Consider the following 144,179-nt stretch of genomic DNA (forward strand, 5'->3'; position numbering starts at 1 on the left):
TGTAAGAAAATGATGGCCTTAATATGATGATGGGTATGATTGTTAGTATGATAATGAGATATAGGTCATTTATACGTTCAAGTTCAAGCTACTGAGCACGTCAGGTAGGTTCATTTTGGTTAGATCTGGTTCCATCTAGCAAGATCAGTTTGGACTTGGGGTGGGTAAGTACTGGACTGACTCAAAGCTCTGCATGAATAAACATTAGGGGCTGTCTTTAATGATCATAAGAATCTAAAGTTAAAAACTGGATAAAGGGCTACACACAAGGGTCAGTCACAAGGTTTTTGCAATTACAAGTTCATAAGAAAAGGCTATATAGTTACACAGTCATTATCAGAAGTCAAAGCAGCTGATCTACAGTTCAGAAATTTCAGGTATTTCCCTCTGGCCACTCTAATACATCAGAAAGTCAAAAGAAATATCTATTTAATGATTCACTACTCATAACCATTTCTTAAATCTTCACATCTCAATTACAGTCGTATGGTGACAAAGAAAGGAGATTTTGTCCATTTCCTTTTTGTAGTAGCTCAAGGTTCAGACAGTAATTTGGAAGAGAGGACATTTTGATGTTGCTGCTGGGTATTTGTGATTGAAGACCTAGAAGTTTTGCCTTGGGGAATACACAGACTCTGTAGTTCATGAAGAGTACCCATGTGTATTCAATTACTCACCCATATTTACTTTCAGTTTGCTTTTGCTCGGTGTGGTTGAATTGGCTAATTTCCAGCAGCCCTGAAAATTCCAGTTCCTCCCAACCCTCCATCCCATCACAGCATGTCTTTGATCTTGGCCATCATCCAGTCCAATTTGATTCAGCAAGATTCGGGAAGTTGGCCAATCTCCTTTCCAGTGCTTCTTTTAAGGGTGTGTCTTCATTTATGTTTTGAAATCATGGACATTTTGGAAAGTGATCTGAGCTTGTATGTTCATTTTGGATAAGGGATTGTGTTACTATTGCTTTTAGTTTTTCAAGCCATTATGCATAGATATCTGAAAGTACCAAGAACAGTGGGTATGTTTTAGATACAAATATATGTTTTACTGTTTGCTGGTCAATTTCCAGTTGCTAGACCCTCATAAAACCCACCTGCATCTGGAAAGGAAAATACACATCTTTTGGATGCACTCCTTAATCACCATCCTCTTTTTATTCCGAGTGACTGAAAGATTATATAAATATATAAAATGAGATAGAGTAGTTGAAATAAAATGACACAGTGGGAACTTAAAGAAGGCTGAGTAAGTTATCTCTCACTTCAGGAAGAATGAATTGTCATTCTGGACCCAGATGAAAAGAACTGATTTTCTTGTTTCAAAATCAGAATGTATGCTTAAACTCCTATAATCCTGTTACATCACCGTGTATTTTGCATGGTCCCTTTTTATATTCTTCAGATGGTTAAGACAAGGAAGTCCAAAGGTAAAGCTTTATATAGCAAATTGCACTAGCACTTTCCTAAGACAAAGAACACTAAGAATATCAACCTCCCCTAGTTGGTGATGGGTCATGTATTCAAGGGATTATTAGAAACCTACTATACTTGCCCCTTTCAAGGAGGTTAAAGTAGGGTAAGGTGAGGTGAGGTGAGGTGTAGAGAGGAAAGGGGAGGGAAGGGGAAGGGCAGGGAGGGGTGTGAAGAGGAAGGGAGTGGAAGGGAAGGGAAGGGAAGAGAAGGGAAGGAAAGAGACAAACCATGACTTTACTCTTTTGCCCCTTCTGATACTTGGGGCCCTTCCAAGTCTGTTTATAAAGGCAATCTGGTCTCTAGTGGCAGATGTCACTTGTCTCCTCCATAAAATGATGTGGCCCCATTGTGTGATTTTATCACTCCTAATCAACACATGATTTCTTAGTTTCTGTATCAATCTGGTGCTGGGGATTCAGAACCACTCTGTAAAACATAAGCTTCCTTAAAAACGAATCATTAATGACAACACTTTAAGGACCAGTTGACTTTTCTTCATTCCATATTCACAGAGCAGAATACACCTTTTGACCTGATTTACCATCTCCCAACTGTGTAGCACTGGTCTTCAAATGACTGGCATACTATGGGTTCTCTCCCCCTAAACAATGAAAATTTAGTTTAAACCATAGGTTTTAAGTTCTGTGTTTGGATAAGAGGAGCCAATAGCAATTTTCACAAGAAGTAGGGTTTTCTTGTTCGTTTTCTTTTGCATGGGCAGGCACCGACCGGGAAGCAAGCCTGCGTCTCCAGCATGGTAGGTGAGAATTCTGCCTTCTGAGCCACCGTGGCCCACTCCACAAGAAGTAGGTTTTGATATCTCCATTTCGTTAGAAAGAAATGGAGGTGCAGAGAAATACAGTGTTCCCAGGTTTAACTCTAGAGCCTGGATAAGATGTTCATCCCACGTGAGATGCTGTTTTGAAGAGGAAAGGAGTATACTAACACTTATCCAGCACCTACCCGTGAAATAGACCTTGTGTTTCTTTCTTTCTTTTTTTTTTGCCCAAGGTCTCCTACCAATAAAATGGTGAAATGCGCCATCCAGGTGCCTCTTCCCCTATATGGCAGTATGAGAATTCCATTGTTTATTATTATTTCTTTGGTTACGTTTATATTCCTAAATTGAGCTTAACTCCCTTTTCTTTGGCTCAAGGTGACATACTTTCATTAGGTTTAGTTTTGGAAAAATGCTTTGAGAAGGGGTGCCTATTGCCTCTAAGATGATTAAACCACACATTTTGCCCTCATCCATCTGGGTATTTAAACAGAGTCATGTGACAAATCAGCTCTGGGTAGGTTTGAGCCTAGGACAGACAGTGGTTTGGTACCAACAGAGTCAGTCAGAGTGAGAGTAGGGGCATTTCGGAAATCACCTAGGCCATTCTTTTGCCTTCAGAAGCATTTCAATTCATTGACATTCACAGTACTCCTGTGTGCCAGAACCCAAAATAAGTGCTCTCTAGCTAAGCAGATATAAAATAGTCCCATCCAGGACAGGAAAACCATGGGGACACAAATGTGGGTAATAACTAGAGATAATACCAAGCTGCTATGGAAGACCTAGGGAAGATTAAATCAATTCTAGGTCCAGGTGGAGGGAAAACTTCATGGCAGACAGGTTATTTGATATTATAGGTAGGATGAGAAAAGGTAATTCTAGGTGGAAGAAACAGCCCATATACAGCATAGCTTGGAAACGTGTAAGACTTCTGCAGAGAGCTTTAAGTATCCTGTTTGGTTAAAGTTTAGGGACCATGAGGCAGAAAGAGAACTGTCAAAGTAACACTGAAAACAAGTTATGATCAGATTACTGAGGGCCTTTCTTATGGAATTTATCTGAGAGCAATGTGGTGTTTCAACAAGAGATGGCATAGCCAATGCTATTCATTCTAGAGTACCTTGGCATAAGAGTGCTGAAACGCATCAGAGAGAGTGAAAATGAGGAAGGAGAAAGTGCAACTGGGACACCAATCAGGAAGTGTCAGTGACTGTACAGGTGAGAGGCAATGTCCTGATATCAGGACATATGGATGGATGGGAATTCATGACTGGGAGCAGAATCAGCAAAGCTTGACAACTAGTTTCACATGAGGGAGATGCGCAGGGAGATGGGTTGCAATGTCTTAAAGTGTAAATACTTAACTGCTTGGTGATATTGTCACTAGAAATAGAGAGGCCAGGACAAAGACAAGGCATGACATGGCGGTGGGGGTGCAGGGATAATGAACTTAATTTTGTTAGTATAGCAATTCACTTTTCTAAGGGAGAGGCAAATGCTGGAGAAAGTTGGCCTTACTGTTTGACTACTAATTTCTGACATATTGTCAAATAATTCTGTCATAGACTCAAAAATAAATTTTCTGCTAAAATTATGTATGGATTTAAATTCACCTCATTCCATACATACAATCATTGACACGCACATGATATGCACACATGGTTTGATATTCCTGACATTTTGCACAATGGAAGAAAATAAACATTTTAAGAATTCCAATTTTGTTGCTTCCCTGGGACCAGAGCGTGAAGGATATTGAGGAATGACGAGAGAGACAGACAGGATCAGGGGGTCTGAAGCTTAGTGACAGCAGACAACAAACAACTTTATTCTTAATTAGTTCCTGCTTATACACTGCAGGGTTTATTTGACAAAAAGCATGCATGCATGCACTTTGTGAGAAAGCAGAGTACTTACTTTTTACTCCCTACATACTAAAGATAGCCATAAAGAACTTGGGGTTAAGAAAAAACAAGCATTCTTTCCCTCCCAGACTCTTCTCCATTATTTAATTGTATTGACTGTGCAAAACATAGTCATGTACATGTGTCATGGGTATATGTTCAGTTTTAAGAAAGGTCCTTGAAAACAAGAACCATAACAACACAGTTTCCTTTGTACCATACCCAGCATGAATAAAGCACTCAACAGATATTTTCTGGTCATAAAGATGTTGTCTCCTCTATTGGTCCCTACTCTAAGGTACCATTTGTATAGAAGAGTATGTGTAGAGTTGTCCAATACCTCCACTTCATATGTGGAGAAACAGCCTTTGTCTTACCAAGAACTAATTTTAAGTTGTAGCTTGAGTTGATGTTTAACAAAGAAATCACAAGCCAAGTCCTCTATGGTTTTCTTTAGAAATGTCACATTTGGGGTGCCACGCAGTATATAAGCATGGCTTCAGATCACGGTTTTCCATGATTATGTTGACTAGGAAACTTATAGGTTCCTCAAGAACAGAATCAACAATTGTGCAAAAAAAAAAAAAAAGACTTTTTTTTTTGCAGAAAGTCTTTGCAAAATAAGTAAAAGAATGACTTTACACTGAAATTAGATGTAAGCTTGAAAACCCAAGCAATTATTCGAATAGATTATTTTAGAATATCCAGATATTTAATGCTAAGTGTATGAATTATTCTTTATAATTAAAATATAAATTCTAATTTATAGTTGAATAATTATTCAATTATTATTGGCGTTTTTCAGTATTCTTAGGATGGTGAGTTCCATGTAGATTCAGCTACAGGCAGCACCTAATAAGCATAAACGTGTATTGGGCAATCACTGTATGCTGCACACCCTTTATTTATTTATTACTTCATTGAATACAAATAATCCAAGAGGTAAGTGCTAGAAATAGTCCCCTTATATAAGTGAAGAGGTTAAGAGACTTGACCGGGAACCTAATTTGGAAAATGGTAGCGCCCACGATTAGGAACAAAGCTTACCCTCTAAACCTCTGTGGCATATTGTTTCCATGTTCAGATAATGAGCACATATGCTGAAGCTCATAAGGTCTATATCCAAACCAAAATAAAGTTTGGGTTTTGAAATGGTTGTTTTGCCAGGAAATGCATGCAATGGCCTTTCCACAGAAACTCTGTGGTGGTACACTGATTGAGAGTTGAATAGAACCAGCTCAAGAAACCATTTGGAAGCATTTTTATCCACTTGAAAAGCCTCTGATGTCCACGATGTGGTGGCTGTCGGGAAACGGAACCGTTTGCCCAGCTGAGCTGAATTCTAAATAGAACTGTTTATCTTCTGAACTTATCTTATGGAACAATGCAGAGAACAAATCTCTTGTTTTCTTTCTTTAGATAAAAATTTTAAAGTCTTGTTTCCCAAAAGGAGACAATACTTTGCTGCCTCCTTCTTGTTTACTTAAACAATTATACAGGAAACAGGCATTATTGTCTTTGTAAATGCAATGTAAAACTTGGTAAAGCCAATGACCCAATGGCCATGGAATGAGAATGTGATGTCCTAGCAGTGCGCACCAAGGGGTACCAGGTCCATTTGGAACTCCACCTGGCCACTTGCACCTGGTCAGCAAAGCTGCCATTGCTAATTTGGGGTCACTTCCAATTGGATGGACTCTGTAGTCTCAAGGAAAACTCCCTCCTCTGACTTATTTCTTATTATTTATTTTCTAAGTGAAACTTAGTTTGGAAAACTCTTTATAGCACATGACTTGATATTTCTTTCCAGGGTCAAAGAGTAAGGTTTTGGATCCCTTCCACAGCAAAATTGACTCTTTCTGACTCTCCATTCTTGTTGTACAGTGAAAACAGTCATGAATAAAAGTCAGGAGATTCAGGTTTGCATCTTCTTTCCCCTTTATGGCCTTGGGAAGTCACCCAACCTCTCAAAGTCCCATCTGCCAGATGTCACGGTTCCAACTGAACATCCTTTACTAATTCTTTCCTTTAATTTTATATTTCGAAAAGTCCTTTTTTGGACTTGTCATGTCAGCAAACCCAGACAAGACAACTTGGGGACATAGCTCACATTACTACCAAAGCTACCAGCACAGCTGTAGGAAGCCTCTTTAAAAAAGAAAAATTCCCTGGTTCAGCATCTGTCAGCAAAGCCACTGACCTCTTACCGTGCGTGTCCATTTATTTCCATGTGAACAGGGTCACAAGCATCTGGCTCAGAGACTGACTGCAGGGCACGGAGGGTTTTCCTCAGTTTCTGATCAGAAAGTCTAGGCTTTTAGTGTTTACTCACTAATTTCCACTCTTGCTCATGCAAAGCCCATGCAAATAAGGAGTGTGGGCTGCCCAAGGAAGTGAATAACACAATTGAAATGGCAAACTGCGTTTGAAAGTAAAGCAGCAGAAGGAAGAATCCACATTCGTGGAGCCTCACCCTGCTGGGACTGACATGACGTAAGTCAGAGACCTCAGTTCACAGTTTCATGTGACAGGACACAGGAGCAGCCGGCTTTAGGGAAGACTGATAGGAAAGCTCAAGGGTGAGTCTCTCTGGGAACAGGAAGCAGCTACCGCTGTACCAACAAGGTTTACAGACAGAGAATTTTGACAGGTTTTGTCGAGGGCGGGTGGGGGAATGGGGGGGGTGGGGTGGGGGAGTGGAGCTGCCTGCTCCCATCACACGGAACATGGATTTCCTTAGTGCTTCTGCTCTCCCAGGCCACTGAATCCAGAAAGTTGCTATGAGACTTGATCAATACAGTGGGTTCATTTATAGCAGTCAGTCAGGTTCTCACGCTTGCATTATGACTTATAGGAGAGAGAAGGATAAAACTATATATTCCCTTCTTTTAAGAATTCCCTTTTATTTTCTTCGTGGTGGGGTTAAGATTTTCCTTACTGAATTTTCTGCCTTCAATCTCACTACCTTCAAATACATCCTGTACTCTGGTGAGGACTTTAGGCTACCTGCCCCAGAGTCACATAGGGCACTTATGAAAAATATAGCTTTCTGGGCTCCAGGGTGTGTGTGTTAGGCAGTTGGGAATCTGCACTTTTACACACTGCTCTACACTGATAGTGAAATTTTGAGTAGACAAAACTGACCAGGCCATTTCCCTGCTCGAAACCCAACATTGGTTCCCCTGCATGGGAGGTCTGGAGGTTCTGCTTGACACACAAGCCCCCCCCCCCCCCCCCCCCCCGCCCCATGAGCTGGCCTCTCCCTAGCTTTCCTGCCTCAGCTACCCCTTGGAACTATGAAAAGTTTCCTGAACACAATGCACTATTTCATGTCAGCGTGCTTGCTTGGCTCTTACTGTCGGTACTCAAGGTGATGTCTACTCATCATTCATGATTACGTCAAGCACTGGCTGCTTCTAGAAGCCTTCCTTGGTTAAGTCCCCTACCATCTTCAGACCAGCCAGGCTTGGGTTCCCTTCCCTTGCATTCCACAGTGCTCTAGGCCAGAGTTTCTCAACCACAGCAGTACTGACATTTTGTGCCAGGTAATTATTTGTTGTGCGGGTTGTCCCGCGCTTTGCAGGGTGTCTGGCCACATCCCTGGCCTCTACCCACTAGGTGCCAACAGCGCGTCCCTCTCCCTGACCCCACCCCAGCTGCGACAACCGAAAATATCTCCAGACATTGCCAAATGTCCTGGGGTGGGGGGAGCACAAAACTGATTGAGAAGAAGGTACCACACTAATCCAAAATGTAAAAAATGGGGACGGGTATATGGGAACTCTATATTTTACGTGTGAACTTTCGGTAAATCTACAACTTATCCAATTAAAAAAAAAATTCTTTGAGAACACTGCTGTGTGCTTACATATCGCATAGCTCTCACCACAGAGTGTGAAAATAGTTATTTGCTCAATTATACCTCCAAATCTAAGAGACAGAGAGCTTTTCAAGAATAGAGAATACACAAAATTTATCTTGGCATCCCCGTTTCAGAAAATAGCATCCTCAGCACAGTAAGCAGTTTAGTCACATTTCTTGAGTAAAATTTTATTGAGGTATTGGGTGTTAGAAGACCTAAGTTTAGCAAATCTTGGTCTGCTCTACCACTTAAAACATTGTGGCTGTGGACAAGTCATTAGCATCTCTGTGCCTCAGTTTTCCTTATTTGGAGGAAATGAATAATAATACCTCCAGCCTTGCCTCTGTGGGCATATGACTGTGCAGGAAGAAGCCTGGTTTAGGGCCATATGCCCTAAGGAATTCCACTCACAGAGAGTGCCTTCTCTGGGCACATTGTCTTGGATACCACTGAAAGCTCAGGTTCACCCAAGCAATATATTCATCTATAACAATAACTGGAGGAGTCCTTTAGTTTGGAACAAATTCTTAATTCTTGAAAATGACTGAATTCTCCGTATGTAATGAAACCAACATAAATGAATAAATCGTTATCTTACGCATAATTACGTACAACACAGCATGGATACTCTAAAGGACAAACACGCTAATCCTTATCCCTGGCATGGCTCCATAAACTCCTGTTATAGGTCCAGTCATGCCTGCTACAAAGACACATTCAAGTCCAAACCCCTGACCCTGTGGCTACTCAACCATTGGTAAATAGGATCTTTGAAGATGTTATCTGTTAAGGGGAAGTCAATCTGAATCAAAGCAGACCTTAATCCAATAAAACTGGATTCCTTATAAGCTGAGGAAATTGGACAGACTGGGAGAGAGATGGCCATGTGACAGGGACAGACACTGAGTGATGGGACTGCCGGCAAGCTGCTACTGAATGCCACAGACTTCAGAGACATCATGATCTCACTGGCATCTTGATTTTGCACTTCTAGCATGCCAGAAAATCAATTCCTGCTGTTTAAGTCAACGAGACTTTAGTTCAGCAGCTCTGGCAAACTAAGACAGCTCTGGTAAAGATGAAGGCAGACCAAAGGGAGCCTTCTCTGCTCCAGGCCTGACAAATTTTCTTGTCATCGAGAGGCTGCCAAACCCACACATCACACCATGTCCTGCAATGGTTCCTTTCTGCTTGGTGCTCTAGGATGACTGAAGCCTTGTCTCCTGACCCACAGTATCAGTGGGAGGGAATTAGCATCTGCTAATTTTGCAGCTGCGATGGCTCAGATGTCATAATTGCTATTGAGAGGCTCATCCATTCTACATAAAGGGGATTGTTTCCTCTAATATCTAATCCCACCTCATCCTCTTATCTACTTTATGTCTTCCTTTTCTTGCCTTCCATCATTGCTGCCTCTGTGTTCTCCCAACTCTGTGGTGAGGTGGTTTATATATCTCCTTTCAGTACAAATAATTAGTTTCCAGACTGAGTTCAGCTGAGAAGGACCCTGTTGCATAGAAACGTGGACTTACAATCTTCTTGCCACCATGAGCCCCCTTCTAACTGCAGCTGGGCAGGGCTTTCCTGCTAACCATTTCACATTCCGAATATGTAGGCTGTTAAAGCACTTACTTATGAATTGTGAAATTCCCCACAAATGAGTCAAGATCCCCAGTGTATATACTTTTAGGGCTGGAAGGGGGCTTGGGAGTCATCTAGTCTAGCTCTTTCATTTTAAACTTAAGAACGTTGAAAGCTGAAGAAGTGGAGCAGCTTCCTCAAAAAACCGCTATTCTTGTTGCAGTTTTGGACCATCTCAAAAACCAATCTGAATTGTTCTGTTATTTTTAGCACAGCACCGCTAATCCTTAGTTTCCAACCTTTACTAGACTTCTTGGTCTTCTCTTTTTCTTTAAATTTAAGATTATTTCCTTTTAGTACAAGGTTTGGGGATGTTTCATCTGAAAGATGATAGATATTGCTTTTAAAAGAGCGAATTCTCTGTATCTGTTATACACTAACAGTATTAGTAAGATACTGATTCTAAACCATGTATCAGTAAGATACATGGTTTAGAGCCATGATGATGAAAGGCTTTTATTTTTTTTCATTCAGTGTACTTACATTATTGTGCTACAATCAGGTAGTATTGTTATCCATTTTTGAATTTTTGAATTTTTACAGTCAGTCCTTCTGTACAATCTGTATCCCTTCAGCTCCAATTACCCAATCTTTACCCTATTTCTGTCTCCTGATAACCTCTGTTCTTAACTGAAATTCTCCAAGTTCACTCAGTGTTAGTTCATATCACTGCTTCTGGCTACTCTCATTCAGCATAACATCCTCAAGGTCCATCCACGTTGTTGCATGCTTTATGACTTTATTCTGTCTTACAGCTGTGTAATATTCCATCGTACGAATATACCTCAGCTTGCTTAGTCACTCATCTGTTGATGGACATTTGGGCTGTTTCCATCTCTTGGAAATTGTAAATAATGCTGCTATAAACATTGGTGTGCAAATGTCCATTTGTATGCTTGCCCTCATGTCCTCTGAATAGATACCTAGCAATGTTATTGCCGGATCATATGGCAATTCTATTCCTTCCTGAGGAAGTGCCAAACTGCCTTCCACAGTGGTTGTACCATTTTACATTCCCACAGACAGTGGATAAGTGTGCCTCTTTCTCCACATCCTCTCCAGCACTTGTCATTTCTGTCTTTTTGATAATGGCTATTCTGGTGGGTGTGAGATAATATCTCATTGTGGTTTTGATTTGCATTTCCCTAATAACCAGAGAAGTTGAGCATCTTTTCATGTGCCTTTTAGCCATTTGTATTTTCTCTTCTGAGACGAGTCTGTTCATGTCTTTTGCCCATTTTTTAATTGGGTCATTTGTCTTTTTGTTGTTGAGTTGAACAATTGCTTTATATATTCTGGATACTAGACCCTATCTGATATGTTGTTTCCAAATATTGTTTCCCATTGTGCAGGCTGCATTTTAACTTTTTTGACAAATGAACAGCTTTTTTAAAAAAACATTTTTATTGTGAAATACAACATATGTACAAAAAACCACAATAAATTTCAAAGTACATTTTAACAAGCAGTTTTAGAACAAATTTCAAAGTATGGTGTGTATTAGAGTTCTACCAGTTCAGGTATTTCCTTCTTGCTATTCTAAGACACTGGAGACTAAAAAGAAATATCAATGTAATGATTCAGCTGTCATACTCATTTTTAAATCCGATCTTCTCTGATAAAACTCTTCCTTCTCTTTTGATCCTTCTCCCAATCTTCAGGGCTATTTGGGCAATAACCACTCTTACTTCTTTCTGTTGAAAAGGGGTGTTGACATCACTGGGTAGGGGGAGGCAATTGGTTCACGCTTGTGGAGAAACTGGTAACTCTGAGTTTCGGGGCTTAAATGGGATAGGAACCATACGGAGGTCATAGGTTTCTGAAAAATAAATTTAGTGAGTAAAACCTTTACTGAGTTTCAGATAGAGGTCTCTGGGTATTCTTTAGAGTTTACAGGAATATTGTTAATTGGGCTTACAATACTATGGCAATTAGCAATATATAGCTGAAGCTTGCAAAAGATAAACCACCAGAATAGCCTCTTGGTTTTATCTGAAATCTCTTAGTCACTGATACCTTATTTCGATACATTTCTTTTCCCCTTTTTGGTCAGATAGGCATTGTCAACCCCACGGTGCCAGGGCCGGGTCATCCCTGGGAGTCATAGTTCCATGTTGCCAGGGAGACTTACTGGATGTCCTATCTCGTGTCGGGGGAGGTAATGATTTTACTTGCAGAGTTGGTCTTAGAGAAAGAGAGAGGCCACATCTGAACAACAGAAGTGGTCCTCTGAAAGTAAATCTTAGGTATAACTATAGGTAGGCTTAGCTTTTCCATTGACAGATAATAGTTTCATAAGAGTAAGCTTCAAGATCAAGAGCTTGGCCTATTATCTTGGGAGCCCCTAATGTTCGAGAGAGTGTCAGGGATTTCCCTAGTGTAAAAGTTTAATAGTTCTATATATTTTTTCTCCAGTCCCTCATGGGACTTTGCCTATGCCTTCTAGTTATCTCCCCAACATAATTCTGGAATGTATCCAGGTAGTGCATTAAGTTATATGGAATTGCAAGACCTCATTCCCAATTCCAGGCGCCATGTGTTTAGGTTGTTTAACTGAACTGGCAAGACAGGTTACGTTAAATTGTGTGCTACAGAAATTTTTGGTTTTGAACAACATAAACCTCTCTTCCTTTGGTCTCATATAGTAGGTAAAATTATAAAATACAGACAATATCATCTTTACCTTGTATCTGGATTTACCTTAGTTCCAACCAGATCTGTTTTGTTCTTTTCTTTGAATGAAGTCTGATCTCTTTTTTGGCTTCTGTAACAGTTGCTGTACGAAGGAATGCTGGTTTTCAGAGCTGGAGTTCTGTAGCCGGAGTTCTGCACCTGCAGCTGAGATGCAGTCTTAGGTGTCACATAGGTACCCAAAGTTCCAGGAAAATACCATGTTATACACTTACAGCACAGCATCTCAGCAGTTAGAAATAACATGTAAGCCTTAGAAATAAATGTGATTGCTGTAAGAGCTTACAATCTAGGCCCCAATTTTCTTGTAAGTATTTTCTAAAAGAGACCATATAATCTTTTCCTTTTGTTTCTGGTTTATTTTGCTCAAAATAATGTCCCCAACGTTCATTCACCTTGTTGCATGCCCCATGACTTCATTCTTTCCTGCAGCTGCACAATATTCCATCATATGTACACACCACAATTTGCCATCTGTTTCTCAGTCAACGTACTGAGACTACACTCCCAGTAATGGGACTGCCTGATCATATGGCAACCCTATATTTAGCCTCCTATGGGCCCACTGCATTGTCCTCTGGAGGGGCTGTCCATTCTGCTATCCTACCAACGTTGAAGAGGAATACCTCTCTCTCCACGTGTTCTCTGGCACTTGAATCTCCCTGTTTATTTACTTAGCTTTCTTTCTTTCTTTTTTTTTTGCCTCTGAGAGACAAATTGTTTCCATGGAAATTGAAAATAGCTTTGTTTGGCTCAAAATAAAATTTTCTTAGTTTCTTTAAAAAGTCTTCTTATGTTGATTATCTGGATTTGTTTGGAAAAAGATTGCCATTGTAAAAAATGTGCACAGCTCATTAACCTCTAAAAAAATGTTTGTATTTGAGGATATAGGAGAACTTGCAACAAGGATGCCCCTGCCTACTAGCGTACCCGAAGAGTTCATGGAAGGGTTCATTGTGAGGCTTGCCTGCAGCTTGAGAGTCTTGCATTGCTCATTGCTTATCAAAACAGTAGTTCTTTGATGGTTAGAATTACTCAGTTCAGTAAAAGTATAAATAAGGAAGAGTGGGTGTGAAAGATGGGGAATTGAAATGACATAGGACCATGATTATTTTTCAAAACAGGGAGTATTTTAGGATAATAATAAATTTAAGAAGGATACAATCTTACCACATTGCTTTTATTTTTCACATTTTGAGTGCCTGTCTCCAAAATGGCACTTGGAAACCACCAAATCTAGATTAATTAATCCAAGAACCAGAGATGAAAGTAATATAAATTCAAATCCTATAAGAAAAAAACAAAAAACAAAAAGGACCCCCCCCCGAGTTCCTTGATTTGTATTGGTATTAAATATTGCTCATATAGAATGACTCATTGGTGAAGCCAAGATGTTATTTAGATGGCTGAAGATTTCTGCATTATTAGAGAAGCAGCGTAGTTAAATCAGTATACCCAGGGATACTTGACCATGCTCCAGAAACTACTTAGACTGTTTGCTTTTTTATTTCTTCTTTCCCCTTCTTTTCTTTCCTTTATTTCTACTTTTCCTTCTTTGGAAGGGTATATATGTAGAATGTACACTTTCTGCTTTAGCTATCTATTGCTGCATAACAAATACTTAGAGCTTAGTGGTTTTAAAGAACATGCATTATTTATTTTACTTGTGAATCTGCAGTTTGGGCAGGGCTCTGTGGGACAGCTCACCTCTCCTGGGGCAGCTCAATGGTGGTGGGGGGTGGGGGGTAGGGGGATGGGCTGGGGCATCCACTCTAAAATGACTCACACACATGGCTGTTGAGTTGGTGGGAGCTCAACAGAACTGTGAGCTGGGGGCCTTGGATCCTCTCCAAGTGAGCCTCTTCCCAGGCTGCTTGAGCTTCCTCATGTCATGGTGTCTGGATTCCGAGAGAGAATTCCAAGAGAAACAAGAAGCTTGATTGTCTTCAATGGCCAAATCTTGGAAGTCACTGAGCATCACAGATGTCCACCCAGATTCAGGGTGATAGGACACAGACTCTACCTCTTGCTGGAGAAGTATCTAAGTCACATTGTAACAGATTATGTGAGATGAGAGAGAAACCATTACTCTCTCATTCTGTTCAATTTCCTCTGCTTATAAGGACTCCAGTTTTTATTGGATTAAGGCCCACTTTGTTTCAGAGTGGTTACTTTTGGAAAAAAATAATCTGTTCACCTTCAAATTGCTAAGAGAGAAAACATTTAAAATCTCCTGCAAAAATGAGCTTATTTAGCTTAGTAGTTATGAGAAATGGCTAGGATTAGAAAAGATCTGGATTTGAATCCTGTGTCACTATGGACATGTCACTTAGTCTTTTAAAGCCATCTGTTAAATGAAAGTATTGATACATACCACATAGGGCTTGTAGTGAGATGATGTACTGTTGAGCAGGGTGTATGGTTCCAGACACATATTCAACAGTCACTAAATGGTAGTTTTAGGAAAGATAAGGATGACTAACTGTGACACCCTATTTACATTGTTCCAGAAGTTCTGGTCTAGCTGTTTTCAAGTTTGTTTTTAGCATTAGAACATTTTCTTCTCATAAACTCTTTTGCGGAGCTCAAATTTAGAAAAACAACTAAAGCTTGATCTTGTTTGTGGAGCAAAGATGAGGGGCTGGAGGAGGCTGGCGTGCTCCCCACTGGTTTGCTCCAGTTCCCACAAGGGCATCAGAGGCATCTGCGCAGACATTTTCAAAACCGCTGTTTCAACTCATATAATACCAGGAGGGAACAAATTGGAATAGGTTTCGGAAATGCTGTGGCAAATTTCTCTTCTTTTTTTCCTAGACAATAGGATTGGTTATCTAGAAAACTGAAAAGAACAGCTTAAGAACTAATGGAACTAACAAAGAATTTAGTACGGTGGCCAGTTACAACACAAAGCATTTAAAAACAGTCTCTCTGCGGTGAGCCGAGTGGGCTCCAGCCTGCAGCACAGTTCCAAGACCACTGAGTTAGAAGCAGTGGCTGTGGCTTGGCCTACAGGCAGCGGTGCAGGCAGAGGGCTGTGTGGGAACAATAGAAATGAAAAAAACAACAAAAAAAGGCAGAATAATTAGATGGGGGGGGGTAAGAGAAAGAGAGGAATATCACCATGAGGTTTTTGAACTTCAGAACAAATCGAATTTTGTCCTCATGGACAGACAACCTTAATGAACTAGTGAGGAGAATGGACCCAAATGAGTCCTTTTCCCTGCTGGAACTGGTCTAAATTAAGCGCTGCAGTGATTCCGAGCACAGTCAGCATTCCCAGGGAAAGACAGTGAGGCTTCTGACCCAAACTTGAGAACTCCACTATAACGAGAGGATTCCAGGTGTTCAGAAAAAAAGGCACTGGTAATTTATGCTGATTAATGTGACAGCGCAACCCTGCAGTCTGAGGATGACAGCCAGTGTGAAATCCTAGACTCTCAGGCTGAAACTCCCCTGGGCTAAGCTCAGATCCCCTGCAATGATTAGTCAAGGAAGCGGAAGAGACTTAGTAATGCAATACATCCAGCTCGTCTCTGGAACTCCCTTGCTGGTAGGAAGGGAGGGTGAGGACTTTATTCTCTGGCCCCTTTCACAAGTCAAACAAACGTAGTTTTCTGAACAATCAGTTTCATTTAATACATTTCAAATAAAGTAAATGCCCTAAGAGGGCATTAGAAACTTGTCTTTCCTAACACCCTATTTGTGTGATGTTATTTTATTTAGATCTATGGGCTAACTAAACTAGGGATCCTAAGTCTTTATGGATCTGTGACAATATGGTTTGACTAATTGAATAACCAAGTTATTACCAAGAGTAGCAGCTCCTTGTGCTTCAATTCCCTCACATGGGAAATAAACGTGATGGACTAGATGATAAAGGACACAGCAAATAATCTGTCTGTTGTACTTGTTCCTGGACTGCAGGCTAAGCATGTACCTGATGTACCTTCGAACTCCACAATAGCTGTATTAACCATAAAACCATAACATTTCATACTAAAGGGCTCAGATATTGTCATTTATTCCTTTATTTATTTATTTATCACTTGTTCGATAAATATTTATCAATGATCAATGAATATTTATCAAACATGAAAAAAACATAATAAACTAAGGGTGCTATCTGAATTCTTTTTCACTATGAAATTTTTATGGCTATACCAACTCATAGACAGCCTTCTAGGAATGAAGACCTTTACAAATACAAGCAGGGTTAGGTCCCGCATTCATCACAGGTGGCTTAGACACAAGAGAGTGGGCTCTAGACCCCAACAGAACTGGCTCCAAGCCAGAGGTCCACTTTTTCCCTAATAAATGTGATATTAGACAAGTTACTTCACTTCTTCAAGTCCCAGTTTCTTCCTGTAAAACTGAAGAACTGATTTCGGAGTGGTATTGTGGGGATAAAATGAAAGCAGCATACAAATACTCCCTACCAATCTATGGGTTTCTTTTCTTCATACTTTTCAGACCAGCCTCAGACTAGGTTAGGGAAACCATGTTGTGCATTCTTTTGTCATAATCTGTGCATTTTTCTATTATTACTAACTATAAAAGCAGTTCAGGTTTCTATAGAGACTGTATCCCAACTTCTGATAATGAAGATGTGTTAATTTCTTAGATGGTTCAGTAGGGCAGAAGTATGGGATTGATCTTGGTTTTTATCATAGATATGTAATTACTTAATAATGTGACTCTAATGTTCTAAAGTTATCAGTGTATCTGAGCTCTACACGTTTTCATTTTTATTTATTTATTTGGGTGTATGGTCCAGGAATCGAATCTGGGTCTCCCACATGGAGGGCGAGCATTCTACCACTGAACCACCTTTTTTATTTTAACAGTAATATGGAGCAATATTTTAACACTTTAATTCAATTATTAATTTAAAATTATTCTAATAGTTATGTTTCAGTACAGAAGAAAAGTACAGGGGTGGAATTTTCTAAAGGATAGACTACACTTAAATTTATAACAGGAAATTGAGATATGGTACTGTTATCACCTGAGCCATACAAACTTATGAGATATCCCATTTTTTCCTATTGAGTTAACATTAGAATTCAGCTTGTGGAAAGAATTAAAGGCAATGAGTGGATAGCAATTAGATTTATATACCATCTCTGCTTGGGGGGTTCTTTTTTACTTTGCTCATGATGTCTTGATGAACAAAGGTTCTTGTGTTTTTAGTGTAGACTACAATCAACTTTTTCTTTTATGGTTTATCCTTTTTTGTCTTTAAGAAATCCTTTATAACTTAGGTTTTGATTTTTGTCTTTCATAATCAGTTCCTTTATATACAGCTGGAATTTATATTTGTGTATGATGCGATATGGGAATCTCTTTTTTTTTTTTTCATAAAAATGCCCAGTTTGGCATGAAACCATTTTTTTTTAACTGGCCATGCTCTTTCACATACTATGATTCCATTTGTGTGTGGGTCTGTTTTTGGTTAGAACGTGGCTTTATTGTTTTATTTTTCTCTAGCTCTGGGCCAATATCACACTGTTTTCTTTATGATAAATCTTAATATCTGATAGAGCAAGTTTCCTTTCCTTTTCTTCTTTTTCGAATTAATTTTTTCTCTCTTAACTATTAACCCTATGGCTTTTAGAATAGGTTTGTCAAGCCCCATGAAAATTCTCTGGGTTTTTGTTTAAATATCATTGGATTTACAATTTTTTTTTTTACTTTTTTTGTATGTTATATGGCAGGATCATATGTCATTATATTTCCATGTGCGTATCCATTATTGCAGCAGCATCTGTTGAATTTTTGCTTGTTTGTTTGTTTGTTTTTTGGGAAGCGCATGGACCGAGAATTGAACCTGGGTCTCTGTGTGGCAGGCAAGAATTCTACCCCTGAACTATCCTTGCACCCCCTGGATTTATAATTTGAATTGGAGGAATGACAAACTTTAAAATATTGAATATTTTAATTCATGAATACAGTATCACTCAGGAGACAGAAATGGAGAAAAAATGTTAGGTCTTTTAACCTGAAAGGGATTTGATGCAGAGAATTAATTGCTGACACTAGACTTGGCTCCTGGCATAAGTGTGAACTTGTTTTGTTTAGTTTTTAAGTTTCAAATTTATGGCAGGCAAGGATCGGCTATTTTTGTTTTTCGATTTTTCCCTTTTTTGCATTGCCATCAGAGAATGATTTTGTTCGTTTGATATTTGTTGAAAAGATCCTTTTTGATTTACAAGGTGGTCAAATTTGATGAAAATTTTTTTGAGCTTGCAAATACTGTGTGCATGCTCATTATCGGATATAAGTTCTATACAATATGCCTTTTAGATCAAATTTATAAACTATATACTTAGAGCTTCCATATCTTTACAAATTTTCTGTTTGCTTAGTCTCCTAAAGTCTTAACGTGTTCTGTTGATTGTAAAGTTACTGATTTTTCCTTGTACTGATGACAATTGTTGCCTTATATTTTTGAGGCTATATCACCACATGAATACAAATTTAACCTTTCAGAATTTAGAATTCTGGAAGAGTGGTTCCTTTTTTCATTAACTTCCGAATTGCTATAACTTAATTTTTATTTTTCTTTTAAAATCTATTTTGTCTGATTTTAAAAGCCACACCTGCTTTCTTTTGTTTAGGGTTTCCTTGTGTGTATTTTTCGTATTTTCACTTTCACATTTTCTGTGGAATTATATTTTAGTTATTTCTCCTCCAAACACGTATAGATGGGTTCCCCTCCATTTTTAGTTTGAAATATTTTAAACACCCATAAAAGTTGAAGGACCAGGACAATGAAATATGGTTACCCTTCACCTAAGTAAATCCATTGTTTATGTATTGTCATCATTGCTTCTCTTCCTATTTATTAATCACAATTTTTTCTGAACATTTCATTTGAATGTATATTGCAGGTTTCATGCTACTCTTCTCCTAAATAAACTAGCAGGCATTTCCTAAGAATAAGAATATTCCACTAAAGAACAATGATATTTTTACACCTAAAAACTTAGCAATAATTCTACGTGCAAATATAGTCCATATTCAAATTTCCCCAATTATCCCAGAAATGGGATTCTAAAGGTTTTATCATAGTCCATGATCGAATGAAGATTTATGCATTTCAAGTATTTGTTACTTTTCATGAGTCTTAAACCAGTACCCCATCTTTCTTGTTGTTGTCCTTTGACTTTCTTGAGATTGGTTTTTGTCTGTTTGTTTTTTAAGATTCCAGGTCAGTGATCTAGAGAAATGTTTCACATTCTGGATGTTTCTGGTTGGCTTTTCATGATTAGCTTTAGGTTAACATTTTAGCAAAAATTGCCCTATAGATGATGTAAACTATTCACTGCATCACTTCAGGAAACTAATAATGTCAGCTGTCTCACTATTGGTGTTATATTGAACTCTTGGTGGGATAGTGATAAAGTTAAACTTCCTGCCCTGTAAGTAGTAAACAATCTATAGGGACACTTTCAGATCAGGTAACTATTCTATTTCCCCACAACCTAATATTATAACATCCACTGATTATCCTGCCTGAATCTATTAATTATTACATGGGGGTGGAAAATGTGGGATTTCCTGTTTTTGGCATTTCTTCTATATGAATTGTTTGTTATTCTTCTGTCAGTCTAATCCCACCTCCGTCCCCCACTTAGTTTCTCTCCTCTTTTTTTAGTATCATGACGGATACATGGATTCTTTTTTTTAGTTTTTATTTTGAAATACTTTCAAACTTATAGGAAAAGAATCCAAATAACATACAGAGAATTCCAATATAGCCTTACCTCTTAAATATTCAGATCCACCAATTTTAACATTATTGCCTCACTCTCTGTACAATTCTATCATCGATCTATCCATTTTCTGGACACTTGAATGTAGGTTGTATACTTGATTGTAAGTGTATACTTACACTTAATATTGCCATACAATACAATACAATAAACTTAATATTGACATGTATATTCACTTATGTGGCCACCTTAAGTGCAGCTATCAAGTTAAAAAATTAATATTGATATAAAACTTATAGTCTATCTTCCATGTTTTTCATATGTTCTGATAATGTCCCTTTGAGTCTTTCCTCCTCCATTACTAGATCCTGTCTTGGATTATATATTGCATTTAATTGTCACACAATTGTGTCATTGTCTCTTTAGTTACTCTTTCTTTTTTTGAAATTGTGGGAACATATATACAATATAAACTTTCCCATCTCTATCAGTCCAAGCATACCATTCAATGGGATTAATCACACTCACAATATTGTGTTATCTTCATCACCTTCTGTTCTAGTTTGCTAGCTGCCAGAATGCAATATACCAGAAATGGAATGGCTTTTAAAAAGGGGGATTTAATAAATTGCTAGTTTACAGTTCTAAAGCTGTGAGAATGTTCAAATTAAGGCAAGTCTATAAAAATGTCCTAATTAAGGCACCAGCAAGAGGGTAGATTCACTCAAGAAAAGTCAATGAGGTTCAGGGTTTCTCTCTCAACTGAAAGGCACATGGCAAACATGGCAATGTCTTCTATCTTCCTCTCCAGGCCTCTTGCTTCATGAAACTCCCCCAAGGGCATTCTCCTTCTTCGTCTCCGAAGGTCACAGGACTCTGTGACTCTCCAGGCTCTGCTGTGGCTTTCTCCAAAATGTTTCCCCTTTTATGATTCCAGTAAGCCAATCAAGACTCACCTGAAATGGGGAGAGTCACATCTCCCTCTAATCCAAGAGTAATGCCCACAATTGGGTGAGACACATCTCCATGGAGGTGATCTAATCAAAAGATTCCAATTTACATTATTGAATAGGGATTAAAAGAAAAGATTGCTCCCACAAGATTGGGTCAGGATTAAAACATGGGTTTTCTAGGGTATACAATCCTTTCACACCAGCACACCTTCCATTACTAAAATTTTCCCAACTCCCCAAACAGCAACCCTATACCCATTATGCATTAACTCCCCATTCCTCCTGACCCCACCTCTGGCAATGTGTGCTCTAATTTCTGTATCTAGGAGTTTGCATAGTCTCCAATAATTTCTTTGTAGTTTCCATTGAACTTAAATTTAGCATTCTCTTTTTTTTATATGACTCTGTTAGTCCTTAACCATTTCCTTACTCTCTGGCATGAGATGTCCTAGGGTCCACTTTATATGCTCCAGACCTAGAATCTCTTTTGTCCAAGAAACTTTGTTTCTGATGGATATATCACAATTTTCTGTATACATTCACTCATTGATGGATATATTACAATTTGTTGTATACATTCACTCATTGTGAAAGATATTTGGGTTGTTTCCACTTTGAGCTTTACAGATAAAGCTGCTATGAACAAATAAAGCTGCGATGAGAAAGTCACTGGGTACAGGTCTTGGGTAAATCCCTAGAATTGGGTTGCCTGCATTGCATGCAGGTGTATGTTTAACTTTTTAAGAAATTGTCAGTTTTCCAAATGGTTGTACTATTTACATTATCCCCCAGTAATGTATAAGAATTCTACTACTTCCACATCTTCAGAACACTTACTTGAACAATCATTTTAATTTTAGCTGTTCTAATATGTGCATAGTGGTATCTTCTGGTGATTTTAATTTCGGGTATTATCCTAATGACTAATGATATCGAGCATCTTTTCACATGTTTGTTTGCCATCAGTAGTATAACTTCCTTGGAAAAGTGACTACTTAAATCTTTTGCCCATTTTCAATGGATAGTGCTTTAATTTGCTAATACTGCTGGAATGCAATACACCAGAAATGGACAGGGCTTTTATGAAGGGGATTTATTTAGTTACAAATTTACTGTTCTTCAGAGGAAAGCAGCTGGCTTTTCTCTGACTTTCACTGTCACATGGCAACATCAGCCGGCCTTTCCTCTTGGCTTCTGGATTCAAATGACTTTCTCCAGGGTAATTCCTTTCTACATCTTCAAATGTCTGGGTATGAGCTGCTCTGAGCACGGAGCTGAGGTGTGCTGGGTGGCTGAGCTCTTCTGGGATATACTGAGCTCCTCGGAGCTGTGCTGAGCTGTTTCTCTCTCTTCTGACCCCTTATTTTAAGCCTCACTCATTGTGGAAGTTCCTCCCCTTAGCTGACTACAGATGTAACTAGACAGATTAATTTCTCATGCTGATGATTTAAGTCCACAGCAACAGAACAGCTGGGTACCATTACTTGGCCAAACTGACACTTGAACCTAAATACAGGTAGGTTATTTAATTATTGAGTTTATTTTTTTTAATTGTGAAAAATAACATATGTTCTAGTTTGCTAGCTGCTAGAATGCAACACACCAGAGATGGACTGGCTTTTAAAAAAAGGGGATTTATTTTGTTAGTTCTTCAGAGGAAAGGCAGCTAACTTTCCACTGAGGCTCTTTCTTACGTGGAAGGCACCGGATGGTCTCTGCTGGTCTTCTTTCCAGGCACTTGGGTTCCAACAACTTTCCCCGGAGTGATTTCTTTGTCCATCCCCAAAGGCATGTGCTGAGCTGCAAGTGCTGAGATGAGGAATGCCGAGCTGCTTAGGTTCTGCTACATTGCGCTCTCTCATTTAAGCACCAGCCAATTAAGTCAAACGTCACTCATTGCAGCAGACACGCCTCCTAGCTGACTGCAGATGTAATTGGCAACAGATGAGGTTCACATACCGTTGGCTTATGTCCTCAGCAACAAGATTAGGTATGCTCACCTGGCCAAGTTGACAACTGAATCTAACTAACACAACATATACACAAAAAAACCCAATAAATTTCAAAGGCCACTGCAACAGATGATTGTAGAACAGCTTTCAGAGTTTGGTATGGGTTACAATTCCACAATTTTAGGTTTTTCTTTCTAGCTGCTCGAAGACACTGGAGACTAAAAGAAATATCAACAGAATGATTCAGCAGTCATACTCATTTGTTTAATCTTTTCATCTCTATTATAACTCCACCTTCTTCTTTGATCCTTCTCCCAATCTTTAGAGGTATTGGGGCTATGCCAATTCTAACTTTTTCATGTTGGAAAGGCTGTCAATAATATGGAAGAATGGGATGGAACTAGTTGATGTTCTAGAGAGGCTGGCCCCACTGGGTTTCAGGACTTATCTGGCCTAGAAACCCATCTGGGGGTTGCAGGTTTCTGGAAAGCAATCATAGTGCCTGGACCCTTTGTAGAATCTCAGATAAAGCAGTAGGTATTCTTTAGGGTTTGCAGGAATGGCTTTAATTGGGGGTTGGCAAACCATGATAAATAACAATATTTTGCTGATGCTTGCGTAGCCTCTAGAATAGCCTCTCGAATCTATTTGAACTCTTTCAGCCACTGATACCTCATTTTTTATAATTCTTTTCCCCATTTTGGTCAGGAAAGCATTGTCAATTCCACAGTGCCAGGACCAAGCTCATCCCTGGATGTCATGACCCACATAGGGGAGAGGACAATGATTTCCTTTGCAGAATTGGGTTTAGAGTGTGAGAGGCCACATCTGAGCAACAAAAAGGTTTTATGGAAGTAACTCTTAGGCATAGCTATAGGTAGGCTAAGTTTCGCTGCTACATAAGTTTCACAAGAGCACGCCTCAAGATCAAGGACTTGGCCTACTGATTTGGGAGTCCCTAATGTTTGTGACGGTATCAGAGATTTCCCCTGTGGTAAAGTTTAATAGTTCCATATCTTTTTTCCCCATCCCTCAGGGATTTTGCCAATACATTTTTTTTTTTTTTAACATGGGCAGGCACTGAGGATTGAACCCAGGTCTCCAGCATAACGGGCAAGAATTCTTCCACTGAACTACCTTCACATTGCCCAACCAATACATTTTAATTATTGCTCAACATACTCTGGGATGTATCTGGGCATAACATGAAGCTATATAGAATGATAAGCCTTCATTCACATTTTGGGCTCCCTATGTTTGGGTTGTTTAAATGATCTATCCAGACAGGTTGAGTTAGATTATGCATTACCGAAATTTTAGGTTCTGGATAAAATATACATCTCTTCCTTTGGTCTCATAGGATAGGGGAAGTTCTAAAATACAATGCCTTCATTACCATTGCATTTTGATTTACCTTAGTCTCGACCCCATCGGCTTCACTCTTATGTGTAATTGAAGCCTGATCCCTTTTTCAGTTTCTCTAACAGTTGTTGTATGTGTGCAGTGCTGACCTTCAGAACTACAGAACTCCTATTCTGAGTTGTCACACAGGTATCCAAAGTTCCAAGGAAATACTAGGCTATACATATGTAGCACATCCTCTCAAAAATTAGAAATAACAATTACCACTCTGGACTAAATGTGACTGCTATAAGAGCTTGCAATCTAGGCCCCAATTTTCTTATAAGTACTTTCTAAATGAGACCATCAATATTTGCTCTCTTGTTTTTGTCTTATTTTGCATCACATAATGTCTGACAGGTTCATGCACAACATTGTATGCCTCATTACTTAATTCCTTTCTGTAGTAGCACAATATTCAATCATATGTATCATCATGAATTAGTTAAGCTGAGTATTAAATTTTAGTCCAAGTGGAGAGGTCAGGCAGTAGAACAAACCATAGTGCATGAGAAAAGATAGTTTGCTACTCACAGGTCCCAGAGAGACAAGTGTGCCATGGCGGGTCGACCAGAAGCACATGGGCTGGGGTAGCTCAATCAGCAGGTAGGAAGCACACAAGCAGAGCCAGAGGGACCCTTGAGCTTGTGCCTTCATTGTGGTCTGGGGGTGGAGGTTAGTGGATTTCCCATGGGAGTCAAGGATTTTTTATTTGAAAGAAATTGTGCATGAAAAAGGAAAGGGATTGGGAGTCCGAAGGCTGTGGAGATGTTAGCTTATCACTTATCATTTGGGACCAGTTTTGGGTTTTGGGTGTAGTGTGCAGGTGGTGTAGCTGATGGCCAAAATGGGTGTAGGCTCTGGGGGAGTTTATATCCCATGAGCTGGAAAGTCTCTTATTAACTAAGCCAAAGGTCAGCATTGAGGCAAGTGTCTAAGCCAAAGTAAAAGGGCTGCTGAGGCAGCACACACAAAAATTTGATAATTCTGACACTCCATCCCTTGATGTCTCTGCATAATTTATTTAGAGAATTGTGTCATTTTGAGTGGATGATATATTTACAGGCGGAGGCATATATAGAGCCCTGTATGCCAGTACGTAAGAGACTTAATAATATTGGTTATTATAAAAATGCCAATAAATAGTACAATCAAGAGCTAGAAGACTTTGTGTAACCATTCTTCCACCCTTTAGGGGATCGCTAGGAGGAAGTGTCAGAGTTTTTTAGGGTTTGAGGCATTTGTTGTAAAACCTTGGTTATACTGTGGAACACCTTGACCTCTCAAGCCATCCTTTGCAAGTTTATTTTGATCTGCCCCAAATTATTAACATGCAAGCAGCCAGAAGTGTTTTTTATGTTGTAGACATCCTCCCCCCTTTTTTTTTGGCCAAGAGGTAGTCTAAGGCTAGGCCCTTATCTGAGACCATGTGGAACTAGGGTATCTATTTGTTGTTGTATTAGTCCTTATTAGCATATAAAGGTGTAGGAGTTTAGGCAAAGGAACTGAGGGCAAACATGTAGGCCTCAAGCCACTGGAAAGTTGTTCTTGCTTTATGATGTTAAAGATATGATGTTTAGCTTTCCAGTAGGGGGTGGCAGAGTGAAAGGCAGCTTTATAGTGGTGGGGGTGGGGGCAGAGGGGTATGACTCAAGCATAAGGAAGAGGGGGCCATGGTTAGACAGTCTGCCATTATAGCCAGGTAGTATTCTAACAGTTTTTCTTCTCATTTCTCAAGGTAATGTCTGGGTTCACTAGCTGGCTCCAACAGAGGGAAGACTCTGGTTTGTTGGTGTGATAGGAATGGCAGTGGGTGGTGACAGGAATGGCAGCGGGTGACTCTTGGTGGTGTTTTGGATGGTGTTTCCTCCACTGGCAAATTCATGAGCTGGGGCAATGTCATCTGAAGTGGTGACTACCAAGGGCCAACCCAAGGGTGGGAATTCTCCCAAGTAGCAATCTATAAAGAGTGGGGAATATTGTAATGGGCTTTTAAACACCATTGGGCAGCTCTAGTCTGATTCTCTGGAATTTTTTGTGAAGCAGCTGTCATCATAGAGCTCCATCACTTTTAGGAGGTGTCTACGATGCATGTAACAAAAGCTTTGGCTGCATGTTCCCTTCACAGGGAGACTAGGTTTTGCCCATAATTTTATGCTAATTGGTGTTCATTCTTTGTATGCCCTCTTTGCAATCTAAGCTCTTATCTTAGAATAGTATATTCAGCAGGCTGGCATAGAGGACAATTAGCCACGCAGGTCTGATTTGATAATACTTATGAGGACATTGATGCTATATGTGAATCTTATTTAGATTCCCGGGCTGAAAATCACTCATGAATGGGTGACACTGGACCCAGTTGATTTAAAGGTTGAATAGCTTTGGGTCATTAGCCATGCTCAGTGACATGTTGGGTGGTGGTGGTTCCAGAGCAATAGCCACAATTTTCTCTGTCCTATCACTGGGTATAATTTTAGCTGCGCATTGTTTGAGCCTTCCTGGTGAAGTCTTATGGGTGGTAAGTAAGCCTATGACCCATGCAATCAACAAAAGTACTAAAACCCAGAGGCAGGGTAGAACATTGACATTGTGCCAGTCTGTGAGGACCAACTTCTTGGACTGCTACCTGTGTCATGACAGCCAGACTTGGTGTTGTTTCTCCCTTGCTGAGAGACTGTATAATGCTTCCCTCAGGGCTTGGTCTGTGGCTGGTATTTGTCAGCCCAGGACTTGTGTCTTGTATGGGTAATGGACACTCAAAGTATGGTCAAAGGAGGTCATTTTTAAATGTGACTGGTATCTCCAGATACAGCTTTTCTTTACATCTAAAGGTGACCCACTGCTTGGTTTGGGAGCTATTACCTCCACTTACTGGGGCTCCAGCAGTGATGGGAAGTGGTCCTATGCAATCAATACAGCAAAGAGAGAAGGATTTACCTGCCTTCTCTCCCACTGTGTAATGTGACCTCATTTATGGGATGCCAGTGTTTGGGTTGGAAGCACAAATCACAGCTTTTACTATGTTGGCTAGTGATGGATTTCGAGGCAATCCCTTTTTTTTTTTTTTTTTAAACTTTTTTTTATTAATTAAAAAAAGAATTAACAAAACATTTAGAAATCATTCCAATCTACATGTACAATCAGTAATTCTTAATAACATCACATAGTTGCATATTCATCATTTCTTAGTACATTTGCATCGATTTAGAAAAAGAAATAAAAAGACAACAGAATAAGAATTAAAACAATAATAGAAAGAAAAAAAACAAAAAAAAACAAAAACAAAAAACCTATACCTCACATGCAGCTTCATTCAGTGTTTTAACATAATTGCATTACAATTGGGTAGTATTGTGCTGTCCATTTCTGAGTTTTTATATCAAGTCCCGTTGTACAGTCTGTATCCCTTCATCTCCAATTATCCCTTCTCTTTTTTTTTTTTTTTAATTAACGGAAAAAAAGAAATTAACCCAACATTTAGAGATCATACCATTCTACACATGCAATCATTAATTCTTAACATCATCACATAGATGCATGATCATCATTTCTTAGTACATTTGCATTGGTTTAGAAGAACTAGCAACATAACCGAAAAAGATATAGAATGTTAATATAGAGAAAAAAATAAAAGTAATAATAGTAAAATCAAAACAAAACAAAACAAAACAAAACAAAAACCTATAGCTCAGATGCAGCTTCATTCAGTGTTTTAACATGATTACTTTACAATTAGGTATTATTGTGCTGTCCATTTTTGAGTTTTTGTATCTAGTCCTGTTGCACAGTCTGTATCCCTTCAGCTTCAATTACCCATTGTCTTACCCTGTTTCTAACTCCTGCTGAACTCTGTTACCAATGACATATTTCAAGTTTATTCTCGAATGTCCGTTCACATCAGTGGGACCATACAGTATTTGTCCTTTAGTTTTTGGCTGGATTCACTCAGCATAATATTCTCTAGGTCCATCCATGTTATTACATGGTTCATAAGTTTATCTTGTCTTAAAGCTGCATAATATTCCATCGTATGTATATACCACAGTTTGTTTAGCCACTCTTCTGTTGATGGAGATTTTGGCTGTTTCCATCTCTTTGCAATTGTAAATAATGCTGCTATAAACATTGGTGTGCAAATGTCCGTTTGTGTCTTTGCCCTTAAGTCCTTTGAGTAGATACCTAGCAATGGTATTGCTGGGTCGTATGGCAATTCTATATTCAGCTTTTTGAGGAACCGCCAAACTGCCTTCCACAGTGGTTGCACCATTTGACATTCCCACCAACAGTGGATAAGTGTGCCTCTTTCTCCGCATCCTCTCCAGCACTTGTCATTTTCTGTTTTGTTGATAATGGCCATTCTGGTGGGTGTGAGATGATATCTCATTGTGGTTTTGATTTGCATTTCTCTAATGGCCAGGGACATTGAGCATCTCTTCATGTGCCTCTTGGCCATCCGTATTTCCTCTTCTGAGAGGTGTCTGTTCAAGTCTTTTTCCCATTTTGTAATTGGGTTGGCTGTCTTTTTGTTGTTGAGATGAACAATCTCTTTATAAATTCTGGATACTAGACCTTTATCTGATATATCATTTCCAAATATTGTCTCCCATTGTGAAGGCTGTCTTTCTACTTTCTTGATGAAGTTCTTTGATGCACAAAAGTGTTTAATTTTGAGGAGTTCCCATTTATTTATTTCCTTCTTCAGTGCTCTTGCTTTAGGTTTAAGGTCCATAAAACCGTCTCCAGTTGTAAGATCCATAAGATATCTCCCAACATTTTCCTCTAACTGTTTCATGGTCTTAGACCTAATGTTTAGATCTTTGATCCATTTTGAGTTAACTTTTGTATAGGGTGTGAGATATGGGTCTTCTTTCATTCTTTTGCATATGGATATCCAGTTCTCTAGGCACCATTTATTGAAGAGACTGCTCTGTCCCAGGTGAGTTGGCTTGACTGCCTTATCAAAGATCAAATGTCCATAGAGGAGAGGGTCTATATCTGAGCACTCTATTCGATTCCATTGGTCGATATATCTATCTTTATGCCAATACCATGCTGTTTTGACCACTGTGGCTTCATAATATGCCTTAAAGTCAGGCAGCGCGAGACCTCCAGCTTCGTTTTTTTTCCTCAAGATGTTTTTAGCAATTCGGGGCACCCTGCCCTTCCAGATAAATTTGCTTATTGGTTTTTCTATTTCTGAAAAATAAGTTGTTGGGATTTTGATTGATATTGCATTGAATCTGTAAATCAATTTAGGTAGGATTGACATCTTAACTATATTTAGTCTTCCAATCCATGAACACGGTATGCCCTTCCATCTATTTAGGTCTTCTGTGATTTCTTTTAGCAGTTTTTTGTAGTTTTCTTTATATAGGTTTTTTGTCTCTTTAGTTAAATTTATTCCTAGGTATTTTATTCTTTTAGTTGCAATTGTAAATGGGATTCGTTTCTTGATTTCCCCCTCAGCTTGTTCATTACTAGTGTATAGAAATGCTACAGATTTTTGAATGTTGATCTTGTAACCTGCTACTTTGCTGTACTCATTTATTAGCTCTAGTAGTTTTGTTGTGGATTTTTCCGGGTTTTCGACGTATAGTATCATATCGTCTGCAAACAGTGATAGTTTTACTTATTCTTTTCCAATTTTGATGCCTTGTATTTCTTTTTCTTGTGTAATTGCTCTGGCTAGAACCTCCAACACAATGTTGAATAATAGTGGTGATAGTGGACATCCTTGTCTTGTTCCTGATCTTAGGGGGAAAGTTTTCAATTTTTCCCCATTGAGGATGATATTAGCTGTGGGTTTTTCATATATTCCCTCTATCATTTTAAGGAAGTTCCCTTGTATTCCTATCTTTTGAAGTGTTTTCAACAGGAAAGGATGTTGAATCTTGTCGAATGCCTTCTCTGCATCAATTGAGATGATCATGTGATTTTTCTGCTTTGATTTGTTGATATGGTGTATTACATTAATTGATTTTCTTATGTTGAACCATCCTTGCATACCTGGGATGAATCCTACTTGGTCATGATGTATAATTCTTTTAATGTGTTGTTGGATACGATTTGCTAGAATTTTATTGAGGATTTTTGCATCTGTATTCATTAGAGAGATTGGTCTGTAGTTTTCTTTTTTTGTAATATCTTTGCCTGGTTTTGGTATGAGGGTGATGTTGGCTTCATAGAATGAATTAGGTAGTTTCCCCTCCACTTCGATTTTTTTGAAGAGTTTGAAGAGAATTGGTACTAATTCTTTCTGGAACGTTTGGTAGAATTCACATGTGAAGCCATCTGGTCCTGGACTTTTCTTTTTAGGAAGCTTTTGAATGACTAATTCAATTTCTTTACTTGTGATTGGTTTGTTGAGGTCATCTATGTCTTCTTGAGTCAAAGTTGGTTGTTCATGTCTTTCCAGGAACCCGTCCATTTCCTCTAAATTGTTGTATTTATTAGCGTAAAGTTGTTCATAGTATCCTGTTATTACCTCCTTTATTTCTGTGAGGTCAGTAGTTATGTCTCCTCTTCCATTTCTGATCTTATTTATTTGCATCCTCTCTCTTCTTCTTTTTGTCAATCTTGCTAAGGGCCCATCAATCTTATTGATTTTCTCATAGAACCAACTTCTGGCCTTATTGATTTTCTCTATTGTTTTCATGTTTTCAATTTCATTTATTTGTGCTCTAATCTTTGTTATTTCTTTCCTTTTGCTTGCTTTGGGGTTAGCTTGCTGTTCTTTCTCCAGTTCTTCCAAATGGATAGTTAATTCCTGAATTTTTGCCTTTTCTTCTTTTCTGATATAGGCATTTAGAGCAATAAATTTCCCTCTTAGCACTGCCTTTGCTGCGTCCCATAAGTTTTGATATGTTGTGTTTTCATTTCCATTCGCCTCGAGGTATTTGCTAATTTCTCTTGCAATTTCTTCTTTGACCCACTCGTTGTTTAGGAGTGTGTTGTTGAGCCTCCACGTATTTGTGAATTTTCTGGCACTCTGCCTATTATTGATTTCCAACATCATTCCTTTATGGTCCGAGAAAGTGTTGTGTAAGATTTCAATCTTTTTAAATTTGTTGAGACTTGCTTTGTGACCCAGCATATGGTCTATCTTTGAGAATGATCCATGAGCACTTGAGAAAAAGGTGTATCCTGCTGTTGTGGGATGTAATGTCCTATAAATGTCTATTAAGTCTAGTTCATTTATAGTAATATTCAGATTCTCTATTTCTTTGTTGATCCTCTGTCTAGATGTTCTGTCCCTTGATGAGAGTGGTGAGTTGAAGTCTCCAACTATTATGGTATATGAGTCTATTTCCCTTTTCAGTGTTTGCAGTATATTCCTCATGTATTTTGGGGCATTCTGATTCGGTGCGTAAATATTTATGATTGTTATGTCTTCTTGTTTAATTGTTCCTTTTATTAGTATATAGTGTCCTTCTTTGTCTCTTTTAACTGTTTTACATTTGAAGTCTAATTTGTTGGATATTAGTATAGCTACTCCTGCTCTTTTCTGGTTGTTATTTGCATGAAATATCTTTTCCCAACCTTTCACTTTCAACCTATGTTTATCTTTGGGTCTAAGATGTGTTTCCTGTAGACAGCATATCGAAGGATCCTGTTTTTTAATCCATTCTGCCAATCTATGTCTTTTGATTGGGGAATTCAGTCCATTGACATTTAGTGTTATTACTGTTTGGATAATATTTTCCTCTAACATTTTGCCTTTTGTATTATATATATCATATCTGATTTTCCTTCTTTCTACACTCTTTTCCATATCTCTCTCTTCTGTCTTTTTGTATCTGACTCTAGTGCTCCCTTTAGTATTTCTTGCAGAGCTGGTCTCTTGGTCACAAATTCTTTCAGTGACTTTTTGTCTGAGAATGTTTTAATTTCTCCCTCATTTTTGAAGGATAATTTTGCTGGATATAGGAGTCTTGGTTGGCAGTTTTTCTCTTTTAGTATTTTAAATATATCATCCCACTGTCTTCTAGCTTCCATGGTTTCTGCTGAGAAATCTACACAAAGTCTTATTGGGTTTCCCTTGTATGTAATGGATTGTTTTTCTCTTGCTGCTTTCAAGATCTTCTCTTTCTCTTTGACCTCTGACATTCTAACTAGTAAGTGTCTTGGAGAACGCCTATTTGGGTCTAATCTCTTTGGGGTGCGCTGCACTTCTTGGATCTGTAATTTTAGGTCTTTCATAAGAGTTGGGAAATTTTCAGTGATAATTTCTTCCATTAGTTTTTCTCCTCCTTTTCCCTTCTCTTCTCCTTCTGGGACACCCACAACACGTATATTTGTGCGGTTCATATTGTCCTTGAGTTCCCTGATACCCTGTTCAAATTTTTCCATTCTTTTCCCTATAGTTTCTGTTTCTTTTTGGAATTCAGATGTTCCATCCTCCAAATCACTAATTCTATCTTCTGTCTCTTTAAATCTATCATTGTAGCTATCCATTATTTTTTCTATGTTTGCTACTTTATCCTTCACTTCCATAAGTTCTGCGATTTGTTTTTTCAGTTTTTCTATTTCTTCTTTATGTTCAGCCCATGTCCTCTTCATGTCCTCCCTCAATTTATCGATTTCATTTTTGAAGAGGTTTTCCATTTCTGTTCGTATATTCAGCATTAGTTGTCTCAGCTCTTGTGTCTCATTTGAGCTATTGGTTTGTTCCTTTGACTGAGCCATATTCTCAATCTTTTGAGCGTGGACAGTTATCTTCTGCTGCTGGCGTCTGGGCATTTATTCAGATTTCTCTTGGTGTTGGACCCAGCAAGGTTGTAATATTTTTCTGTGAAATCTCTGGGTTCTGTTTTTCTTATCCTGCCCAGTAGGTGGCGCTCGTGGCACACGTTTGTCTGCGGGTCCCACCAGTAAAAGGTGCTGTGGGACCTTAAACTTTGGAAAACTCTCGCCGTCCTGGGGGTTCGCTAGCCGAAGCGGCTTGAGCCGGCCCGGGGTCCGAACGCAGGGAGGGTGTCCGAACGCAGGGAGGGTTGCTGGTCGCCGCAGCCAGGGAAAGAGCCCGTCCGAATTTCCTAGTCGGCCCTGGGCAACAAGCGTGGCGGGAGGGCGCCAGCGGCAGCGGCCCACCCGAGAGAGTGCACGTTCCCCGGAGTCACGGGGTCACCGTTCTCCGCGGCCTGGGGGTTTCCGATCCAATTCTCTCAGTTGGTCCGGGGGCTGCGCGTGGTGTGGGCGCCAGTCGCCTTGGTTTCAGGGGACCGCCTCTCCAATTCTCCCAGCCGGCCCGGGAAGGGGGAAGGGAGTAACTCCTGCCGCTTGCCACCCCGCCCGGTAAGGCCCGCGCGCCTCGGCAATCTCACCCGAGCTGCTTCTCTCAGCCAGCCAGCCGTTCCAGGATGGGGTACGCTGTCTTTTTTATCTCTGTTGTGGCTTTGGGCGCTTTCTGTATCGTTTCTACTCCCCTAGTAGGTGTCCTGGAGAAGAAACTAAGATCCGCGCGTCTTACTAAGCCGCCATCTTCCAGGAAGTCGGCAATCCCTTTTTTATGTGCCCACTCCATCAGGGTGCAGGAACCGTTGAGGCCTGCAGTTCTATGGGCTCAGAATGTCAGGTGGTAGGGGAAGCTTGGGGGCCTAAGTGAGTGGTCTCTGAGGGACCCACTGGATATGCTGCGTAGGAATGAATATTGCCTAGTTTATAGGCAGTTCATCAAACAGTGTCTTCAGTGTGGTAAATTGAGTGTGTGTGAAAATAAGTGAAGCTGTGGGTTGTTTCCAAATATGGAACCCTCCCCCACAAGGGTCTTTCTGGTCTGAGAAAGTTATTTTGTTTCCATTGGCCTGACCCTCCTACCAGCCCTTTGGACACTACTCAAGAATCAATTAAATTTGGATATTGGGCAACTGGTAGCTCAGAGCATCCTGGATCATTTCCAGCTCTGCCAACTGTGTAGAACCCAGCCAACCATTTTGGGCAAGCAGAGAGTTTGAGGCCGACTGATATGGCCTGGCACTCCAGTGAGCTTATATATAATGACAGTGTTGCCATCAGTGGGATATAATGACTCCCTTTCCATGTGAGATAGCTGATACCATACGGTTTCCCACTTGGCTATAGGAGGGGGCAATGGGGTCTGCCACTGCCAGTATCTCAAGATCCATGGGCACAGGACTGAGTATGGGGTAAACCACATCCTCTTGCAATTTGGAAAGGTCCTGTGTGTCAGGTTTAGCCTTCTCCTGTAGGTACCATTTCCATTTTACCAGTGAGGCTTCAATGGCCAAACTGAGCTCCTGTTGGGGATTATCTCTCACCTGTGACATTATGGGAATCTGCATGTGCAGACTGACCCACTGTGGCCCTATAAGCACCTTCAGTTAAGAGCCCAATAAGCAAACAGGACATGCTATTTTAATGAGATATATTGGGTGGCAGATAAGGAGAGCCTTTAGCCCAAAAACACATAGGGGAGCCCTTGTTTGCCATGCTTCTGCCAAGGACTCTAAGAGGCATAATGGAGGTAGCCAAGCCTCCTAATCTAAGATCTGTTCCCAGCACAACAAGGGGCATGGATTGGGAAATGCCCAGTTGTGTCAACTCCAAGGTGCGTCGTTTAGGGCTCTTCCCAGTGGAAAGCAGCAGATGTCTATGTGATTTTGTACATGTGCTGAAATGAGAATGTGAGATGTGGGATGTCTTACTTCCAGAACGTGAATAATTCTAATTGGTATTGTGCATATCTCGGTGTCTGGGTGGGCTTGTGTTTGGTGGTGTTGAGCATTTGTCCTTACAGGACCTAATGATGCCCAGACTTTGACAGAGTTTGATGGCCCTTAGGAGGTGCTACTGCCAAACATCATTTTTGCAAATCATGTGTGAATGTGGCTAGGTCTTCTTGAAGGCCCTCATTAGAGTTGCCCTTAATTGGATGTCACCTATATAGTGAGGTTTTTTAAAAGACCATTTGTTAAAATCTTGGAGGCAGCAGTTAGGATTATTTTTTTAAGTTATTGGCACTAGGTAAAACATGTTGGCTAAGTCAGTCAGTCACAGCAAGGCAATTGCCCAGGCTCCTGAATGTATCTTTTATTAAATAGTTGATGTTAAGAATAGAGCTTTGGCAGATTGAAGAATAGGGATTGAGGTATGGCCAAGATGGCGGTCTAGCAATGTGTGTGTTTTAGTTCGTCCTCCAGAACAACTACTAAATAACCAGACACAGTACAGAACAGCTCCTGGAGCCATGTCAGTGACCGGACACACAGCGTACCCAGTCTGGACCAGCTGGACCAACTGCAAGCCTCCCCAGAACCGTGAGTTCCCCAAGCCACAGCGGCCGGCACCCCTCCCCCACAGGCTGCTTCGCAGAGGGGAAAGGAAAGAGTCTTTAATAGCAGTAGGGGCTGAGTCCAACCAAACACCAATTGTGACATTAATTAACAAACTCTGACTACTAAAAATAGACCCCCAGCTCAGGTGAACCTGGTCAAAGTGGAGGTCACTCATTGGGCTAATGGAAAAAGAAAAAAAGAAAAGAAACAGAGGTTTTTGTGGCTGTGTTTCTACAAAGTCTTGACTGCCTCTGGATTCAGCGGCAAGACTTCTCAGGCTGCAACTGCCCCAGGCATAGGCAGAAACAAACTCCTTTCAGGGTCTTTCTCAAGCCTGTACCTTCCCCAGGGGAGGGGTGAAGCCCACCTCAGGTGGAATCCCTCCCTCAAGGAATTCAGACCCCAGGGCTTGGTAATTTGAAGCCATTAAAACCAGCCTACAACCTCTCCTCTGTCTCCACCACACCACAGCAAGGAGAGTCTTCCAAAGTTAAAGGTGCCGCATCATCTTATGCTGGTGGGACCCACAGGCAGACAAGCACCAGATACTGGGTGGGATAAGAAAAACAGAGTCCAGATATTTCACAGGAAAGTCTTTTAACCTGCTGGGTATCACCCCCAGGGAAAACTGATGCAGGTGGCTCCTTTCCTCTGATAGGAGGCCAGTTTAGTCCAGGAAAACCCGGCTGGAGTCTATACCTATGTAGACCTTCCTAAGGGTGAGGGGGAAAGGCACCATACAAGCAGGGCAAGAAACAAGAAAACAAGAACCAAAAAAATTCTCATCTGTTAAACAAAACGTAAGCTAGAGGTCCAGATAAAGCTGAACTGAATGTCAAAGAACAGATACACAACAAATTCATCCAACAAGAAAACCCTAGATAAGAGAAGTGAAAGCAATCTCCATTATAAACTAATTAAGGTAATTAAATGTCTAGACATTGGCAAAAAATAGCAAATCACACCAGGAAAATTGAAGATATGGCCCAGTCAAAGGAACAAACCAACAGTTCAAATGAGATACAAGAGCTGAAACAATTAATTCAGAATATATGAACAAACATGGAAAACCTCATCAAAAACCAAATCAATGAATTGAAGGAGGATATGAAGAAGGCAAAGAATGAACAAAAAGAAGAAATGGAAAGTCTGAAAAAACAAATCACAGAACTTATGGGAATGAAAGGCATAGTAGAAGAGATGAAAAAAACAGTGGAAACGTACAACAGTAGATTTCGAGAGACAGAGGATAGGATTAGTGAACTGGAGGATGGAACATCTGAAATCTGACAAGAAACAGAAACTATAGGGAAAAAATGAAAAAAATATGAGCAGGGACTCAGGGAATTGAATGATAATATAAAGCACACAAATATTTGTGTTTTGAGTGTCCCAGAAGGAGAAGAGAAGGGAGAAGGAGGAGAAAAACTAATGGAGGAAATTATCACTGAAAATTTTCCAACTTTTATGAAAGACTTAAAATTACAGATCCAAGAAGTGCAGCGTATGCCAAAGAGAATAGATCCAAATAGACATTCTCCAAGACACTTATTAGTCAGAATGTCAGAGGTCAAAGAGAAAGAGAGGATCTTGAAAGCAGCAAGAGAAAAGCAATCCATCACATACAAGGGAAAACCAATAAGACTGTATGTAGATTTCTCAGCCGAAACCATGGAGGTGAGAAGACAGTGGGATGACATATTTAAATTACTAAAAGAGGAAAACTGCCAACCAAGAATTCTATACCCAGCAAAATCTTGCTTCTAAAATGAGGGAGAAATTAAAACATTTTCAGACAAAAAAAAATCACTGAGAGAATTTGTGACCAAGAGACCAGCTCTGCAAGAAATACTAAAGGGAGCACTAGAGACAGATACAAAAACACAGAAGAAAGAGGTGTGGAGAAGAGTGTAGAAAGAAGGGAAATTAGATATGACGTGTAAAATCCAAAAGGCAAAATGGTAGAAGAAAGTACTATCCACACAGTAATAACACTAAATGTTAATGGATTGAACTCCCCAATCAAAAGACATAGACTGGCAGAATGGATTAAAAAACAGGACCCTTCTATATGCTGTCTACAGGAAACACATCTTAGACCCAAAGATAAACATAGGTTGAAAGTGAAAGGTTGCGAAAAGATATTTCATGCAAATAACAACCAGAAAAGAGCAGGAGTAGCTATACTAATATCCAACAAATTAGACTTCAAATGTAAAACAGTTAAAAGAGACAAAGAAGGATACTATGTACTAATAAAAAGAACAATTCAGCATGAAGACATAACAATCATAAATATTTATGCACCAAACCAGAATGCTCCAAAATACATGTGGCAAACACTGCAAACACTGAAAAGAGAAATAGACACATCTATCATAATAGCTGGAGACTTCAATTTCCCACTCTCAACAATGAACAGAACATCTAGACAGAGGATCAATAAAGAAACAGAGAATTTGAATAATACAATAAATGAGCTAGACTTAACAGACATTTATAGAACATTACACCCCACAACAGCAGGATACACCTTTTTCTCAAGTGCTCATAGATCATTCTCAAAGATAGACCACATGCGGGGTCACAAAGCAAGTCTCAATAAATTTAAAAAGATTGAAATCATACAAAACATTTTCTCAGATCATAAAGGAATGAAGTTGGAAATAGGCAGAGTGCCAGAAAATTCACAAATATGTGGAGGCTCAACAACACACTCTTAAACAACCAGTGGGTCAAGGAAGAAATTACAAGAGAAATCAGTAAATATCTCAAGGCAAATGAAAATGAAAACACAACATATCAAAACTTATGGGATGCAGCAAAGGCAGTACGAAGGGGGAAATTTATTGCCCTAAATGCCTATATCAAAAAAGAAGAAAGGGCAAAAATTCAGGAATTAACTGTCCACTTGGAAGAACTGGAGAAAGAACAGCAAACTAACCCCAAAGCAAGCAAAAGGAAAGAAATAACAAAGATTAGAGCAGAAATAAATGAAATTGAAAACAATAGAGAAAATCAATAAAACCAGAAGCTGGTTCTATGAGAAAATCAATAAGATTGATGGGCCCTTAGCAAGAGTGACAAAAAGAAGAAGAGAGAGGATGCAAATAAATAAGATCAGAAATGGAAGAGGAGACATAACTACTGACCTCACAGAAATAAAGGAGGTAATAACAGGATACTATGAACAACTTTATGCTAATAAATACAACAATGTAGATGAAATGGACAACTTCCTAGAAAGGCATGAACAACCAACTTTGACTCAGGAAGAAATAGATGACCTCAACAAACCAATCACAAGTAAAGAAATTGAATCTGTCATTCAAAAGCTTCCCAAAAAGAAAAGTCCAGGACCAGATGGCTTCACATGTGAATTCTACCAAACATTCCAGAAAGAATTAGTACCAATCCTGTTCAAACTCTTCAAAAAAATTGAAGAGGAGGAAAACCTACCTAATTCATTCTACGAAGTCAACATCACCCATATACCAAAGCCAGACAAAGATATTACAAAAAAAGAAAACTACAGAGCAATCTCTCTAATGAATATAGATGCAAAAATCCTCAACAAAATTCTAGCAAATCGAATCCAGCAACACATTAAAAGAATTGTACATCATGACCAAGTAGGATTCATCCCAGGTATGCAAGGATGGTTCAACATAAGAAAATCAATTAATGTAATACACCATATCAACAAATCAAAGCAGAAAAACCACATGATCATCTCGATTGATGCAGAAAAGGCATTTGACAAAATTCAACATTGTTTCCTGTTGAAAACACTTCAAAGGATAGGATACAAGGGAACTTCCTTAAAATGATAAAGGGAATATATGAAAAACCCACAGCTAATAACATCCTCAGTGGGGAAAAACTGAAAACTTTCCCCCTAAGATCAGGAACAAGACAAAGATGTCCACTATCACCACTGTTATTCAACATTGTGTTGGAAGTTCTAGCCAGAGCAATTAGACAAGGAAAAGAAATACAAGGCATCAAAATTGGAAAGGAAGAAGTAAAACTCTCACTGTTTGCAGATGATATGATACTATATGTCGAAAACCCTGAAAAATCCACAACAAAATTGCTAGAGCTAATAAACGAATACAGCAAAGTGGCAGGTTAAAAGATCAACATTCAAAAATCTGCAGTGTTTCTATACACTAGCAATGAACAAGCTGAGGGGGAAATCAAGAAACGAATTCCATTTACAATTGCAACTAAAAGAATAAAATATTTGGGAATAAATTTAACTAAAGAGACAAAAGACCTATACAAAGAAAACTACAAGAAATTTTTAAAAGAAATCACAGAAGACTTAAATAGATGGAAGGGCATACCGTGTTCATGGATTAGAAGACTAAATATAGTTAAGATGTCAATTCTACCTAAATTGATTTACAGATTCAATGCAATACCAATCAAAATCCCAACAACTTACTATTCAGAAATAGAAAAACCAATAAGCAAATTTATCTGGAAGGGCAGGGTGACCCAAATTGCTAAAAGTATCTTGAGGAAAAAAAAAAACGAAGCTGGAGGTCTCACACTGCCTGACTTTAAGGAATATTACAAAGCTAAAGTGGTCAAAACAGCATGGTACTGGCATAAAGATAGATATATTGACCAATGAAATCGAATAGATTGTTCAAATATAGACCCTCTCATCTATGGACATTTGACCTTTGATAAGGCAGTCAAGCTAACTCACCTGGGACAGAACAGTCTCTTCAATAAATGGTGCCTAGAGAACTGGATATCCATTTGCAAAAGAATGAAAGAGGACCCATACCTCACACCCTATACAAAAGTTAACTCAAAATGGATCGAAGATCTAAACATTAGATCTAAGACCATAAAACAATTAGAGGGAAATATCTTATAAATCTTATAATTGGAAGCGGTTTTATAGACCTTACACCCAAAGCAAGAGCACTGAAGAAAGAAATCAATAAATGGGAACTCCTCAAATTAAACACTTTTGCACATCAAAGAACTTCATCAAGAAAGTAAAAAGACAGCCTTCACAATGGGAGACAATATTTGGAAATGACATATCAGATAAAGGTCTAGTATCCAGAATTTATAAAGAGATTGTTCAACTCAACAACAAAAAGACAGCCAATCCAATTACAAAATGGGAAAAAGACTTGAACAGACACCTCTCAGAAGAGGAAATACGGATGGCCAAGAGGCACATGAAGAGATGCTCAATGTCCCTGGCCATTAGAGAAATGCAAATCAAAACCACAATGAGATATCATCTCACACCCACCAGATGGCCATTATCAACAAAACAGACAATGACAAGTGCTGGAGAGGATGTGGAGAAAGAGGCACACTTATTCACTGTTGGTGGGAATGTCAAATGGTGCAATTGCTGTGGAAGGCAGTTTGGTGGTTTCTCAAAAAGCTGAATATAGAATTGCCATATGACCTGGCAATACCATTGCTAGGTATCTATTCAAAGGACATAAGGGCAAAGACACAAACGGACATTTGCACACCAATGTTTATAGCAGCATTATTTACAATTGCAAAGAGATGGAAACAGCCAAAATGTCCACCAACAAACGAGTGGCTAAACAAACTGTGGTATATACATACGATGGAATATTATGCAGCCTTAAGACAGAATAAAGTTATGACGTATGTAACAACATGGATGGACCTTGAGAACATTATGCTGAGTGAGACTAGCCAAAAACAAAAGGACAAGTACTGTATGATCTCACTGATATGAACTGATATTAGTGAATAAACTTGGAATATTTTGTTGGTAACAGAGACCATCAGGAGATAGAAATAGAGTAAGATACTGGATAACTGGAGCTGAAGGGATACAGACTGTGCAACAGGACTGAATACAAAAACTCAGAAATGGACAGCACAATACTACTTAACTGTATTACAATTATGATAAAACACTGAATGAAGCTACATGTGAGAATGATAGAGGGAGGAGGGCTGGGGGCATAAATGAAATCAGAAAGAAAGAAAGATGTTAAAGATTGAGATGGTATAATCTAGGAATGGCTAGAGTGTATAATAATAGTGACTAAATGTACAAATTTTAAAAATGTTTTCGCATGAGGAAGAACAAAGGAATGTCATTATTGCAGGGTGCTGAAAAATGTCACCTTCTTTGTGAGACTAAAGCAAAAAATGTTTATTTGTTACAAAATTTATATTTTGACTAGAGCATTTCCTAATATAACTCATGTAGATAGTTTGATTGAACGCCATAAGTAATTAGAATCTCAGGTAGGACATGAGATTTTGCTGGTTTGTCCAGAGTGATGCCCCGATGAATCCCAGAGTGATTCGATCAGTGAGTGGAAAAGTATCTGCAAAGCTCCCTTTGGGGAGTGGTGAGAACAGGGAGAAATTCAACTTCTCCCTGTTGAATTCTTGATATTCTCACAAGCAGTGTGGACAACCAAAGGTATAGGCTGAACCCCCAGTCTACTGGGGTTTGTTCATATGAAACTTAACCCCACATAGGATAGGTCAAGTCTACTTAAAATTTAGGCCTAAGAGTCACTCCCAAGAGAGTCTCTTTTGTTGCTCAGATGTGGCCTCTCTCTCCAGCCAACACAATAAGCAATCTCACCACCTCCCCCTGTCTACGTGGGACATGACTGCCAGGAGTGTGGACCTTCCTGGCAACGTGGGACAGAAATCCTAGAATGAGCCGAGACTAAGCATCAAGGAATTGAGAAAAACCCTAGAATGAGCTGAGACTTAGACTCAAGGGATTGAGAAAACCTTCTGACCAAAAGGGGAAAGAGTGAAATGAGACAAAGTGTCAATGGCTGAGAGATTCCAAACAGAGTCGAGAGGTTATCCTGGAGGTTATTCTTACGCATTAAGTAGATATCACCTTGTTATTCAAGATGTAATGGAGAGGCTGGAGGGAACTGCCTGAAAATGTAGAGCTGTGTTCCAGTAGCCATATTTCTTGATGATGATTGAATAATGATATAGCTTTCACAGTGTGACTGTGTGATTGTGAAAACCTTGTGTCTGATGCTCCTTTTTTCTACCTTGTCAACAAAGGAGTAGAACATATGGAATAAAAATAAATAATGGGTGAACAAATGCTAAATAAATTTAGTTTAAAATGCTAGTGATCAATGAAAGTATGGTAGGTATAATCTTTTTTTCTCTTTTCTGTTTTCGTTCTATTTCTTTTTCTATTGTCTTTTTATTTCTTTTTCTGAATTGATGCAAATGTTCTAAGAAAGGATGAATAAGCAACTAAGTGATGATACTGTGAATTACTGATTATACGTTTTAATGTTTTATTTGGTTTGTTAAATTTCTTTTAATTAATAAATACATTTAAAAAAAAGAATAGAGCTTTGATAGCCAGGACTTATACTTTAAAATTGGTATAACTGACGGTTAATCTCCCTTCACTGGTGGCAGCTTTAAGAACTGACCAAATAAGACTTTTGCATGGGGGGATGATAACGACCTACTCTTTGAGGAGATCTTGGATTATAGACCAGAGCCCCACAATATCTTGTTTCAGGAAATATTGCATGTTATTCAGCTTGATTGGCCAGGGCAATTCCATGGGGGGTCCCATTTAGCATAGCCCACCAAGAGAGCCAAGAATTTTTTTCTTATTTTAGGTGGTGAAGCATCGGAACTTATACTGAAGAAAGTGAGCCCAAAAAGTTCACTGGGGAATATCTGTTTAATAACAGGTGTTCCAATAATCACACTCCCAGAGGGGCAGGGGACTGGACCTTTGAAAAGCAGGAAGAGGAGGCAAGGGCTTTCCAGGGGAGCGGCCATGTGGCCCCCAGGAGGGTGACTTTGATGTGAATTTCCCTCATGTCCTGCCAATAGCTCTGCCCCGTCCATAGCCTTATGCCAGGCTATGGACGGGACAGAGCTATTGTAAGTTGTGGGGAGAGGGTTTCCCGTAAGGAAATTGTCCATTCAGTGTCAAAGGGGACCTGCTCAGTCCTGGAGATGAACACCGGATGTCTTTTGTCTGGATGCTCAAAGAAATGCTATGCCCTTTGCATCACCTCAGTTTTTTTTTAACTAACAATCAGGCTTTATTAATTGTTTGCCAGGGGGCATCTGCCTTGGTGGTAATGCTAGCTATGGATGAGTGTGTTTTTTTAATGCTATAAATATTTAAGTTAATAGGGGAGGCACTCAGAGTCTTTAGTGATTATGGCCAAATGCCTTATTTTGGGAGAATGAGAATGGCAATGTGGACCACATATTAGAGACTCTCAGCAACCAATCTGCCCCTTCTCCTTGTTCCCTTGAATAAAATCTTTTAGTTTGAATTTCAGTCAAGTAAACTTTTGGTTTTAGTTTTCACTTTGGGGTCCCTTTTGGGGGTCTGCTTGACCTTATGCTTGGTGATGGGGAAGATTTGTGGTTCCCCCAACTGGACTCACAGGAACCCTGATTGATCTCATGGGAGTTAGGATTTGTATTCACTCATATGAATGGTAGCAGGATCATAGGCACACCTCCAGATTTCTGGAGTGTAACACCAGGGCTTTGGCTGCTGATAAGTAGCAACACTGAACAGGGCCCATGCACATTGCATGGGATCTTAGATTTCTTAATGTAAGACTTATAAACTTCTTCTGGTATCTTAGGGGATGCTGGCACAATAAGCCTAGCATCCTTTGTTTTTCCCGATAGTTCCTTAGCTATTTGGCACGAGGAGTTAGATCCTCTCTATCCTTTGGGGTCAGGGGTAAAAAGTACAGCAAAGGAGATAGCAGCAACATAAGGATTGCAGACTTTAGCAGCACCGTTGTTTGTGGGATGCCATTATGTCTTCCATGGAGGCAAACCTTCCATGAAAAACTGTGTGGGTTTAAAACCTGGATGTATGACAGTCCATAGACAATAGTGGGAGTCTCTGCCAGCAGTCTCTCAGCTACTGTGGTCCAGGCATAGAAAGGTCAGGAGCCCCTCCCCTATTAACTTAAATATTAATTAACTTAAAAGCACATTTTCAGCTCATGTGCTTTTAGCCCTAGCCCCCTCATCTCACTCAGTCCTAGCAGAGTATGCCCATCTATTGCCTTGAGAACTCTTACTGTTGGAACCACAATAGTTTCATTATGTGGCTGATCTTGCTCAGTTTTGGTGTCACCAGACACCAGTTGCTCCTGTTCAGGGGAGCACCAGAAACCACAGGTTTTACCTCCTTGCCGGGTGGCTATCAGTGGCTCCTGGGAAGAATTCCAAAATACAGGACTGCCATTTGGGGTGGGAAGCTTAGACAAACTTGGCAGAGGGGATAGACAGCAGTGCAAAGCAATAGGGGCATATGTCAGCAAGCCATGGACCCTTCCCAGATAATATTAGCTGAGAGGTCCAGTTAGCAAGCCAAGAGCAGTCAAAAGGCACTATGCCTCATTTCCCATGATCATGACCAACACACCCTGCTTGTTGCACCACTTGTTCCAAATCAGTTAAGTGGGATTTTAAATTTGGGTCTGGGTGGAGGTCAGGTGTGACACAAAGGGATTCCTAAGCTATAGGGCATGAGAAAAGATAGTTTGTTACTCACAGGTCCCAGAGAGACCAGGGTGCCATGGGGGGTCAACCAGAAGCACATGGGCTGGGGTAGCTCAATCAGCAGGTAGGAAGCACACAAGCAGAGCCAGAGGGACCCTTGAGTTTGTGCCTTCATTGTGGTCTGGGGGTGGAGGTTAGTGGATTTCCCATGAGAGTCAAAGATTTTTTATTTGAAAGAAATTGTGCATGAAAAAGGAAAGGGACTGGGAGTCTGAAGGCTGTGGAGATGTTAGCTTATCACTTATCATTTGGGACCAGTTTTGGGTTTTGGGTGTAGTGTGCAGGTGGTGTAGCTGATGGCCAAAAGCGTGGGTGTGGGTGCGGGCTCTGGGGGAGTTTATGTCCCACGGGCTGGAAAGTTGCTTATTAACTAAGCTAAAGGTCAGTGTTGAGGCAAGTGGCTAAACCAAAGTAAAATGGCTGCTGAGGCAGCACACACAAAAATGTGATAGTTCTGACAATTCCCTTAATTTTTTACACACACTGCTGATTAAAATTAATCAATATCTCTTATCTACCTCCTAAACAAAACTCTCACTTTATCCTCCCATCTTCTAGAATTTTGTGTTTAGTATTTTAATTCCACTTTGTTTTTATATGTCCCCTTGTCTACTTCTTCCCCATCCATCCACTTTATCTCTTAATCTCTTTATTCTCTGTTTTGGAATCCCAGTCAGACATGTTTGACCTTACAATCTCTCTCTTACGTCTTTTAATAGCTCCTTGACATTTTCCATTTCTTTATATCTCTGCTTTCTGTTATATTTCCTCATAGCCGTGTTTTTATTCTCTCATCCCTCTTGAACTGTGGCAGGGTGACTATTTTACCCTTCATTTTTTATTTTAATGATGATATTTTCCATTGGTAGAGGTTCCATTTGGTACCTTGTCAAATTCACTTATTTTCTCTTTAATGTTTTCTTATTTTATTATGGCTTCTAGACATTCTTCTATTTCTTTATTACACATACCTATTAAGTAATTTCTTTCATATTGGTCTTTTATCTGTACTTTGGTTCTGATTATCCTGTTTGCAAGCCTGCTAATTCTTTCACATGAAGATTTATCTCTTCAGGTCTTTGTAATTCATATATTGTACACAAATCTTCTCTGGGTATTGTTTCCCTGTGATAATTTCTTGTGTACTGGTTGGGACACTATTCCTACTTCTTGTGAATGTATCCCTGCTTTTTATTCTGGCAGGGTCACAGATATTTCAATGATCCTGACTCAGATTTTGTGTCAATTTATCTGCTTGTGGCTCCTATATAGTGGAGGTAATATAAATTTGGATCTCATCTCTGAGATAGCCAGGAGGCTTGCCCCCTGCTTCCCCTGCAGTGGTCTTTTTCTTTCTTTTCACTGAAGGCATATGCATCCTTGAGGGTTTCCTGGTCTAGAGGCTGGGGATTTTCTGGTTCCCTTTAATGGCACAAGAAGATTTGGAGGATCCAGTCTTTATGAAGGGGCCTTTAAGAAGCCATGAATATAATAATCCTCACTTTCCCACCTGAGTTCTGGATCAATTTAAAGTTAGATGCTGACATCAAACAATGGATATTGCATGCCACTTTTATTACAATAAAGTTATTTTGATTACAGGGCTAGGATCTTTGGCAAAAATATATTTACCTCACTCTGTGCCCATAATTAAATTTGCCCTCCAGGCACAGGTAGTATTAGAAAACTTCAATTAAGTGGCAGAGCCGGTCCCTGGAGTTTACTATGTGTCTTAGGGTAGAATGCATACTTTTCACAAGGAAGCAGGATCAAAAAGAGAAACCAGAAATGGTTGATCTGGACTTACCCAGTAGTCTCTGACAAATGCATCTGTCATTTAAATCATCCCTCTTCTCTTGAGTAGGTGTGAGTGACTAAGTGAGGTCAAAGTATTAGTCTAATCCAATTTCCTTCACAGAGAAATATGGGGGTAGAAGAGGCTGGGGTGGGGTGTGCTAATCCCTTCTAACAATATTCAGGTGCTCGTAACTCTAGCTTTCAGTCTCTCTTCCCTTTCTGAAATCTGGAGTGTACCATTTCTTTCTTGTCAGCTAATGCATGTATTTAAAACCAGTCTTTGGTATCTTTTATCCAGGATTTCTATGTTTTAGACTGGGAGCTTAGGCTGCCATGTTACCAGAAGTTCCTCCAGAAGAGTGTTTTTCACTAAGGAAATAGGCTGGCCTATTAAGACAAGTTCTGAAGGGGATCAGGCCTTTCTAAGCCCCTTTCTAAGGCTTTTTCTAGACCACTGAGATAGAACAAAATAAAAACTATGCCTTAACATGATTCTGTGTTCACTAACTATAGTAAAATAAACGTGTGTAAATCTCAGCATACATACATACATATATATATATATATATATATGATGTTTACCTTTGGTGTTTAGTAGGTAAACACATTTTTAAACACATGAAATAAATATAATTTGAATTTCCTACCTTATATTTAATATCTTGCACAATGTCACTTATACTCACGTTTGTCTTCATTAACCTATTGCTATATAGTAATCATGTAGCTTCACAAAAGCACATCTTTATAATCAGATTCATTGAAAATATTAGAAAATTCTTCATAGTGTTTTTTGAGGTAATTGCTTTTTTAAGCAATTTAATTTTAGTTTAAATAAAATATAGCTTTTACAAAAAAAAATAAGGCATTAAAAAACAGTAGGAAAGTATGTTTCTACTCTGTAATTTTAGTCTAGGAAAATATCACACCCCTCCTCCTTTGCCCTCATAAATCTAAACAGAACCAGCATTGAGTTGAATAAAGCAGTAACCATGCAACCTGATAAATGTGATCTTATTTCCCTTCTTGCAAATAAACCTAGAGTTATCTATCAAATTCAAGACTTTCAAGTACAAGAGAAACATTTCAATACAGTGACATTAAAAAAATGGAAACTTTTATTGAACATTTACTTTGAGATAGATACTGTATAAAAAAACAGTACCTATTTGCATTGAAATGAATAAAATAATTCAGTACAATTATTTTATATATTTGATTGAGATCCTCAACCCTAACTAGTAACACTATTCTTAACCCATTTTACAGATTAGAAAACATGGATTTCCATACTTTATTGGCACCCATGTGGCTGTTGCAGTGTTTTGATGTTTACCTATTTCAGTTAAAGCCAAAACCCTTCTGCTCATGGGAAATACCATAATAACTGCATTACTTTAAAGGAACAAAAAGATCTTTGAGTTGCACAAAGATCTAAATTGTTTAAGCTGTAGAAATCATAGGTGGACAGAAGGATACCTTTCAGATCATTGTCCACACTCCAGGGTGGCAAATTACCTTGCAGATCCATTGTGAGCACTTCCCCTGCTCCCACTTAGATACCCCACGCAGGCCCATATTAGGTTTCTTAATCCTTTTTGTGCCGTGGACCCCTTTGACTGCCTGGAGAATCACATGGGTGCCTTCTCAGAATAATGCTTTTAAAAGCAAACGTAAAGAAGAGAAACTATAGTGAAAAAATACGGTTCAGTTACTGACCCCCGAGAACATTTTCAAGTATTTCTGCTCTGCCCACCTCTCCTCCCAAGTTTCCCCAAACCTCTCAAAGACTTGGTCGCCTTCTTCAGAGAAGACCAAGAGGAACCACCCAAGCAGCGTTTGGAAGGTATAAGGGGGAAGGGCAGAGCTAGTGAGATGTTTCTGAGGTGACCCTTCTTTTCCTTTTCGTCTAGAAGCCCCTTCTCACTTTCCCAGTTCCATCTTCTTTCCCAGACCAAGTCCAAATTTTCTCTAGTTTTACCTCTTTTCCCTCCTTTGCTAGCTCCGCCCGCGTTCCTAGCCCTACCCTTCCCAGGCCGCCTCCTCAGGCCCCGCCCCCTCCTCTGCTCCTCGCCAATCACGTGGAGGCGCCCTCGCCTCGCCCCGCCCCCAGGCCGCCCCCAGCCCTGTCCCGGGCCTCCCCTCCGCGCGGAGGAGCTGTGGCTGCGGAAGGATGGAGCCGGCGGCCGGTGGCTTCTCAGAAGAGCAGTTCCGGGAGGTGTGCGCCGAGCTCCAGCAGCCCGCGCCGGCCGGGGCCGACTGGCAGCTGCTGCTGGAGACGTTGGGCATCAGCATCTACCGGCTGCTGGACCAGGTAGCGGCCGGCGCGCTGGAGGACCGCGGGGCTTGGAGTGTCTCCGCCGGGCAGACCAGACTGCTGCTGCGAAGGGACCTGGGCGCGTCTTCTGGAGCGTGGGAGGAGCTCCGCCCCGGGTCGGAGCCTTGCCCTGGGCTGACTTCGCGCTCTTCAGATCTAGGAGAATTGGGTGGTCATCCGAATTCAGCCTCGGGTCTGAGGCCCGGCGGGGAAAGTGGTTTGTTAAGAAGTGAATGGTAGAGTTGAAACGTGGGTCTGCTGGGTGCTAGGCCCTTACATGTAGTGGCGTCCAGGGTACATGGATTCCTCGTCCCGAGTGGCCGCCAGTGGTGTGGAGGTGGACGGTGTTCTAGGATTTGAATATGAGTGGAAAAGAGGCAGGAATTTTCAGGGACTGGATGTGCAGGATGGCTAGTGTATATGTGTGTGTGTGGGGGGGTGGTTCTCGGGAAGCGACCTACTATGATCTTCATTCATTTTAGTGACTGTTTCTCTTGGCTGCTACCCTTTCCTTGTAAGTTTGCACTTAATAGTTTTAGTCTTCAGCTTCAGGCAGAATGCTAGCTAAAGGGGTAGTAGGAATGGAGGTGGTTATTAAACAAGTCTCAGGCGTTACTGGAAGACTTTGGAAGCCAGGTAGCCTTTCAGGCGGCAGGCATTGCACCGGAGGCCTGTCATTCATTGCTCTGTGGCAAGTAGGTTAGAGGGCACCTTCAGGTAACATAAGTAAAATCGGAGGTTCCTGGCATGGGACCAGGGCATTGTAGTGTTAGAGCTGAGAGGAGTCCTAAGGCTCACCTGGTTCAACCCCATGTTCATAGATGGAAAAAACAGGCCTGAAGGGGTGAAGCAACTCTGGAGAGGGCCAGCAAAGTTGGTGGTTGAGGTAGGATTAGAGGTTTTGTAATTTTTATGTTCTTGATACTTTTGTTTTCACAATCACGTTTTAGTTTACATAAAGTATAGCTCTTTATATTTTAAAACAGAAAACAAGCATTGCAGTAATTAGAATTTGCCCTGCTGCCTCAGAGGGTTGTTGAGAGGTTCAAATCAAACATGTCAATGTGTGTGAAAATCTTTGGGATCTCTACAATGGACAGGACAGTCCCCCACCCCTGAAAAAACAAACCAGAAAGAATTATCTGGCTCAAAATTTCAGTAGTGCCAAGATTAAGAAACCCTGATCTAAATGATGAATATTGATATTATGAAGATGGAGGAAATTTCCTCTCTAAAGTTTAGTACAGTGGAACATGCATACAAATTAGTAGAGCAGCCCTTTTTGTAATCCAGAACAACAGATACTACATGTTGGTGGGATGTCATAGTTGCTTTTCTCTATGTAAAGTTGATACATTTTGGTGAGTGTCAGTTGACTTTTAGCTGAATTTGGGTAGGAATCATCCCATAATATTTTCACAGTATAGAGTTATTTCCTAGGCCCCTGCCTCTTGGGTGACAGTAATCACCTGGTGATTATCCTCAGCCTGGTGGTGTGCCTGAGAATTTCAAGGAGCTATTTTGTATTTTCACGAATTGTTCTCAAATACATCCAAAGGAAGACATACTCCTCTATTGCAATTGCATTTCAGTGATGTTGGCGAGTATTCACTCAACAAACACTGAATGCCTGCTATGTACCATTGGGTATACCTTGATGAATAAGAAGCCCACAGTCTAGGACAAGCAGAATTTATTTCCTAGTGTAACTTCCACAGACAGTGGAATGGGAAAATGAACATTTTTTTAGGCAAAATCCTTTTATCTTCTCTCTGAGTTTTCCATTTTCCTTACAGCCACAAAAAAGGGCATTTGCCAAGTTTTCTTAGTTCAGCTACTCAGAGATATCTCTGGCATCACCCATTTCCCTTCCCTTTCTTTCCTTTACCTTTGCCGCTTTGGGTGCTCACCTAGAATTGCGGTGACCTCTTAACTAGTATGTTGGCCTTCCACCTCTTTGTGTCCTCCCCTCCATCCTACACATCACTTCCAATCAAACACCTTAAGCTACAGCTGTGATCTTATCACTACCCTGTCAGTGGCACTATTGATTGCAAAATTAAAAACAATATTTATAACTAACACATTGCATGCTTTCTTATATTCCAGGCACCGTGTAAGTGCTTTGCAGATACTGACTGATATCAACCTTCCCACCAACCCTATAATAAGTTACTATTATAATAAGAATACCTTTTTGCCTACAGGGAAGGCATGGAAAGCTTAAGTTTGTCATTCAAGATCAAACTGGTTTGGGAATCCAGCTTTCTGTGTCTAGGCCTGTGCTCTTAAACATGGTATTATATTGCCTCTCGGAATAGAAGGCTGATGCTCCTAGATGGGTTTTGCTGAACCAGTTTAGTCCAGCTCACATTTCCAGATTCATCCACACACTTCCTGTCCTCCAGCCAACCCAGACCATTCCGTTTTCCTAGTAGGCCTCATGGTTTTCATATTTTGTGTCTTTTCTCACACAAGGAAACAGAAGAGATCCTTATCTGCAAGGAGCTCATATTTCCTCATCTTTCCCACTGTCATATATTCATGGAAAGCCAGAACGGGAGAGGACCTTAGAGATGCGTGGGGCAAACCTCTTGCTTAAGTGAAGGCAGGCTCAGAGAGAGAAACACAATGCTAGTCAGTTTTAGAGCCAGAATTGGAACCTCTTACGTTAAGTCAAATCTTCCTTTCGCATCCCATCTGTCCTCATTATGTCTGGGTTAGGGTTGTAGTTAGTAGTTGCTCAAACAATTTATTTCACTGTGCTGTCATTCCTCATTTAACTTGCAACTTCTTCCTAGTTTGAGTTATTATTATACAAGCTTCATATTGGTCTTCCCGCCCCATCCCACCCCTCTTTGGGCCAGTTTTCTTCCAAATCCCCCTTCTGTCATCCTGCTGCATTTAAAAGCCTTTTTATTAATTCTGCTTCAGGTCAAGCCCCTCCTAAAGTTTTCCTCTCTGTATGTTCATAGAGATGAGTCCAACTGCAGCTTTTATTTTCATCTTTTTAAACAATTCTTTTATGAGGATTAAAATGAACAGCACCTTTTTCTTGAATTTCTGTTTTCTTTTGTCATCCTGGCTTAGAGAACAGAACTGCTATATAGACATTAAGAAAGAAAAAATAATGCAGCATTTTTTCCCTTAAGTGAAATTGAATTCTGTTTTAAAATAATAGTTCCCTCTTTGAAAATAAAATTAGTTTTGCATCTACCCAAATGTTTAACATTTGTATAACTAGATATACCTAGCTTTTGGAGGCTATTTCTGCTGCTTTAAATAAATGTCGGAAAATGTGGTTTGGCCCTTGTGGCTGACCTATCTCTAACCCAGGAGGGACGTGATAACAATAGCTAAATATTTTCAGGAAGATTCATAGAAGATGTATTACATTTGTCCTTAGACTTGTTCTCTGTGACCCCAAGGACTATAACAAGACAGAGTTCCACTCAATGGGTCCAGGGATGGTAAGTGGCACATCTAAGGCATGGTCAAAAAGTACTGAAGCGGAAATTCAGACCCAAGTATCCACGTTCCCTAGAAGCCTCTACTCTCCCCTCATACTACATACTCCCTGTTTGTATTTGTATTTTATTAGTAACATATCTACAAGCTAAAATTTCCCCTTCTAACCACATTCAAATGTATCATGCTGTGTTGTTAATCACATTCAGAATGTTGTGCTACCATCACCACCATCTATTACCAAAATTTTCCATCACCCCAAATAAAAATTCTGTATCAGTTAAACATGAATTTCCCAATTTCATATCCCACTCCAGCCCTGGTAACCTATACTCTATTTTCTGACTCTATGAATTTGCTTATACTAATTATTTCATCGCAGTGAGATGTTCACGATGTTTTATCCTTTTCTTTCTGGCTTATTTCAGCTCAACATATCGAGGTTCTTTGATGTCACATGTATCAGAACTTTATTCCTTTTTGCAGCTGAGTAATGTTCCATTGTGTGTGCGTGTGTGTGTGTGTGTGTGTGTGTGTGTGTGTGTGTGTGTGTATATACATTTTGTTTATCTATTCATCTGTGGATAGACACTTGAGTTGCTTCCATTTCTTTTGCAATTGTGGATAATGCCACTATTAACATTGGTGTGCAAATATCTCTTCCAGTCCCAGTCCCTGCTTTCAGTTCTTTAGGGTGTATACCTAGAAGTGGGATTGCAGGGGAATATGGTAATTCTGTACTTAACTTTCTGAGGAACTGAAAAACTTTTCCACATTGGCTGCACCATTTAACATTACCAACAATGGACAAGTGTTCTACTGCTTCATAACATCTCCCACACTTGTTTTCCGTATTAAAATAATAGTCATTCTAGTGTGTGGAATGGTACCTTATTTTGATTTTGACTTGCATTTGCCTAATGGCTAATAAGGTTGAGCATCTTTTCATGTGCTTTTTTGGCCATTTGTATATGTTTTTTGGTGAAATGTCTATTCCGAGTCTTTTGCCCATTTTTTAATGGGGTTGTTGGCCTTTTTGTTTTTAAGTTGTAAGGTTTCTTTTTATATTCTGGATATTAACCCTTTATCATATATGTGTTTCCAAATATTTTTTCCCATTCTGTAGGTTGTCTTTTTTACTTTCATGATGAAGCCCTTTGTTATACAAAAGTTTTGAATTTTGATGAAGTCCTATTTATGTATATTTTCTTTTGTTGTGTATACTTTTGGTGTACAGTGAAAGCAACCATTACCTAATATAGGGTCTGCAAGATGTTTCCTTTTGTTTTCTTCTAGTTTTATTGTTTGAGTTCTTATAGTTAGTTGATTCAAATTTTGAGTTCTTATATAGTTTGATCCATTTTGAGTTAACTTTTGTGTATGGTGTGAGATTAGGGTCCACCTTCATTCTTTTTTTTTTTAATTGGAAAATATAACATATATACAAAAAAGCAATAAATTTCCAAGTATATTTTAGCAAGTAGTTATAGAACAGATTTTAAAGTTCGATACGAGTTGCAGTTCCACGATTTTTCGTTTTTTTTGTCTAGTTACTCTAAGACACTGGAGACCAACAGAAATATCAATATAATGATCCAGCAGTCATACTCATTTGTTAAATCCTACTTTCTCTGTTACAGTCCTCCTCCTCTTTAAATAACATATATGCATAAAAGCAATACATTTCAAAGTATACTGCGACAATTTGTTAAAGCACAGATTTTAGAGTTTGGTATGGGTTACAATTCTACCGCTTTAGGATTTTGTTTCTTGCTGCTCTAGGGTACTAGAGGCTAAAAGAAATATCAACATAATGAATGATTCAGCACTCATACTCATTTGTTAAGCCTGATGTTCTTTGTATAACTCCATCATCACCTTTGATCTTTCTCCCACTCTTTAGGGGTATTTGGGCTATGCCCATTCTAACTTTTTCATGTTGAAAGGGGATGTTGATAATATGAGATAGGGAGATGGAACTAGTTGATGTTCTGGAAAGGCTGGCCCCTCTGCATTTCAAGTCTTATCTGATTCAGGGGCCTATCTGGAGGTTGTAGGTTTTGGAAAGTTACCCTAGTACATGGAAACTTTGTACAATCTTGTATAATGCCGTAAGTATTCTTTAGTATTGGCAGGAGTGGTTTTTGTTGGAGTTTGGCAAGTTATCGTAGGTAGCAATGTCTAACTGAAGCATGCATAAGAGCGACCAGCAGTGTAGCCTCTCAACTCTATTTGAACTCTCACTTTGCTCATTTTTTGAAAAATGGGTTGCTGGTTCCTTATTTTTGAATTTTGAGAGTTCTTCATGTATTCTGGACAAAGCCTTCATCACATGTGTGTTTAGCAAATATTTTCTTCTGATATTTTTATTTTCTTAAAAGTGACTTTTGAAATGCAGTTCTTAAATGTGAGGAAATTGAATTTTAAATTTTTTCTTTTATGGGTTATGCTATTTCTGTCCTATTTTAAGAATCCTTGCCTAACTGAAGATCACAAAGTCTTCTATATTTTTTTCTAGGTTTTATAGTTACAGGTTTTACATTTTGGTCCATGATTCATTTTGAGTTAGTTTTTATATAGGGTAAAAATTCATTCATTTGGTCCCATATCATTTGTTGAAAGGACTATAAGTTCTCCATCAAATTTATTTGAACTCTTGTTAAAAATCAATTGACCATATATGTGAAGGATTATTTATGGACTCTATTCTGTTCCAGTGATCTATGTGTCTGTAACACTTTCTTGCTACTATAGCTTTATAGTAAATCTTGAAATCAAATGGTATTAATTCTCCAATTTTGTTTTTTTCCCCCCAAATTGTTTGAACTCTTCTAGTTCCTTTTCTTTACATTTTAGAATCAGCTAGTCAGTTTCTACAAAAAATCATGCTCTTATTTTGATTGGCATTGCAGTGCATCTATTGATCAATTTGAGGGGATAAATTACTTGAAAATTGAGTCCCTGAATATGATATATCTCTCTGTTTGTCTAAGTCTTTTAGAATTTCTCTTGTGTATTTTGTAGTTTGCAGCATACTGATCTTTCACACATTTTATTAGACATATATAGATATTTCAAGGTTTTGGTGCTATTGTCAACAGTGCTTTAAAATTCTTTTCAATTTCCAGTTGTTAGTATGTGAAAGTACAATTAATTTTTGTATATTGACTTTGTTTCCCATGACCTTGCTAAACTTACTCATTAGTTCTATTAGCTCTTTTGTAGATTCTTTGGGATTTTCTATGTAGACAGTTCCGTTTCTCTGAATAGGGAGTTTTATTTCTTCCTTTCCAATTGTTATGCCTTTTATCACCTTCATTCTTTTACATGTGGCATCCAGTTTTCCAAGCACTGTTTGCTGAAGAGACTGACTATTCTTCAGTGGAGTGAACTTGGCACCCTTGTCAAAGTCAATTGGCCATAGGTGTGAGGGCTTATTTTTAAACTCTCAGTTCTGGTCCATGGGTCTATATGTTTGTCCTTGTGCAAGTATCATTTGTTTTGATTACTGTAGCTTTTTTAATAAATTTTAAAATCGGGAAGTTTGAGTTCTCTAAATTCATTCTACTTTCTCAAGATGGGTTTAGCTATTTTGGGCCCCTTACCTTCCCATGTTAATTTGATGATTGGCTTTTCCATTTCTACAAAGAAGGCTATTGTTATTTTATTTGGATTGCATTGGTTCTGCAAACTGCTTTTGTTAGAATTGACATCTGAACAATATTTCATCTTCTAATCCATGAACATGGAATGACCTATTTAGGTATTGTTTGATTTCCATTAACAATATTTTGTAGTTTTTCATGTCCAAATTCTTTATATCCTTGGTTAAATTTATTTGTAGATATTCTTTTAGTTGCTATTGTAAATGGAATTTTTTTCTTGATTTCCTTTTCAGAATGTTCATTACTAGTAGGCAGATTTTGCATGGCCACTTTCTTGAATTCGTTTATTAACTCTGGTGTCTTCACTGTGGATATTTCAGGATTTTCTGTATATGGGTTCATGTCATCTGCAAATAGGGAAAGTTTTGCTTCTTCCTTCCAAATTTGGATGCCTTTTATTGCTTTTTCTTGCCTAACTGCTTTGGACAGAACTTCCAGTACAATAATGACTAACAGTGGTGACAGTGGGCATTCCCTTTTTTCTTTTAACATTTTTTTATTCTGAAATATAACGTGTACAGAAAAGCAATACATTACAAATTACATTTTAAAATTAGTTATAGAACAGATTTCCAGTTTAGTTTGGGTTACAGTTCCACAATATCAGGTGGAAATAGTTGGAGATAGTTCTTAAAAAGAAGTATCAATATAATGATTCAGTAATCATACTCATTTATTAAATCCTGACTTCTCTGTTATAAGTCCTGCTTCTCTGTTGATCCTCCTCCCAATCTTTAGGGATATTTGGGTTATGCCTTTTTTCATTGTTGAAAAGGGCATCAATAATGTGGGATGGGGGATGAAACTGGTTGATGTTCTTGGAGATGTTCTGGCACCTACGGGTTTTCGGACTTATCTGTCTAGGAGTCATCTAAAGGTTTTTGATTTCTGAAAAGTAAACTCGGTGCATGCAGATTTTGTAGGATCTCAGAGCCTGGGGTGTTCTCTAGGGTTAACAGGGATGATGTTCCTTGGGACTTGGCAAGCCATAGCAATTAGCAATATGCTTGCATAACAGTAGTCTCCAGAATAGCCTCTATTTGAACTCTCTTAGCCACTGATACCCTGTTTTGTTACATTTCTTTTCCCCCTTTTGGACAGGAAGGCATTGTTGAGCCCATGGTGCTAGTCCAGGCTCATCTCTGGACGTCATGTCCCGTGTAGCGGGAATGGTAATGGTTTTACTTACAGAGTTGAGCTTTGTGAGAGAGACCACATCTGGGCAATGAAAGAAGTCCTCTGAAAGTACCTCTTAGGCATAATTTTAGGTAGGCTTAGCTTCTTTGCTACAGAAATAAGTTTCATAAGAGCAAGCCTCCAGACCCAAGGGCTTGGTTTATTGACTTGGGAGTTCCCAGTGTTTGAGAGAGTATCAGGGGTTTCCCAGGTGGAAAAATTAAATAGTTCCATATTTTTTCTGCAGTCCCTCAAGAGACTCTGCCAATACTTTTTAATTATCTGCTCAGCATACTCTGGGATATATCCAGGTATTTAAGCTATGCAGAATTACAAGAGTGGGCATCCTTTTATCTTGTTCTTGATAGTAGAATGAATGCTTTCAGCCTTTAACCATTGAGTATGATATTAGCTATGGAATTTTCATAAATGTTTTTTTATCATGATGAGGACATTTCCTTCTATTCCTAATTGTCTGAGTGTCTTATCATGAAGGGGTGCTGAAATTTGTCAGATGCCTTCTCTGCATCAATTAAGATGATCATGTTTGTTTTTTTCCCCCCTTCATTGTATTACTGCTTTGTATTACATTAGTTGTTATGTTGAACTCCTTTGCATATCTGGGATAAATCTCATTTGATCATTGCACATAATTTTTTTAATATGCTGTTGAATTTGATAAGCTAGTAGTTGTTGAGCATTTTTTGCATCTAATTCAAAAGAAATATTGGTCTGTAGTTTTCTTTTTTTGTGGTATCTTTACCTGGCTTTGATATTCGTGTGATGCTGCCTCACAGAATAAATTAGGAAGTATTTTTGAAGAATTTGAGCAGGATTGTTGTTAATAATTCTTGGAATGTTTGATAAAAATTCACCAATGAAACTGTATGATCCTGAGATTTTCTTTGTTGGAGGTTTTTGATTACTGATCCAATTCCTATCTGGTTTTTGTTTGTTGAGCTCTTCTGTGTCTTCTCAAGCGGTATATAGGTAGTTTTTGTGTTTCTAGGAATTTGTACATTTCATCTAGGCTCTCTAATTTGTAGCTGTAGGGTTGTTCATAATGTCCTCTTATAATCATTTTTATTTCTGTGGGATTAGTAGTAATATCCCCCCTTTCATCTTTGAGTTTAGTTATTTGTACCTCTGTCTTTTTTTTTCATTGTCAGTCAAGCTGAACATTTGTCAATTTTATTGAGTTTTTTAAAAGAACCTGTTTTTGTTTTGTTGATTCTATTGTTTTTTATTCTCTATTTCACTTATCTCCATTCTAATCTTTGTTATTTCCTTTCTTATGTTTGCTGTGGGTTCAGTTTGCTCTTCTTTTTCTAGATCACCCAGTTGTGAGGTTTGATCTCTGATTAAGATCTTTTCTGTAGCATTTAGAGCTACAAAATTCTCTCTCAACACTACCTTTGCTGCATCTGCTAAGTTTTGGTATGTGTGATTTTGTTTTCAGTCACCTCAAGATATTTCATAATTTCCTTTGTTATTTCTTCTTTGGCCTACTGGCTGTTTAAAAGTGTGTTGTTTAATTTCCACATACCCATGAATTTTCTAGTTCTCTCTCTGCTATTGATTTCTTGTTTCATTCTGTTCTAGTTGAAGAAGACACATCGAATCATTTCAGTATTTTTGATTGTATGATTTTTAAATTGAGACTTGTATAATATTTTCATTGAGACTTATATGATGTTTTATTGAAGCATATGGCTTCTCATGTAGAATAATCTGTGTGGACTGGAGAAGAATCTGTATTCTGCTGTGGTTGGGTGAAGTTTTCATACATGTCTGTTAGATTTAGTTGTTTTGTAGTATTGTTCAAGTCTTCTGTTTCCTTACTGATCCTCTGTCTAGTTGGCCTATGCATTATTGCAAGTGGTTTATTGAAGTCTCCTACCATTAAAATAGAACCATCTAATTCTCCCATCATATCTGTCAGTATTTGCTTCATATATTTGGGGGCTCTGCTAGAAGGTGAATATATATTTGTAATGATACTTTCTTGTTGAATTGACCCCTTCATATAGTGATATTCTTTGTCCTTCATAACAGTTATTGACTTTGATATTTCTACAGATATCCCAGCTCTCTTTTGGTTACAACATGCATGGTATAATTTTTTCTATCCTTTTCCTTTCATCCTACTTGTGTCTTTGAATTTAAGGTAAGTTTCTTGTAAACAGCATATATATGGATGTTTTAGTTTGCAAATGCTGTTGAAATGCGACATACCAGAAATGGGCTGGCTTTTAACAATGGGGAATTATTAGTTTTACAAATTTACAGTTCTGAGGCCATGAAAATGTCCAAATCAAGGCATCATCAAGATGATACCTGGAATCCTCTATCAGAGGGCAAAGTATGTGACAGCATCTACTGGGCTCTTTCTTCTCTTAAGAGTTTCGTAGCTTTCAGCTTCTCTCTGCTTCTCTGGCTTTTCTCTCTCAGCTTCTGTGTTTGTCTCTCTGAATTTCATCCTCTTATAAAGGCCTTCAGTATGAGTATTAAGGCCCACCTAAGGCAACTGAAATAACCTAATAAAAAGATCCACCCACAATGAGTTTACACCCATAGGAATGGATTAGCTTTAAGAACATAATCTTCTGGGGCCCATTCAGCTTCAGACTCTCAGTGGGTCATGCTTTTTAAATCTATTCTGCCAGCCTCTACCTTTTGGCAGGAGAGTTTAATCCAGTCACATTTAAAGTAACTAGTGGTCATAAAGGATTTTCTTCTACCATTTTACTGTTGTTCCTTGAAAGTTTTATACTTTTTTGTTCCTCAATTCTTCCATCAATGCCTACTTTCAATTTATTTGATTTTTTGTGTGTATTGTACCATTTGAGTCCCTTCTCATTTCTCTCTATGTATATTTTTCATATATTTTCTTTGTAGTTCCTATGGGGCTTAAATTTAACATCCTAGATCTATAACAATCACGTTTGATTTGATACCAACTTCAATAGTATACATATATACTATTCCTATATCCCTTGGTCCTCCCCCACTTTTTTGTTATACTTACAACAAATTATATATTTATACAGTATATGCCCTAAACCCTAGATGTATCATTACTTTTTATGAATTTGCATTTGGAAACTGCGAGAAGTAAAAAGTGGATTGACATACCAAAAAATACAATACAATAGTACTGTCATTTATAATTAGCAATATGGTTACCTTTATAGAAGGTCTTTATTGCTTTATACTGCTTTGATCCACTGTCTCGTGTCCTTTCCATTCAGTTTGAAGAACGCCTGTTAGCATTGCTTGTAGGGAAGTTCAAGTGATGACATGCTCCTTCAGCTTTTGTTTTTCTGGAAGCATCTTAATCTCTCCCTCCTTTATGAAAGACAGTCTTCCAAGATATATGCTCCTTGGTTGGCAGTAGTTTTCTTTTAGCACTTAAAAGTACTTCATCTTATGCCTTCTTTCATCCATGGTTCTGTTTAGAAATTGACATGTAATGTTATTAGGTCTCCCTTGGATATAACATTACTTTTTTCTCTTGCATCTTTCAAAACTCTCTTCTTGTCCTTGGCATTAGACAGTTTGTTTGACTACTGTGTAGCTAGGTGTGGTTCTCTTCAAGTCTATCCTATTTAGGGGTTTGTTAGGCTTTTTGAATTACATATTCAGGTCTTTCGTTAAATTTTGGATTTCTCTCATTATTTTTTTGAATATTCCTTGTGCTCTTTTTTTCTCATCTCCTTCTGGGAATTCCATAATGCATATATTGGTATGCTTAATGGTCTACCACAGTTCTCTTATATAGTCTTTGTTTTTAGTCTTTATTTAATGTGTCCAGAGTTCCTCGTTGATTGTCTCTATATTATCTGGTTCCTTTGGATGGATTGTCATTTCCTACTTCTTTGTTTGTCTTTTAATCTTTTGTTATTTTAAAGTGTTAACTCTGAGATTTAGTCGCTAAGCTTTCTGTTCCTCAAGTTTGTATCCAGCTAGTAATATGATAGAGATTTCCTTAAATGCTAAGAGCTAAGTATATTAGTTTGTTAAAGCTTCCAGAATGCAGTATACCAGAAATGGAATGGCTTTTATAAAGGAAATTTATTACATTACAAGTGTGCAGTTCTAAGGCCATAAGTATGTCCAAACTAAGGCATCCAGAGAAAGAGACCTTGGCTCAAGTAGGGCTGACAGGGGAAAGCATGTGGCTGGCGTCTACTGGTCCTTGTTCCCAGTTCCGTTGCTTCCAGCTTCTGATGCCAGTCGTTTCCTCTCTAAGCATCTGTGGGCCTTCACGTAGCTACTTTGGGACACAAAAATGGGTTCTTGCTGGCTTAGCGTCTCAAGGGAAGGCAAATGGTGATGTGTATGGGCTCTGCATCTCTGCAAGTCTGTGTCTAGGCATCTGCTCTCTCTGTTGTCTATTGGCTTAATTTTAAAGAAGCTCTAAGCATTGGTTGGACTGATGGAATCTTAAGGACCTGATGGTACACAGCACTTTGGCCACTGTGTGAAACCTGAGGTGGTTGTAGACCCCTCACTTCACCTCCTACACTCAACATCAGAGGTGACCAACCTGAGGCCAAGGTCATGTGGCTCCTTGGAGCTCCTGTTTAGTAGATCTTGAAACAAGAGTGGAGAAAACAAAGCTGTAATCATCATCTAAATGGTGCTGTAACACAGTTATTATGGTGTGTTTTGAAAAGATTGAAAGTGTAGAGGCCTTTGAAAGAGTTTTCAGTGTAATAAATCAACTACATTTAAAAGTAAAATTGCTGCTTTTTTTTTTTTAATAGACGCATGCGATCCTGAATTCTCTGTGGACAAATGGACACTTTTGCTTGACCTATTTTGATTTTTTTTTCATTTTCTTATTTTCCATTAAATCACCAAATTTTAGACTTAGAAAATTTTCTTCAAAACTAGTTTATCCAATGCCATAAGCTTTTCCTTTCACTTTCTTTTTCTTCTTTCTTTGCCCTTTGTTTCCTTCTTCACTTCTTCCTTTTCTATTCTCTTCCTCTATGATGTAATGGAATAACTGACCTTCACATGGTACTTCACTTTACAAAATGCATGCACATCTAAGTTTTCATTTATTCCTTCAAATTAATCTGGAAGGTAGACAGGGATGGGCCTATTTTCCTATTTACAAAGAAAACGAGACCCAGAGTTGTTAAGTGAGCCATGCAAGACCTTATAAGTAGTAACTAGACACAAACTTGTCTACTTTGATAAACTCAGAACCAAATGTATGTCAGCCTCAAGGTTAGAACTACAGTCTCATTTTGGAAACTAAGCAAAATTTGTCCAAGGCAGCCACATGGTTTGTGGCAGTACTATATAATTTTGAGTCAGATAGTCCTGGCTTCACATCCCAGTTTGCCCCTCTGGCCTTCATTTATTCATTCAGCTGCTATTCACTTCATGTTTCCCAGGTGCTACGGCTCTTGTTGGCTCTGGGGTAGGTGGTGAACAAGGGTGACAGCTGCTGCCTTCTTGAGCAATGAAGCATGTTGTTCACTGAAGAAAATAAACTCAGAATATAAAATGAATGTGAAAATGCTATGAAAAAAAAGTGGGATAAAGGGATAGAAAGTGATGGCATGTAGGGGTGGCAAGGGGTGATGTGATATGGGTTAAAAGTACAGTTTCAGTAAGAGAGTCTAGGGAAGACCTCCTGGGGAGGTAACATTTGAGATATAAATAATGTGAGGATTGATCCATGCGAATATCTGGAAGAGAAATGTACTGGAATGTATCTCAGAGCTCAGGCTCATTAGAATCATCTGCTGAACATGAGCAGCCTTACCCCAGAGATTCAGATTTAATCGGTCTGGGAAGGGGCTTGGGGTGCTTTTTAAAATCTTCCCCTTAATATGGAAATAGATTATTCTGTTTTCTTTACTTTTGTGTATGTCTGCAGTTTTTCATAATAGAACATTTTTAAGAAAATGTTGAAGGATCCCCAGGAAATTCAGTTGTGTATGCTGGGTTTCAAACTAGAAGTGATTCTTAAGTGCCAAGTCCCTGAGCCAGGCATATGCTTGCTTGTTTTCTGAGAAGAACCAGATGAGGTTGGAGAGTGGTCAGAGGCTAGTGATTAATTACTTTCCTATTTTACAATCTCAGCTTCTTCATTTGCAAACCAAGGATAATGCCTACCTTTCAGGGTTGTTGAAAGGATTGATTGAAATGATATATGGTAGAGTAATTCTCAAATGCATCAGAATCCCTGCAGAGCTTGTTAAAATTCAAAATTCAGAGTGCCCAACCCGAGTTTATGGTTCTGTTATAGGATGTGGGAGTTTGCAGTCCTAACAAGTTGCCAGGTGATGTTGAAGCTACAGGTCTAGGGAACAAACTTTGAGAACCAGTGGTGTATGGGCATCATCTAATATGTGCCTAGTTCGAGGTGCTCCAGGGGGTTCTGAGGCATGAGAATCCCCTAGAGTTGTGAAACAATGGAAGCTGGAAAGTAAAATTAAGAAAAAAAGAAATGCAAATTAAGACGAAAGAAATGTTCAAATTAAGATTCACTCTCTCTGATCTTAAAATTAGTGGCCGCTTGGGATTGAATGTACTCCCTTGAGCCAGGCTGAAAAATTCTCTTGACAGAGGAGGACCACGGGTCACTAGAACAACATTTCTTGTGATCTGCAGTCAGGTCTGGCAGGAGCTCTGGGCTGCATTACCATGCTAACTGATACCCTAAAGCAATGTGAACCCCACAAGCAAAGATTCTTCAATTTAGACAAAGTAAATGCTGTAATGAAAAGATCTGGTTGTGGCTTGACTTAAAAAACTTTTAAATCTAAATGTCTGGCACTGGGAGAAGAGTGCCTAAATTGTGATTTTGTCCTTTAATAGATCTTCTAAACAAAGAGTTTAGTGAGGAGCAGACTGTACTTTCCCAGGGACTGTTCTTTCTCATGTTGTTGACCTACTAAAATATTCAAAGCCTGGCATTACTGGAAAAACTGCAGTTTAGCTAGTTGGGCTGAGAAAAAGTTTGGACTTTTGGAGAGAGGCACAGATTTAGCTCTCATGAGAACAGATTTATCTGAACAGATGAGAAGCTTCTGCTACCATTCCCCAGGTGGGATCATATTCCAGTTTGCATCATGGGCTTCTTTTACATTAGGATTACAGGATTATTCCACCCCCTTCTCTCACCATTCTCCCTCTTTCCAAAGGGAGGAGTGATTGCATGACAATTATTGAATGCAGGATAATCAAAGAACCATCTTTTACTAGTGGACAGGGTCACCTTGTGTGAAAGCTTTTTAACCATGGGTGGCATGCTACTTCCTGTCATGACCAAGAGCCCTCTCTCCCCCTTGCCTTTTCCCCTGAACATGTACCAGGTAAATATGTTAGAGCCTCACTTCTCCTTCTCCTCTGTTTTGTCCCAGGGTGACCATGTAGGTAAGAGGTGAGGATGCTTGTCCCAAGATTTAGATTTGGTGGAAGAAGGATGAGCAGGATGCCCCACTTCTCCCTCTAGGTATAAGCCCAGTCATGCTCTCACCCAGTCTTTTGGATCATGGGATGCTGTGTGGCTATTAATAAAATAGAAACCTGATTTTCATTCTATCTGGGGAACCCTGTGAGAGGAGACATGACTGGTGGAGAAGGATTCAGATATTGCTGGGTCTGTGGACATAATACCATGTCATGAACATCTGGGGTGAACCAGGGGCAATGACAAGTGGAGAGTGGTTCTTGCTTGGTCTTCCAAGCTGCTGTTGGTATCAGAGTGACACCCATGGGAGTAAGGAGAATTCCACCAGGCTCTTGAATTGGAATAGCTGTTCCACAAGCTCACCATTCCTGAACATTATTTTGGGAAGGCTATTTTACTCATTAGGGAAATTACTCAAATGAATATATTCTTGTAAGAAAGGGGAAATCATACAAATTCAAACCTTTCCAGTTTAGTCCAGAAATTTTCATTTGTTTTAAAGATACAGAAAAACCTAGAGATACACATAATTGCCTTTTTTTTTTTTTTACTGTGTTTTGGGGAATGCATTTATCTTAGCATAGATCCTTTCCGTATCTTCTTTTTTGCTTATCTGTACACATCATAGTGAAGAATAAACTCCAAAACATTTATGTACTCATTCAAGCAATTTTTGAGGATGTGTTATTATGTGCCTAGCATTATGCTAAGTCTTAGTAATAACATGATGATTAAGACAAAGTGTATACCTTCAAAGAGCTTTAAGACAATCAAAACAGGTGTATTCATATTGCATAGATCAGAGTTTCTGAGTTATGTAATTTTCTTTCTTCTGAAGAACTGCTTTTAGTATATATCTTGCAGGGAAAGCCTGGTGGTGATGATTCCCACAGTTAGTTATTCTTTGTCCAAGAAAGTCTTTATTTTCTCTTTCACTTTTGAGGGATAATTTTGCTGGATATAGAATTCTAAGTTAGTGATTTTTTTTTTCTTTCAACACTATAAACATTTCACTCCACTTTTTTGCTTGCATAGTTTCTAATGAGAAGTCTGATATGATTCTTATGCTTGTTTTTCTATAGGTAAGGTTTTTTTTCTTCTGGCTTCTTACAGAATTTTCTCTTTGGTTTTGATTCTGCAGTTTAAATATGATATGCCTAGGTGTTTATATTTTTTGGTGCTTATCCTGTTTGTGTTCTTTGTGCTTCCTGGATCTGTGGTTTGTTGTTTGTCATTAATTTTGGAAAATTCTCAGTCATTTTTCTTTCACATCTCTTTTTTGCTTCTTTCTCTTTCTTCACCTTCTGGTGTTCCAGTTATTCATGATGATATAAGTTTTGAAATTGTTCTACAGTTCTTGGATATTCTTCTGGGTTTTTTTTGTTTGTTTGTTTATTTGTGTGTTTATTTTCTCCTGACTTTTTTCTTTTCAACTGAAGGTACAAAGTTTCAGTTGACATATCTTCAAATTCCCTGATTCTCTCTTTGTCATGCCCAGTTTACTGAGAAGCCTATCAAAGACATTTTTTGTTTTTGTCACAGCATTTTTTATTTCTAGCATTTCCTTTTGATTCTTTCATAGAATTTCCATATTTCTGTTTACATTATCCATTGGTTCTTGCATGTTATTTACTTCCATTAGAACCATTAACATTATTAATCATGCTTATTTTAAATTCCTTGGCTGATAATTCTAAAATCCATGTCATATCTCTATCTGGTTCTGATGCTTGCTTTGCCTATTCAGACATTATTATTTCTTGCCTTTTAGCATTCCTTGTAATTTTTTTGTTGAAAGCAAGACATGATCTATCAGGTAATAGGAACAGAGGTAAATAGGTCTTCATGTTAATCTGGCTAGGTGTTGGGCTGAGTTTAATGTTTGCTGTAGCCATAGGCATGAGAATCTTCAAATTCCTTTAGTGTTCTTATTTTTGTCTCCCCTGTTGTCTTGGATCTTCCTTAAAAACTGCTTGGATGGGAGTCTGGGTCTTGCAACTCTTTTCAACTGTAATCCACTTATTGTACTGGAGCCTGTTAGTGTTTCGGTAAGGTGCAGGGAAGAGAAAACATCCTATAATCTTTCTGTTAAATGTCAGTCTTTTAAATGGGCCTGTGTCCCTGGACTTTGACCTTCCCCTGTATCTCTTAGTTTTTTTCCCCTTCCCTTTAGATAAGACTGGTATGCTGGAGGGAGGTGGAGTCAGTGAAATGTGCCTCCCCCAGTTGGGATGGGCTCTGTAATGCCTTTTGCCCTGGAGAGTAGGCCTCTGTTATAGAGAAGCTCTGGGCATTTCACGATGGTAACTCTTCCTCACCCCCTGCTACAGTCATCAGAGGGTCTTCCTTAGTTCTTTACCGTGAGAACATGGTGGGGTTTCTGAAGGGAAAACCCATGAAAATATGAGCTCCCTTCCACCAATACTGCATCATTCAGGAGTTTGTCACTCTCACACTATTCCACACTCAGCCTCTTGCAATTCATCAAAATTACCATATAAGAATATACCAGTTTATGGCTCCGGTGGCTTCTGCTCCAGATAGGCAGATCTCAGCTATGACTCTCTGGATTTGCCTTGCTCTCCAGATTTCAGGGTGTTGGTTTGCCCTGCAATCTCAGTTGTATAAAGGTCCAAGAAGACTCATTAATTTTTAGTTCTGTTTTTTTCTTGTTTAAGGACAGGAACGATGACTTTCAAACTCTTTACGTGCTTCTGAAACGAGTCCCTCGCATTTTTTAGATTAACATTTCTTGTCATATATTGAGTACCTACCATAGGCCAGAGGTGCTCTGCACAAAATTAGGCGCTCTGCACAAAATTGTTTGGAATTCAGAACATATTTTCCCCTTAATGTTTTCCTATTAACTTTCCTAGAAATCAATACTCCCACTAGAATCAGTTTTCTAGGACACTGCTTTCCCTGTCTTTCTTTTGCTTTCCAACCATCCAGTAGTTCTCCACTGTCAATAAGAAAAAGGACTAACTTCTGTCTTGCCTTAATCTCTATGTCCCGTCTCCAATAGCACTGTCTCCCAGATCCTCCACTCTCACCACCCTGTTCCACTCCATTTGTGCTTTTGTCACCTTTTTTTCTTTTCCTGAGTGACCCTTGCCCCCTGCTCTTTTACCAAACAAAGCCCAGCCTTCCAGGCTCAGTTCACTGCTGCCTCTGCTATGCAGCCCACAGCTCCCTCTCATTCTCTGGGCTCATAATGAAAATAAGTAAGATTATGCCCAGAGCAAGTGTGGTGGGTAGGCCACGTTTGAAGCTTGTGGGAGTCTTAACCTAGAATGATAGATACGAAAACTCTGAAATGGACAGCACAATACTACCTAACTGTACTATAATTATGTTAAAACACTGAATGAAGCTGCATGTGAGAATGATAGAGGGAGGAGGGCTGGGGACATAAATGAAATCAGAAAGAAAGATAGATGTTAAAGTTCGAGATGGTATAATCTAGGAATGCCTAGAGTGTACAATAATAGTGAAATGTACAATGTACAAATTTTAAAAATGTTTTTGCATGAGGAAGAACAAAAAATGTGTTATTGCAGGGTGCTGAAGATAGATGGTAATTAATATTTTAAAATGTCACCTTATGTGTGAGACTAAAGCAAAAAAAAAAAAAAAGAAAAGAAAGGGGATCAAGTGTAAGCCATATTGTGAGCAAATTGAAGAGAGAGAAGTAAAGATGCCCTTGGGTTTCTGAGAGAAATCAGTTGAATCCATCACTTGGGGATGTCTCAGAATTCTGTTTCTGAAATGTCAAAGAAAGCAAAAGGCATTTCTGGCCAGGTATAGCAACTACTATTAAGAAATTTATGGGACCTTAAGGTTTTTTTTTTAAGGATGGCCCTTTTATTTTATAGGGGATGAAAATGAGATCCTTAGGGATTAAGGAGCTTTCTCAGTATAAGAGTTAATTACAAACCATGACAAATCGAGGATCCCAGTCTCGGGACTCTGCCGGGTGTTCTTTCTTCACTTTGCTGCCGTCGCCTTCTTCTCTGTGTTGTAACTTGCACTGGCTTCGGCTGTCACATGAAAAACGGAAGGTGGCCTCATTGGAATTTAGTTTGTGTATCTCAGATATAACCACCTACCAGTCATGCGTACATTTGGCCCTTTGGGGATTATTTTGGCATTATCTTCATCTCAGTTGCCTTGTCATCACCTCCTTTGTAGATTCCTGAATGTTCTCTATGTATTATCGTTTGGCCTGTGCTCAGAATTGACAGAATGACTTTGAAGGGTAGTTTGAATTTAAACGGTAAATCCCCATATGGATCAAAGTAAAATATGTGTGTTTGGTATTTTGGCACGAAGATTCCTGTGTTATGTGTGCAGTTGCAATATGACTTGGTAGCAATTTCGGGTTTCTCTGAGTTATATGTTTTAGAAGGGGTGGATAAAATTAGCATTCAGCAGACTTTTTAGAATTTATGGGTCAGGAGGCAGAATGAATGAGAGTATGTGGGTATTTATATAACCACTAAAAAAGGTAAAAGCCGGTAGTTTGTAGGCTACACAAAAAGAGCTGGTATGTATACTCTTGAGGCCTAATGTCTCTGTCATTTTAGGACTCGTGAGCCCAAGATCCCACCTGAGTCCCAGTTTCCTCATCTGTAAGCTGGAGACAATTACTGTTCTGCCAGAGTTGTGTAGGGTCCAAGGAGGTGACACATTTCAAAGCACCTTGTCAGTTAAATGGGGTTGTGTTACAGGCGATAGCCAGGGTGGCCATATGTCCCAATGTACCCACAACTGTCGTGGTTTACACCTGTTGTTCTGGTGAAAATTTTTATTGCACCTCTTTCAGAAGTATGCTGGTTGGAGTCATATATTAAATGGTTACCTTAGCACATCAGACTTGTTATTTGTTATTTATGCACATCAGATTGTTTGTTATTTATGCAAGCAGTCTGATGTTGTTACTGCTTGTTATTTATCTAACAATATACATGTTTAGAGGAATCAGTGACAATTTTGGAGGCAGTGTCTTAGACCACTAACATCAGCTTGCACTGGCCTTAAGTCCCAGTTACTTGTGTGACCTTGGGTATGTTTCATAACCTTTTTTAAAAAAAATATGTATCTTTATTGAGGTATAATTTACATACTATAAAATTAACTCATTTAAGTGTAAAATTCAAGGCTTTTTAGTACATTTATAAAGTTGTGTGACCATCACCAGAATCTAGTTTTTAGAATATTTGTATTATCCCTCAAATAAACTTGCCCATTGCAGTCACTTCCCTAGCACCAGGCAACTATTGAGCTATTTTCTGTCTCTATAGATTTACCTTTTCTGAACAGTTCTCATAACTTCTTTAAGCCTTTTTGTTTTCTTGTCTGAAAAATGGGTTTACTGATTATCTGTACCTTGTACTATCAGTCGGAATCAGTGGGATAATCCATGTAAAGCACTCAGCCCAGTGCCTAGTATATAGTCAACACTCGATAAGTATTAGCTAGCGTTATTATTTTACCCAGCTGTTTGTAATCCTTAGGGATTTAATCTACCACATTGTTTTAGGGAGATCTTAATATCCAATCACCTTTAATCGGCTTTTTTCATACAATCTTGGAACCCACTTCTGAGTAGCAGTTGCAGGTGTGACTTCTGCCATTAGAACTGATTCTCTTTGGTGAGAAATGCTTACTTTTCATGCCATCTGCATCTCTTATTTGCCACAGAGTGGCTTGAGTTGGACAGCTTCCACTGACATGGAATGAGGAGGCTTCCTGTGCTCCTGAGAAATGGAAATTAGCTCTTCTGTGAGAGGCTGAGTATTCAATGCCTACTCAGAGGCGCATTCACAGGATTAGAGAAATGTGAGTGATTCCTCAAGGCTGCCTTGTAGTTAGTAATATAAATGTAGATAACACCATAAATTGAAGGAAATGAATGGTGCCTTTTACCTGGTCAGGAGGAGCTACAAGGAATTACTCCTATGTGGGAATTGTAAATGTCAAATGCAAACATGACATTTTGACATTGCTCATATGTGTAAATGCACGTTAGTACTTTCAGAATTCATTTTGTTTCTAACGAATAGGCATACTATTGACAGAAGTGTTTCTTAGAATACCTTAACCCTATGAATGCAACTGGAAAGAAATGGCAGTGTTTTTGTGCATTGTCACAGTTACTATTTGAGGTTTTAGACAACTTAGCAAGAAAAACAGAATATTTTAAAAACTAATGCTGTCCAGTGCCTTGGTAGTTCAGTGGTAGAATTCTCTCCTGCCAGGCAGGAGACTCGGGTTCAATTTCTGGCCTGTACTTCCCTCCTAAAAAACAACAACAACAAAAAACCTTGTGAACAAAATTCCCTATGGTATACGTATCACATATCTGCCTCTTTCTGTGTGTATGTGTAGATATAGAATATATATATGTAGGCAGACAGAGAAAAAAAAAGTAATGCTATCCATAGCAAATTGCCTAACTGCCCTCCACCCCAGCTTCTGTTTCTTCATTTATAAAGTGTAGCTCATGATGTTCACATCACAAGATTATTGCATGTAATAATCACCCAGCACACACCTGGCTTAAAGCCGGTGTGCCATAAATGTTAATTTCCCTCAAATGATGCACAGTGTTACAATTCAGAATCCTTGGTATTTAATCTGGAAAGAGAACATTAGATCTACCTTATTAATGCAACTATTATCTGATATTTCCTAAGTACTTATTCTGTGCCAGGCACCATGGCAAGAACTTTAGATGTACTATCTAATTTAATTCCATTAGGTAGAAACCTTTGCAGCTGAGCAAAGTGAGGGTGGTAGCTGGAAGCGCCTAGAGCAGAGCCTACCCAGGCTGTGGCTCCAAGCCCATGCTCTGACCACCTTGCCGTATTGTCTTGCTACAGGGCTTTTGAGAGGAGTCTGGAATGATATATGGGGAGACAGCACAGTGTCTAATCAATAGACAGTAATGATGTGCCTCCCTGCTCCATCCCTGCCTTTCCCCTGCTCCTTGTCTGAACCCTCCAGAAGCAGCATTTACAGAATAGATTTGGAGCCCTGTTAGGCAGACTTACCAGGCCCAGTGACTAAGGGGAGAAAATCAGTGGGAGGGCCATCCTGGGTGGTCTGGAGCTGGAATGGCGGCCTAGGCTGAAAGGAACACGTTCCCATGCAGGCTTTGCTACGGACAGTGTCATTGGTTGATTCTTGCAAGTCACTGACCTCTTTTAGACAAGGGGTCTAAGGCCCTTTCCAGCTCTGAGATCCTAAGTGATGGATCCTCTTTACCATCATTAACCTGAGCTTTGTAACAATGGAGAAAAAGTGCAGAGAGAGTAAATAAGAAGACATTGTGAGGAATAGAAGGAGTAGAAGGTCAGAAGACTTGCCTTCTCTTTCTGGCTCTCTGTGCAGTTGCTATAGGAATTGGGCAAGTAATAAGTCAGCCTTGTTGTGCTTCATTCTCTTCATATAATGCAGCAGGGCTGTGTTTAGGATTGTATGAGATATGAGTTAAAAAATGCTTGGAAACTAGAATGTGCTTAGAGAGACAATTACTAGTATTATTGAAAGAATTTATAGCAGGACAAAGTGATTGGAAATTTCCTTCAGATACAGTTTAACTAACTGTTACTGTGAATATTTAGACATAGAAATATACAGAATGATTGAATTAGGTGTGAGCTCTTCATAGTGTCAATATAATATTAAAACTGATAATCTTAATATTAAAAATAAGACTATAAAGTTGTTTATACCAGATTATTCCCACTTTATAACATTGACTTGTTTAATTATTTAAAGGAAATATGTCAAATATTATCAGTAGTTATTTGTAGGTTATGGGGTCCCATGTCATTTGTATTTTCTTTATTCTTTTTGGCATTTTCTGTAATGAATTTGAATTATTTTTATAACTTATTAGAAATCATTTTATCTTTTTAAAAGGAGAAATAAAAATGGATATACTTGCCAAAGCATATTTTTTTAAAGAAATGATGGGTGAGAAAGTGCTTCGATGTCAGAATTTGGGCTCTTGACCATTTGGCACATCAAAAGGACCGTCACTGATAGACCAGGAAAGGTGTTGCTGAGCAGTTTGTTTGTCTAGAGTTCTGGTGTTTCTCAGTTCTGCCATGAAGGGGGTGTTTAAAGGAATAGTCACAACAGTTCATTCTTCTGTATACACGCAAATCATGATCATTCCATTTTTCTCTTCTTAGAGAGCTTTTTGCTTTTCTTTTCTGTCAAACGTGTATGACCGAGGTCACTGAGGGCTGGAATACTCTGGGGAGGGAAGGAAACCAGTGTAGGGAAGCATTTTGTCTTGATTTAGCCAGATTAATCAAAGCTAAATCCTCTAAAGTTGGAAGAGATGATTGTGTTAAAACATAATTAACTCTTTCGCTCTGTGTGCATAGAAAATGAGGCCCCAATATCCTTGAACAAGGAGCAATTTTTCTCTTTTCCAAAACCTGTTAATTGATCATTACCTGTGTGTGTGGACGTCCATAACCATGGCTGTATATTTACATGTATGTGTATGAAGGCAGTGAAAGTCCCAGGGGAGGGGTAGGGTGGCGGAGGTCTCCCATCAGACCCCAAGTCTAACTATATTATCTTCTCCTTGGGCATCCATGACTGGAGGGTAAAGGGTTCAGATCTACTAGTAGTTTGTCACTTGCTGGTTGTAAATCCTTGATATAAAGTCACTTACTTTTAGAGTGGGAGGATCCTTATGGATTCAAGTTCAACTTTACCTTCCATTCCTAGCTAGGTACTTTCACAACATGTGAGATTCTTAAACTGGGACGTGTTGATTCCTGGTTTATGCCCCCTGAGCTAGGAGGTCCTTGAAGCCACAGGTTGTCTAACAAGATTGACCATATTTCTCCGTTGACCTCACATAACTTCCAGGCTTCATTTGTTCATGATTAGCCAAAAATGTATTAACACAGGGAAGCAAGATTCTATCTAAGAGCTTGGTTTTTGTTGGTTTGTTTCCTTTTCGTGGAAATTAAGAGAGATTGTTTTAATCTTAACTATGGAGGCTTTAGGCAAAGTGAGGTTCAAGAATCTTAAATTGCCATTGTACAGAAAGTGGAGTGGGGCCAACTCCAGCACAAAACTCACCAGGAAAAGGATGTGGCTTAATATGAAAACAGAGAACTCTGTGATTGAACTTTGAAATCTAGAAGTGGTCTTTTTTTGAACAAAAGTGACAAGTGTGATTTAAAGCAGGTGTTTCTTCCCCTTTCCAGGCCGTATACATAGTTGAAAAGAAATGGTTGTTGAAAAATTCTCTGTCTTAGAATTCAAAAAATAATGTGTTGGATTTCATTATGCTCTGTGGATGGCTACAATAACCTCTCCTCAGAACTCTAGCAGTCGATATGATACCCCTACTATGATGTTTATCAAACTCAATTTGTCTGAAATGAGTCTCTTGATTACTCCTTAGCTCACAAATCAACTCCTCCCCAAGTTTTCTCCATCTGAGAAAATGGATCCCTTATCTACACAAATGTTCAAGTGAAGGTTCTAAGAGTTGTCCTTGGTTCTTTGCTTCCCTTTACTCCCAAGGCCAATCCATAGGCAGTTCCTATTGCCATTACCTCTAAAATATATCCCAAATCACTGACTTTTCTCCATCACTGTTGTCACCTTCCTGTTCCAATCACCACCATTTCTTAACTGGACTATTTCAGATTGATCTTTTAACCAATCTCCTTACTTCCATTTTTGCTCCCTTGTTGCTCCATCTATTTTTTACTGAGCAACAAGAATTAAAATTTTTGAAATGTTAATGAGATCCAGTCATTCTCCCATTTGAAATTGTCCCTTGGTTTTCCATAACAATTAGAATAAAATCTTTACACCTACCTCACCCCGGTTTACAGATTACTTTGGGATCCAGCTGCCACTGTCTCTCTGACCTCATCTTCTTACCACTCTTTCTCGTTCCAGAGTCTTCCAGGCCCCTTGACTTTCTCTTCTTTGAACATGTCCATTAATATACCTGAGAGTCTTCCCCATCCAGGAGTGGGCATTCCTTATCTGCCCATGGCTGTCTCCTTCCATCTAAACAAGATGGTCTTTGTTTTTTGTTTTTTAATATTTTTATTGTAAATAACAAATATACAAACATTCTTGACATACAAACATCCTTGACGTGGTTACAATCAATCAACGGCTCATAATAGCATCACCTTGATAATTTTTTTGAACATTTGCATCTCTCCAGCAAAAGAAAGAAAAAAGAAAAAACTTATATATGCCATACACCTTACCCATCCCTCTCATTGACCACTAGTATTTCAATTTACTCAATTTATTTTAACCCTTGTTCCCCCCATTATTTATTTGTTATCCATATTTTTTACTCATCTGTCTATACTGTAGATAAAAGGAGCATCAGACACAAGGTTTTCACAGTCACAGTCACATTGCAAAAGCCATATCATGTACAATCACCTCAAAGAAACATGGCTACTGGAACACAGCTCTACAGTTTCAGGTACTTCCCTCTAGCCACTCTAGTACACAATAAACTAAAAAGGGGATATCTGTATAATGCATAAGAATAACCTCCAGGATAACCTCTCGACTCTGTTTGAAATCTCTCAGCCACTGACACTTTATTTTGTCTCATTTATCTCTTCCCCCTTTTGGTCAAGAAGATTTTCTCAATCCCTTGATGCCAAGTCCCAGCTCATCCTAGGATTTCTGTCCCATGTTGCCAGGGAGGTTTACACCCCTGGGAGTCATGTCCCACATAGAGGGGGAGGGCAGTGAGTTCACTGGCTGTGTTGGCTGAGAGAGAGGCCACATCTGAGCAACAAAAGAGATTCTCTGGGGGTGATTTTTAGGCCTAATTTTAAGTAGGCTTAGCCTGTACTTTGCAGGAATACATTTCATAGGGGCAAACCCCAAGATTGAGGGCTTGGCCTATTGATTTGGTTGTCTCCACTGCTTGCGAGAATATCAGGAATTCTCCAAATGGGGATGTTGAATTTTTACCCCTTTTTCCCCAAGGGGAGTTTGCAAATACTTCTTTATTCACTATTCTTCAAACCACTCTGGGATTTATCAGGGTATCACACTAACTTGGACAAACCAAAAAAATCTCATGCGCTATTCAAGGTTCCGTGTACTTATGGTGTTCAATTAAACTGTCCGTATAAGTTAAATTAGGAAATACACTATTCAAAATATACACTTTATACCAAATAAACATTTCTTGCTTTAGTCCCACACAGAAGTTGGAGTTTTAAAATATGAATGACCGTCTATTTTTAACACCGCAATATTGACATTCCTTTGTTCTTCCTCATGCAAAAACATTTTTTACTTTGTCCATTTAATCACTGTCATTGTACTCTCTAGGCATTCCTAAATTATAGCATCTCAGTGTTTATGGTCTGTCTTTCCTTCTGGTTTCATATGTGCCCCCAGGTCTTCTTCCTCTATCATTCTCACATTCAGCTTCATCCATTGCACTTACAATATTATGTTACAATCAGATAGTATTGTGCTATCCATTTCTGAATTTTTACAGTCAGTCCTGTTGCACAATCTGTATCCCTTCAGCACCAAGGACCCAATCTCTACCCTATTCCTATCTCCTAATAGCCTGTGTTCTTAACTGGAATTCTCCAAGTTCCCTCATTAATGTTAGTTCATATCAGTAAGACCATACAGTATTTGTAGAACAAGATGTTTTGATAAACATTATGTCTTATGGTGGCCCCATTACATAGGCATCCACCCCCACCCACAGCACCCTATATTACTAACCCTTCCGTATCTCCTCTGCGTTATCTGGATCGCATTTACAGTTATCCCTGCAGCCAGTCCCTTCTACAACACTGTATATAAGAGTTATGCGAGCACAAAAAGCTGAATATAGAATTGCCATACGACCCAGCAATACCATTGCTGGGAATCTACTCAAAGGACTTAAGGGCAAAGACACAAACGGACATTTGCACACCAATGTTTATAGCAGCGTTATTTACAATTGCAAAGAGATGGAAACAGCCAAAATCTCCATCAACAGAAGAGTGGCTAAACAAACTGTGGTATATACATACGATGGAATATTATGCAGCTTTAAGACAGGATAAACTTATGAAGCATGTAATAACATGGATGGACCTAGAGAACATTATGCTGAGTGAGTCTAGCCAAAAACTAAAGGACAAATACTGTATGGTCCCACTGATGTGAACGGACATTCGAGAATAAATTTGAAATATGTCATTGGTAACAGAGTCCAGCAGGAGGTAGAAACAGGGTAAGATGATGGGCAATTGGAGCTGAAGGGATATAGACTGTGCAACAGGACTAGATACAAAAACTCAAAAATGGGCAGCACAATAATACCTAATTGTAAAGTAATCATGTTAAAACACTGAATGAAGCTGCATCTGAGCTATAGGTTTTTGTTTTGTTTTGTTTTGTTTTTACTATTATTACTTTTATTTTTTTCTCTATATTAACATTCTATATCTTTTTCGGTTGTGTTGCTAGTTCTTCTAAACCGATGCAAATGTACTAAGAAACGATGATCATGCATCTATGTGATGATGTTAAGAATTACTGATTGCATATGTAGAATGGTATGATTTCTAAATGTTGGGTTAATTTCATTTTTTCTGTTAATTTAAAAAAAAAAAGAGAAGGGGTAATTGGAGCTGAAGGGATACAGACTGTGCAACAGGACTGGATATAAAAACTCAGAAATGGACAGCACAATACTACCTAATTGTAATGCAATTATGTTAAAACATTGAATGAAGCTGCATGTGAGGTATAGGTTTTTTTTTTCTCTCTGTTATCGTTTTAATTCTTATTCTGTTGTCTTTTTATTTCTTTTTCTAAATCAGTGCAAATGTACTAAGAAATGATGAATATGCAACTATATGATGATATTAAGAATTACTGATTGTACATGTAGAATGGAATGATTTCTAAATGTTTTGTTAATTTTTTTTAATTAATAAAAGAAGTAAAAAAAAAAAAAGAGTTATGTGAGCAGGGGCCTCGTCTGCTTTTTCAGCGCTGTGTCACCAGGGCCACAAAAGAAATGCTTAGTAAATGTTTGGCATTGTATGAAACCCAACCTCAGCTATTTTTCTTATGTTTGTAGAATCCTGTTTTCTCTCAATTTGGGAACCAATAGGCTGTTTCTACCTGTTCTGTTTTTACAGCACAGTGGGCTTTATGAGTATAAAGTCTTTGGAGTCCTGGAGGATTGCCCACCGGCTCTACTTGCAGATGTCTATATGGACTTAGACTACAGAAAACAGTGGGACCGGTATATCAAAGGTGAGTGATACCTGTCATTCATTTATTTATTTTTGAATCAATTAGAAAGTAGAATTCATCTTTATTTATTCTAGGCCCTGGAGAGGAGCAGATTTAATTTCTACTCTATCATCTTTCATTTAAAGTTTTTGGCCGGGGTGAAATGTACCTCTGCTATTCCTAGGACTTTCTCCTTGTGTGTGGGCAGATTTTCTCTCCATTTGGCTCTGAAGGCTGCTTTGCTCTGTGAGGTTGTGTTGTCATCCTATATCCAGGTGATCATGAAAGGCTTCTTGATGGAGGTGGTGTCCAAACTTTGGTATGAAAGTCAAATCAAATTTTTCCAAACAGTTAACAGTTCATATGTGTGAAAGGGGATAGGATGAGGGTTGGAATATGTAAATGAATATGTAAGTCGTTTAAGGACTTTCTGGGCCAAGGGAATAATAGCATGAGTATTTAGGGAAGCATGAAACCACGTAATATGTTTGGTGTTGCTGGGTTGGTTGGGGTAGCAGAATCTAAAGCCTCAGGCTGGAGGAGCATCCAGGACCCAACCACGTAACATGTTTGGTGTTGCTGGGTTGGTTGGAGTAGCAGAATCTAAAGCCTCAGGCTGGAGGAGCATCCAGGACCCAACCACGTAATATGTTTGGTGTTGCTGGGTTGGTTGGGGTAGCAGAATCTAAAGCCTCAGGCTGGAGGAGCTTCCAGGGCCCCAAGGACCTAACATGGCACCAGGAACAGACCTTAGATCTTTGCCGTGGAAGTGATGAGGAGTTACGAAGGGCATTAAATAGGAAGTAATTTTGCAACTGTCAGCTGAGTATTCCCTCTATCATCTTGGTCGTAATGGGATAGAACTGTGAAGCTTGCAAAGGGCACAGAAACTCTGAAAGGCCCTTGCTCTCAGGACTCTTGGCTGCAAGCAACAACAAAAGTAACAAAAAATGAGCTTAAGAAAGGAAAAAGGAGTTTTTTGATTCATGGCTTTGAAATGTCCAAGAGTTTCTGGCTCGCAGGATCGCTGTATCCAGAATTTAAATAATTTCAAAAGGATTATTTTGTTTCCTTTGTGCTGACTTAAATCTCCAGCAGATCCTTATATCCTATCAAACGTGGCCACGAGAAGACTCAGGCGTCTATCATTTAAATAACCTCAGGGGAATGACAATTCCACTTTCCCAGTGGCTGCAACCAAAGCCCCAGGGTCGACTCTCATTGGCTCAGCCTGGATTGCATACTTATTTCTTCTGGCCTTTTACATGGTCTTTGGGCATTGAGTATTTGCAAGTACCATTCCTGTTTAGGGGGAGAGCGAGGCTCACCTCTCCAAGGGGAAGGCTGACCTTCTCCATCCCAGTACCGCTGGGCAGCCATGGTGCAGCCACATGATACAGACTCTGCCCATAAGACATACATATGGCTTCATTTTGGAAAAGAGCAATATGAGGAAGCAGGCAGCATTCACAAAATCCATATTCTGTGACTATTAAGGCTAAAGCATCAGGCTTTGGGGGAGAGCCTCTAGTGTTTGGTGTGTGGCATCAGTAGCTCTCAGTATAGTGCCAGGATCTACCGGCAGCAGCAGTTTGGCTTGGTTGCAACAATGCTGAGGCACAAAACCTCACTGTGCCCCTCCATCCCCACACTCCGGATGTTCTGTGAACTTCCTGCGAGCCTTTACTAAATCACTTTTTGGCATAAACTTGCTAGAATGGCAAATTACAACCCTGGCTAGATATCCCCATCCTTGCATTAACCAGTGTGGCCATCCATGTCTTGTTCATTTTCCCAGCCCTAAAATTAGGGCAGAATAAGTTTGCTTGAACCACATAGTCCAGAAGTGTAGGGGGAGGGTGATTCCCTGAAGGAAAATTGAGATGCTGTTACTAGAAGGAGGAATCATTGCTGAGTATGCAAAAGCAGCATATGCCTCCTCCTTGCCTTCCTTTCAAGGCTTTTTCTTCAGCCTCCTGTGGCACCAGTGAGCTCCAAGTGCTGTAATCCAAGGTGTGCTCCTAATAGATTTTCTTCAAATGCTAAATTAATGTATCCCACCCCCACCCCTGGGCCCCCAGCATCTGCTTAAGGGCCTCTAGTTATTTCAGCAGCCTCAGCTTCACTCCTCTAAAGGATTAGATAGCCGCTTACTCTCAGCTGGGGGTTTTGAGGGCTAGCTGTTATTAAATTCCTTTGCTGTGTCCCCCCAAAGTTTGCTGCTTTTTTCAAACAATAGCATGATGTAGTAATGACATTTGGACACTGTAGCTGTGTTAGTGTAAAGAAACGTAGGAAAGGAGCAAAAAATGGGTTTAGCAACAGTTCTGCCACTTTCTAGATGTTTATGGAAGACATTACTTTCTCTGGATCTTTCATTTCACACGTAAAGGTGCTGGACTGGGCCCCCCACCCCCACCCCCCAAGGTCGTGGACTAGCTGTGATGTGTTTAGAAACCTAAAAGGAGAAGAAAGTTCTCAAATGCAAAACTGTTGATACTCTAGTGACATCTGGTGGTAACTGATTATAAACTCCCGAAAATTTACTTTTTAATGCCTGATTTTATTTCATTGCATTCTACCTAACCATCTTGTTTGGGATGTAAAATGGGCAGGTTTTGTTGAGCTGTTTTATTTTTGCCCTGGGTTTCTAGCCACTTGACTCTGCCCCTGGGTATCAAGCTTTGGATGGTAATTAATTGGCCCAACATTTTCTAGAGTTAGTGGCTTATAATACCATGTGTAGTTATCATACCCTAATTTCTTATTAATTGAAGCTAAAGAAGTTTCCAGATTCATTAACTTCTTTTTGTTTTCTTTTAGAGCTCTGTGAAAAAGAATGCAATGGAGAGATTATAGTCTACTGGGAAGTGAAGTACCCTTTTCCACTGTCCAACAGAGATGTATCCTTTCAACAAGGCACACCATTTCAGCCATCTTTTCTGCATCTTGGCTATCACCAGATGTAGAATGTTAGAGTTCGTTTTCTGGCAGGAGCCAACAACATTGTCTTTGGTTCCTGCAGAAACATCTGCTGAAACTATTGCTTCTTTATGGCTTTTGTAGACCCAGAGTGTGATTCCTGGGCCTAATTGTGGGAGCATGTGCAATTGTTGTTACTGGAGGGCAGCTCATCCTTTTCTGAGAAGTTTTCTAGGGCTTGAAGTTGTTGAGCCACAGAATTGGGGACTTGGAAGGAAAGATAAAGAGTGTATAGTATGGCTCCCTCAGTCTGCAGAGGAGCAAGTACGGCCCCAGGGAGCTGTAATGACAGAGGCACATAGTTGGTTCATAAGAGACACTGGGAACATATTTCTTCTCTTCAGTTTCCTCAAGGCTCTAAAAACCCCCCTGGAACTGGCTAGAAGGGTGGGATGGAAATTGACTGGATGGAGAGGGTGAAAAAGTTTGACTGATAGGTGAGATTTCCAACTTCTTCACTATCTGTTTCAATAAAAGTAGTAGTGCTTTACATATTGAATTTCCATATAAGAGTCTTTTAACAAAAGATCTCATGAAGTTTTTAAAGGTTTAGCAACCACTGAATTAAATAATCACTTGGAATCTTTTTTTTTTTTTTTTTTACATGGGCAGTCGCTGGGAATCGAACCCGGGTCTTCTTGCATGGCAGGCAAGCATTCTTGCCTGCTGAGCCACCGTGGCCCACCCATCACTTGGAATCTTATCTAGATATTTTCTAGCTCTGACATTCTGCACACCTGTATGTAGACAAATATTCCTAAATAATGATTCTCTAGGGAAAGGGAAAGTGTGGGTGTGGGTTTTGTATGTGTTTGTGTGTTTCTGTGTCTGTCTGTGTCTGCCCTAGCCTCCGCTAGAGGCTCTTTAACAGTTTATTTGTTACACAATTCCCAAACATTGCTAGATAGTTTGTAACAAAAATGGTTTGTATTTAAACAAATTATTGATTACGTCATCTCTTAGATTTTATGTAATTTACTCTAGTCCTTCCAACAACTGTGCAAGGTAGGTATCATAATACCCATTTCACAGTTAATGAAACTGAGACTAAGAGAAGTTGAGAACTTTGCTCAGACTCACTCAGTTAGCGGGTGACAGGGCAGGTTGGGATCAGATCCAGCTGTCTCCAGAGATATGAATTTGAGCAGGACATGATCTCACTTCTCTGACCTCATGGTGATAATTCAGGTAGGTATTCTTAGCAGGAGTAGACCTTTGGGGCTCTTCCAAGTTCTATTCTGTTGGCTTCTCAGTGCCACATCATCTCTGTGTAAGTTTCTTAGTCTTCATACACATATATAGGTCTTCCCAGTAAGAGTTGTTAAATTCTTGAAAACAGAGAATAGTGGAAGTGAACACTGGTTTGGGGGCAAAAGATCCCAGATTGAAGTCTGAATATATTCCCTGACTTGCCATGTGACCTTGGAAAAGGCCCTTATCTTCTCTAAGTGAACTGGTGGTTCTCCAGCCATATACTGTATGGTACACCAGAATTCCCAGCCCTTCATAGGCATGCTGCCAAATTTTGATCAATGTATCAGGTTAATTTCAGGTGTTATCAGATGAGCTGAGTAAGTTGCGGAATAGAATGGAACAAAATTTGTTGTGAGGAAGAGGTAAGAGATTTGGCAGAAAGGCAAAGTGACATCATCTTTCCCCTGAAATATTTAAGAATTTTGCTATGACTTTACAAGGCAGTGGGGGCAGTAGACCATCCAACACTCATCCAGTCCATGCTGTTTAAAATGTGGGTGCTGTGGAGACACTGAGGTGGCAGGGGGATTCACCTGTAACTGTGTTCACATGTACATTGGGTTATACTTAGAGTGACTTTTTGATTTAGGGTTTTAGTTGCTTCTGGTGTGCCACCCCAAATTCTGTTATTTGGAAGTGTAATTCACTCATTAAAGAATTGAGCCCCTTGTAACAATGAAATGATATGTAAGCATTTGAGCCAGATCTGAGTTCAAATTCAGACTCCATCACTTAAACTGAGCTATGGGATCTTGGGCAAGTTTCTTAACCTCTCTGAGCCCCAATTTTGTCATCTGTAAGATGAACTTGCAGGGTCTTTGAAGGATCAAAATTAATACTGTATGTAAAGCACATCATGATTATACATAGTTAGGGCTCAGTAGGTAGTCAGTCTTACTGTTTCTTAGGATTTAATTGACCTTTCCTAGATTAGTGTCATAGATACAGCGGTCATTCTGTGAATGTTTATTGAGGTTTTGTTACTCTTGTTAACCCATGTTAACACAGTGAGGACATCTGTCTACCAAATATTCAGATATTTGTGTGTACTCCTATGTCACCAGTTGTAACATTGACTGACCATTTCTTATGCATAGAATCAGTAATTAGAGCTTTGGGATGAGAGCAAGGCAAAGAGGAATGACACCATAATTTACTGAGGGCTTTTTCTGCTTCAGTCATTGTCACTGATATCTCTAGATAGGGAAACAGTCTCACAAAGTGCGTAAGGTATCAGTCACATGGCTGACCGTGATCCATCCTTTGCCATCTCCTAGTGCCTCCTTGAGGGAAGGAAGAATGGTTTCCCCATGTAATTAAAAGCATCCGGGAGTCATTCACAGGTAGGTAATGCCTGTCCTCAAATGAGAATGATAGGTGATTTGAGAGACAGCTTTGCAGTGCAGGTAGGGAGACTGGGCAGGTAAGTGAAGTAACGGTACAAGGGAGCAGATACCAAGCAGGAGGTACAGGGCCACCTCGCTTTGCTTTGGCTTGTGGGCCTTCCTTCTGCATGTGCCCAGTGCCGTGCCTTGACTGGTCTGCAGTATGTCTACCTCCGGCAGCGGCGAGACCTGGACTTGGAAGGGAAGAGGATCCACGTGATCCTGGCCCAGAGCACCTCTGTGCCTCAGTTTACCGAGAAGCCGGGTGTGATCCGGGTGCAGCAGTACAAGCAGAGCCTGGCGATTGAGAGCGATGGCAAGAAGGGAAGCAAAGGTAAAGCTCAGGGTATATCAGGGTACACCCAGCCAGGGCCTCCCATGTGTAGGTCAAGTCCACGAGGGGTGGAAGGTTCGGGGGTGCCCCCCGGAAGTCAGAGAATGGACATTGGTGTAAAACAGACAAGGGATCAGTAGCTGATAAGAGACTTGTTTCTTCCTGGAAGTTGGCTAGAACACAAGCTAGATTTTATCAATCCATCATTACTGAAAAGTAAACCAGAGGATTAGAAGTTCACTTCAGGCTGATCCTGTGAATAGACTGGGCTGGGCATGGGCAGGAGCCTGGCAGGACTCACCTCAGCACATCCTAGAGGCTCAGGACCTGCCTGCCCCAAGATCCAGCCCTGGAGAGAGAAGCTGTAGGCAGAGAGTGGGGCCTCAGGCTGCCTGCTGCAGTGGGAAGGGCGTGGCTGTCGGTCTCTAGTGAAATCTGAACCTAGTTCTTTTTCATGCTGCTTAGATCTGTCATCTTGGATGTCACCTAACTCTTTTGAGTCTCAGTTTTGACATCTATAAAATGGGGTTCATTTTACCAGTTCCTTAGGGTTGTTATGAAAATTAATGAGTCTATATCCATGTATCTAGCACTTTCCAGTATTTAATAAGTAGCAGAAAAATGTGCCTGTTGCTATGTTTTCAAAATAATTTATATATAAATGTGTTGTAAGCAAGTCAGAAGAGAGAAGTCCACCTGTGCTACCTCCCTCTGTACTTTCTAGGATTGAAGGTGAAGTTAAGAAGTTGGCAGGGATTTGTTGCTGCATTTTCCATACGTTTTTCTCCTTCTGAATTGTCCATTCTTTTCCCCTCTAGTTTTCATGTATTACTTCGATAACCCGGGTGGCCAAATTCCGTCCTGGCTCATTAACTGGGCCGCCAAGGTGAGATCTCAAGAGGCTGGAGGGGGAGAAGTGTGTTTGACAAATGTTGACTTAGCCCACAAAACTGTCAGGCTGAAGAGACGCATTGTCTCAGGCATATTTATGAAGCAGCTTGTTTGAGTGACTACGGTTGGAGTGGGGTTGCCAACACCCAGGACTGTGGCTGGGACAACAGACAAAGATTCCTTAGTCTGGGGTGGCATCCCTCCCTGCTAAGGCCCTGAGACCCTCCAGAATCACTGTCTGGAATCTCTGGACAAAGCGCTTGCTCCTTGTAGGGACATGATACCTTTGGGCTCTTTATCACTTATGGAGGAGTGAGACAGGACTGACCTTGCCTGGAGACAACCAGACATACCTCCAAGCCTGGCAGAGAGCTCCAGGTTTTTGTTGTTTCCAATAAGGAGGCAGAACTGCAGTGAGGCCTCCAGTTTTTCATTTTGTTATTGTTTTTTTTCCATTAAGGAGGTAGAACTAGTAGTGGTGGTTTTGATTACTAGAGACTACCTGGAAGCCTGGCATCACAAGAACCATTTGGCCTCTTTTATCCAAGTCCTGTCTAGGGGTTGGAGGGTTCCACAGATGGCTTAGGGAGTGAAAAGTACGTAGGCTTTGGAGTCATTCAGTGTGATTTTGAATCTTAGCTCTGCTACTGATTCTCTGTGTAATTTAGGAAGCTATTTAATTTCCTTCTTTTTAAAAATGGGGGTGGATATTACCTCACCTAAGAGTAGGAGTAATATGACAGTGTTTGGAAAGAGTCTTGCATGACATCCAACACTAAGTAATAATATATCCTACCCCCCTCCTCCCAAACTTTTACCATTTTCTAATGTTTGTAAAGCAAGTTCTTTCATTTCTTCGGAAGACTCCAACAATCCAGTCATCCCACTTCCTGTGTTCTCTTTTTTTTCTCAAGATACAGTGTTTCAGGAATTTCTTAGCTTTTTACTAGCAAAAGTACAAGGCAGTGCCTTCCAACAGCTGCTCTTGCTGTCTGGCTTCCTCTGTGCCCTGGGACTTCACTTTTGTCATCCATGTCAACATTCCTTTGAAATCTAGACAGCTGTCCTGCCATCTATTAATACTCCCAGGGCCGTCGTTCTTTCCCTTTTTGCCACATCCACAGGTACCATGAGTGATCAGCTTGGAAGACATACAAATGAGAATCTCTTTTCCTTTGCAGAATGGAGTTCCTAACTTCTTGAAGGACATGGCAAAAGCCTGTCAGAACTACCTCAAGAAAGCCTGAGAAAAGGAACTGAGAGCCTTGTGTCGATGCGATGTCATCTCTGGGAGTGCCGTGGCCCGCTGATGCTCAGGCTTGCCTCCGCTTTTCCGTCTTCAGAGGCCTGCCCGTTCTGTAGCACGTCGTCCATAAGTGTCGTCTGACGCCTGGCTCGCCCGCCTGCTTCCTTTCCCACTCTCCCACCCCAGGAATGGCTGCCTTCGTGCACTATTGAATGTGGGTCAGATTAGGGAAACCTTGGCTTGTTTGTTTTTAAAAAGGGAAGTCCTCAATGGGGAACACAATCATTCCATTGTACCACCTTGGAAATGGGGTGGAGTGGGTGGAGGAACGACAACAAAACACAAGAATGACTGCTCCTGGCAGGCTGGCTCCTTCCCAGAACGTGATTTCTTGAAATTCAGGAGGGGTTGCTGGAAGTTGCATTCCATCCAGTGCAGATTTTCAGTACCCTGGGGCAGGAGGACACATGCTGATGACCATTTGCCTTACATTTTGTTGACTTGATTAGGCTGGGATTTGAGGTGATAATTTAATAACTCTGTTCCTTCCTCCTTATGGAGGATCAGTAGCTGCTATGATATCTAGCCATTTTAAACAATATTGCAGGTCTGCCTAAGCACATAGTATAATACCATTTTTCCTTAACCCCCATGTCTGGGTTTTGCTCTCTCCCATATACCACTGGGTAAAGGCTGTCCTTACCTCTCTAGCTGTGCAGTTTACTGGAAACCAAGATATCAAGTTGGCTCTGGCAGTTGACAAAAGCACAGTTGCTTTGTGTACAGTATTGCAATAAAGTGACTTTATATATAGCAAATTGAATTTCCCTTCTAGATTGGTGCAATTGAACGAATAACAGTTCACAGCCAGCGAAAATTTAATTCATGTCTTGTTGACTCTCCACCTTTTTCTCAGGAAATCTACCTAAATTGTGTGCCTCTCCCACCACCAGAAGGACTTGTGGTTTCTTATGTTTTCTCCCGAATTTTGGGAGGACAGGATATTCTTTGGCCAAGGGCACAGCCTTGATGATCTCAGGGTCAAATTTTAACCAGTGTGTGAAGGTACCAGACCTTGATTAATGGGCATAGGAATTCAGGGTGTAATGCCAGAAGGAGGGAATTTATTGTACTGGTATACTTCAGACTCTGTGTTTTCTTTATGGGAGGGAAAGTGTATTCCATACACAATAAATACAGAGTAACTCAGACTTGTCCTGTGTTCAGTTTCTTACCTACCTTATTCCTTTTGTGAGAATGAATCAGGTCTCTTGTTTGCAAGTGACATCCAGCTCTACTCAAGCGGGCACACACATAGCAGGGAATTTTGGTCTCACTTACATGGGAGGCCGGGTATAGAGGGTACAGGTGTTCAGTGATATTCAAATTCAGCTTTGTTCTTCTCCAAGTTTTCTTTGATTTTGGTTTGCATCAAAGATTGCAGCAATAAGTACTCCTGTATCTTCCCAGGCTCATGCCAAGCATTTCTTTCCAGTATGTCCTGTACCATCCCATGATTTCCTTTAAGCCATGTGCCTATTCCTGCCCCAGTGATTGTGGCCATATGGAAATAAGCAGATACCTCATAAATTTGTCATTAAAATACCATTATCAGTAATGTAGCTGAAATTTAATTTTTTTTTTTTTTTTTTTTTTTACATGGGCAGGCATCAGGAATCGAGCCCAGGTCTCTCGCATGGCAGGCGAGAACTCTGCCTGCTGAGCCACCATGGCCTGCCCTGAAACTTAATTTTAAGTGAACTAAATCTAAATGTCTTATGTTATAAAGGTCAAATTAAAATTTTATTTGTAGACTGTTTATGAAACACTCCCTGAGATTACAGTCTTTGAGCGAGAATTGATATATAAAATAGTGTTTTGCACACCATATTTTAAACAGCATTCAGTAATTCACTAAGTATTCTAAAGATGCTAAGAACACTGAGTTTCTAGTTAAGGTATTTAGAACCAAAAAGGTCACAAAAGTAACTTTGGTATTGATGCTTGTTAATTTGGAGTGGAAGACAGGCCTAAACAGCACTCAGCTATGAGGTCATGTGGGGAACTGAGAACCCTGGAGCCCGTAATAGAAGCTAAAGGTACAAAAAACTGTAGAGTTGGTGTCTTAGGGGGTACACCCAATTCTTCAGGATATATCTTGTCATTGGGGCTGCTGTATTTGGAATTTGAAAGGAAATGTATTGCTGTACTTCTAGCACCTTGTTTCACCTACTTTTCCCATGTCTGTCTTTCCAAATAGTTCATAAGCTTTTCACGGATAGAAGCAGGTACTTATTTCACTTTGATTAATAGTTCCTGGGATAGTACATAGTAGGTACTTGAATATTATCTAAATGAGCAAATAAATGATTAGAGAAAATTGATCAAATGACCTCAACCCCAAAGACTAAATCAATCCAGATATGGAGACTCATTTACTGTTGATTCAAGTCCTGTTATTCTCCCAAGTCATCATTTTTGGGGGTTCTAGATTTTCTGGGTCCCATTGGACTTTCCCTGAAAGTATCAAGGCCCTCTGTTTGTTAAGGAATGGCATTCCAGGCGTAGTTAGCAGTTATATTTTAAAGTTAAGGAAATGGAACAGTCTGGACTGGGTCCAGCTGAGACTGGTCCGGATTTCAATTGCAATTTAATGACAAAAGGAGCTTTACTGTCAGTGCTAAATTTTTTTCCACAGGCTAATTATTTACACTGTATAACAATTCAAATTTAATGACCACTTTGGAACTGAGGAGTTCGAGCAGAGGGTCATTTCCTTTCCTATTTTGTAGCAATAGTCCTGGCCTGCCTCTCTGGCCTGGCTGGGATTCCTAACCCAGAGTCCCCATCTGTAATGCCTGCCCCACAAACCTGTTTCCCAGATGGATTTGGAAGAAACAAAGCAGGACGCCCACTTGGTTCTCACATATTTGGTAGAACCACCCAGCCACTTCCGGAAATTATCTTTAAAAGCATCAAGACATTTATTCACTTAACAGATATTTACCAAGAATTGGGTATCCATCCGGTCAAGGCACAGTGGTTCCTGGGATGAATGAGATAGACTTGGTTCCTGCCCTTACGGAGTTTACAGTCTGGCAAGGAAGATACAGTGAACAAGTGGTTGAAAGGGTGCTGAGGCTAAGAAAGAGCAAGTAAAGGAGCTTGAGGCTGTAAGATTGGGGGTGCTAGCCAAGTTTGAGGGTTAGAGGAGAACATGTTAAGGTTGGCTAGGAGAAGGTTGAGAAAACAATTTCAGACAGAAGGAACCATTTGCACAAAATCCCTCGTGTACAGAGAACCACCCTATCCGAGACGCTCTGTAAGACCTGTCTGGCAGGAATCATGAAAACCAAGGAGAGGGGTCTTGTACATGGCCGAAGAATGAGGTGGTCAGGCCATATCATGAAGTGCTTGAGACTTGGATCAAGGATTTCAATTTCAGGCTGTGAAGTGACCTGATAAAATTTATTCATTATTAACAGCCACTCATTTTTCTGCATCTTAAACATCCGCAGCATTCAGAGCACTCGACACCCAAGTCTAGTTGTCTAGTTTTCAAAGTGGAGTGTCAGCCTCAGAAGTTCAACTCAGAAAAAAAAAAAAAGACAGCCTGAGGCTATCCACGAGCATATCTATCCTGGCCCATGCTCGTTTATAATGTACTTTCCAACGCAACTGCCTCATGCAGCCCATCCGAGCGGAGCCATTTTGGAGGCTCAAAGGGAGAGCTTGCCTTTAGACCTTTTGGAAAATTGGGTTTATGATGGAGGAGGCATTAGAACTGGTCCTCTAAGGGTGAGGTAGGACATTACAGGTAGAGGCACCCTCTCAGCAAAGGGATGCAGCTGAGTAACCATATGATAGTGACCACTCAGCACAATATTAAAAGGAGGCATCAGGATTCCAAACAGACAGTGACAAGAGGGCTGCAGATAGGGTCAGAGTAGTCTGGCTTTGACTTCCCATTCTATTACTTTGAACTTGCTTCATTACCTTAGCACTTTATTCAGCCTTTCTGAGCCTTGTGCTCCTCATTTGTAAATCGGACATAATATTGCCTATCTCACCAAAAACTAGGAGGTAAGAAAAGCACCCAATCTGGTACCTGGTTTCTTTCCCCCTCTCTTCCAGCGCTACATTCTAAGCAAGTCTGTCAAAAGCAATGACTTCTAGAAGTGGGCACTTCTCCAATCTGTAAAGATGCTTGATTTTATTTACTCAGCCCCATCATGGATTAGGTTTTTCCAAATCCAATGAACATCTTAGAGAGAATGGTTTGTAGTGAGCCTTGAATTTGGGCAGTAACTCGACAAAACTCAGAGAGGACTTCTGTCGCAGACAAAGAGAATCCTCTGAGGCCAGGAAACAGCCAGGACAGTGGAAGGCAGACAGATATGTGTTATTGGGGATAATAACAATATGTAATAATAAAGAATTAATATTTAAAATATAAATATGCTTATAATATATAACTATTGTAAAATAAATTATAATAACAGCAAATAATGATACCAATTTACATTTATTGACTATTTACTATATGCCAGGCACAGGTTGAGCCTTTCACATGCCTTAGGTTAGCTCATCCTCACCAAAGAACCGTGACATATTCAGTCAGATGATGAGAATGAAACTGAGAAAAGTTAAGTAATCTGCACAAGATGAGCCCCCCTGTCACCCCCAAATGTAATCCAATCTATGTCAATCCATCACATTGACATACCTCCAAAACATACATCTAAGCACTTCTTTTCATCTCTGCTGCTGCCAGCTTAATCCACACTCTCTGTCTCGCTGAACCATTTAAAATATATATTTTTACTGATAAATCTTCACATGCATACAGTCTGTCCAAAGTATATAATTAATGGATACAATATCATCACATAGTAGTGTATTCATCACCATGATCAATTTTAGATCATAGGCATCACTCCAGAAAAGAAGAAAGAGAAAAAAACACAAAACCCATATATCCCATCCTTCTCCCTCTTATGGACCCCCTGCTTCTCATGGACCACTAGTATTGCAGTCTACCCAATTATTTTTTTTACCCATTATCCCTCCTCCATGTTATTTATTTTTTGTCCTTATTTTTTTTTACTTGTCTGTCCATACTCTGGATAAAGGGAACATCAGACACAAGGTTTTCACAATCACATGGTCACATTGTAAAAGCTATATAGTTATGCAATCACCTTCAAGAATCAAGGCTACTGGAACACAGTTCATCAGTTTCAGGTACTTCCCTCCAGCCACTTCAATGCACCTTAAACTAAAAAGGGATAGCTATATCATGCATAAGAATAACTTCCAGGATAACCTCTCGACCCTACTTGAAATCTCTCAGCCACTGAAACTTTACTTTTTCATTTCTCTCTTCTCCATTTTGGTCAAAAAGGCTTTCTCAGTCCCATGATGCTGGGTCTTGTCTCATCCCCAGGAGTAATGTTCCACATTGCTGGGGAGATTTACACCCCTGGGAGTTATGTCCTGCATAATGGGGAGGGCAGTGAGTTCATGTGCAGAGTTGGCTTAGAAAGAGAGGCCAACAAAACACAACAAAAGAGGTTCTCTGGGGGTGACTCTTAGGCACAATTATAAGTAGGCTTAGCTTCTCCTTTGCAGGAATAAACTTCATAGGGGTGAGCCTTAAGATGAGGGCTCAGGCTATTGAATTTTTTGTCCCCAGTGCTTGCGAGAATTGGGAATTCCCCATAGGGGGAAGTTGAATATTTCCTCCTCTCTCCCCAGCCCCCAACAGTCTTTGTGAATACTTTTTTATTCTCTGCCCAAATTACTCTGGGATGTATTGGGGCATAGCCCTAACCTGTACAAACCAACAAGATCTCATGCCCTGTTCAAGATTCCATGTCCTTATAGTGACTATATGGGTTAAATTAGATAATGTGCTACCCAAAATATAAATTTTGCACCAAGTAAACATCTCTCTTCCTTTGGTCTCACAAAGAAGTTGAAGTTTTAAAATATGGACCATATCATCCTTTACTCTGTATTCTGATTGACCTTCGTCCTATCCAGATCAGGATATTCATTCATGTCTCTAGTTGAAATTTGATCCCTTTTTCAACTTTTTAAACAGTTCCTGTATGGGGTAGAGCTGACAGTCAGCTCTAACTCTGAGTCTCAGGTGTCACATAAATACCCAAAGTTTCAGAGAATGACCAGGTTATACACAAATAGCTCAATAGCTCACTGAACCATTTTAAAAGGCTTTTTACTGATTCTACTGGTTCCCACTGCTGCACACCTACGATGGTTTTTTCCTGCAGCAATGAGAGCGATGTTTAAAAAAATATAAATCACATCATGTCACACCTATAAACCCTCCATCACTTCCCATAATGTTAGAATAACCCCCAAATTCCCTCCCCTAATTTAGCATGCCCCACATGCTCTGGCCCCTGTCTTCCTCTCCACCATCGTCTCACATCCCATCCCCAGTGATCTCTGTTCCTGCATCAGACCTATTGTTCCAGTTGCTCCCTCTGCCCAGAAACGCCCTTCTCCCTGATCCATATGTGTGTGAAACCCACGTCACATGGGTCACTGCTTAAGCATGCAGTAGAGGTGAATGCAGTAGAAGTAAACACCGAGTCTTTCCTGATTGCATTATTCCATCTGCAAAATCTACAGGACTCACAATTTTTTATTTTTTTATTTTTTTATTTTTTTATTTTTTTATTTTTTTTATTAATTAAAAAAAGAATTAACAAAACAATTAGAAATCATTCCAATCTACATGTACAATCAGTAATTCTTAATAACATCACATAGTTGCATATTCATCATTTCTTAGTACATTTGCATCGATTTAGAAAAAGAAATAAAAAGACAACAGAATAAGAAGGACTCACAATTTAATGCGCTTGCTGTTTGCATTTATACAGGCTCCAAGAGAGCAAGGAACTTTGTCTTGTCCCTGTTATATGCTCAATATATAGAGCACACAAGAATTTCAAAGCTATTTGTGAAGGAATGAATTAATGAATGGCAGAGAAACCATTTCAAAATTAGTTTGGAACGATTTTAAAGCTGAAACAATGTTTTCCAGTAATTTTCTTTTGTGTTATTCTAGTAATTTTAAGAACTAGCAATTTTTTTTTCACTTTTCTATTCCAATTCAACACCTGTAGAGGACTTATGCATTCTGTCTAAACGTCTGCACACCAGAAAGGAACTATTGATTTTACTGGGGGTGGAGAGATGTGAGGGGAGATAGGCACGAGGCAAAGCGAGGCTAGAAGAGAAGACCTTTTCATTGGCTGACCAGAGCCCCGAAAGTTAAGAAAACCTGTTTTTCCCCAGGGAGAGATATGGAGTTTGAGGGAGGTATAGCCAGCACAGCACATCCATTTTCCCCTATCTCTTTTACTCCATTCCTCTCTAGTGGTTCATGAATTGAGAAAAAGCCAATGGAAAACAAGCAGGACAAAAATGGTACTTAGAGCTCAGTGGAGGACATACAGCCGCTTTTGTTTTATGTCAAACAGCCTAGGAGGGGCTGGATCTGTGTTTAAGTGGTTATGGATCTTGCCCACCAATGAATGTGGTGTTTCATTTTCCAAGGGAAAGCGAATAATATTCTTCATTAGGAGCCTATATTTCAGGTCTGGAATTGAATAATTACTGGACTGCTGAAAGCTTCCAAGTAGGATTTTGCCCTCCACTCCACGGCTCGGCTCATGTTCCCATTTCAGCTACTTTAAGCTCTTGTAAACAGCATTCGTTTTCCATTACAAGCTAGGAAATGTGACTGTGCCACAAAGGCGCCGGGTCCCTGGAGAGGGGCTGCCAGGGAGGCCGTTTCCTCACATCTCATTTTGGTTTGTAACTTGCCGGCGAGGTTGAGTAATTGCTGAAGCTCCGCGTCTTCCCATCCTATCCTGTTCCACTAACTTATAAAACAGCCGTCGACCCGCTGGAGGACTCGCAGATCAACCAGATGTTTCCTGAGCAAAGACAGCGTGCATTTCCCCTTGCACATCATCTTGTGAGAGGGAGGGCTGGCAGGGCACTCACCCTGCCTGACATCATTGGGCGAGGTGGCCTGGGGAGAATTTCAAAGCCGAGCAGCTCCACCAGGGAAGAGCTCAGCTGGCAGCTATGTGCTGCCATTAACCTACCCAGGCACCTAGGGAGAAGGCATCAGCAATTTGAGAGTTTATTCTCCAAGAGAAAGTAGACTTCCATCACCTGCTGAAGATTCTTGGGTCATGCGACCCCTTCCCGAGTGTTTCGGTATACACTGTCATGAGCATTCGCCCAGCTCCTTGTTTTCCTTGACTTTTGCCAGAGGTTGAAGTGGAACAAGCTCGATTGATTACAGTGAATAAAATTTAAAAAATGACTAAGCCTTCTTCCCCAAACAACACCAGGGAGCTCAAATCCTAGAAAGGGCTATGACTTAGAATTATAAGATCCCAAGCTTGTCAGACTTTGGGGTTGAAAAACCAGTAAAATAAATTAATTTTTTAAAATATGGAACAACTGACATTAGATTTAGATTTCCAGCTCTCCCCGTCCCTGCTGTGCCTATAATAGGCATTAAAAATAAAATAAAAACAAACAAGCAGATAGAATTCACATTTTATATAAATAGTATTTCAGAAAAGAAAGGTTATTTTAACCTCTTCTGCTCAAGCCCTTCCAAAGGATTTTCTTTACACACAATCAAATCCATTACTACTGAGCCCTACAAAGTTCCATGTGATATAGGATCTGGCTCCTGCCTTCTTTTCAACTGTGCCTTCTCCTTCTCTAAGTTCGCTCCAGCCGCACTCACCTTCTCTCTGGCCCTTAAACACGCCTTGGCCTTTGCACTCGTGGTTGCCTCCATCTGGAATGCTCTTCCCCAGATCTTCATATGGTTCACTGTCTCTAGTGGGCAGCTTCTGATATGACTCCAGTACCCCCACTTCCTGGTATTCACCCCTTCATGTTACCCCCTTCCCTGTATGTGGGCTGGACTTAGTGACTTGTTTCTCAAGAGTAGAATATGGCAAAAAAAAAATATGGCAAAAAAACCATGGCTTTTCTAGGACACATAATCCTTTCAAACCAGCACATCTCCCAAACAGAAAGAACAGAACGAAATTGGCCATGGTTTATTCTCTATCCCCTTATTCAACTCTGCTTTTTTTTTTTTTTTTTTTTTTATTAATTAAAAAAAGAATTAACAAAACAATTAGAAATCATTCCAATCTACATGTACAATCAGTAATTCTTAATAACATCACATAGTTGCATATTCATCATTTCTTAGTACATTTGCATCGATTTAGAAAAAGAAATAAAAAGACAACAGAATAAGAATTAAAACAATAATAGAAAGAAAAAAAACAAAAAAAACAAAAACAAAAAACCTATACCTCACATGCAGCTTCATTCAGTGTTTTAACATAATTGCATTACAATTGGGTAGTATTGTGCTGTCCATTTCTGAGTTTTTATATCCAGTCCCGTTGTACAGTCTGTATCCCTTCATCTCCAATTATCCCTTCTCTTTTTCTTTTTTTTTTTTTAATTAACGGAAAAAAAGAAATTAACCCAACATTTAGAGATCATACCATTCTACACATGCAATCATTAATTCTTAACATCATCACATAGATGCATGATCATCATTTCTTAGTACATTTGCATTGGTTTAGAAGAACTAGCAACATAACCGAAAAAGATATAGAATGTTAATATAGAGAAAAAAATAAAAGTAATAATAGTAAAATCAAAACAAAACAACACAAAACAAAACAAAAACCTATAGCTCAGATGCAGCTTCATTCAGTATTTTAACATGATTACTTTACAATTAGGTATTATTGTGCTGTCCATTTTTGAGTTTTTGTATCTAGTCCTGTTGCACAGTCTGTATCCCTTCAGCTCCAATTACCCATTATCTTACCCTGTTTCTAACTCCTGCTGGACTCTATTACCAATGACATATTCCAAGTTTATTCTCGAATGTCCGTTCACATCAGTGGGACCATACAGTATTTGTCCTTTAGTTTTTGGCTGGATTCACTCAGCATAATATTCTCTAGGTCCATCCATGTTATTACATGCTTCATAAGTTTATCTTGTCTTAAAGCTGCATAATATTCCATTGTATGTATATACCACAGTTTGTTTAGCCACTCTTCTGTTGATGGAGATTTTGGCTGTTTCCATCTCTTTGCAATTGTAAATAATGCTGCTATAAACATTGGTGTGCAAATGTCCGTTTGTGTCTTAGCCCTTAAGTCCTTTGAGTAGATACCTAGCAATGGTATTGCTGGGTCGTATGGCAATTCTATATTCAGCTTTTTGAGGAACCGCCAAACTGCCTTCCACAGTGGTTGCACCCTTTGACATTCCCACCAACAGTGGATAAGTGTGCCTCTTTCTCCGCATCCTCTCCAGCACTTGTCATTTTCTGTTTTGTTGATAATGGCCATTCTGGTGGGTGTGAGATGATATCTCATTGTGGTTTTGATTTGCATTTCTCTAATGGCCAGGGACATTGAGCATCTCTTCATGTGCCTCTTGGCCATCCGTATTTCCTCTTCTGAGAGGTGTCTGTTCAAGTCTTTTTCCCATTTTGTAATTGGGTTGGCTGTCTTTTTGTTGTTGAGATGAACAATCTCTTTATAAATTCTGGATACTAGACCTTTATCTGATATATCATTTCCAAATATTGTCTCCCATTGTGAAGGCTGTCTTTCTACTTTCCTGATGAAGTTCTTTGATGCACAAAAGTGTTTAATTTTGAGGAGTTCCCATTTATTTATTTCCTTCTTCAGTGCTCTTGCTTTAGGTTTAAGGTCCATAAAACCGCCTCCAGTTGTAAGATCCATAAGATATCTCCCAACATTTTCCTCTAACTGTTTTATGGTCTTAGACCTAATGTTTAGATCTTTGATCCATTTTGAGTTAACTTTTGTATAGGGTGTGAGAGATGGGTCTTCTTTCATTCTTTTGCATATGGATATCCAGTTCTCTAGGCACCATTTATTGAAGAGACTGCTCTGTCCCAGGTGAGTTGGCTTGACTGCCTTATCAAAGATCAAATGTCCATAGATGAGAGGGTCTATATCTGAGCACTCTATTCGATTCCATTGGTCGATATATCTATCTTTATGCCAATACCATGCTGTTTTGACCACTGTGGCTTCATAATATGCCTTAAAGTCAGGCAGCGCGAGACCTCCAGCTTCGTTTTTTTTCCTCAAGATGTTTTTAGCAATTCGGGGCACCCTGCCCTTCCAGATAAATTTGCTTATTGGTTTTTCTATTTCTGAAAAATAAGTTGTTGGGATTTTGATTGGTATTGCATTGAATCTGTAAATCAATTTAGGTAGGATTGACATCTTAACTATATTTAGTCTTCCAATCCATGAACACGGTATGCCCTTCCATCTATTTAGGTCTTCTGTGATTTCTTTTAGCAGTTTTTTGTAGTTTTCTTTATATAGGTTTTTTGTCTCTTTAGTTAAATTTATTCCTAGGTATTTTATTCTTTTAGTTGCAATTGTAAATGGGATTCGTTTCTTGATTTCCCCCTCAGCTTGTTCATTACTAGTGTATAGAAATGCTACAGATTTTTGAATGTTGATCTTGTAACCTGCTACTTTGCTGTACTCATTTATTAGCTCTAGTAGTTTTGTTGTGGATTTTTCCGGGTTTTCGACGTATAGTATCATATCGTCTGCAAACAGTGATAGTTTTACTTCTTCCTTTCCAATTTTGATGCCTTGTATTTCTTTTTCTTGTCTAATTGCTCTGGCTAGAACCTCCAACACAATGTTGAATAATAGTGGTGAGAGTGGACATCCTTGTCTTGTTCCTGATCTTAGGGGAAAAGTTTTCAATTTTTCCCCATTGAGGATGATATTAGCTGTGGGTTTTTCATATATTCCCTCTATCATTTTAAGGAAGTTCCCTTGTATTCCTATCTTTTGAAGTGTTTTCAACAGGAAAGGATGTTGAATCTTGTCGAATGCCTTCTCTGCATCAATTGAGATGATCATGTGATTTTTCTGCTTTGATTTGTTGATATGGTGTATTACATTAATTGATTTTCTTATGTTGAACCATCCTTGCATACCTGGGATGAATCCTACTTGGTCATGATGTATAATTCTTTTAATGTGTTGTTGGATACGATTTGCTAGAATTTTATTGAGGATTTTTGCATCTGTATTCATTAGAGAGATTGGTCTGTAGTTTTCTTTTTTTGTAATATCTTTGCCTGGTTTTGGTATGAGGGTGATGTTGGCTTCATAGAATGAATTAGGTAGTTTTCCCTCCACTTCGATTTTTTTGAAGAGTTTGAAGAGAATTGGTACTAATTCTTTCTGGAACGTTTGGTAGAATTCACATGTGAAGCCATCTGGTCCTGGACTTTTCTTTTTAGGAAGCTTTTGAATGACTAATTCAATTTCTTTACTTGTGATTGGTTTGTTGAGGTCATCTATGTCTTCTTGAGTCAAAGTTGGTTGTTCATGTCTTTCCAGGAACCCGTCCATTTCCTCTAAATTGTTGTATTTATTAGCGTAAAGTTGTTCATAGTATCCTGTTATTACCTCCTTTATTTCTGTGAGGTCAGTAGTTATGTCTCCTCTTCCATTTCTGATCTTATTTATTTGCATCCTCTCTCTTCTTCTTTTTGTCAATCTTGCTAAGGGCCCATCAATCTTATTGATTTTCTCATAGAACCAACTTCTGGCCTTATTGATTTTCTCTATTGTTTTCATGTTTTCAATTTCATTTATTTGTGCTCTAATCTTTGTTATTTCTTTCCTTTTGCTTGCTTTGGGGTTAGCTTGCTGTTCTTTCTCCAGTTCTTCCAAATGGATAGTTAATTCCTGAATTTTTGCCTTTTCTTCTTTTCTGATATAGGCATTTAGAGCAATAAATTTCCCTCTTAGCACTGCCTTTGCTGCGTCCCATAAGTTTTGATATGTTGTGTTTTCATTTTCATTCGCCTCGAGGTATTTGCTAATTTCTCTTGCAATTTCTTCTTTGACCCAGTTGTTGTTTAGGAGTGTGTTGTTGAGCCTCCACGTATTTGTGAATTTTCTGGCACTCTGCCTATTATTGATTTCCAACATCATTCCTTTATGGTCCGAGAAAGTGTTGTGTAAGATTTCAATCTTTTTAAATTTGTTAAGGCTTGCTTTGTGACCCAGCATATGGTCTATCTTTGAGAATGATCCATGAGCACTTGAGAAAAAGGTGTATCCTGCTGTTGTGGGATGTAATGTCCTATAAATGTCTATTAAGTCTAGTTCATTTATAGTAATATTCAGATTCTCTATTTCTTTGTTGATCCTCTGTCTAGATGTTCTGTCCCTTGATGAGAGTGGTGAGTTGAAGTCTCCAACTATTATGGTATATGAGTCTATTTCCCTTTTCAGTGCTTGCAGTATATTCCTCACGTATTTTGGGGCATTCTGATTCGGTGCGTAAATATTTATGATTGTTATGTCTTCTTGTTTAATTGTTCCTTTTATTAGTATATAGTGTCCTTCTTTGTCTCTTTTAACTGTTTTACATTTGAAGTCTAATTTGTTGGATATTAGTATAGCCACTCCTGCTCTTTTCTGGTTGTTATTTGCATGAAATATCTTTTCCCAACCTTTCACTTTCAACCTATGTTTATCTTTGGGTCTAAGATGTGTTTCCTGTAGACAGCATATCGAAGGATCCTGTTTTTTAATCCATTCTGCCAATCTATGTCTTTTGATTGGGGAATTCAGTCCATTGACATTTAGTGTTATTACTGTTTGGATAATATTTTCCTCTAACATTTTGCCTTTTGTATTATATATATCATATCTGATTTTCCTTCTTTCTACACTCTTTTCCATATCTCTCTCTTCTGTCTTTTTGTATCTGACTCTAGTGCTCCCTTTAGTGTTTCTTGCAGAGCTGGTCTCTTGGTCACAAATTCTTTCAGTGACTTTTTGTTTGAGAATGTTTTAATTTCTCCCTCATTTTTGAAGGATAATTTTGCTGGATATAGGAGTCTTGGTTGGCAGTTTTTCTCTTTTAGTATTTTAAATATATCATCCCACTGTCTTCTAGCTTCCATGGTTTCTGCTGAGAAATCTACACAAAGTCTTATTGGGTTTCCCTTGTATGTAATGGATTGTTTTTCTCTTGCTGCTTTCAAGATCTTCTCTTTCTCTTTGACCTCTGACATTCTAACTAGTAAGTATCTTGGAGAACGCCTATTTGGGTCTAATCTCTTTGGGGTGCGCTGCACTTCTTGGATCTGTAATTTTAGGTCTTTCATAAGAGTTGGGAAATTTTCAGTGATAATTTCTTCCATTAGTTTTTCTCCTCCTTTTCCCTTCTCTTCTCCTTCTGGGACACCCACAACACGTATATTTGTGCGGTTCATATTGTCCTTGAGTTCCCTGATCCCCTGTTCAAATTTTTCCATTCTTTTCCCTATAGTTTCTGTTTCTTTTTGGAATTCAGATGTTCCATCCTCCAAATCACTAATTCTATCTTCTGTCTCTTTAAATCTATCATTGTAGGTATCCATTATTTTTTCTATGTTTGCTACTTTATCCTTCACTTCCATAAGTTCTGCGATTTGTTTTTTCAGTTTTTCTATTTCTTCTTTATGTTCAGCCCATGTCCTCTTCATGTCCTCCCTCAATTTATCGATTTCATTTTTGAAGAGGTTTTCCATTTCTGTTCGTATATTCAGCATTAGTTGTCTCAGCTCTTGTGTCTCATTTGAGCTATTGGTTTGTTCCTTTGACTGAGCCATATTCTCAATCTTTTGAGCGTGGACAGTTATCTTCTGCTGCTGGCGTCTGGGCATTTATTCAGATTTCTCTTGGTGTTGGACCCAGCAAGGTTGTAATATTTTTCTGTGAAATCTCTGGATTCTGTTTTTCTTATCCTGCCCAGTAGGTGGCGCTCGTGGCACACATTTGTCTGCGGGTCCCACCAGTAAAAGGTGCTGTGGGACCTTAAACTTTGGAAAACTCTCGCCGTCCTGGGGGTTCGCTAGCCGAAGCGGCTTGAGCCAGCCCGGGGTCCGAACGCAGGGAGGGTTGCTGGTCGCCGCAGCCAGGGAAAGAGCCCGTCCGAATTTCCTAGTCGGCCCTGGGCAACAAGCGTGGCGGGAGGGCGCCAGCGGCAGCGGCCCGCCCGAGAGAGTGCACGTTCCCCGGGAGTCACGGGTTTGGAAGGGGCCTCCCCCACCCGTCACCGTTCTCCGCGGCCTGGGGGTTTCCGATCCAATTCTCTCAGTTGGTCCGGGGGCTGCGCGTGGTGTGGGCGCCAGCTGTCTTTGTTTCAGGGGACCGCCTCTCCAATTCTCCCAGCCGGCCCGGGAAGGGGGAAGGGAGTAACTCCGGCCGCTTGCCACCCCGCCCGGTAAGGCCCGCGCGCCTCGGCGATCTCACCCGAGCTGCTTCTCTCAGCCAGCCAGCCGTTCCAGGATGGGGTACGCTGTCTTTTTTATCTCTGTTGTGGCTTTGGGCGCTTTCTGTATCGTTTCTACTCCCCTAGTAGGTGTCCTGGAGAAGAAACTAAGATCCGCGCGTCTTACTAAGCCACCATCTTCCAGGAAGTCCCTCTGCTTTTTTTTTTTATAGAAGTTATTACTATCTCCATTTTTTACTATATATTTATTTATTAGCTGTTTTCCCTCCTAGCATGAAAATTAAATGAACACCAGGTCTGTTCTTTTACCGGTGACAAGATTTTTTTTGACACGTTTATTTGACGAATAATTATTGGAGGGCTACTATGTGCCTGGTTCAGTGATTATAGGTTATTTGTTCCTGGTATTGGGCCAATTGATTTTAGTCTGCTGACTCAGCTCTTTCCTGGCCATCCTTTTCTGTTTTGATAGTACACCCCTCTATACCTTTAACTGAGCATTTGATTAATATAGAATAGGCTCAGGGTTAGAGCTTGTGTATATTCCATTAAAGTCCATTGTCAGAGAAAAATAATTATTTGAAAAGTTCTTATTCTATGCTGTGCTGAATACTAACTTCCTCCTACAGTCATCTATTGGCCTGAGCTTTACCCTCATAAGTGAAATAGAACATATATAGTCCATTTCCTCAGTTCCATTCTAATTGCTCCAGCTTAGCTCTAATTCTTTGGGTGTAAGTTCTTCAGCTTATTGAATTTATTGTCTTTTTCATGGTAGAGACTTTTCTTGGATGTTGGGTGCATTCATCTATGTAGTCGAGATTTCAGGTTCAACTTTCGACTTGCTTGGCAGGAGGTGTGAGAGCTACTGCTGTGGTTCACGTTCCATCAGGTTTTCAGTGGGAGTGGTGGGGCCACCGGGACTCTCCAGGGCATCTCCTGCACCGGCAGGGGCCCCCGTCACCTCCAGCACCTGGGAACTGCCCTGTCTCTCTGTCCCAAGCTCTCACTTGCACTATACTTATCTGAAAGCAGATTCCTCTGTTTCTGGGGTGTGTGTGTGTGTGTGCCTGTGTGCACGCACGTGTGTGCTCATTTTTGGGGTCAGGAGGTGGAGACAGTGGTTAATCCATCTAGCTACCCTCTGCTTTCACTAGAGGTACCTGGTAGACCACCTCCGGACATGGATTATCCTTACGTTTGTTCTCATCTTTTATAAACTCACCCTTCCACAGGAGTCCTGAGCTACAGATTTCTCTACAATTTTATTTCATTCATTTTCTGTTCCTTTCTGGCCCACCAAGTATAGCAATTTTTATATTCCAATCCTTATATTTTAATTCTTAGGTAAGTATTTATGCATAGATATGTGTATATAGTCATATTTTATATATTTTAAATATGTAAAACATGAATACATATTGGTAATTTTATGTACACGTTCTTTCATTTCTATAGAGCAGAAATAGAAATGAGAGGTGTAGTCAGCTTATCTACCAACTTAAAACCATTATCTCTACTTTCTTTGGTATCAGCCAGCCCTTCAAATATTTGAAGGTAATTATCACATTCTCCCTATCTCTCCTCCTTAGGACAAATATCCCCAACTCCTTTAATGATTCTACTTTACAATAATTTTTTAATTTATCCCTTATTTCCTAAAACTCCCCCTTCTATTACTCTAGACACACTAGAGTTTATTCAACAGTACTATTATATGATGTTGCTACTAGAGATTAGAATCAAACTCAGAGTACTATTAGATTATTACTTCTTGTAATCTATCCTTTTTTTTTTCTGTTAATGCACTCTAAGTCTGGTTTATCTTTTTTGACAGTTTCTTTATACTACCGTTTCATAAAAACCAATTTTCTCTCCATCCTTATTCAAAATTTTAATATGAGCCTCTGCCAAACAATGGCTCCTCTCATCCTTTACTTGTCTAGTTGACCATTAGCCAAGATGAGTGACTTTTACATGAACCTGTAGCGAGTTTTATCATGCTACTTTAAATTCTCCGTGCTCTTACGGAGTGTGTATCAGGGTATGCAGAAAGGAAAGGCTAGGTTCAGTTTTTCTTGTCTTTTACCGATCTCCCAATCTTATGACATATTAATCCCTGATGAATCATGGTTTCTTCCATTTGTGGAACATTTTCTCCTCAAATAGTAACTATCAGAGAGCATGCTCTGTTAGTTTCTTTTGCTGAACCTCAGTTTTACTTACTGGGGTTATGTCATCTATTATTCAGCAAAGATTTTTCAAGGGCCCACAAAACCAAGCTGGTACAAAGATGAACAAAAACATAGGCTTTGAGCTCATGGAGATTATGGTCTACTATTTACATTTTTATAATTACTTTAATATTTATCCTTCTTATAATTGATAGTGACTCTGTAGTCAGAATTCTGCAATTTTTAAAAAAGAGGAGCCCATCTTGATAAAAAGCAAATATAACAAAATGTTAATTGTGGAATATAGGTTGAACATACATGGACATTCTCTGTACATTCTTTCAACTTTTCTGTATGTCTGAAAACTTTCGTAATAAAATATTGGGGAGAAATTTGCCTATCCTCCAAAAGCTGTATTTATTTTATAAACCTCAGCCATGGACTCATACATAGCAATTTTAAATGCTTAAGCCTTTATATTGCTTTAATTGCTTTTTTTTTTTAAAACCTCAGAATATCACAGCTTCTTTCTCCCGGGGTTCTTGGGGAAATTGTCACATAATGGAAAGGCCTCAGAATTGGCGATAGCCTAGGTCTTAAATTCTGGACGAGTCACTTAATGTCATAGCCTAAAATGGGGGTAATCATATTCACAACCCAGGTCATTGTGAAAATTAATTAAAATTTATACATAATCACTTAGTACATTAAAACATATTCTATTCTGTTTCCACAATCTTATCCACCTATATACCATTCGCATAACTAATTATTACCTTCCTTACAAATCAGAATTATTTGGTGAAAACCCATTCATGCTGTTTCTTCCTTCAGCCATTGAAAACAAAAATTATCAGGAACTCACATCCATAGTGTATTATTAGATGCTTTTGTTGAGCAAATTCAAGCCACAGGATAGGAATTCATCTCTCATCCCCTAAGTTTCCTTCTTTTTCAGGTGTAAGATTGATGTTATTTTGATGATAGGTGTTTTAGATTGCTAAAGCTGACGAAATGCATTATACCAGAAATGGAATGATCTTTAACAATGAGGATTTATTAGCTAACAAACTTACAATTCTAAGGCCATGGAATGTCCAAGTTTAGGCATCAATAGGACGATACCTGCTCTGAAGAAAGGTTGTTGGCAAACCAGACTCCTCTGTACAGATGGCCAGACATCTGGTGACATCTGGTCCTTCTCTCCTAGATTTTGTTGCTTTCAACTTCTACTTATGCATCTGTGGTTTTCTTCTCAGCTTCTGTGTGCTTCTCTTAATTTCATCTCTTTGAGCATCTATCACTCTCTTATAAAGGATTCCAATAAGAGGATTAAGACCCACCTTGAATGAGGTGGCTCACATCTCAATTGGAACAACCTAATGAAGGGTCCCACCCACAATGGGTTTGCACTCACAGGAATGAATTATAAGAACATGATCCTTTATGGGGTACTACAGCTTCCAAACTACCACATTAGGGAAGCACCGTACATATCTTAACCAGGTGGTCTGTAACTGCTGCAAAGTTGTCAATGCTTTATTGTCAATTCCTGTTTACTGTTTGTGCATACCAATTCCTCTGTCTCCAGGGCTATCTTACCCCTTCTATTCACGCAAAAATCTCACATACCCTTCAAGATCAGATTCATTACCACTTCCTTCTGTGAAGGCTTACTAAATCCTGCCCTCTAGCTTTTGTGTTTTTTTTGTGGAACATGGTTTTAAAAATTATTATTTTCATTCATTCATTCATGATACTATTAGTGTCAATTTCAATTTTAGGCATCTGGCAAACAAAGTGTACATTTTAAGGAGTTCGCATATTACAATTGAACAGTTGTTTTTAAATTGATTAGTTACATGTTTGTTCATTTCATGTCTTTAGTAAAAGTTTGGAAATATGAGGTAAGATTGAAAGTATACCATTTTTCATACCATATAAAAATAAAAATTTTTAGTTTCCTTGATAATATAAATTTGTACAGATGTTCTAATTGTATTTTTTAATTTTTTAAGAGAAGCTGTAGGTTTACAGAAAAGTCATGAAAAAGTAAGGCGTTCCCTTATAACACCTCATATATGCAGTTTTGCCAATTATTAGCACTTTGCATTCATGTGGTACCTTTGTTAAAATTGATGAAACAATGTTATTATAATTATTCTATTAACTATACTCCATAGTTTACATTAGGGTTCACTGTTTGTGTTGTACAATCCTATGGTGTTTTAAAACTTTTTGTTTTAGTAAAATATATAAAATTTAGTAAAATATATAAAATTTCCCTCTTTAACCACCTTCAAATATATAATTCAGTGGTTTTAATTATATTCACAATGTGCTACTATTGCCACCATCTATTACTAAAACATTTCTTTCACCCCAAACAGAAACTTTGAACCAAGGAAGCATTAACTCTCTGTTCTCTATTCCAGCTCTGACCCCTGGTGTATTCTTGTGTCTGACTCAATGAATTTGTTTATTGTAATTATTTCATATCAGCAAGATCACACAATATTTGACCTTTTGTGCCTGGCTAATTTCACTCAGCATGATGTCTTCAAGCTTCATCTGTGTTGTCACAATTATCAGAACTTCATTCCTTTTCATGGGTGAATAATATTCCCTTAGGTGGATACACGTTTTGTTTATTCACTCATCTGTTGATAAACACTTGGGTTGCTTCCATCTTTTGGCAATTGTGAATAATATGGCTATGAACATCAGTACACAAATATCTCTTTTTCAATTATTTTTTGTGTATAACTCGAAGTAGGATTTCATATGATAAGTCTATATTTAACTTTCTAAGGAACACCAAACTGCATTCCAGAAAAGCTGCACCATTTTAAATTCCCACCCACAAAATATGGGGGTTCCTATTTCTGCATATCCTCTTCAAATTTTGATTTTTTTTTTTTTAAGCAATAGCCATTCTAATGGGTGTGAAATGGTATCTCATTGTGGTTTTGATTTGAATCTGCCTAATGGCTAATGATGTTGGGGAACTTTTCATAAACTTTTTGGCCATTTTTGTATCATCTTTGGAGAGATGTCTATTCAAGTCCTAGTGCATTTTTAAAGTTAGATTGTTTACTTTTTTATTGTTAAGTTGTAGGAGTTCTTTATATATTCTGGATATTAAATCTTTATCAGATATGTGATTTCCAAGTATTTTCTCCAATTGTGTAGGTTACCATTTTACTTTAATGATAAAGTCCTTTGATATTTTCTTATGTTGTTTCTGTTTTAGTGTAGTGTCTAAGGAGCTATTGCCTAACTCAAGATCCTGAAGATGCTTCCTTATATTCTCTTCTAGGAGTTTATAGTTTTGTCTCTTATATTTAGGTCTTTAATCCATTAGGAGTTAGTTTTTATATATGGTATGAGATTGGGGTCCACTTTCATTCTTCAAACTAGATATGTGGATATCTAGTTTTCCCAGCAACATTTGTTGGAGAGACTATTCTTTTCCTACTGAGTGGACTTGGCACCCTTGTCAAATAACAGTTGGCCGAAGATATGAGGGTTTATTTCTGAACTCTCAGTTCAATTCCATTAGTCTATATGTCTTTCCTTGTGACAGTGCCATAGTGTTTTGACTACGGTAACTTTGTAATAATTTTTAAATTAGCAGGCACGTGTGATTCCTCCAACTGTGTACTACCTTTTCAAAATGTTTTTAACTACCTGGGGCCCCTTACCCTTCCATATACATTTGATGATTGGCTTTTTTATTTTTGCAAGGAAGGCTCTGGAATTTTGACTGGGATTGTGTTTAATCTGTAAATTACCTTGGGTAGAACTGACATCTGAATAATGTTTAGTCTTCCAATCCATAAATACAGAATGACATTCCATTTATATAGCTCTTTGATTACTTTTAGCAGTCTTTTGACATTTTCCATGTACAAGTCCTTAACATCCTTGGTTAAATTTTTCTGTAGATATTTTATTGTTTTAGTTGCTATTGCAAATGGACTTCCCTCTTCAAATAGTAAATTACTTGTGTATAGAAACACTACTGATTTTTGTGTTTTTATCTTGAACCCTGCCAATTTGCTGAATTTATTTATCAGCTGTAATAGCTCTGTTGTGGAGTTTTCAGGATTTTCTGTATACAGGACCAAGTCATCTGGACACAGGGAAAGTTTCTTTCTTTTCAGTTTTAATGCCTTTTAGCTCTTTTTCTTGCCTAACTGCTCTGGCTAGAACTTCCAGTACAGTGTTGAATAATAATGGTGATAATGTGCATCTTTACTTTGTTCCTGATCTTAGAGGGAAAGCTTTCAGCCTTTCACCATTGACTCTGATGTTAGCTGTGGGTTTTCCATATGTGCCTTTTATCGTGTTGAGGAAATATCCACCTATTCCTAGCGATCCAAGTGTTTATATCAAGAAGGGGTGCTGGATTTTATCAAATGTCTTTTCTGCATTTATTGAGATGATCATAAGTTTTTCCCCTCCATTCTAATCATCTGGTATATTATGCTAATTAATTTTTAAATTTTGAACCACCTTCACATCCTATGATACAGCGCACTTGATCATGATGTATCATCCTTTTAATGTGCTGTTGTATTCAGTTTTTCACTATTCGGTTGAGGTTTTTTTGCATCTATATTTATAAGGAATATTCGTCTGTAATATTATTTTCTTGTGGTATCTTTATCTGGCTTTGGTTTTATGGTGATGCCAGCCTCATGAGAGTTAGAAAGTGTTCCTTTCTCTACAGTTTTATGTAAGAGTTTGAACAGCATTGGTATCAATTTTCTTGGAAAATCTGGTAAAATTCACCAGTGAAGCCATATGGCCCTTTGTTTTTTGGGAGATTTTTGATTACTGATTTAATTTCTTTTTTTTTTTCATGTATTGAGTTCTATTTCTTTCTTTTAAATGAAATTTTATTGAGATGTATTAACACACCATACAATCCATCCAAAGTTTATAATCAATGGCTCACAGAATAACTTCTATTTCTTTTTGAGTCTATGTGGGTAATTCGTGTACTTCTAGGAATTTGTACATTTCAACTAGGTTCTCTAATTTGTTGCCATAGAACTGTTCATAGCATCCTTTTATAATCTTTTTATTTCTGTGGAATAAAAAGAATGAACGTCTAAAAGAGTTTATCATCCCTGAGACTCAGCTTCCTCCTCCATTAAATGAGAGGGATAGGCAGGTGACATCAAAAGCCTGTTTAATATAGATAGGTGACATCAAAAGAAAATAGGCCAAGCCCTTGATTTTAAGGCTTGCCCTTATTTTGTTGCTCAGATATGGCTTCTCTCTCCCTAAGCCCAACTCTGCAAAGAAAATCATTACTGTCTGCCCTACACGGAACATGGCCTTCAGGGGTGAAAGTCTCCCTGACAATGTGGGACATGACTCCCAGGGATGAGTCTTTTCCTGACACCATGGGATTGACAAGGCCTTCCTGACCAAAAGAGTGGAAGGAGTGTTACAACATAAGATATCAGTGTCTAAGAGAGTTCAAATAGGGCCACGAGGCTATTCTGAAGGCTACACTTATGCAAACTCCAGCTAATTCCTATCATTTGCCAACCCCCAGCTAACATTATGACTGTTAACTTTTATGAACACCTAAGGCTCTAACTGAGACTGCATAAAAGTTTCATGCACTAAGTTTATTTTCCTGAAACTTTAACCTCCAGAGGGTTCCTATGCCAGATAAATCCTAAAACCCAAAGGGAACAGCCTCTCCAAGATTATCAACTAATTACATCTCCCTATCCCTTGTTGTTAACACCACTTATCAACATGAAAAAGTTAGAGTGTGCATTCCCCAAAGATCCCTATAAATTGGGAGAAGGATCAAAGGGAAAGGAGGAGTTTTAACAGAGAAAATAGGATTTAACAAATGAGTATGACTGCCGAATCACTTATTGATATTTCTTTTTAGCCTCCAGTGTTTTAGAGCAGCTAAAAGGGAAAGTCTGAAATAGTGGAATGGTAACCCATAAGAAACTCTGAAGTCTGTAACTACCTGTTAAAATGTGCTTTGAAAATTATTGTTTTTTCTTTCTTTTCTTTGTATATATATCATATTTCACAATAAAAAAATTTTAAAGGGTGTGTGAGCACTTAAATTCTGTGATACTTAGCCTTTGTGTAACATTACTCACATACAGTATATATTTTTAATTTTAAGTGTTTCTCTTAATGGCAAAGCCCTTTGTTTGGTTGGAAGCATCTTGACATTTAACCAACTGGATTTTCATACTTATGTATCTTTTCTCTCTGATTCTTTGACCATGATTGTTTGGTGACTTTTCACCAGGGCTAAACCTGAGTTGATCAGTCTGTCTAGTTCTCTGGCATTTCTTTGACCACAAACAAACAAAAAACACATCTCATCCCCTTCATTCCTCCATCGCGATCATTCCTCCCCCAAAATGTCTAGCTTAGAACATTCCTCTTGTTCTAAGTCCCAACTTTTTGAAAAGGTCCATTCATGTATCCTGGAGTCTGCTTGGTCTCTGGATAAGTACTAAGATGGTACCAGCTCTCTGTATCTCAGACACTTTCCTTCACTCTGCTCACTTTGAGTGTTTTTTGGAAGACATTGAAATGCTATGATATTGTGCGCTCCCACTTATTGGTCTGGAGATTCAGAGACTCTCAGGGAGGTGTGGGAGGTATGTAAGGGAGGTGCAAACCCTCATCTTTCTCCTCTCTCTCCTCACCCTTTAAGCTCCAGCCGCTGGACATCTTTAATAGTCTCGATGCTCTGTAGTCTCACTCATCTTTTGTCCTTCTACTCTTTACACTCTCAACTCCTCTTTTCTTTGCCTGCTACAGCTTATTCATTATTCATGTCTCAGTTGTGATATCACTTTCTTGAGAAAGACTAACTTGAGTTTCCTATTACAACCCTTACTACATTGTTTGGTGACTGTCTGAATATTTGTGTGATTTCCTCACTTAACTATAATTTCCATGTGGAAGAGATGCCATCTTGCTTGTTCAATCCTGTATCCCTCTTAGCACAGTGCCTGACACAATAGTTGCTTCCCTGTACCTAATGAATGAATGAATGGTAGTCCTGCTCTCATGTGTTTAAAATGTTACAGGATGCAGGGGTTGCAAGGGCAGTTCAATGGTAGAATTCTCGCCTGCCATGTGGGAGACCCAGGTTTGATTCCTGATCCATGCATGTCCCAAAAACAAACAAACAAAAATTCAACAGTTGGTGCTGCAATGACGGGATACTCACAAGGAAAAATACTGAAATGTGACTCTGCCACACAGCATACAAAAAAAAAAAATGCTATAGGATGCACAAGATAAGCATACAAACAACAAATACATTAATGCCTCTCATTTTACAGCACTTTTTGTGATATATACAACAATTTCATATATAATGCCTCATTTACAAATCCCAAGAATCCTGTGGAGAGAACACTGCTTCTCTTACTTTGCAGAAAGAAAAATTTAGGCTTAGCGATTATATCATTTCCTGAGGTTACACCACAGCTAGAAAGCAGCAGAATTGGATTTGAACTCCAGACTTCTGATTCCAAATTCAGTGCTCCCTCCAAAATGTTAACCACAATATGCAGCGAGTTTTGCAAAATTGCTACAAAATTCTTTTGCATTGCAGGCATGGGAGCTTTCACTCCTGGATAAGATGACATTTAAATTTGAACTTTACAGATATATAAGATTTTTCAAAAAATTATTTTTCATTACCAAAGCAAAACAAAAACCTCTTATGCCTCACAAAAAATTCAAGCAATACAGCCATATTTAAGGTAAAAAATGAGTCACCTCCTCTATTGCTCTAATTACATTCCCAAGACATAATCATCATAAACTGTTTCTGTAGGTATATATGTGATAGGGTGTTTTTGTTTGTTTTGGTTTAAGTGGAATCATGCTATCAATTTTGTTCTGCAGCTGCCTTTTTTTCCAGCTCAATACAACTTGGACAATCTTCTATCTAGTAATATTCGTATCTACCTCCTGTATTTTGACTGCTGCATTTTATTCCTTTGTAGGAGTACCTCATGATTTGTTTAACCGATTTCCAGTTTGGGACATTTAGGTGGTTTTCCATTTTATAAACAATTCTGCAATACTTTGAAAATATATTTCTGAGCCTCCGTTAAAGGTTTTCTGGCAATCAGTTCCTAAAAATAGGGGTTTCTGAAATCCTACATTTTATCCTGCATAAAATGTAGTGTAATAGATTACCTACATTTTAAATTGTGAAAGAAAGTGACAAAAATGTGCAGAATATGAAAAAGTTGGAAATGAAGGGGGGAAAAGTATTCAAGGTGGAGAAAGTCACATAAAGGAGCCCAAAAGCATAAGTCACATTCCTTTATTTTCCCAAGAAGTTTCATCATTCTGATCCTTTGTGTGGGCCCTAATGACAAATTCCAGCTCCTGCCATGAAACCACAAGCTATTTGTCACTATGTCTCTTTATCTTCCCTCCTGTCCCTTTGGTGATGAAGTCCCCAGAGGTTAAATGCTCCCATTATTAATCTTACCACAAGCATTTCAGAAAACCAATGTTTGCTGCCCTTTGGTTCTTTATTTTAATGACTCCTCACCACACACAGACCCCTTATTGTGCTATTCACAACTTTCCAGATGAAACCAAAGACTTGATTCAAGTGTAGTCAAAGAAAACTAACACTGCACAATTACACATACATACACAACACTAACCCTCCTCTTTTCACCAGCAACTGAAACTTAAAATTGAATGAACATGACATGAGATATTTCTATGTCATGAGCTATCCCCCTACCATCAGCTTCATTAAAAGCACAAATGTGCAATGGCATTTAATGGTGTTTATTTTGAGACATGCGATGTTTACCCTTGAAAGCCTATTATGCATCTCTCACCTTACAGTGAACAAAAGGGCATTGTAACTTCATGTAGTCTGACTGCTTGCTTAAATTTAGGTCTGCACTCAAATGAGAAAAATACTTGAGTATCAGTCATCTTGGAATCCAAGAGACTTATTCATACAGCATGTGGGGCTCTATTCATAAATGATTTATGTCTTTGCATAAAGGGGAGTGGGGGTTGTGTGTGTTGCCCAGAGAACCATCGTCTGCCTCTCCTGAGTAATTTATACAAGATCAATATTTATCAAGGTGAGCCAAGAATTGCACCATAACTCTCCAAGAGCCAAATACTTCATTTACAGTTCCTTCACCCATGGAAGGGAGCATGACAGGTCAAAAAGTTGCATAAAAGCTACTTAAAGTGGTTCTCACTTGGTTCTTGTTACTTTAGATTCAGAGTTCTGCCCTGGAAATAACTCCGTGACTAACACATGGTAGATATTCAATAAATTCATTTATTGAATTAATGTCTGTAGACAAATAAGCAGTCATTCTAATCACTATTTCCAAAGAGAAAAGAGGATAGTCCACTCTATTTATTCTTCTAGCACATACTTATTGAGTATGTATTAGGTGTTTTGCATTGAATAAGGACACAGTCATCATCTGGAAGTAATGTCCCAAGCCTATGTGTAAAAACTAAAGCATACTAATGCAAAATGCTGTATGTGCTATTATAGACTTAATACAGTATTCTGGGGACACAAATACTTGGTAAACTACATAGCCAATAAAGGTTTAACATCCAGAATATATAAAGAAATCCTTCAATTTAACAACAAAAAGGCAAAAAAAAAATTTATTATTGGGTGAAAGACTTGAATAGACACCTTCCCAAAGAAGATCTACAAATAGCCATGAAGCACTCGAAAAAATGCTCAACATCATTAGCTATCAGGGAAATGCAAATTGAACTACAATGAGATACCGTTTGACATCCATTAGAACGGCTGTTATTAAAAAAAATGAAAATTAAATGTTGGAGAGTAATAGAAATAGGAACACTGTTTCATTGCCAGTGGCAATAGAAAATGGTGTAGCTGCTGCGGAAGACAGTTTGGTGATTCTTCAGAAATCTGAATATAGAACTACCATGTGACCCAGCAATACCAGTACTAGGCATATACCCAAAAGAATTGAAAGCAGGGACTCGAATAGATATTTGCCCACCAAAGTTCATAGTGGCATAATTCAAATAGTCAAAAGATGGAAACAACCCAAGTGTCTATCAACCAATGAATGGATAAATAAAATGTGGCATATAGATCTACAATGGAATATTTTTCAGCTGTAGAAAGGAAGGAAGTCCTGAAACATCTGACAACATGGAAGAACTTTGAAGACATTGCTTTGAGTGGAATAAGCCAGACACAGTAGGGAAAATATTGCACGATCTCACTGATTTGAAACAACCAGAACAAGCAAACTCATAGGGTCAGAATCTGGAATACAGGTTACCAGGGGATGGAGCGAGGCTTGGGAATGGGAAGTTAAGGCTTAAAATATATATGGTTCCTTTCTAGAATGACGGAAATGTTTTGGTAATGGGCGGTATTGATGGTAGCACAACATTGTGAATGTAATTGACACCACTGAAATACATATCTGTATATGATTAAAAGGGAAATGTTAGATTGTATGCTTGGTAACAAAAAGAATTTTTTAAAAAATCCATAGATGTACACTACACAAATAGCAAACCTTAAGCTAAGCCACTGACTATAGTTAATATAGCACAGTTATAAAAATGTGCTATTATCAATTGTAACATATGTTGCACACCAATGCAAGGTGATAATAAGAAGGTGGGATATGGGAATCCTGTACTTCATGTGTGGTTGTTTGTTTTTGTTGTTTTAGGTGCGTGGTCCTAGAATCAAACCTTGGTCTCCCACAAATCAGGTGAGCATTCTACCACTGAACCACCCGTGCACCTTATGCATGACTGTTTTTTAAACCCACACCTCTTTAATAAAAAAGAGAGAAGGATCAACTCGTTCTTCCCAGAAAGGTGTAGGAAAGGATAAATGTAAGTAGGCGCTAACTAGGCAGATAATAGATGGAAAAGAGAATTTTCGGAAGAAGCTATTGAAGGAACAAAGGAAAAGAATAAAAGCAATAGTAAAGACCTTCAGATCTGTGGTAGGTTGAATTATGTATCCCCCCAAATCATGCTCTTAATCTTAATCCCACTCCTGTGGGGGTGAACCCATTGAAATGAGGACCTTCTGAAGATGTTATTTTTGGTCGGGGTGTGCTCAACTGAAGCAGGATGGGTCTTAAGGAACTCTGAAGAGAAAGAAAGGAAAGGACATGGCTCTTGATGTGAGGCAGGAATTCAAGCCAAGGAACCCCAGGGGTCACTGGCAGCCAGCACGGAGATGTTACAGACTCCGGGGAGAAAGCCTCACTTGGCTGACACCTCAACTTCGGACTTCTAACCCAAAACCATGAGCAAACAAATCCCCCTTGTGTACCTTACTCGCCTCACCCTGGTCCCGACTCTTGTTGGGACACCTGAAGGGTTGCCCACAAGGAAAATTGGAAATAGACCATCCTCCAAAAGACTAACTTTAAAATAGAGCAATTCAAAATTAGATTAGGGTGATCTGCCTCTAACTGTCTGATAGAAGCAAAATTGAGTCCTTTTAGTAGAAAGAAAATACCATTCAGGGACTTAAATTATCTCTCCATTTTTTCCTGACATGTTACCTTTCAAAAAAAAATTGCCAGTCATACAAGAATATAAGATTTGATCATTAAAAAGCAAGAATAAAACCAGAATAAGCCATTCAAGAGTACCAGCCCTGTATGAGATTCAGTTATGGAAGTTACCAGATAGGGACTTTAAAATAATCGGTATTTGCATTCCCAAAAAATTAAATGAGAGGATGGGAAATTTTGTGTGAGAAGTAAAAGCCATTAAAAAATAAAATAAAATTACAGAACCGGGAAACAAAGGAGAAATTAAGAATTGAATTTATGAATATAACAGATGAAGGGAAAATTACTGAATGTGAAAATATCCAGACAGAAACATAGAAAGAATAAAAGAATGGAAAATGCCAGGATGAGTACGAAACGTATATAGGACAAGATGAAAATGTCTAAAATATACGCAACTGTAATCTCTTAGCAGTGAAAAGAGATAATAAGGCAGAAGCCATATTTGAAGAAAGAGGGCCTAAAAGATTTCCAAAATTGCTGAAGAAAATCAGTTATAGATTCAAGAGGTGTTACCAATACCAAGCAGAAGAAATACAAAGAAAACCACATTTAAATCCATCAGTAAAATTGATGAAACAAAAAAAATTTATGTTAAAAGCAATTAGAAGAGGAAAAAAGATACTTTACTTTCAAAGAAAAATCCTTTTGACTGACAGCTAACTCTTCACCGGAAGGAGAACATAGAATGGCTTTTTCAAAATACTGAAAGGATAAAAAGCTGCCAGCTTAGAACTCTATATCCAGCAAAACATTCTTTAAAATGTGTAGACTTAAAAAACATATATAAACATAAAATAGACTAAAATAATAATAATAACATAGAGATTTTGTCACCAGCAGACTCATAATAAATGGAATACTACAAGATCTTCAAATAGAAGAAAAATGAATACAAATGAATAAGGCAATTGCAGAAAAGAAAGAAGAACAACAGAAATATTTCATTTGTGTATATATCTACAGGAATAAAAAAAAAGTCATAAAGCAGTAATATTAAAGTCACCTGAGTTTTAAAATATCTATGCAATTAAAATACAGGCATATCTTATTTTATTGTGCTTTGCTTTATCATACTTCACGGATTTGCGTTTTTTACAGAGTGATGGTTCATGGTAACCCCGTACAAGCAAATCTCTTGGTGCCATTCTTTCCAACAGCATGTGCTCACTTTATGTCTCTGTGATACATTTTGGTAATTCTTGTGATATTTCAAACTTTTTCATTATCTTTGAGGCTACTAGTGTAATTGTTCTGAGGCCCCCACAAACCATACCCATATAAGACAGTGAACTTAATAAAAAAAACGTTGTATGTTCTCACTACTCCACTTACTGGCCATTTCCCCATCTCTTTCCTTCATCTTGGGCCTCCCTATTCCTTGAGACACAACAATATTGCAGTTATGCCAACCAATAATCCTACAGTGTCCTCTAAGTGTTCAAATGGAGAGAAGAGTTACATATCTCTCACTTTAAATCAAAAGCTAAAAATGGTTAAGCTTAGTGAGGAAGGCATGTTGAAAGCTGAGGAAGGCTGAAAGCTAGGCCTTTTCTACCAGTCAGCCAACTTGTGAATGAAAAGAAAATATTCTTGGAGGAGATTAAGAGTGCTACTCCGTTGACACACGAATGATAAGAAAGTGAAATAGATGTAGTACCGATACAGTGAAAGTTTTAGTCACCGTGGAAGCTGGATAGAAGCTCAAACCAGACATAACATTTCCTTAAGCCAAAGCTTAAACCAGAACAAGACCATAACTCTCTTCAATTCTATGAAGGCTGAGAGAGGTGAGGAAGCTTCAGAATAAAAATCTGAAACTAGCAGAGGCTGATTTATGAGGTTTAAGGAAAGAAGCTGTTTCCATTACATGAAAGTACAAGGTGAAGCAATAAATGCTGATGTGGAAGCTATAACAAGTTACCCAGAAAATCTAGCTACACTAAACAAAATAATTTCAATGGAGATGAAGCAACTTTATGATGGAAGCAGATGCCATCCAGAACTTTCATAGAGATGCCAATGCCTGGCTTTAAAGCTGCAAAGGACAGGCTGACTCTCTTATTAGGGCTAATGTAGCTAGTGACTTTAAGTTGAGTCAGTGCTCATTTACCATTCAAAAATCCTAAATTTCTTAAGAATCCCACAAAATCTACTCTGCTTGTGCTTTATAAATGGAACAACAAAGCCTGGATGACAGCACATCAGTTTACAACATAATTGAATGATTATTTCAGGCCCACTGTTGAGATCTGCTCAGAGAAAAAGATTCCTTCCAAAGTCTCACTGCTTATTGACAATGCATGTGATCACCCATGAATTCTGATGGAGATGTACAAGGAGATCAATGTGGTAGTCCTGCCTGATAAAACCATACCCATTCTGCAGATCAAGGAATAATTGTGACTTTCAAGTCTTATTATTTAAGAAATACATTTCCTAAGGTTATTGCTGCATGGATAGTGATTTCTTTGATGGATCTTGGAAAAGTAAATTGAAAATCTTCTGGAAGGGATTCACCATTCTAATTGCCATTTAAAACATTCTTAATTCATGGGAAGAGGTCAAAATATCAACATTAACAGGAGTTTGGAAGACTCCAACTCCTATGGATGAGTTTGAGGGGTCCAAGACTTCAGTGCAGGAATTAACAGCACATGTGGTAGAAACAGGAATAGAATTAGAATTAGGAGTGTGACCTGAAGATGTGACTTAATTTCTGCAATCTCATGATAAAGCTTTAATGAATAAAGAGCTGCTTCTTATGGATGAGCAAAGAAAGTGGTTTCTTGAGATGGAATCTACTCCCAATGGAGATGCTTGTGAACATTGTTGGAACGAAGACAAAGGGTTTAGAATATTACCTAAATGCCATTGATAAACCAGTGACAGGGTTTGAGAGGATTGACTCCAATTTTGGAAAAAGTTCTATTGTGGATAAAATGCTATCAAACAGCATTGCATGCTACAGAGAAATCTTTCATGAGAGGAAGGGTCAATTGATGAGGCAAACTTTGTTGTCTTATTTTAAGAAATTGCTATAGCCACCCCAACCTTCAGCAACCACCACCCTGATCAGTAAGCAGTCACCAATATCAAGGCAAGACTTTCCACCAGTAAAAAGATATGACTCACTAAGGCTCAGAGGACGGTTAGCATATTTTAGCAGTAAGGTATTCTTTAATTAAGGTATGTACATTTTGTCGGACATAATGCTATTACACACTTAATAGACTATAGTATGAACATAAATTTATATGCACTAGGAAACCAAAAAGTAGTGTGACTTTCTTTTTTATGATCTTTGCTTTATTGCAGTGGTCTCGAACCAAACCTGCCATATCTTCAAGGTAGGGCTATAAATGCAACCCTAGTAAAAAAGACAGTAGAGCTAAATAGCTTTAACTTCCTTGCATTGTATTAGAAGTGAGAAAAGTTTATATTTGTATGAAACTTGAATGAATCAAGGATTTGTTTTAACATCAATGGTACACAATAAAGGATTAGTGAAAAAAAAAGTACCTAACAGCCAATGGAAAGCAGAAATAGAATAATAAAAAATACTGGATTAATACAATAGAAGACAAAGAAATTGACTTATTCCCAAAAATATTAGTAATCACTTGAAATGTAAATGGATTAAATATTCAAATTAATAAACAAATATTTTCAGACTAAAAAGAAAACCCCCAACTATATACTACTTGCAAGGGACATAATTTTTTATAGTTGAACAGAAAAGCCTGGGGGAAGGTAGTATAGTGGTAGTAATGTCACACAAAATAGTTTTCCAGGTAAAATTATTAATAGAGATTTTTCAAAAAGCATTTCATAGTGATGAAATATCCACCAGAAAAATCGCACAGTCATAAATGTGTCACCCAATATTAGCACTTCAAAATTAGAAAACCAAAATTGACATAACCAGGAGGAGAAATAGATGAAGAATTATAATGGGGACTTTAACCATGCCTTTCTCAAGAGGTATAAAATCAAGCAGATAAACTTAGTAAGAATATGTATCTGCACAATACAATTAATATTTTTTTTATTTAATAGCCATCTATTCACCAACTATGGTATATGCATTCTTTTCAAGTGAAATGAAATGTTTCCCAAAATTAACCATATGATGGAGCATAAAATATAAAGTATATTTTGACAAATTTTAAAAGATTGAAGTTATACCGGGTTATTGAAATAATGACTATGCTCTCTGATCATTATCATTATGGAATAAAATGAAATCAACAACAAAAAGATAACTGGAATTTTAAAATATTTGTAAATAATCAATGTCAAAGAAGAAATCATAATGGAAATTAAATTAAATTTTTCATTAAAGGTAATGAAAAGAAAACCTATCAAAACTTGGAGAATGTGGCCAAAGCCAAGCTTAGAGGAAAAAAATTATATACTTAAATGCATATATTAAAAAAGAATGGGGGACAGGCCACAGTGGCTTAGCAGGCAGAGTCCTCACCTGTCATGCCGGAGACCCAGGTTCGATTCCCAGTGCCTGCTGATGCAAAAAAAAGAAAAAAGAAAAAAAAAAAGAATTGGGGGGAGGGTGTATGGGTGGTTCAGTGGTAGAATGCTCACCTTCCATGAAGGAGACCTGGGCTTCATTCCCAGACTATTCACCCCCCCCCAAAAAAGAGAATGGGATTGAGACAAAAGAATGGTAAAAATATGTGATCCTAGTATCTATCTTATGAAATTATTTTTAAGCCCAGCTGATTAAATTAAAAACACAGAAACGGAAGAAACAATGATAAAAGCAAAAATTAATGAAATAGAAACAATCATACAATAGCGAAAACAAAAAATCCAAAAGTTCTTTAAAAAGAATTGACAAATAACTAACAGTGGAATGAAAAATAGTATAGAGATTCTACAGACTATGAAAAGCTAATAAGGGGCTACTATAAAATTAATGCCAATAAATTTTAAACTTTAGATGAAAATTTCAAATTCCTGAGAAAGTAAAATTTACCATAAATCACACAAGAAAAAACAGAAATGCTGTATACTCCCCCCCCCACATATATATATATAAAGATGTTGAATCCTTAATTAAAAATTTCCCCTCAAAACACACCCCAGATCTGTATGGCTTGTAGGTGAATTCTTCACAACTTTTAAAGAAGAAATTTGTACCAATCTTAAATTCTTTCGAGTATTGGGAAAAGATAGAACACTTTCCAGCTCATTTTTTGAAGCCAGCTTAATCTTAATATAAAGTTGCCTCATTTAAAATATGGTGACATAGTATGTAATAGAAAGGATGCCTCAATTTTTTTTTTGCATGGGCAGCCACCAGGAATTGAACCTGGGTCTCCGGCATGGCAGGTGAGAACTTTGCCTGCTGAGCCACTGTGACTTGCTCTTGGTTGTGTTTTGTATTGTTGCAAACAATGCCGGAAGGAATAGCAATAAATGCAAATCTTTGTGCACATGTAGGAGTGTATCTGTAACTCACAGAATAGATAGATCAAAGAGTGCAACCATTTAAAATTGTTTCTTAATTTTACCAAATGTCTTGTTTATAAATTGGAAACTTCCTTCCAAACAGGTGGAAATTTCATATGCAGCCCAAAGGAAGAAAACGAAAGAACTGCATTCTTTAAATCTTAAGGCAATAGTGTTTAGTCTGTTTTACATGATGCAATGCCCACTCCACCCCTAGAATGCCAAATCACTAGTCTCCTATAAACTTGGGTTAAACAATGACAGTTTTGTAAATGACTGTAAAATAATATGCCACATAGGGTTAGGGTTAGGGATAGGGTTAGGGTTAGGGTTAAGAGCTGTAGGGGAGCAATCAGGGAAAGCTTCCTGAAATAGGTATTATGCCACATATAAAATCTAGAGCCCCAGTTTTCTCATGCACTGAGACAAATGGGGATTGGGGAACTGTCCCACTGTATAGTCTGTGCTTCTAGGAAGATGCTTTGCTATGTGACTGATGGACTTTCATTAGCCTCTATAACTTGGGCCATAGGAGTTGACCTGGTTTACTCATTGTCCCTACCACCTGACTGTTCCTTACCTGTGTCCTCCTCATGAGGCTTGACGGGCGCCCCCTGTGGATGTAGTATTTGGAAAAGGGGTTCCGGGGCCTTGGATCAGCCTGCTGGGAGGCATCCCCACGAGTCTGTTAGGTGAAACCATAGTCAGAGGAAACATGGGATCAAAAACTCAAGGACTGAGCCATGTGTTGAGCTAACAGAGTAAGACTAGGACAAAGCAGTAGCTGAGCCAGGAGGGTTAGGGGCTTTTCAGGAGAATGAAAAGAAGGATTGATATATGGAGCAGGTAAAATCAGGTAGGTTAAAAATAGTGTGAAACTTTGGTTATGTGGCATTACATCCAAGCTTTAAAGGCAGAATTCTTCAAAAATATCACTTTAAAGATTGTAATTAAGGTGGTTAGTTTCTACCGACCTAGTTACCCTCCATAGAAAAATCTTTCCTTCTTATCTGTTACTTTGATTCCTAAATTTCCTGCAAGGCTTAGCACCAGTGTTTTCTGCTTCATAAAACTTCTTAGCTACCCAGGCTAAAGGAATTTTGTTTCATTATTTTATATTTCAAACAGTTCTGTATCATTGTTTCCTTTGTGACCCACAAAATCTTTTCCTCCAAAACAATTTAAACTTTTAGAGCAGAGGTAAGAACTTAATACCTTCTGAAAGTCCCAAAGACCTGAGCACAATAATTAGTTTCATTATAACAAACGCATACCAAGCACTTACTATGTACCTGGCTCTTTTCTAAGCACTTTTCGCACATCTGTTGTGGGTTGAATTGTGTCTTCCCAAAAGATACGCTCACGTCTTAACTCCTGGTACCTGTGAATGTGACCTTATTTGGAAATAGGGTTTTTGCAGACATAATCAAGCTAAGATGAGGTCATATTGGGTTGGAGTGGATCCTATGTCCAATGTAAGTGCCAGCCTTATAAAAGGAAATTTTGGACACACTGACCCAGATACAGAGGGAAGACAGCCCTGCAAAGATGGACCCAGACTGTGATACAGCCACAAGCCAAGGGACCCTGGGACAACCAGAAGCTGGAAAAGGCAGGGAAGGATCCACCCCTAGAAACCCTGGAAGGAGGGAGCATGGGCCCACGGATAACCTTGATTTAGAACGTATAGCCTCCAGGGCTGTAAGAGAAGATAATTCTGTTGTTTTAAGCCACTCAATTTGTGGCAATTTGTTACAGCAACCCTAAGAAACGAATACAGATTTTCATTTAATCCTGACAACAATCTATGCAGCACTTCCTATTAGTATCCTATTGTGTACATGAAGAAACTGAAGCTTAGAGAATTTATGTGATTTACCCAACGTTACTCTGCCTGAAACACTAAGATGTGTTGACCTTGGAGATATCCCCAAGGATAGAAATTGAAGAAGAAATAGAAGCTCAGATCTATTTCTCATAGGCACCTTTGCCTTGCTCAGCTGCCAAAGAAGTAAATGTTGACATGGAATCTGAATACAGCACCTGGCTGGAGGGCATTGCTAGTCTGATGATTCACACTTTTAAATAAAAATAATAAAACCCTTGGCTGGACAGCTTCACTTCCCCGGTCCAGCTGGGATGTGGTCACTGTGTTTCCAAAACATACTTGGGTGATATTCCAGCTTGAATAGTGTAATTTGCACAGTCGGTTGTCGAAGTTCTGCACGGTGGTCTTGTGATCACACTCCCTGCCCTGTGCCTGCCAAAAGCTAGCTAATGCTTGGCTCACCGTCCTGCTGCTCTTTGCTGAAAATGGCATAGGGGAGGATGGGACGCCCCCTCCTTTAAGTTGCAAACTGAAGCTAAAGAGGGACAAGTGGGTAAATGACCCAAAGTTAAGTCCTGATTCAACTATTATTTGCTGAACACATAGTATGCATCAAGAATTCCCCACATCATGTCACCTGGGACCTTCTTGGCAGCTTCGTTGGGTGGGTGAGTGTCACTCTGTATCTTACCAATGCAGAAGTAGATTCAGATATGCAAGGTAACTTGCCAAAGGTCATTCAGTCAGGAGAATGCAAGAGCTCTGATTCCAGGTTTCTTGCCCTTCCATCTTGAGCTGCTTCCAGCTCACTTTGAAGCAGGTAAAGTGAAGAACAAGGAGTTAATATGATAAAGATGATAATAATTACGACCATCACTACTAACACACATTGAGTTCTCACTATGTGCCAGGTGTGGTGGAAACACAACCACCGAATGGGGGAGGCACTAGTATTCTCCCATATTACAAATAAGAAAAATGACACTCAGAGATATTTCATAAATAGTCCAAATTAGCAAATCATAGCACTAAGATTTGAACTCAAGCATTTTGTTGTCATGGCTTGTCACAACAGCTCTACACAAGCATACAAGGTGGGGAGTACTGGATTGGGTTCTTCCAGTCCTTTTTCCCTCTGTCCTAGATCTCCAGAAGTAGCACAAAAGAGAAAGGGTGGGGCAAGCACTTTGAAAAATTAGATCCAACCGCCAACGTTGTCAATGGGAGGCATTCGAGCAAAACTGAGATTCTGGCCTTCATGTTTCAAGGCTGACTTGGGAAAATCACAGACAAACTCTGGGACAGATAACGGAGTCACTGGGATTCAGTTTCATCTGGCCTGGTGGTCAAGTTGCCCGAGGATAGTCACCTATATGATTTAGTACTTCTCTTCCACCTTTCTGGGAATAAATTGGGGAGGAAATGGGGGTGACTTGCTAAGCCTTTGGGAATTCACAGCTCTGTCATCAAGATAGGAGAAGGGCCCTTTGGCAGGTAAGAGGCCTCAGTAACCCATTCTGGAAAAGGATCCGTGATGTGCCTCCTGCAGCCCCAGGATCGTCAATTATTAAAATCCCCTGCTGTGTGCCAGGCTGTTCCTGGGAGTCAGCTGCCACAGTGAACGCTGGGAATGGAAGCTATTCCCTGAGTCATTGAGAACAGAGTTGAATCCCATTCATCGCTACTTGGTGCCACAGGGGTTGGACTGTGTCTGGCAAGAGGAATGGAGAAAGGTAAGGACTGACAGAGGATGAGTTTTGTCCTCAGTTATTAACATACCAAACCCCAAATGAGCAAGAATCCTGTATGTGTGCATGTGCATGATTTGTTCCTTTGTGTTCCTTTCTACTCTCATTAAAAAAGACATTACCTAAATATTATAACAACATTAGAAGAAGTTTGACAAGGAAAAGATTTATGTTCTGCTTTTGCTTTTCATGGTCCTTGCTATGAACCCATTTTTATGATTGTGATCCATATGGCCACGATCCATGGTCATTGAGGTCATAGAGTGTACCGGGCCTGCTTCCATGTTGTCCCATATTTCTTAAAAATGTTTCTTATCAAAAGATAATTCAATGTGTGGATTATCTAGACCTATTGCTTCTTTCTGGTCTTCTTTTCTTTGGTACCATGATATTTTTATCTCTGTTCTGGAGTATGAGCCGATTCATATCCACTCTAGACAGAGGATAAGGCCTGAAAATGGAGGGGAATGAAGATTTGTCTACTCTGTTAGGTATTAATGGTTCCCATCAAAAATAAAACAGCTGTTAGGTAGGAAAATAAAAGAGAAGGGAAGAAAGGTCAAAATTATTCATTAAAATGAGTTTTACTTTGGTTATTTCCAAGTTAGAAAAACTGAAGGTGAAGAAATGCACTAAAAAGCTGACAAACAGATCTATTCCCTTGGAGGTCTGGCAGCAGCCCAGCAGCCACTCCCGGGGGAGGGCACCTCCGGCTGTGCCAACAGCCACGCCAAGGCAGACAAGGTGAGGGGAAAGAAATGCTTCACATACCTTTGGATCTGTTTAGTTATTGACTCAGGAAATAGGTCTGTGTCACTCAGCTGGTAGCATCACTACCTTTGCCTGGAAGGCCAAGGGTTCAAGTCCCACACCAGGAATTTGGCAGTTTCCCAAAGCCAAGGCATGTATTGTCATAGAATGGGTGGAAAAGGGAGCACTTTCTCCCTGGATCTTCCAGGTAAATAGAGCACAGAGGAGTAGGAGTGACCGCAGCTTTGTCAGTTTTATTTGGTCCATAGCTTCAAAGAACCCCCACGAGGGTGAAAAAGAAGCCCAGATAGGTCACCAAGTCGGGGGGTTGTTTAATGGGCATCTCCAAGAAGAGAGAGAGAAGATTGGGGTGCTCCCTTCCATCTCCACCCTCTCTTGAACTCAACCCGCAGCTCAACCTTTATTCTAGCCACAAGAAATGTGGACACCAAGAAGTGCTCAAACTGATGGCAGATCCTCACTACAAGAGGAAGCAGAGAGATAACCATTCCTGGGGAAGCCCACCTTGAACTCAGGCCCTTGCTCCAGCAGAAGTCTCTCTCCATGAAGTTTTTCATTAAAATATTTAAGTTCATGGCTGCTTGAAAGTTTAGTATTATCTATGAAGGCAGTTCACTATTTAAAATATTTAAATTAATTTAAAAGTTTGAAAAATATGCAAACTGTCCTGGAACTAGACGGTACATTGTGAATGTGCTAAATGCCACTGAATTGTGCCCTTTAAATGGTTAAAATGGTGAATTTCATGTTATGTGAATTTACCTGAATGAAGATCGATAGTATTAAATCTATTCAATAATTTTACTTTTGATTAAAAATTGGGGATTAGGTGAACAAATTGCCATGAAGGTGAAGGTAAAGGTGCTGGGTCTTTTTAAATAAAGCAACTCCACCCAGGATACCTAAACCTGAAATATAATTCCTTCTTCTTCCTAAAGAATTTCTGTGGTAACCTGCATGCCTGAAAAATAGGTTGTGCTGTTTGTGAATAGAGAAAAGTTTTAGCTTATATAGGGCTAGTTCTTATTGGTTTACTTTGTAGGCAGTCCTGATCCCAGAGCGTATTGCCCTAAGAGAATAGCAGACTGAGTGCAGGTGGGGAGAGGGCTTTTTTTCTGGTGAAATTATCTTTAGAATGGAGAAGCAGCAGTAACAGGGGCAACCTCTCCTTCCACCCTCTCCCCCTTAAGTAAAAACACCTGTGAGTGTGGCCAGGTGTAAGGAAAGGACTGGCTTGCATTGAACACTCCAAGAAGCCCAACCCCAGTGTTCTTGTACCCAGAGGCATCTTTTGCCATCTGTGCCAGTTTGAGTCTGTTGTGGGCCCCAGAAAAGCCAAGTTCTTTAATCATCATTCAATATTGTTGGGTGGTATCTTTTTTATTATTTCCATGGAGATGTGAACCACCTAATTGTGGGTGGTAACTTTTGATTAGATGGTTTCCATGGAGATGTGTCTTCACCCATTCAAGGTGGGTGCTTACTGGAGCCCTTTAAGAGGGAGCCATTTGGAAAAGGCTTTAGAGCTACCAGAAACAACAGAAGCCTCAGAGCCAACAGAGAGAGCAGATGTAGATGCTTGGAAAACAGTTGCTTCAGAAAACAGACAAGGATGTTTGGAGATGCTTGGAACCCGGCAGATGTCACCATGAGATGTTAAGAAGCCAGTCCCGATGGAGCAAAGTGAGGACCCTCCATGGGAACAGAGGCTGAAAGCAATGGAGTCCAGGAACAGCAAGGGACCAGCAGATGTCAGTCATGTGACTGCCGAGCTGAAAGGTGTTCCAGACCCATCAATCTCCCTTGAATTAAGGTATCTTTCCCTGGATGCCTTAGTTTGAACATTTTCATAGGCTTAGAACTGTAAACTTGTAACCTATTACATCCCCGCCTTTTAAAAACTGTTCCAGTTTTGGTATATTGCATTCTGGCAGCTTGAAAACTTACCACCACCTTACCAAGGGCTTCATTTCTATTCAGCTATTAGAAGCTGTCTTTCTGGTTCCCTGTGCATAGTCCCTCCCTCCTTCCCTCAGAGAACTGAACATGTCGTCTCCTTTATAAAATCAAGAAGAGGGTGAGACAATTCCAAGAGAAAAGAAATCCTACAAAGCCTGAAGGAAGCTAAACTGTTTTTGGTCTCCCTTAGCACCATCTTTTTTTTGCATGGGCAGGCACCTGGAATTGAACCCGGGTCTCCAATATGGCAGGCGAGCCTGCTGAGCCACCATGGCCTGCCCTCCCTTAGCACCTTTGGTACCTGTTACTAGCACATAGAGTTTTCTTTCTGCAATTATGAACATCTTTCTTCTCTTTGTAAGGACGAGGCTCTTTTAATTTTTTAACAATTTTAGTGAGGCAGAATTCACATACAATTCACCCATTCAAAGTGTATAGTTTAATGGCTTCTAGTATTCTCAAAGATCTATGCAACTGTCACCATAATCAATCTTAAAACATTTTTATTACCCCCAACACACTTTAACTGTCACCCTCTGTCCTCTCCACTCCCCCCAATTCCTTCTATTCTTCCATAGAACCTGGTATAAGACCTTGCACCTAGTAGGTCCTCTATTAAAGTAAAATTAGCCACTTATCTTAGATGTTAGATGACCTGGTCTTAGGATCAACATAGCCTGTGAAGTGAGAAGTTTCGCAGGGTGTGCTAATGGTCTGGATTTTATCAGAATTGAATAATGACCTATGGTTCATAGCTCCCCCCAGGTCAACTCCCACATACTCAGCCCCCTGAACTCCCTGTCTGGTCAACGATACAACATAGATTCCACAAGTTCAACAGATCACTAATCGATTACTTAGAAGACTGGAGCACTCTCATGAGTTGGCACGCCACACTGCATGTTAACAGGCAATAACACTAAAATGCACTAAAGACCATGTAATTTATTCCTAACATGCTGTTATTCTTTCCAAAACATTAGCTTTGGAGCAGAACGCTTGCTAAATGTTGTCTTTATTTCCAAAGCTTGAGGTAAAGATCATATGCAACCAATGCCTGGGAGATAATTGGCCACTTTACAGTTTCAACCTCAAATGAACTCCCCCGTCTGAGTAAATTTCCTGGTAAAAGATCCTATTTTAATAAAATGTGAAAGCTGCAAGAAGGATGGAGCTTACAGATCACAGTATGGTCTGTTAGATAAATGACCAGGAATAATATTTCTTAAAACCACATTTTGTGGACAGAGTTAACAGAATGCCCAGGAAAAAAATACCCGGTGGTTTAGCATTCATGCATAAATGAAAATAACATGTGTGCTTTCAGCCCACAATGTGCCAGGGCACAGAGGGAAATTGGCAAGGATTAATACCAAGAATCTTTTGGGGGCTGTTAGGCATTGTCATGCAGGGTCTGGTCTCTCAGACTTCTCTTGGAAGAAAAATCAAAAGGTAACTGTGATGAAGTTTTGCTCTAAGAGTTGCCGTAAAGAGCTCAGAACATTCTTCTTGCAGCTGGCTACTTTACATTGAGCTAGTGATGAGCCAAAAGTAAAACAATTATTTCGTTTTAATAGCTGAAGAAATGAATGTCTTATGCTTTTTTAACCAAAAAGTGGTCTCTGGCCTTGACAGTGGCTCCGTGGATGGTGGGAGGTGCCTGAGATGGTCAGTTTTCCCGTGGAACATTAAGGTGCTCTTCTACTATGTTTAAATGAGGTCCTCGGCTTCCTCCATAAGATAAACATCTTTTCTGAGGTCTTCCTTATGGTGACCTGGTAATGTGACGTGCTTTTCAGGATGGAAAGGTGGTTTTTCTGTGTCAAGCTCAAATTTCACAGGCTTGAGCTGCTTGGTTTGGGATTCAGATCCCCAGAATTGAATGGAACAAGAAAATTTTCTAGCTGCTTATGTATTCTGCTAGAGAGGTAGTTTAAATCTCCAAGCCAGAGAGGTCAACTTTCCTTTGGAGATCATCCTAACAGGGTAAGAACCCACTATGGACCAGCAACTCTGTGGAGTCTTGAGGTTGCAGAAGAGAGCTAACCATGGCTCCTACTCTGAAGGTGCTCATGATTTATTGAGGTTTGGGTATGGGAGAGGAGGAGGAGGACATGAGTGTAGTGAGTGCTGTGACTTTGGTATGTACAGGACAGGATAGGGCACAGCATGGGTTGGGTCAGAAAGATTTCCCAGAGGAAGTGGTTTCTAGGTTGGGTCTTGAAGTAGAAATAGGAGCTCGTCAGCTATCTACAAGTTGGATTTGAGTGGAAGAGGCAGTTTGGTTGTGACAGAAAGGTCAGCAAGTGAAAAGTACAGAAATAGAGATCGTATGGTATGGTTCAGCATGGCTTGTGTAGGGTGGGCATGCATTTCTTTCCATCTTATTCTTTTAGGAGAATGAGGCTGGCCTATTTGGCAAAGGCCAGATCAATAGGAGCCTTGTATTTGAAATGAGATGCACCTCTTTCCCAGCAATTTCCATCTAGTCTAGCAAAACAGCTGGTGCCATGAGTTCTATCTTAAAATTTACAACTGTGAGCATGTCCCACCTCATTTTATGGCTCTGTAATCAAGTTCTGGCTCTGCCACTTGCTATGTAATTTCTATGTAATTTACTATTGGTAAATTACTTAAGTACATGGAGCCTGCGTTTCTCTTCTATAAAATGGGACTAAAGCAAAAACAACTTCAAAGGGTTATTGTGAGAATTAGCAGGATCAATCAAGCACAATGCCTGGCTTTAAAAAAAAAAGTGCTCATAAAATATTTGTGGAATTAAACTGGGTGCAGGAGTGAAAAAGAAATTCTACTGCCTGGAAAACAGCCTGTAGCTTTCCAAATTCCAGTAGCTGCCAAACCAGTCTAGGACACCTGGAAAGAAGTAGAAAAGGCAACTGAACCCTGAAGTAGAGAGACTGAAAGCCAGGAACCCCAGAACCAGGATACAGTAGGCCAGAGAAGAAGATCAAAGTGGTAGGGATGCACCTCATGCCAAAACATCAAGAGCACTGCGAGGTCAGGAGTGTGGAAGGGAGAAAGGTGGCCAAGCTTGCTCATAGGGCACTTCGGGGATGGTTGCACAGCAGCTCACAGCTTCCTTTTTCCTGATATCATCCTGATGTCCTACCAGGCTCTGGAAAGAAACCAAAAAAAGGAAAGAAAAGAGGAAAAAGGGAAAAAAGAACAGCTGCATTTTTGTATAATAACAATACACCCTTTATGATAAAAACACTCCATAAACTAGGAATAGAAAGGAACTTCCTCAGCCTGATAAAGGGCATCCACTAAACACCCACAGCTAACATCTAAATTAATGGTGAAAAACTGAACTGTTTACCCCTAAAATCAAGAGTAAGACAAGGATGTCTGTTCTTGCCACTTAAAACTCAATGTCATTTGGAAGTTACTATCATGGCAGTTAAGCAAGAAAAAGAATCAAGATTGGGAAAAAAACTTACTACAGCTGTAAAGTGATCAAGACAGTGTGGAACTGACATAAAGACAGACAGACAGATCAATGAAATAGAGTCCAGAAGTAAAGGCTATAATTTATAGTCAGTTGATTTTTGACATGGGTGCCAAAATAATTTGATGGGGGTAACTATAGTCTCCTCAACAAATGGTGCTGGAACAACTGGATATCCATGTGAAAGAATTAAATTGATAGCCTACTTCACATCATATGCAAAGATTAACTCAAAATGAATCAAAGACCCTAAATATAAGAGCTAAAACTATTAAACTTTTAGAAGAAAACATAGGCATAAATCTTCATGGACTTGGATTAGGCAATGGTTTCTTAGATATGATACCTAAAATACAAGGAATAAAAGCATAAAATATATAAATTGGATGTTATCAACATTTAAAACTTTTGTGCTTCAAGGGATACCATCAAGAAAATGAAAGACACACCACAGAAAGGGAGAAAGATTTTGCAATTGATAAATCTGATAAGGGACTTGTGTCTAGGATTTATAATGAACTCCTAAAACTCAACAATAAATACACAAAAACCCAATTAAAAATAAGCAAAGGCGCTAATAGATATTTAAGCAAAGAAGATATATAAATTACCAATAAGCATATTTTAAAAATGGCCAAAAAGCACAACATCATCAGCCATCAGAGAAATGCAAATCAAAACCACATGAGATATAATTTCACATCCAGTAGGTGGCTACGATGAAAAAAAAAAACAGATAAGTGTGGAGAAGTTAGAACCCTCATACATACTGGAGGAAATAAAATAGGGCAGTTTCTTTGGAAAACACTCTGGCAGTTCTTCAAAAGTTTGAACATGGAGTTAACATAGGACCTAACAATTCCACTCCCAAGTGTGTGCATATATATGAAAATATGTGAAATGAAAACATATATCCATATAAAAAACTTATACACAAATATTTATGGCAGCATTATTCACAATAGCCAAAAAATGGAAACCATCCATATTTTCAACAATTGATGACTAGAAATATAAAATGTGGCATATCCATGAAAATTATTATTTAACAATAAAGAAATGAAATGCTGATAAATGCTACAACATGAATGAACCTTGAAAATATTTTGCTAAGTGAAATACTCCAGTCACAAAGGACCACATATTGTATGAATCGTTTTATATGAAATGCCCAGAATAGGCAAAACTATAGAGACAAGAGTAGATTGACAACTGCCTAGATCTGGGAAGAAATGGGGAGTGAATTGCTAATGGTTCTGGGATTTCTTTCTTGGGTGATAAAAATGTCTTAAAATTGATTGTGATGGTAATTACAGCACTCATTGAATGTACTAAAATTCATTGAAAGGTACACTTTAAATGGGTGTCTCACATTGAGTCTCAGGGTCTTACTAGAAGGTCTTAGATGGATCTTGTGAGCTTTCTTTTGTTCCAACCTTGGAGTGCTCAGAATAGCAATCAACCAGCAGCCACAGGAGTTAGTGGCATTTCTGCTTCCAAATATCTCACTATGGGTCTGTGGTAAGGTGCTGACTCCTAGTCACTGCTGGATATGACCTGGAGAGGAATCTATCCTCAGTTAACTGTGTTCTGGGCCTCCTAAGGAACATTCATTCTAGAGGCTCCCTCAACTCCCCCTGAGTGGTGTCCCAGCTATAATTCTAGGGGTGAGACTCTTGGTTCTCTGCCCCAGCACCTGATTTCATGGATTATGCCTTGTGGGTCCTGTCACTATTGGCTCTGTCTAATGCCTTGTCCCAAGAAGCAAAACATGAGAAGGAAGGTGTTAGACCCATGGAGACAAGCACATCAAATAGGTCTCATTAAGGGAAATTTGGATGGGTTTTGGGAAAATGACTCTGAAGCAGATAGATTACATTTTCTGTTTAGGCTCAGCAATTAAGGGGAAAGGGAAGGCCAAAGCCAAATGTGCTTGGGATCTTGTCAAATTCCAAATGTTGGAAAACATTTCAAGATGCTTAAGTGTGGCAGAATCCGTACCTTGGTGGTACCCCCCTCCTTTCTTGGACAAAGGTGACTAAATTGCAATGATCCAAGTCTAAAAGAAGCTAAAGGCACGATTACCCATTTGTGGGAAGTGGCACAATGGCACCCTTTGTCAACAAGTCCATTTCAATGGGAGTTTTAACTCTCTAGTTGGTTATGATCACGGATTTCTGAGAAGGAGGATGAAAATTAACTAAGGAAGAGAAGTCCCAAAGGGAAGCAAAGTATCCATTCATACAGCTCTTTGTCATCAAGTGCAGACATTGGAAGGGGAGTTGTGTGTTTCCATGACTGTTTCTGAGTCCTTATTCCATATACTCTGAAGTTGCCTCACTTTTTCTCATCCTTTGGTCTTTCTAGTGATTCTCTTTTTTTTTTTAATTGTGAAATATAACATATATACCAAAAAAAGCAATACATTTCAAAGTATCTTTTTTTTCCCCAAAGTACATTTTAACAAGTAGTTATATAGAACAGATCTCAAAGTTTGTTATGGGTTATAATTCTACTTTTTTTTTTTAAACTTCTACCTTCTCCAAGACACTGGAGACTAAAAAAAAAATATCAGTATAATGATTCAACAGGCATACTCATTTGTTAAATCCTAACTGCTCTGTTTTCCTTTGATCCTTTTCCCAGTCATTAGGTATTTGGGTATAAGCCAAATACCCGAACTTCTTCATATTGGAATGGGGCGTTAACAGTGTGGAACAGGGAAATGGAACTGGTTGATGTTCTTGGGGAGGCTGACACCTCTGGAATTCAGGACTTATCTGGCCTAGGAACTATCTGAAGGTTTTAGGTTTCTGAAGAGTAAACTGAGGGTGTGTAACTTTTGTGGGATTTCAGATAGACCCTTGAGTGTTCTTTAGGGTTAACTGGAATCATATTGGTTGGGGTTTGGCCAACTATAGCAATTAGCAATATCTAGCTGAAGCTTGCATTAGAGTAGCCTCCAGAATAGCCTCTGAACACTATTTTAACTCTTTTAGCCACTGATACATTATTTTATTCCATTTCTTTTCCCCCATTTTGGTCAGGAGGCCATTGTTGGTGCCAGGCCCAGACTCATCTCTAGGAGTCATGCCTCACGTTGCCAGGGAGACTCACCCCTGGACCTCATGATCCATGTAAGGAGGGGCGTAATGATTTTCCTTGCAGAGTTGGGCTTAGAGAAGGAGAGGCCACATCTGAGCAACAAAAGAGGTTTTCTGGCAGTACCTCTTAGGCATAATGATAGGTAGGCTTAGCTTCTCTGCTATGGAAATAAGTTTCATAAGATCAAGTCTCAAGATCAGGGGCTTGGCCTATTAATTTGAGAGTCCCTAGTGTTTGAGAGAGCATCAAGGGTTTCCCAGGTTGGAAAGTTTCATATAGTTTCATATCTTTTTTTCTCCAGTCCCTCAAGGGACTTTCCCTATACTTTTTAATGATCTGCTGAACATACTCTGGGATGTATCTGGGTATTAAACTATACAGAATTACAAGCCCTGTTCCCATTCTGGGCTCCATGTGTTTGAGTTGTTTAAATGAACTATTTCTGATGGACTCTTTAGAAATAGAGTAGAACTAAATAGGGGATGTTCAGAAAGAGAGCTGTCCTTCAGTTTTCAACAAACCCACAGATAAGATTGAGTGGAAGGAGGAGGAGGGTGATGGTGAAGACAAGAAAAGAACAGCTGAGTCCTTTTTGAAACTCTGAAATGGGTGTAAGGCTGTAGACAAGCAGACGTTGTGATTTTTAAACTGGTTTCTTTCATAAACCCTGAATTCGCCCATTCATTCACAATATTTATTAAATGTTCACTATATTCTATGCACTAGAAATACAGCAATAAGTCAAATAGACAAAGCTCACTGTCTTCCTGGAGTTTGCAATCTAACAAACACAGTGATCATTGTCATTTGGATGACATAATGTTAAATTGCCGAAGTTTTTAATGGTCGGTTTCTTATTTGGTAAAAGGGGGATAGAATTTAATTCCCCCGCCCCCCACCCCACCACCCCATAAGTAGTTACAGCCCCTTGTCAGAATTTATACCTCAGTACTATGGACACTGATTCTATTTGGCTGATAAATTATAGCTCTGACCTCAACTGTCTACTCAGACAGGATATGTTGTCTTTACTGTTGACATGATGTCTTCTTAGGCCATAGTTAACTTTTCTAGGAAGGAGGAACAATTAAATTTGTCCGTTAAAATCTCTGTTTTTCCCAAACGACTAAAAATTAGAGATTGGGACATGCTTGCATCAATATGGAGTTAATGCTTTCCCTGTGGAGCACTCTTCCTTCTCGTCTTTCCATCATCAGATTCTTCTTTATTCACTGAGTAAGCACTGTTTGAAAGCAAAGTTATGAACTAGAAAATTACTAGGGAAGTAATTGGATTTCTGCTTCAAGGCAAAAGGATGATTCTGAATCTTCCCTTCTAGTTCTGTACTTAAATGTCATAGATGAATTCTTTGTGGCAGGAAATGTTATATTCGGTGGGTTCCAGTTCACACAGTTATCAGCAGAGCTGGTGGATGGCAAATGCTGTAGATGTGTTAAGAGAGAAAATTCTTTCAGTGCTGGGTTAGCCACAGCCTTGCTTCCACTGCTTCTGATCCCATGCTCACAGCTGGTTCTGTTGATGTTCCCCAGCTGCAGTTCACAGCTAAGCTGGTCCAGATGAAGACAGATAATCCAGCCTGACTTCCCATTCCAAGACGGCATTAGGTCCACTGCCCTGGCACAGGATTCAGTGATCCCAGATGATTGTTAGGCTCACACACTGCTCGTTGCCAGTTAGATCTGGGATCTACTGGTAGTACTGATGATCACAGGCAACTGGATAAGTTTGGGTAAACTGTCTCATGCACTAAACCCTGATTGTGAAGATCTTGGCTCTAGAATCCAGTTGTTGACCCAGGCCTCTTTGCTTAAAATAAGATCATGGAGAGAGAGTGTCTATCTGCCACTTAGACTGGTCAGTGTTCACTGATCTAATTCTAGGCTCCATTTAGTGGATGCAACTTGCTGATATCACCCTTTCAAAAACAAAGTGGAGGTAAGTCCAGCATCAGGCACACTGGGCCTGACCTCACCTCCAGTACCTTTGGAACTATCTCTTGACCCAGCTCAGTGTGCAAGCTCAAGCTAATTCCTGTTCCATTTCCAGGCCACCTGACAACACTGGAGGTATCAATGCAAAGTTTCTAAGATCCTAGTCTCAAACAGCGACACTCTGTGATTGAAGCACTTTTGTGGTAGAGAGCGGGGCATTTGACGTCAACACTTTTCAGGCCTGTTAGGCATTTGTTAGATCACCTGATCCCTAATCCATAGAGCTGGGTTTTGTACTGACCCTAGTTTCCTGGAGGAGACCAAGGCTTTGGAGCCAGGAGTCCTTGAAAGATCTTTGGGATTGACTCAAGGCCCATTAAACTCCCTCTTGGAACATTCAGGGATCCATAGCCCCTGATTACATGTATGCCCAGAGCAAGGAATAGATTTCATGAGATTATGAGTGACTCTCAGGGTTTCTACATTTTCTTTTTCATCCCTCTTCTCAGAACAGTGCCCCAGAAAAAAATCCAACAAAGGGTGTACAGAGGAATTTAGATGGGGGGAGGGATCTTGGGGAGAAAGTGAAAGGACAGGTAAGAAAAAATTTATTTAGAAAAGGAGCCAGTTCTCACATGAGGGAAAGTGGGCTACGTTCCCTCCAGCTACATAGATTTCTAAACAAGTCCTTTATTATTGTTTAAGAAAAGAGGCAACAGGTCCAGGTACATGACTCTTTGTCTAGTACAGAGAGTGCTAGGTACTTGTTCTTTCCATCTATGTCCATGGCAGGGATGAAATCTCTTAATGTGAGCTCTGAGAGCCCAGTCTGTGGCTTGTAGTTTGAGAAGTGGCCTATTCCCTTCATTTTTAAATTCTATGATTCTCCAGGTCAATTTCAAGATAAAGACTGAGACAAGCTTAGGGCTGCTTCCATTTAGTTTTGAATGAGTGATGGCTTGAAATAGAGAAGCAAAAGGAAAACAAAGGTAAACGAGTTTAATTAGTTCATAGAGATTGAAGTGTTAGATGTTACTGCCCCCTAGTGATGATTTGGCATCTGGCTGCCAGGAGGAGGTGAGAGTCTTCATTTTGCTACAAGGATAGTGTTTTTCTTTGCCTTGCTAGCACAGCCAGGCAGGCTGTAGAATGGAGGGGGCATCTGAGTAAGCCTCTGAATTACCAAAGGGGGGTATGACGATGCAACGATCCATCGTGAAAAATGACCGTAAGATGCATGCTGTCATATTAAATCCTAAGCCTCTCTGCCTATAATATTTTTGCTTTTTTTTTTCTTTCTTAACTTCACTCAGCAATGAAAATTGGCTTCATTTGAATACAACTCCACTTTCCCCAACACATGCTCACATACTCATAGAGACTGGAGTGGATCCCACCTCTCCAATGTGTCCATCTAGAAGCCTTGTATCTTCACAGAGGCATCCCCTGATAGTCCAGCCAGTCCTCTCCTCCTCATCCCCATGGCACTCCTATGTGGCTGGGGGTGGGGTGAGGAGGAGCAAGGAAATGGAGAAATAGCACGATGAGTTCTCACTTTGTACCAGATGCTTCACAGTCAGGGTAGCCCTTACTATAATTCTGCAAGGTGGGATCATTCCAATGTGAAAAATAAGGAAACCAAAGTTCAGAAATCTTAGGTAATTTGCTTGAAGTCACACAATTAGCTGTAAGTGGCAGAGGTGGAGGCTGAATCCAATGTGTCTGATCTCATAGCCGGTGGTGTTTTTTTTATGGCTTGATAAGCACAGTGACGTGGTGTTGGGTAGGAATATGGGATATGAAGTAGTGGAAGGAGCTCCCTCTGCTCGAGAAGAAGCTGAGTCCAAGAACAGCTTCACGTGGCCCCTCTGAAATGTGTACACTTGCAGGAAAGGCACAGATACTCTTGAGAGCAAAGGCCTGGCAGATCTTAGATGCATCAAAAACCCACACCCAGTGCTGAGCTTCCAAAAACAGCCAGTGACTCTGGGAGTTTATCTCATCCCCTTCCACTCCCCCCACCTCCACACCCCACTGAAAGACAGAATATCTCACGAAGATAATCATCTTTAAAGGATGAAAAGGTAAGGAAAGAAGAATAAAACTTAAGATGATCTGAGCACAGTGTTAACAGTCTCTGGAGTATAAAGAAGACAATTTGGTGGACAGGCTATAGAATAAACTTCTGCTGGCTTAGAATTTGGCCTGAAGCCACAAAGCTCAAGACGATGAAGACAGATTTGTTTCATTTTTTAACTTGGTAGTATAAGCCACTTTAGGTCTAGCCTCAGAAACATCACACACTCTTTCCTCTCTCACTTGCTGGCTACATGTGAAGTAATCAAAGGGTAGCTGTGAGTTCTAAGAATAAGATAGAATGAAATCCGAGTTCTTGGAAACTTGCTTAGAGCAGTAACCCTTCTCTCTCCAACACACACCAGCCTTATTGACTTCTTTGTGAACAAGAAAAAAAGCCACTGAGACTTTGCAGCTGTTGTAGCATTTAGTGTAACTCACCTTTCCTGATGGAAGAGATGCTAAGTATGTCTATTGCGCTACTTTGCAAAGAATGGCCAGGATTCTTCACAGATCCTGTAGCCCAACTCTTTGCAATTTGACTTTGTACCTCCTCTTGCTAAAGCAGTGGAGTATATTTCCCTAAACGTCAAATCTTTGCAAAATAGAATTCAAAAAGCAACAGTGTCTTATTTTGGAATCTAGGCCAATAGAGATTTTACATGATGCTGCTCACTATGTTTTAAAAAAATATTTTTATTGACAAATCTTCACACACATACAGTCCATACATGGTGTCATCAATGTTATTCATCATTGTGATCATTTTTAGAACATTTGTATACTCCAGAGAAAGAAATAAAAAGAAAAGAGAAAAAAAATTCATATATCCCATACCCCTTATCCCTCCCTCCCTCTCATTGACCACTAGTGTTTCCATCTACCCAATTTATTTTACCTGTTATCCCCTATATTGTTTATTTATTTTGTATCCATTTTTTTTTTAACTCATGTGTCCATACCCTGGATAAAAAGAGCATCAAACTGATCACATTGTAAAAGGTATGTTGTTATACAATTGCCTTTAAGAATCATGGCTACTAGAGCACAGCTCAGCAGTTTCAGGTACTTCCCTCCAGCCACTCCAATACACCAAAAACTAAAAATAGATATCTATATAATGCATAAGAATACTTTCCAGGATAAGCTCTTGACTCTGTTTGAAATCATTCAGCCACTGGAACTTTATTTTGTCTCATTTCTCTCTTCCCCTTTTGGTCAAGAAGGCTCTCTCAATCCCATGATACCAGGTCCCAGTTCATCCCAGGAGTTCTGTCTCATGTTGCCAGGGAGATTTACACCCCGGGGAGTTATGTCCCATGGAGGAAAAAGGGCAATGAGTTCACCTGCTGAGTTGGCTTAGAGAGAGAGCCCACATTTGAGCAACAAAAGAGGTTCTCTGGAGGGGTGACTCTTAGGTATAATTAAAAGTAGGCTTAGCCTATCCCTATCCTTTGCAGGAATAAGTTTCATAGGGCTGAGCCCCCAAGATTGAGGGCTCAGCCTATTGATTTGGTTGTTCCCTTTGTTTGCAAGAATATCAGAAATTCCCTAAATGGGGAAACTGAATATTTCCTCCTTTCTCCTCAGCCCCACAAGGGGACTTTGCCAATACTTCTTTATTCACTGCCCAAATTACTCTGGGATATTCAGGCATCACACTAACCTGGACAAGCCAACAGATCTCATGTCCTGTGTAATAGTCCACGCATTTATGGTGGACAACTACACTGACCATACAAGTTAAATTAGGTAATGCACTACCCAAAATATAAATTTCGCACCAAATAAACATCTGTCTTTGGTCTCACACAGAAATTGAAGTTTTAAAATATGGACAATATCATCCTTTACTCTGTATTCAGATCTACTTCAGTCTTATCTAGATCAAATACGTATCTCTAGTTGAAGTCTGGTACTTTTTTCAACTTTTTAAACGGTTTCTGTATGGGGTACTGCTGACTTTCATAGCTTCAGAGCTCTAAGTCTGAGTCTCAGGAGTTACATGAACACCCAAAGTTTCTGGGAATGACCAGGTTATATACAAACAGCTCAGTATCCTGGGATTTAGAAATAACAGTTACAACTCTGGAATACATGTGACTGCTTTAAGAGCTTACAATCTAGGACCGTTTACAATAGGCCCCAACTTGATAACCCATGCTCTTGACTTCAATTCAACAAGTTTTTAATTTATAGTTAGTCCATATGAATGAGGCATGATCATATTTGTCTTTTTGTTTCTGACATTTCCTTCAATATACAGTCCTAAAGTTTCATTCACCTAGTTTCATGCCTCACAACCTCATTCCCTCTTGCACTACTCAGTAATTCATTGCATGTATATACTACAGTTCCCCCTTCCTTCCCTCAGTTGTTGGACTGTTAGGCCACTTCCTCCATTGAGACTCTTAAACACTGCCACTATAAACACCAGTGTGTAAATGTCCATTCTGTTCCCACACTCAGTTCCTGCAGGTTTATACTGAGCAATGGGGTTTCAGGATCATATGGCAACCCCACCCCCTAGCCTCCTATGGAACCACCACATTGTCCTCCAAGGGGCTGCACTTCTCAGTTTCCCTACTGACAGTGAATAGGTACATATCTTTCTCCACATTTTCTCTGGCACTTGTTTCTCTCTGTTCATTTTTAAACAGTTTTAATTGCACATCATAAAATCCAACCTAAGTAAATAGGCATGCCTTCATCACCATAGTCTATATGAAGAGATTTCCTTTTTTTTTTTCTTCCACAAAGAGTTCACACTCCTCCTCCATGCCCCACCCTGTTGACATTTAGTTTTGGCATAATGCCTTTATTGCATTCATTGGAACATTACAATGTTATTGTTGACTATAGACCCTAGCTTGCATTGATTGTACTTTTTACTGTATACCATCCATTTTCAACACCTTGCAACGTTGACAGTCATTTGCTCTCCCTCATGCAAAAGTGTTGTTATGTTTGTACATTTAATCACCATCATTGTCCACTTGGGCATTCCTAAGTTATACCATCTCAGTCTTTATCCTCTATCTTTCCTCCTGATTTCATACATGCCCCCAGCCCTTCTCCTTCAATCATACTCACATTCAGCTTCATTCAATGTATTTATATTATTGTGCTACCATCAGTTAGTATTGTGCTATCCGTTTCTGAATCTTTGCAATAAGTCCTGTTGCACAATCTGTATTCCTTCAGTACCAAATGCCCAATCTCTACCCTATTTTTATCTCCTGATAAACTGTATTCTTAACTTCAATGCTTAAAGTTCCCTCATTAATGTTAGTTCATATTAGTGAGACCATATAGTATTTGCCCTTTTGTTTCTGGCTAATTCCACTCAGCATAATATCCTCAATGTTGTTTACATAATGTCCATCTATGTTGTTACATACTTCTTGACTTTATTCTGTCTTTTAGCTGGGTAATATTCCATTGGATGTACATACCACAGCTTGTTTAGCCAGTCGTCCATTGATGGACATTTGGGTTCTTTCCATCTCTTGGCAATCATAAATAATTGCTGCTGTAAACATTGGTGTACAAATGTCTGTTGGTGTCCTTGCCTTCAGTTCCTCTGAATATATACCTAGTAATAGGATTACTGGATCATATGGCAATTCTATACGTAGCTTCCTGAGGAACCACCAAACTGCCTTCCAGAGTGGGTGCACCATTCTACACTCCTACCAACAGTGGATAAAATGTACCTCTTTCTCCACATCCTCTCCAGCATTTGTTGTTTTTTGTTTTTTTTGGTAATGGCCTGTTTTAGTTTGCTAGCTGCCAGAATGCATTATACCAGAAACAGAACGGCTTTTTAAAACGGGAATTTAATAAATTGCTAGTTTATAGTTCTATGGCTATGAAAATGTCCCAATTAAAGCAAGTCTGTAAAAATGTCCAAATTAAGGCACCAACAAGAGGTTACCTTCACTCAAGCAAGGCCAATGAAGTTCAGGGTTTCTCTCTCAACTAGAAAGGCACATGGCAAACATGCCAATGTCTGCTAGCTTTCTCTCCACACTTTTTGCTTCATGAGACTCTCCCAGAGGCATTTTCCTTCTTCATCTCCAAAGGTCTCTGGCTGTGTGGGCTCTCATGGTTCTTGTCCCTCTAAAAGGGGCTCTCTCCAAAATGTTTCCACTTTTAAAGGATTCCAGTAAACTAATCAAGACCCACCTGGAATGGGTGGAGTTAAATCTCTCTCTAATCCAAGGTTAATACCCACAATTGGGTAAGTCACATTTCTATGGAGATAATCTAATCAAGTTTGCACCCTACAGGGCTGAATAGGGATTAAAAGAGAGGTTGCCTCCAAGAGATGGAATCAGGATTAAAACAAGGCATTTCTGGGGTACATAATCCTTTCAAACCAGCACATGGCCATCATAGTGGGTGTGAAATGACATCTTATTGTGGTTTTGATTTGCATTTCCCTAATAGCCAGTGAAGTTGAACATCTTTTAATATGCCTTTAGCCATTTGAATTTCCTCTTCTGAGAAGCATCTGTTCATGTTTTGCCCATTTTTAAATTGGGTTGTTTGTCTTTTTGTTGTTGAGTTGAACAATCTCTTTATATATTCTGGATACTAAACCCTTATCTGATATGTGGTATACAGATGTTGTCTCCCATTGCATAGGCTGCCATTATACTTTCCTGACAAAGTTCTTTGATGCACAAAAGTGATTAATTTTGAGGAGATCCCATTTACCTATTTCTTTTTTCAATGCTCATACTTTGGGTGTAAGGTCTAGGAAACCATCTCCTAGTACAAGATTTATAAGATATTTCCCTACATTTTCTTCTAAAAATTTTATTGTCTTAGCCTTAATGTTAAGGTCTTTGATCCATTTTGAGTTAATTTTTGTATAAGGTGTGAGCTATGGATCTTCTTTCATTCTTTTATTTGTGGATATCTAGTTGTATGAACACCATTTATTGAAGAGGCTGCTCTCTCCCAGGTGAATTGGCTTGAACACCTTATCAAAGATCAGTTGTCCATACATGAGAGGGTCTGTTTATGAACACTTAGTTTGATTCCATTGGTCAGTATATTTATCTTTAAGTCAGTACTGTGTTGTTTTGTCCACTGCAGCTTCATAATATGCTTTGAAGTCAGGTGGTGTGAGACCTCCCACTTCATTTTCCTTTGTCAAGATATTTTTAGCTATTCAAGGCACCCTGCCCTTCCAAATAAATTTGGCTATTGGTTTTTCTATTTCTGTAAAGTAAGTTGTTGGGATTTTAATTGGTATTGCATAAATCTATAAATCAGTTTGGGTAGAAAAGACATATTTAGTCTTCCAATCCATGAACACAGTATGCCCTTCCATTTATTCAGGTCTTCCATGATATCTTTTAGCAATTTCTTGTAGTTTTCTGTGTATAGGTCTTTTGTATCCTTAGTTAAATTTCTTCCTAAATATTTGATTCTTTTGGTTGCTATTGTAAATGGATTTTTTTCTTGATTTCCTGCTCATATTGCTCATCACTAGTGTATAGAAACTACTGATCTTGTACCCTGCCACTTTGCTGTACTTATTTATTAGCTCTAATAGCTTTGCTGTAGATTTTTTGGGATTTTCAACATATAGATTTTATTATCTGCAAACAGTGAGAGTATTACTTCTTTTCCAATTTGGATGCCTTGTATTTCTTTTTCTTGTCTAATTGCTCTGGCTAAAACTCCCAGCATAATGTTGAATAACAATGGTGGCAGTCAACATCCTTGTCTTGTTCCTGATCTTGGATGGAAAGGTTTCAGTCTTTCCCCATTGAGGATGATGTTAGCTGTGGGTTTTTCATATATTCCCTTAATCATGTTGCGGAAGTTCCTTTCTATTCCTCTCCTTTGAAGTGTTTTAATCAAAAAAGAATGTTGAATTTTGTCAAGTGCCTTTGCTGCATCAATTGAGATGATCATGTAGTTCTTTTTGTTTTGATTTGTTGATACTGTGTATTACATTAATTGATTTTCTTATGTTGAACCAACCTTGCTTACCTGGAATAAATCCCACTTGGTCATGGTGTATAATTCTTTTATACTGGATTCGATTTGCAAGTATTTTGGTGAGGATCTTTTGCATCTATATTCATTTAA

The 144,179-nt window shown here is 39.2% G+C and overlaps 1 protein-coding gene and 1 long non-coding RNA gene across 5 annotated transcripts; one reads left to right on the plus strand and one right to left on the minus strand.

The window, feature by feature from the left end:
* Positions 1-6,686: 6,686 nt before the first annotated feature.
* PCTP (phosphatidylcholine transfer protein) lies at positions 6,687-87,715 on the plus strand. Of its 4 annotated transcripts, none has more exons than XM_077164846.1 (6): positions 6,687-6,736; positions 78,300-78,417; positions 81,220-81,299; positions 84,180-84,351; positions 85,170-85,237; positions 86,424-87,715. In XM_077164846.1, the coding sequence occupies exons 2-6, from the start codon at positions 78,375-78,377 to the stop codon at positions 86,487-86,489; spliced, it is 429 nt and encodes a 142-aa protein (XP_077020961.1). In that variant the 5' UTR covers positions 6,687-6,736; positions 78,300-78,374; the 3' UTR covers positions 86,490-87,715. The 4 variants fall into 4 exon arrangements, with proteins under 4 accessions (XP_077020961.1, XP_077020958.1, XP_077020960.1 ...); XM_077164843.1 differs by lacking the exon at positions 6,687-6,736 and adding an exon at positions 49,191-49,356; XM_077164844.1 differs by lacking the exon at positions 6,687-6,736 and adding an exon at positions 49,408-50,245.
* A 948-nt stretch (positions 87,716-88,663) lies between these two features.
* On the minus strand, positions 88,664-105,065 carry LOC143685958 (uncharacterized). Its single transcript, XR_013176823.1, has 3 exons — positions 104,939-105,065; positions 89,496-89,583; positions 88,664-88,838 (listed from the first exon to the last, which is right to left on the minus strand). It is a non-coding gene; the product is annotated as an uncharacterized LOC143685958 (long non-coding RNA).
* Between the last annotated feature and the right edge of the window lie 39,114 nt (positions 105,066-144,179).

This window comes from Tamandua tetradactyla, chromosome 6 (assembly GCF_023851605.1).
Source record: "Tamandua tetradactyla isolate mTamTet1 chromosome 6, mTamTet1.pri, whole genome shotgun sequence".
Lineage (NCBI taxonomy): Eukaryota > Metazoa > Chordata > Mammalia > Pilosa > Myrmecophagidae > Tamandua > Tamandua tetradactyla.

What these genes read in the sequence shown, in the direction of transcription:
- PCTP (XM_077164843.1), top strand. Translation starts at nt 49,216, where the DNA reads ATGGAGCCGGCGGCCGGTGGCTTCTCAGAAGAGCAGTTCCGGGAGGTG. An exon ending in GTGGGACCGGTATATCAAAG is followed by an intron (nt 78,418 to 81,219) that starts GTGAGTGATACC and finishes GTTTTCTTTTAG; the next exon opens with AGCTCTGTGAAAAAGAATGC. An exon ending in TGGCAAGAAGGGAAGCAAAG is followed by an intron (nt 84,352 to 85,169) that starts GTAAAGCTCAGG and finishes TTTCCCCTCTAG; the next exon opens with TTTTCATGTATTACTTCGAT.